Source organism: Perognathus longimembris, chromosome 2 (genome assembly GCF_023159225.1).
Source record: "Perognathus longimembris pacificus isolate PPM17 chromosome 2, ASM2315922v1, whole genome shotgun sequence".
Taxonomy (NCBI): domain Eukaryota; kingdom Metazoa; phylum Chordata; class Mammalia; order Rodentia; family Heteromyidae; genus Perognathus; species Perognathus longimembris.
In genome coordinates this window covers 7,305,963-7,449,226 of record NC_063162.1, presented here as the reverse complement: position 1 = coordinate 7,449,226, position 143,264 = coordinate 7,305,963, and the positions used below count along the sequence as shown (strand labels likewise).

The 143,264-nt window shown below is 45.5% G+C and overlaps 2 protein-coding genes across 9 annotated transcripts; both read left to right on the top strand.

Moving 5' to 3' along the window:
- The first annotated feature begins 10,801 nt into the window (after window positions 1–10,801).
- Btbd16 (BTB domain containing 16) lies at window positions 10,802–46,249 on the top strand. Its single transcript, XM_048336229.1, has 14 exons — window positions 10,802–10,989; window positions 13,173–13,246; window positions 14,212–14,448; window positions 17,745–17,834; window positions 19,018–19,132; window positions 22,370–22,439; window positions 22,873–23,003; window positions 28,912–29,031; window positions 38,766–38,857; window positions 40,278–40,360; window positions 42,004–42,081; window positions 43,123–43,221; window positions 45,056–45,244; window positions 46,159–46,249. The coding sequence occupies exons 1-14, from the start codon at window positions 10,802–10,804 to the stop codon at window positions 46,225–46,227; spliced, it is 1,635 nt and encodes a 544-aa protein (XP_048192186.1). The 3' UTR covers window positions 46,228–46,249.
- A 22,961-nt stretch (window positions 46,250–69,210) lies between these two features.
- On the top strand, window positions 69,211–121,725 carry Plekha1 (pleckstrin homology domain containing A1). Of its 8 annotated transcripts, none has more exons than XM_048338090.1 (13): window positions 69,211–69,350; window positions 88,426–88,586; window positions 92,769–92,825; window positions 95,230–95,275; window positions 98,409–98,506; window positions 105,136–105,261; window positions 109,121–109,264; window positions 111,246–111,314; window positions 113,521–113,585; window positions 114,461–114,524; window positions 116,361–116,450; window positions 117,611–117,651; window positions 119,126–121,725. In XM_048338090.1, exons 2-13 carry the CDS (start codon window positions 88,446–88,448, stop codon window positions 119,331–119,333), a joined length of 1,149 nt encoding a protein of 382 aa, XP_048194047.1. In that variant the 5' UTR covers window positions 69,211–69,350; window positions 88,426–88,445; the 3' UTR covers window positions 119,334–121,725. The 8 variants fall into 8 exon arrangements, with proteins under 8 accessions (XP_048194047.1, XP_048194045.1, XP_048194046.1 ...); XM_048338088.1 differs by having other exon boundaries at window positions 117,611–117,681; XM_048338089.1 differs by having other exon boundaries at window positions 116,361–116,471.
- Window positions 121,726–143,264: the final 21,539 nt, after the last annotated feature.

The window sequence follows — 143,264 nt, the reverse complement described above, 5'->3', positions numbered from 1 at the left end:
GATGGGACAGAGTCAGAGTAGGTGGAATAACTCACCCCTTAAAATCCTGAGGTTCACCCTCCAAAATGCGGGGATGAGTATTTTGGAACCCTGTGCTATACGAATTTGGGAGGAGTTGACCCATAGCGTCCCGTGGTTCGCTGGAGCCAATCCACACTCTTGGGAAACTTGGGATCGATTAGGGCGAGAATTGGAAGGCCAGGAAGCGGAGTTGGGAGAGGAGCTCCCCCTCGCGACCTTCCAAGGTATTAAGACTCTTAAAGCCTGCTTTCCTCGGATCCAGGGGAGAGTCCCTGGACTCAGGAGAGGGCAGCAGGGGGGAATTTTGATCTGGAGAGTGCGATGCCCCGCCGAGGGGCCCAGGGACGAGCGTGAGCCCGATCTCCAGGACCCTGGACTAGGTGCCGCGGCCCCAAGACACGTGCGGGAGAACAATGTGTGCAGTGGCCCTTGCTGTCTCGCTACCCCTCCCCCACCGGATGCTCGGCTCGGCTCTATGCAGATCTAAGGAGCCCCGCTGAGCGGCAGCAGCAGCCCAGTGGCTGCAGCAGCACGCATTCACCAAGCACAGATGAATCCGCGAATCTCAACCTGGTAGCCATCTCAGCCTCGTGGCGGCCCCAGGAGATACAAGATTTCAGAGAATTCAGGAGAATAGTACTCGAGGGAGGGGGACCGAACACCTGCTGGGGGGAGAGCCTACGAGGGCGTGGCCCACCGGTTTTCTACCACTCAGGAGTGGAGAAGCCTGGCCTGGTCACTGCTTGATAGAACAATGTATGAGGAGTGGTGTTCCCTTTTCAGATATGAGTGCTATGCTCAGGCGGAGAGAAATCAGGCCACCAATCCGCCAATCCCCATAACCTTTGGCATGCTGTTTGGATCCACCCGCCCCCAACGGGCTGCCTTCCCTGCCCCCTACCGGGAGCAGATACAGGCTGTGGGACTGGCCGCATGGTGTGGCTTAGGAGAGGGGTCCCGAGAGACCCCGGCAGTAAAAGCTACCCAAGGGACCAATGAGAGTCTTGCTGCCTTCATTGGCCGAGTGAGGGACAATCTCCGCCGACAGTTTCCTGGGTCCCAGGTAAATCAATTTCTAAGGACCCTGGTGTGGGAAGGGATGACATCAGAATGCAGATTGGCTTGTGCAGGAGTAAAGGAGAGATCAGTGGACAGCTGGATTTACGCTTGTCGGGGCATCAGCGCGTGAGCCTGCCAGGCGCAGCCGCTGACCACTCTGCTTACTGAGGAGCCTGCGCCTGCCCCCACCAGTGAGGTAAGCAGGGAGCGCTGCTTGTGGTGGCCGGGGCCACTTCAAGAGGGAGTGTCCTTCTGGTCTTATAAGATCTGACACCTCGAGAGGACAGCCCTCAGGCTGGACCAAGGAGCTACCCACAAAACCTTGCCCCCGCTGCAAAAAGGGATTTCATTGGCGAAAGGATTGTAAGTCCAGATTTAATGCTAAGGGGAGGCCTTTAAACTAGTAGTGGGGCACCCTCCAGCCCCATCACCCAAAGGAGGTGATCAGTCCAGTGATCAGCCCAGTGACGGGCCTAACGACCAGCCTGAGGCCCTCTGGGAAGTCCCAATAGTCCCAGAAATGAGGCCAAAGACAGAAATTATTATATCTGGAAAGAGGTTCCGATTCTTAATCGATACAGGAGCAGATCGGACTATATTAAAAAAGGAGGGGGTGCCTCCGTGGTGGGACTTAATCCCCGGACCCCAGACTTCGGGGGTGGGAGGCATAGCTGAGAGTGAGACAACCAGGGACTGGCTTCCCTGGGATGACATGAACGGTGGTAAGGGAATAGTGCGTCCCCTGATAATGACAGGCTTACCAGATAACCTGTTAGGACGGGATATCTTGGGAAAAGTTGAGGCCTCGATCATCACAGGCCAGGGCCTGTCAGGTGGCCCTAATGACTGTCAGAGACTGCCTCCTTCCGAGGCCTCGGGGCAGGAAGCTCCTGTTTCTTCTTCAGGGCTTCACACCCAATTCTAAGGGCCACTGTTCCTACTGTCCCTGCCATTTGATGGCTTCCACGTCGCCCGGTGTGGGTGGAACAGTGGCCACTTCCCTCAAACAAGCTAAAAAGATTAAAGGAAATAATATCAGAACAACTGTCCCTAGGGCACATTAGACCTTCGCTGAGCCCTTGGAACAGCCCTGTATTTGTTGTACAAAAGGCCTCAGGTAAATGGAGGGTGGTACAGGACCTAAGAAAAATTAATGAGCGGATAATCCCCGCCGGCACCCCTTTACAGGGGCTGCCATGGATCCCCTCCGTTCCTCGGGATCGGAATTTCATTATAATTGACATCAAGGACTGTTTCTTTTCCATTCCCCTTGACCCCCAGGACTGTGAAAAGTTTGCTTTCTCCGTGCCCTCGGTTAACTACCAGGGGCCAGACCAGAGGTATGAGTGGGTAGTCTTACCTCAGGGCATGGTTAATAGTCCTGCCTTCTGCCAACATTATGTGTCACAAGTTCTTCAACCTCTTAGGAGCCAGTCAGATATTATTTTATATGTCTATATGGATGACATCATTATTGGAGCAGCAGATGTCCAAGTGCTAGATGCTGCCTATATCAAGCTACAAACACTCCTACAAAGAGGAGGACTGCATATAGGCAGTGACAAGGTTCAGAAAGTATACCCCTTTAAGATCTTGGGGGCAGAACTTAAACTAGACTCTGTGTGCCCCCTTAAACCCCAGTTATCCTTCCAGTCATCTTATACTCTGGTGGAGATGCAAAGACTGTTGGGGGAGATTAACTGGTTAAGACCCTGGCTTCACCTGCCTACAGAGGAGCTGCTTCCGCTCCATGACTCTTTGAAGGGCAAAGCGCCCACTGATGTTATTACAATAACTGCATCACTTCAAACAGCCTTCCAGAAAATCCAAATGGCCCTAGATATGGCACGGTTGGCCCGCTACAAGCCTGAGTGCCCACTTTGCCTTTGGATCCTCCCCGGGTTTGAGCTTTCCTCAGCCGCTATTACTCAGGCGAGCCTCTTCAATGGGTGCAACAGTGGGAGGAGCTCCCAGGGTTTATTCCCAGCTAGACCAGCTAGCTGACTTGGTAATCAAGGGCAGGGATACTTCCCTGAGACATAATGGGCGAGATCCCGATGTGCTAACCATTCCCTACCAGCTGTCAGATTTTGAATGGGTCAGAAGGAATAATGAATGGTTGTCTAGTGCCCTGGAGGGTTTTATGGGAAAGGTAGATTGCCATTATGGCAGCTCAAGGTGGGTGACCTCATTTTCCAGGCTACAATGGACCCCTCCTGTACTTTTCTCTACCAGGCCTCTTGTCAAGGCTGCCAATGTTTTTACAGATGGGGGAAGAGTGGGGTCTGCCGTGGTGGTACGCTCCGCCTCCCCTCCTGCTGATGGGAAAGGAAACACCCATTACTTTGAGGCAGTGACTGGATCTGCACAGTTTAAGGAACTGTACGCAGTCGCCCTGGCACTGACCCATGTCAAACAGCCGATGAACCTGTTTTCTGACAGTTTGTATGTGGTTAATTTGCTACCAAACCTGGTGTCCTCATATATTAAATTAGATGAAAACCCAGTCACCCCTCTGATGATCCAAGTCAGGTCTCTGTTAAAAGAGCAGGCTGAGCCTATATTCTTACAGCACCTTCGCAGACACCACGGACTGCCTGGGACCTGACACAAGGTAATCATATGGCCAACCAGCTGGCCACTAATGGGACTATTGTAGCTATGGTTATTGTACAACTTCAAAACCTTCAATGGCCCAAGGACTCCATGAGCGTACACATTTAAACTGGAGAGGGTTACATCAGAGATTCCCTTCAGTTCCTATAAAAGATTTAAAAAAGATTATTAGGACTTGCAAGCCATGTATGCCCTTTCTGCAAGTCCCTCCTCTGCAATCTCCTGGGGTCAACCCCAGAGGCCTAAAGCCTAATGTTATCTGGCAAACTGATGTAACCCACTACACGCCTTTTGGAAGGTTGAAATATATATTTATGTCCATAGACACTCACTCACACGTGTGCTGGGCGACTGCCCATTCGGGTGAAAGGGCCCGGCATGCTGAGAGCCACTTCCTACAATGTTTTGCTATCCTAGGGCTCCCCTTACAGGTAAAGACAGATAATGGACCTTGCTTCACCAGTAAGCCTTTACAGGTCTTTTTCCAAACATGGAATATTAAACATACCACTGGAATACCATACAACCCAAAGGGTCAGGCCACAATTGAGAGGCATAATAAGACCCTGAAGGATCAGTTATTAAAACAAAAAGGGGGTGGGGAAGCCCCCATGACCAGCTGAAGACAGCGATGTTTACACTGAATATTTTAAATTTCTCTAAGGACCAACCTTTGTCGGCTTTCCAGAGACATTGGTCAAGCCAAACACCTTACTTAAAGGTGGAAGTTAGTTGGGAGGACCCCCTTACAGGAGCATGGCGAGGCTCGGACCCACTTATCAGTGTGGGAGGGGGCTTCGTATGTGTTTTCCCAACTGGGGAACTGAATCCAATCTGGATACCAGCTAGAGACTTAAAATATTGTTCATCTGAATGACCACCCAAGGGCACCTGCCCTTGAGCAATGTCTCTCCTTGTTTTCTCTTCAGGAAAACAAAGACCGTGGTGGATTTTTCCATGGAGAAACAGGAAAGCCTGCCTGTACCGGCGATGGACCCAGTGTCGGCCCTGTTTCTTCCCTGGACCTTGCCTGGCACCTTCTGGAATAATGTTTGCTGTGGCAGCGTGACCCACAGCGTTGCACAAGAACTAAAGGGAAATTTTGCACACTGTTGTTCCTTCCTTTGCCCTCCCCTTGCTGCTTATCTTAGGGGCCCCCATTGGAGGGAAATAGGAGCTAAAGGGTTTGGACACCTTAATGTTTTATGATAAATGGTTACAATAAGCAAAGGATTGGTACCTTGCTGCAATGTTTACTATAAAATGTTTACTAACTTCAATCGTTAAGTTACCAGCACCCTGGCTGCCAAATCTCCAGGACCTGAACCTGGCCTCTACCTCACCATCGAGGGAAGGAAGAGCCATCTGCACTACCTTGAGTGACACCGAAATGGACCAGGACTCCCCTATCTCCTATGGACTGAGCCAAATAAGAGACCCTCCATTGCATTGCGCCTGTGTTATAATTGCTCATGTGTTACAGTTGCTCATGTTGCATTTGCCTTGTGTTACTATTGCTTATGCTTATGTCTGCTTGATGCTCCCATTTGCATTATGTTTGCATTGCCCTGTGCTAGACAAATTGGTCTCTTATATTGTAAGCGAAAAGCCAGAGCGTCCAGACAACAAGTGGCCTTTGGCCTTTAGCCATTTAGGAACCCCATGAGGTTGGTCACACGCCCATTACGACCCGCTGCTCACTGAGGTCCGCTGGCATGAGAGAAAATTAACAGGGCTTTCTTTCAAGTGCCAATCCCACTCTCCCCGAGTCCCCTCATCGGGCTGGCCGGCCCGGCAGGCAGGTTGGCCTGAAGTGCGAGGGACAAGGTTACAAACAGTACAAGAAATGTATCCAATGCCTAACGTATGAAACTGTATGAAACCTCTCTGTACATCAGTTTGATAATACAAATTTGAAAATAAAATAAAATAAAATAAACCCTCAAAAAAAAAAAGACCCCCCATGAGGGGGGCAACCTATGACATGGCGCGCCCTCAAGTAAGGCGCCTCCTGCTGTTCAAAAGGAAAAAAAAAATAAAAGGGGCAGATGTTGGGGATTCAGCTTGGCCTTGAGGGGGGAAGGGCGAGGAGAGCGCTCCCGAGAGACGCCGCCCTTCCCCCAGCCCTGGGGCAGTGTGGAAGTGAGCCACACCTATCTCCTTCTGGGTCCGGAACCAGAAGGGGTAGCTTTGAGACCATCCTCCACCTTACACCAGCGAGCACGTGTGCTCCCTTTTCTCAGGCTTTGCCCAGAGAGCGGTATTATGGGAAGTGACGTTAGCCCATGAAGGAGGTCCTTGGGAGCTGCTCTTGGACGGACAAGCTCGCCAGCCTATCGCCAGCTCATGCTCAATCCTCGTCATCATCACTATATTACTGTGAGCCCCTCCTGAATAAACCAGATTGCTCTCCAAAGCGTCTCCGAGATCCGTGTGCGCCTGGCTTCCTTGGTGGGTAAGGAGGGAGGAAAAGGGGATCTTGTTCGGCCACGTGCACCTTAGGCTAGCCCGTGTCCCTTCGCTCCACCTTGGCCGCCCATGGGTCGGGCGCCTGGGGAGAGGGTGAAAAGGGGAGCACTGATAAGGGAGTAAGCTTAGCATCCCCGCACCAGGGGAGGTGAATCTAGCTCGGCAGTACATGACTGATGCTACCCCCATTTTCTCCTCTCCTAGTTTGAGACAGAAGCTTTGCAGACTAAGTCTGGCAAAATCCCAGCGTGGCCGCTGAGTGCAGGACCCCATTAAGAGCCTGGATTCCCTCAGTGAGAGCTGGAGACTCTGATGAAGCCTCAAGCTGTGCTGACACCAGAATCTAGAACCAGAAGCACCAAGAACATTCCCTGTTATTGCCATGGTGCCCACAATGACCCCAGGAAACTAAAGGCAAGCTCCCCATCAACACGCGTTGGCCCATAAAAAGAAAAGGGTGGGTGAGCCCCAAATGTCATGAGAGCTTCTGAAATTCAGGCTGAAAAGGTGACCTGCCTGCAGGTCTCCTGTGACTCGGAGATCAGTGTAATGAGCACGCCTTCCTTCCACACCCGTCTGCTGTGAACTTGACGTGGCGAGTAGAGGGGCTTCGGACCTGTAAGTGGCTGGTGTATCTAGCCCATTTTAGGAATCAAGAGAGCTGTGTCCCCATTTAGACATGGATCCCTAAAGTGGGGAGGATCTTCTTGGATTTTCTGGGTTCTGGCTGGACAGGAGGGGGTCCTGGAAGAAAGGGATATCTCAAGCAGCTGCTGGCCACTCAGAAGGACCTAGGAACTGACCCTTACAACCCAGAGAGGAGAACACCAAGAAATGGAGGGTGACCGTTCAAAGCCAGAAGCCTGGCATAGCCAAGAACCTTCTGCCGCTAGTGAATTTAGGCTGTTGCCTGGGTTTTCGGCTCTTATAAATGACAGAAATATATGCTTCACACAAGCGATATTAAGGCACCTTTTATAAGTGTATGTTAACTCTACCCCAGTCTAAATATTCATATATCTAAATATTTGTCTTCGTCCATGAGACTCCTCTAAGATAAACAGCGAAAAGCTAGACTGGAGGTGTGGCTCAAGTAGTAGTGCACCAGCTGAGCAAGCAAGCCAAGTAAGTGACTGGCCATCAGTGCAAACCCCAGTAGGGCCAAAACAAAACGTAAAACCCCAATCAAACCAAACCAAACAAAAAGTTAAATCCCCACAGAGAGGATGTTGGCTGAGGGGAAGTCACGGAATAAACATAGTGCCAAGCCATTGAGCTGCCTGACCGTCACTTGGGAGGACTTTTGGGTATGGAGTCGAAGAATGAGGGAGGTGGGGTAGCTCAGAGCCTTCTTTACACTGAAGGGAGTTCTGCTGGCACAGACAGTCCGGTAGGGTGTGCCCTTGATGTGCTGTGTAGCACTGAGCACTGTCTTATTGCCTCAGTTTCCTCTAGGCCACATTGAGGCTCATACCAGAGGAATGGATGCCTGGCCTGGGCTTTAAAGCTGGAGCATTGAAGGCCGTACTGAGATGTGTGTGGTGGGGGGGGAGGGGGGTCAGGGAAGCAGCTGTGTATTCCCTGGTGGGTAAAACTCCCTTGTGCGCGCGCGCACGCACACACGTACATATTGGTCAGGATCAAGCCCAGAGCCTTGTATACCTGCTAAGCCAGTATTCTGTTACCAAGCTACACCCCGGCCCATGTCCATTTGGTGCACAACTTTTTTCTTAATTAGAGGAGAGCAACAGAAATATACACTTGACTTATTTTCCATACCCGGTTAAGTAACTTGTAGGAGATAAAGTGGAAGAACTTTTGGGGCACGCAATAGCAGACAAAAGCTCACCCTCCTCAGGAACATGCAGGGAGGACCTCCTCAGACATGGTTTGCAACTTTCCAGTGAAAGTTAATTCTTCATGGGAAAAGCCCATGCTTAAGTAGTTTGCCGAGAAGAAAAAACTAAAAGGCTAATAAACATGTAGAAGAACGCTCAGTCTTCTTGATGGCTACAGAGATTCGAATTGTTTTAAAAAGGATCTGAAACTTTCGCTCAGTATATTAACAAAAAAAATATGATAAGGCATTCTACTTGAGTTGATGTCAGAAAAAGCATTAAAAATGGGTGCTGGGGGCTGGGAATGTGGCTTAGTGGTAGAGTGCTTGCCTAGCCTGCCTGAAGCCCTGGGTTCGATTCCTCAGCACCACATAAACAGAAAAAGCCAGAAGTGGCGCTGTGGCTCAAGAGGTAGAGTGCTAGCCTTGAGCAAAAAGAAGCTCAGGGACAGTGCTCAGGTCCTGAGTTCAAGGCCCAGGGCTGGCAAAAAAAATGGTGCTGGGAATGTAAGTTACTGCAACTTTGGGGGTGGCATTATCTATTTTAATTCAATGTATGTATCTCTGACTTAACAATCCCACTTTCAAGGATCTATTTTGTAGAAAGTACAACAGTGATGTACAAAAATAGGTATATGTATATTTAGATACAGATATAGTTTAACATATGTATTTATACATGCATATATGTTTGTGTATTTATACACTGCCTTAATAATGTGTATATAAAGTATATATTTCTGGCCATTCCTGTTGTTGGGCCTAATTGAAATTCTCACCTCTTTCTGGGAGCCAGTGGTTCATGCTTGTAATTCTAACTACTGAGGAGGCTGAGATCTAGAGGATCATGGGTCAACACTAGTCTGGGTAGGAAAGCCTGCAAGACTCTACCTCCAAAATAACCAGCCAAAAAGGCTGGGTTGGAGATGTGGCTTGGGTGGTATTAGAATGCCAGCCTAAAACCCAAACTCCAGCACCCACCCACCCCCCCAATAAAAGAAAAGGCCATTTTTCTGGTTCTGCAGTGTAATTACCCAGCCAGCCTCTTTGCAGCTCTCCTTTGGTCTGCCTCATGTGGGCAAGCGTGACATCACGGGCCCCTCCTGTGTTGCTTTCCCCGAGCCACTTCCCCAGTACAATAGCAGAAAACTGTTTACTCAGAGGCCTTAAAAAACCCAGATAGCCTCTTGATGTGATCAATAATCCACACTTGAGGTATTATTACATCGGTGGCTAAGCACAGAACTTTTTTTAGGCCAGTCTCCTTTATAGTACTTTGACATTTCCACTTTTGTCCTTTTGTCTTCTAGTTGCTCATCTCCCCCCTCCCCCCGCCCCCGTGTCATCTCCACTCTCCTTCATGGCGATGCTGAATCCTGTGAGTAGATGCGCGTCATCAGGAAGGCAGCAGGGGGAGAAGCAGCCCCAGTCGCTGTGGTTTCCAGCAGGGTCCGGGCCCCTCCGCCCGGGGTCTCAGCCTTCACTGTCTGGCCGTGCTGGGAAGAGCACCAGGCACTCAGCACCGAGCGGAAACCAGGGGGCAGCACCCGGCCGGCCGGCCACAGTCCTGCCTCACATCCCGGCACGACCCCATCTAACCCCACACCCCGCCTTCCCACTATCCACTGGGCACGAGGACCTCTCCTGAGGCACACTGGACAAACGTGATCCTTGCAACCACTCTGAAAGTCAGGTGGAATCACCACATCCCTGTTATCCTCACCCACACCAACACCATTATCTCCAACCTCATCATCATCACTCTTACCTCCCCCATCACCACCACCACCACTGCTATCACCATTACCTCCCCCATCATCACCACCGCTACCCTTATCTCCTCATCATTACCATCACCACCACCACCATTATCTCCTCCACCATCACCATCACCACCATCACTATGGCTAGAAGGCAGGAACAATGCCGGGCGTCCATTCACTGGTGGATGGGTAAGCCAAATACAATAAGGCCAAGATCATTCCACCTGCCAAAGCAAGGCGGTACCGTGGCACCTGTGAGCCTTGAAAACAGTACGCTAACCGGAAGAAGCCGGACACAAAAGGCCACACATGATATGTTTCCACTCGTGTATAATATCCGGACTAGGTGAATCTGTGGAGTTGCCGAGGGCGGGTTCGTGGGAAGAGGGAGCAACTATGTCATGGATGCAGGGGTTCTTTGTGAGGGGTAGTGAAATTGTTCCTCCGTGGCCTAGTGGTGATGACACAACACTGGAAGTATACTAAATGCCACCAAATGGTACACTGTGAAACAAACAAAATAGTGATCTTATGTATTGTGTATTTTCCTTAAAAAATAGCTCCTGCCCCAAATCTCTGCTGTTTAATATCTCTTATCCAGAAAAATACTTGATCTGGGTGCTGATGGCTCGTGCCTGTAATCCTAGCTTCCCGGGAGACTGAGATCCAGAGGCTCACTGAGGCTTCCCTGAGGCCTGAGAAAAAAACAATCCTAGACTCCCAAATAATGAGCAAAAAAAAATCGGGGCCGGAGGCATGGCTGAAGTGGTAGAGCACCTGGCCAGGCAAACACCACGAGGCCTGGAGGAGAAATCCCGATAATGCCGAAACAAAACCAAGGGATGGAGACAGTTTTTCTCCCTGAGCCTTTTGCCTCCAGCACCTCCTGGCTGGAGCCCAAATTCCAGTCCTTGGTCCACAGCATACAGCCTCCTTCCCTTGAGAGGGATGCCCGGGGAGGCAGTGGCCAGAAACCTGCAAGGGGCCTTGATTTTCCTTCTGCTGAATTGGGAAGGAAATGGGCCATCTTGGTAAGATGAAGAGATTCGTCTCTCCTCCTCTGATCCTCCTTCAGTGCAAACCTGGGACGGAGCGCCGAATTGTTGGCTCGTGCAACCGGTGGCGTTTCCCCAAGAAGCCGTTCTCCGGGGACCTGCTGGGGCTCTCTCAGATGTGCAAGGCCCTCAACATCAATCTGGACGATGCTCAGAAGAACCCAAGCAGGTAATCAAAGGTCATGGCGGGGAGTGGTCTTGGGGCGGTGGGGGGGGGGAGGGGAGAGGTGTGCACCCCTGGGAGGGAAGGTGGCTGAGAGTCAGGTCACACCCACAGGAAGGAGGGGTGGTCGGGGGCATATCCAGGGGGCCACCTCCCTCCCTCTGGGACTGTCCCTCAAGTGTAGCCAGGGTGCAAAGGGACTGAGTCCCCTGACAATAGCTGTGCATGGTGACAAAAGGGCAGAGAAATTGGCAATTTGTCCCCCCTAGGCTTCCCTTTGCATTGGGACCTTGGGACCCTCACAAGTTTATCCTCCAGAGAGAAATGAAAAAACAACAGCAAACCAGCCACCAGCTAAACATTCAGACACCTGACAAATGCCCACATCCACCCAATCGATGGACCCCGCTCCTTGCCAGCCCCCTAGGGTTCTGAGGAGTGGGCTAGATGCTGGGCTTCTCCCTGTTAGGAGTTCTCTGGGGACAAGCCGCTGGCCCTGGGGCCCTGGGGCCCTGGGCCCTTAAGTGGCTCGCTCTTTTGAGCCCTGATTCCTCCCCCCCCCCCCCGCTCATCTTGGGCCAGGACTTTTGGGGCGGCGGGGGTGGGGTGGGGGGAGGAAGCTCCCCATCTAAGAGCACAATGTCACCAATGTCACCGCCTGCCCCGGCATCCATATCCTTTGTCCCCCGGGGGAAAATGATGCCATTTATCCCGTCCCCCTGTCCAGAGGTCCTGTGACCCTGATGTCTGGGACGGAGGACCCTCGACCAGCAGCCATGAGGCCCAGGAACAGGCAGCGTGGCCATGTTGTCGCCCAGGATCTTCCAGCTCCGCTGGTGACGGGGCGTTGGTGAGGTGGCTGAGCTCTGGAGAGCGCGGCGTGCACTCCCGACCCCACCTGGCTTGTCTGGGACGTCACCCAAGCTGCCAGGGGGCCGACTGGCCCGGTCCACTGCGCCCGCGGGGTACCCAGTCCCGTCTGCGTGCTCCTTCCCGAGGCTGGGTCGCTCTCAGCCATCGCTGACCCAGGAAGGACAGCACGTTCTCACTGCGATTCCAGACACAGGCCGCTGTCCTGACCGCCTCGGGGTGCCGTGCCCAGGACGGCTCCCGGGGTGGCGGGGAGCCCGAGGAACGCGCGTATCACCCCCAAGTCATCCACACGCGTCCCGGGCCGGTGGCTTCCTTGACCTGACCTGACATCACCAAACTGAATCTGTGACTCGAATTCAGCATCGTTTCCCGCGTATTTGTGGAAAGCCATTTTCTCTCTATTGCCACACATTTGTTCAATGCACATTTACTAAACACCTGCAGGATGGGTTCCGGAGCCACCAGGGAGGATGCACAGGAGATAGACTGTCACATGACACTGCGGGGGGGGGGGGGCCTCCAAGGCCAAAGGCCAGCAGGAGAGCAGGAGAGCAGGACAGAGGGCAGGGCAGGCGGAGGCAGGAACAGCATGCAGGCCATCAGAAAGCACTGGCGCTGGAATGAGGATGGCAGAGGGGACGGAGAAGCAGGAGCCTGTTCCCTGTGCCCCTTCGAGATACTGGGGAGATAGGGAGGGAGGCTGGGGGCGAGAGGCAAAACTCGCTCTGCCTGTTAGGTGAGTGGGCATGGAGGCTGGTTGGCTACTGGCGACTTGGGAGGGAGAATGGTGGCTTGGTCAAAGGTCAAACTGTAAGGTCCGCCCTGGGAGGGCTCCATGCAGATGCTCCCCACTAGCAAGTGATGGGTTGTGGCAACCTCCAGGAAGCCGGCCTGGGCGCCCAGGGGCTGCTGGTACCATTTCCTGAAACAAGATCCGGTGTAGTAGCAGGCATGAACTCAGGGTAGATGGTGAGATTCTTGTTTTGGACATAGGGCTACTGAGGATTTCTAAACACATCATTTTGGTGAGGTAAAATGTCCCGAAAACAGACACCGCGATCTGTCCTTTTCTCCAGCACCCACTGTATATCATGGTGTTAGATACTTGCTGAAGGAAATGTCACTCCGCAGCCAGCAGTAGCTTGAAATGCTGCCCACACAGGCGAACAGGAGTTAGTGTTTGGGACATCGCTTGCCGTTTTTATCAAGTTCACGGGCAGTGACCCAAACAAAGGCAGAGAAACCTGCATGACGTGATAGGAGCAAGATGTCAGCCTTAACTCCCACGATTTTTTTTTTTTGTATCTTTCCTTGAGGTTATGCATTTCAAAAATTCAGAAACTTCTCTCTGAGGATTTGAAGAACAAGTCCAGCAGAAGTGGGGAGGCAGGTGAGTTTTTGTCATCAACGATTAAATCCAGCGTTATTCCAGTATTTCTGACTTCTGGGGCCCCTTGAGCATTGGTGGAGGAAAACCAGACCACGGCTAGAACACTGATCTGTGCATTGTGATTCTTGTTCACTGCCCAGTGTCTAACATGTAACAAATGCCCGTAATTATCCGTCAAATAAGCAAGAATGAAGCCAAGCCTAGCAAATACATTTCATACGACAGTGGCTACTATAAAGGCTGAGGCACTGCGGTCAGTAAATAAATAGCTTTTAGATTAGACGACTACACGGAGTCTAAACATAGTGCAGCTGTTCTTTATCGCTCTGGACTTTGGCCAGTCGCAAACTGGACATCCACATAGCTAAGAGGACTTTCCTGAGGTAGGAGCAGGAGTCAGAATTGGACCACCGAGCTAGGAATGAGTGCATTGAGCCTCATGGAGGAGCCTATGAAGGCCATCTTTTTTATTTTAATTGTCTGCTTGTGGTGCTCAGGGCTGAACTCAGGGCCTCGTGCATGCTCCAATACTAGTGGCACTCCCGGATGCAAACCTGGGCGTCCAGTAAGTAGAGGCCTAGGATGTGGCTAAGGAATGACAGTACCCAAGGACAGTTCTCCCCACAAACTGTCTATAGTGCCAAGGCTGGGACATACCCCGCTAGAGGAAGGCAAGGTGGGGTCCCCCTAAAAGCGCTGCCCCAAGAGCGTCCCCGGAAAGTCCCTACAAAGCCTTTTCGCAGGTCTCCGTGCCTCTGTGGTCCTCCAGCTCTGTCTTTCCACTCCCTGGGGATACCTATCACCTTCCCTTCAAGGCTCTGCTAGGCGGGCACGTCACTGAGGCCCAGGCAAGGGGTCGGCCTTCTATCTGCCGCGTGACTGCGGTGGAATGAACTGGCGAGAAGACGAAGGCTTTGTGCGGGGAAGTCCCTGAACCGTGGCTGGGCATCCTCTTGTCTCCTCAGATGTGATTCTGGAATGCCTCGGCTTCAAGTGGGAACTCCACCTGCCCCAGCTTTTCCAGTCTGCGACCTTGGCCAGGCTTTACTTGATGGCCCTGATGCACAGGGCGAAGAGCACCACGGAGACCGTAGGGCCACGTAACTTTATAGAGAGTAAGAATCCCCTGGCGCTGGGCTCCCAAACACCCTCGGGTTTGAAAGAGCCCAGCCTGGCCTCTGGCTGCTCCGAGCTCCATGGTGGTTTGCTCTGACAGACCCCAGGCAGGTTCTGTGGTGGGAGCTCATCACGGAACCGGTACTTAGCCCTCTCCCTCTGGTTATCCTCTGTCTCCTGCCATCTTCTCCCATCCAAGTACTAATCAGGCCCGACCCTGCTTAGCTTCCGAGATCAGACGAGACCAGGAGCGTTCAGGGTGGTATGGCTGTAGACTTCTGCCATCTTCTCTCCTCCACCCTAGGGTTGAATAGTGAGAACTGAATGGCTCGCTGAGGGGTGGGACTCTGATGGATGGTGTCCGGCCTCATTTCCTCCCGCTTTCTTCCTTCCTACTTCCTCATTCTTTTGTAGCCCCTCCCCCATTTCCTCTCAGGAGGGTTGTCTGACTACCTGCACTTATTCTCATTGTTTTTTGTAGCCCCCTGCCTCTCCTTTGTAGTTACTGGGGAGGTTTGCTCAACTTGCCCGCCACCATCCATCCCCTGACCACCTGTCCTTAGCCCCTTTCCCTGCTCCATGTGTCTTTTTTTTTTATTAATTAAATTTTGTTGACAAGGTGTTGTGCAAAAGGGGTACAGTTACATAATAGGGCAGTGAGTACATTTCTTGTGATATCTTACATCCTCGTTTTTCTTTCCCTTCCCTAGATCAGGTAGGCATATATACAATACCCAGTGTACCAAAATCATATACAGTAGCCACGTGGCGTGTGCCAAAGGAAATTCACCTAGGGCTTTAAATGTAACGTCAACAATAGAGTTTGCTTATCCTTGTCTTATATGAACATACATACATAGCTGTTGAGCTATTGTGATCCACTGAGAGGTCTATTTTAGACCTTTTTATGCTTCTTAGTTGTTTGATTTTAGTTACATAATGTAGGGTCGCTGATCCAAACCTGTGGAAATACCATTTGACAAGTGGTTTCGCAGACCTGGTCTCTATTGTTTCCCCCCCCCCCCCACCTTAACAGTCATATATCAAGGAGATCATGCCCCTTTGTTTTCTCTGTTCTAGGCTTGTCTCGCTCAACATTATTTGTTCGAGTTCTGACCATTTCCCTGCGAATAACAATATTTCACCATTCCTAATCGCTATGTAGTATTTCATTGTGTATAAGTACCATATTTTTTGGATCCATTCGTCTGCGGAGGGGCATCTGGGTTGTTTCCATATTTTGGCTATTGTGAATTGTGCCGCGATAAACATGGATGTGCAGATGTCTTTTTGATATCCCGAGACCTGTTGTTCAGGATAGATGCCTAGGAGTGGAATGGCTGGGTCATTCCACGTGTCTCTTTAAGTTACTTGGTTGTCAGCTAGGTTTGGGTTGCCTCGTTTAACCGCTGCCTGTGTGGGAGTTGCAGAGGCTACGGCCCCCTGCATGCTTCCTCGCCCCTCGCTGAGCCCGGGGAGGAGCACCCTGATGCTTGCTGGGATCTGTTGAGCCCCAGATCCCCTGCTAAAGCCCTCTGTCCTCGGAGGTGGCACCGGGAGCGGCTGTGACTTTCCCGCTGAACGGTAGCCGGCCGCCTCCTGCCTGTCCAGTGAGGTGGGCTCTCCCCTCTCCCCTGTGCCCGGGGCCGGGCTGAGAACACTGGGAAACAGGAGAGTCCGGACGCGGAAAGGGAGGCGCCGGCAGCATCAGTCTAGCAGTGTCTAGAAGGATGTCACCACAAGGCCTTGGGACGGCCACTGTGACTCAAGACTCTGCTGGCGGCAAGGCCCGACCGGAGATGAGATGTCACTGGAGATTGAGTAGTGAGGCTCTGGGGTCCCCGGCCAGCATCCTTCTCTCCCACACACAGCGCTTGTGGGGTAACAGGGCCCCGAGACCTCCCACGAGAACCCCCCATCCTTCCGGAGCAGTATTTATATTATTTATATTCCTGGTGTATTTCTCAAGGATGTCTGTGTACTGATTTCAAAACCATTGCACAACGTTGTGCGCTGTCCTGGAGGGAGCGCCGAGGAACTCTCTGGAAAAGCTCGGTGAAGATGCACGGACTCTCCGCATTGCTCAGCTTCTCCTTACCCAACACTGCTGGTGTCTGAGCAGCACATTCTTTTCTCTAGAATGAAATCCCAAGGGAATCAGAACACACACACACACACACACACACACACACACACACACACACACACACACACCACCTTGCTTTCAGAGGACCTCTAAGCATCTGATCAAATGTTTCCTTCCCTCTCCAATGCCCCCCGCTTTACGTAGCCCAGAGGGAAGGCTGAACCCCTCTGTGCACGGCTATGGCCTTGCTTGGCACCCTTCCTCCCTTCTTTGGAGTGTTTATAGCTTATGCCAAAAACAGCATGTTAGAAATGGATCATCTGGGATAGGCAGGCAAGCAAACCCTGAATGAGGCGGATCGTTGCCTTTGGTTGTCTTCTGCCCCACACTGGGCCCTAAGAGGACACCGATCATTGATCGCCACGAAGCGTGATCGATAAGAGCACTGGCCACTGCGCGCTGCGTGCGTGGCCCTTGGCGGCAGGACCTCTGGGGCTTCCTCCCCCAGGAGGTGAATGGCTGCCAGAACCTTGCGGGTAGAGAGAGCCCCAAGAGGACAATGAACCAGAGCCGGAGAGGAGGCCCGACCCGTCCTGAATGACACACTAAGCAGAGTCAAGCGCCAGAGGGCGGCGAAGGGGTGCTGAGGAAAAGGGGCTTTTTTGGCTCATGAGCGGAGCAGCGGGAAGAGGTTGGAGGTCCTGGGGTGCTAGGGTGATGGATGTCCCAGGAGAGCTCTGGGAACGACACAGGAGAGAACTGCAGGTGCACGGGGCTGGCGAGCATGGGCTGCCCCCTTCCCCCTTCCTTCTGGATGTCCTCAGGGACAGGGTTCCCCAGTTTAGAGAGTGCATGTCAGGAGGCACCGGGTGGACACCCCTGTCTTTCAGCAGATAGTCCCCATGGCCCACTTGATCGGACCCTGGCCTTGGTGCTCGGGTGCCGAAACCAACAGCGGAGGCACACCGTACCTCCGACAGTTCACCACCTAGTAAGGAGAAGGGTGTGGCAGGGAGGGAGGGAGAAATAGCTTCCTTTGCCAGTTGACAATGTGTTCTCTAAGATCGGGAAGCTGGGTAAAGAGAAACAGGAGCGCGTGCCGTATTGTTCTCGCAAGTTCAGTGAACCCCTGACTACCTCAGAGTAGTTATCTTCAGCGTGGATCCACGAAGCACCAAGCTGAGTGTAGACGTGGTGCACGCCAGGCTCCGGAGGGCGGGGAGGGGAGGGCGCAGCTTCCCGGAGGGGAGGGAGACCTCGGGTCTGCACGGGCTGTCATCTGGTTTTCTTCACTAGACCGAGCCCCCGGGAAGACCAGCGACGGCCCCCTTGTGAAGAAGATGATCATTTCCTTAAAGATCAACGACCCAGCTGTCAACAGAGTTGGTAAGGTCCCCCTGCCTCCCGGGACAAAAGCAAAAGCACCGCAGGCTGGCGGGGGGGGGGGTGAGAACGAAAGGGGGGGGCACACACGGAGAAAGGGGAGGAGGCGGGAATGCCGCTCAAGAGCCGTGACTACTGGGAAAGGGACGGAAGGATGCGGAAGGGGAAGGGAGCCGCGGGCTTCTCACACACACCTGGGGGACACAGTCCTGCCCAGACACAGCTGTTTCACTTCTCCTCCCAAAGCAGCATGCGACCTCCTCTCCCCCAAAGATTCCGTCTTCCAGAACACTCTCCCAGAGTGCTCCCCTGGGGTGTGCCGTAGAGGCTGGCCATGTGGCGTGTGTCACACAGCTCTGCGCGTGGCTGGATGGGCACGCGTGCCCTGCGCAGCCAGCTGCCCCCAGAGAGCCCTGCAGCGGCGCGGAGGCCCCCTCCAGGGTCACGCGGGACTTGGAGCAGCTCGGCCAGGCCCAGCGTGGCCCTTAGCCGTACCATCCAGTTCCCGTGCCAGCACGTTCTCTTGGCTCTCTCCAGGAGCCCTTGGCCAGTCCTCAAGCTACGTGGAAAATCATTGTAAATGATTTGTCATCTAGGGAGAAAATGTGACCAGTCAGGGCACAATCTATGTAGGGAGTCACATTCCTGCACAGGTCAGGGACCCCCAGGTAAAGAGAAGGGTCTCAGGCTGGGGATACGGCCTAGTGGCAAGAGTGCTTGCCTCGTATACATGAAGCCCTGGGTTCGATTCCCCAGCACCACATATACAGAAAACGGCCAGAAGTGGCGCTGTGGCTCAAGTGGCAGAGTGCTAGCCTTGAGCAAAAGGAAGCCAGGGACAGTGCTCAGGCCCTGAGTCCAAGCCCCAGGACTGGCCAAAAAAAAAAAAGAGAAGGGTCTCTAGATTCGTAGAGACCCCGGAGATATCTCGGCCCTCAAAACCTATCCAGATGCTCAGCGCGGGCTCAAAGGAGAGGCCTTTCGGCAGAGCCCAGCTTCCTTCGCTTCGTCTTCAGCCCATTTGGAGAGCTGCGAGTCCAGTGGCGACCTTCCCGGGTGGCGTCTACACCCGCGTGCCTCGTCTCCCGAGCATCCTCCGGCCCGGCCGGGGGGATTGGGAGGCTGTGGGGCAGGACCCACGGGCAAGGGCCTGCGCTGATGGCTTTCCCTTGGCTCCCGCCCCCAGCCTTCGCCCTGGCGCTGAAGAACCTCTACATGAGCCATGTGGACCTGACCGTGGATGACCTGCTGGGGGTGCTGGCGTCTGCTTACATCCTCCAGTCCACTCAACTGTTTAAAAGGTAAAAAGACGGTGGGGGGGGGGGCGGGGAGGGGAGGAGAGGGGGGCCTGGGAAAACCCAGAAGGCTCGGATTGGATCGCTTCCCTGGGTGAAGACGCAGTGGTTCCTTTGTGCCAGACGTGACTGTGGAAATGAGCAGCACAGAGGCACAGGTGTGGGCTGAAGGCTCCTGGGGGCACCTGTCCCTGGAGGTGGCCGGTGGCTCACAGGAATGAGAGGTTTCGCAGGCATGCACAGGTAGCTCTGCGCTCCCTAGCGCCCCCCTGCGGCTCGGTGTGGCAGAGGAGATTTAGGGCAGGGTTGATCTGTCTTTGGGGCGGATACCTCAGGCCTCAGTTTCCTCATCTGAATGACCAATGGACGAGTGAATGAATGCAATGAACGAGTAGCTCATCCTGGCCGAGGCAGTGCATCAGCTGCTCCGTTGAGGGCAGAGGCAGGCCCTGTCCTGGGACCATGCAGTGCTTAGGTCACTTTTTATGGCATTCACACAGTCTACAAATATCTACAAGAAGGGCCTCAATCCTGGGGCACAGAAGATAACCTGGGCCAGGCCAAGAAGCCTCTTGTAACTGCAGTGGGGGTGCCAATACCCCAGGGTCCACGGGCTACCGGTGCTCAAAGGCCTGCTCCATTTGCAGAGGACACAGCAAGAGAGGTCCAGAGCTTTGAAGTGGCTCTACACCAGGGCTTCATGGTCAGGCCTGCGGGGCTGGGCCAAGGGGAGATAAGCCAGCCTGGGTTAGGTCTTGGCACTACCTAAGGAATCTAGCCTTGACCCTATTGGTGGTTTGGGGTGGGTAGGATCTATGCAGCTTAGCATAGCCTGGGACACAAAACAATGACCAAGTCACAGCTTTCTTACTCAGGTCCATTCTGGACAGCTGTTTCCTGATGCCACTCAGGGCGGTATCTCCCACCCACATCCTGGGATTGGCTTCACCAAGCTCTTTGTCTCTCGGCCTCTGCTGACCTGCCTCAGCCCCAGATTAGAAGCCCCATCTGTCTCTGACTTACCTTGACCCAAGAATGGCAGGTGCCCCGTTCCTTTTCCCCTGCCCTGCCCTGCCCTGTGCTGTGAACCAGAGTGGGAAGGGCTCTCGTGATAACGAGCCAAACCTGCCACCCCACTGGGCAGAACCAAACCTGCTTAACAGGGGCAGGACCTGCCCTAGATTCTGCAGATGATTTTGATAGGACTGACTGTTCTAGGTCAGAGGTCAGGGCAGGCCTTTACATAGCTGGGCTGGGACTTGCCTGCCCTGGAGAGATTGAGGATAGAGTTGCATGTGTGAGTGTGTGTGTGTGTGTGTGTGTGTGTGTGTGGTCATGTATGCATTGCACCAGCAGTGCCCAGATGGTGCAAATCACCCAGAAGGTGAGGCATGGTGGTGCTTGCAAATAACCCCAGTTACTTGGGAGATAGTGAAGGAAAGGATTAAGGTTTAAGACTAGCACTAGCAAAAACTAAGCAAGAGGCCATCTCACCCAGGAAGCAGGGTATGGTAGCATGCATCTGACATCCCCGCCCTCCAGGAGGTGTAAATAGATAGTAGGATCAGGAATCAGGTCACCCCAAAGAACAACAGAAGATCCTAGTTGAGAAATAACCGAAGCTAAAAGGTCCGGGGCCGTGGTTCAATAGGTAGAATGCCTGCCTAGCAAGCGTGAGGTTCCGACTGCACACCAGACCGCAGCCACTGCAGGTGTGACTCAGGGCAGCTGGAGAGGAAGAGGAAGGGGCGGGCGAGTCAGGGCGAGGCCAGGCCAGGAGGACCTTGGGTAGCCTCCAGTCAAGGGGAAGCTGGCAGCGTGGAGGGGAAGGGGCCCGTCTCCAGAGCCCCTCACACCGTGTGGAGGAGGCCCGCTGTCGGGAGGCAGCGGCCAAGGCCCAGCTGGGGATGTTCAGGCCTGGAGTTAGGAAGTGGGAGGGGAGTGTGGGTCCAGGAGACGAGAAGACCAGAAGGGATGGACTCAGCCATTGTGAGCCAAGGTGCACACAAGGTGACAGCCGGGCCTGGAGCGGACCCAGTGCGCCCCCCCCCCCCCAGCTCAGGACCGAGCCTCCTCATCCGCATCAGTGGCCTGCTCAGACTCCAAGGGTACACAGGGGGCTTTGTCACGGCCAGGGAACCAGTAACTTACTCATTTTTTGATTCCTTATTCTTACCTTGCACTTTATTTTTTCATTATCGAGTTTGAACTCAGGGCTTCAAGCTTGCTCAGCTTGGTAGCTCCACTGGTACTCTACCGCTTGAGCCATGCCTCCAGCTCAGCTTTTTGCTGGCTAATGCAAGATGGAGTCTCATAGGCTTTTCTGCCCAATCTGGCTTCAAACCAGGATCCTATGGATCTTAACCTCCTAAGCAGCTAGAATTGTCGGTGTGAGGTGTGAGCAGTCAGCTAGGACAGGTTTAAATGGCCTAAACAATCTATAAAATCAAACAAGTGGATATCTATTCTTTTTTGTTTTAACAAAAGAGAAAAACGAGAGCAGAGAAACGAAAACACGTATACTGTAACAACCTACACTCAGCTACATATCCAGCTTTGAGCTTCCAACTGATAAAAGAAAATGGATACTTGATCAATGGCATGAGACAAAAATAAAAAAATTAGATAAAACTGTGGCCGTGGGCACTTGGGAGATGGACAGCAAGTACTGGTATTAACATGGCCACTCTTCAGATTACCCCAAGGCCTATCATAATATCTTCACAGCCTTCCCACAGTTATAGCCATCGGTCCCAAGGTTTTCCCTGTCTCCCTGTGTGTCGTCCCACTGGGCGTCAGCTTTGTTTTTTGCACACTGAAGTTGTCCCCAGTGCCTGCAACATGGTGCACACTCGGTACACAGACCCTTCGTGACTCCATAAGCCAGACCACTAAGGCACAGTCATAAGAGAGAACTAAGATTTTCACCGCGCAGAGGAGAGCGCGAGGCCGTGCTGGCCACAGCGACGCATCCGAGAGGAGGAAAAGGGCTGAGGCGGGAGGGCACCTGCGGCCATCTTGGCTATGAATAAGCCTCTGCAGGGCAACTGTGTGCCCTTTGACTTGGAGCAATCAGAGAGGCATTCTGGTGTTGTCCCTTGCCCTACAACAAGGCCCCCTTCTTGCGAGCTCTCTGCTGCCATCCTGGAGTTGGAGGAAGTCCCTGGGTCCCCCCCCCCCCGCCCCATCCTTTTGTGACAGCAATCCGGGACTCCCCCAGGTCAACAGCCCTTCTCCCTGCAGGTGTGTGACCATGATGATGAACGAAGTCTCACCAAGTACCCTCAAGGGCTTCTACCTGGCCGGCTGCAAGGTGAGAGCACTTCACAGGATCTGGGCTCTTGGGGTGAGGGGGCTTCAAGGACAGCCCGAACTCCACGGTTTCACTCAGGCTTAGCTCCAAAAAGGAAAAATAAAAATCTATTCAAATGGAATAACCAAGGTTAGAAATATTTTGCTAAGTGAATACATTTGGTTCGATTTTACTTTCATTTAAAATTCTTTATTATTTATTTATGCTTTGTGATGGGTCCCGTGACTTGAACTCAGGGCCTGGGCAGCGTCTCTGAGCCCACCTCACAGAGCTGAGTCTAGCTAGACCCCTGCCCCCTACCTGCCCCCCCCCATGTAAGCTGCCTGTTTAGTTGGACAGGTTTAGGCCTGAGTATGTATGTAATGTCACTGCCCGCCAGAAGAGGGCGCCGGGCACCCTGGTCCTTCATCCTGCTTTGCTTTTGCCTCCTCAGTACAAGGAAGAGCAGCTCACCGTGGCCTGCGAGAGGTGGCTGGAAATGAACCTGGTCCCTCTGATGGGGACACAGATTTACCTTCGACAAGTCCCTCAGGATCTGCTCCTTAAGGTGTTGAAGTCCCCCAGGTCAGAGCTGGTTTCTGGGGCACCACATTGGGGTGGGTATGGGAGGGAGCAGGAGGAGGCTGTCTCTTTTGGGGGGGGGGGGTAAGGAGAAGTGATGCCCACATTGTCCTCAATGCCCGACATTCTGTCCTCCTGGACAGTCAGGCCTTGGTGTCAGCCACACTTAGGGTGCTTTGCACAGGGCAGGGAGCAGGGAACCCCTTTTGTGTGTCCCCTAGGCCAGAGGTCTCCCCACCTGCCTGGGTGAGGAAATGGAGACTATTGTCTAAGTAATTTAGAAAAGAATCTTGACAACAGCCGGGCACTGGTGGCTCACACCTGTGTTCCTTGCTACTCGGGAGGTTGAGATCTAAGGATGGCAGTTCAAAGCCAGCCTAGGCAGGAAAGTCTATATGACTCTTTATCTCCAATTAACCACCAGAAAACCACAAGTGGCGCTGTGGCTCTAAGTGGTAGAGTGCTCGCCTTGAGCAAAAAAAGCTCAGGGACGGCACCCAGGCCCTGAGTTCAAACCCTAGTATTGGCAGGTGCACGCGCGCGCAAACACACACACACACACACACACACACAACAAATTTTGACAACAATAACATTCATTGTGGAGGGTAGAAAAAAAAAGAGAAATAAAACCTCTCACTAAACTAATTTCTAGCCCCAGCCCTGATTCTGCTCCTGAATAGTTTTATACTAGAGAGCCTACTCCTGCCTTGGCATCTGACAATTAAGGGTAAATAAACCCAGTTCCCAGCACCGCTCCCCTTAAACTCACCCAACCCTGGGGCTCCTGGACCGCTGACCGGCTGCTCAAGCTAGAACATTGGAAGCCATCTGGCCATCACCTGTACCACGAGGCGATCAAAGCTGAATTTGCCCCTCATTTCTCATTGATTTGATACCATTGATCCAATACTGTCTTTGATCGCACCTCCATGTGTGTAGGATTGTATAGTGTCCTTCATGGGTGAAGTACCCCCGGGACTCTCTTTCCATGGCTCTTAGCACGCATGCTTGGGCTTCCGAGGTTGTATTCCCCTTGGATATGACCTCAGGAAGAGAGTGAATTTCAAAAGCGGAAACTAAAGTCTACAAAAAGGTCTTGGCTGATTTGTGAGAAAGTAAGTGTTCACTGGTGTGTTTATGGTGGAAAGCATTCTGATTTCAGAAGGCAATCTGGAAAGGTTGACTCTGGGCCAAATCATTACCCGGAGCTGTGAGTTGTGGTGAGCAGGTAGCTTGCGGTCACCTCGCGGATGGTTACAGATGGGAGCTTGTCCTGCCCCAAGTGCTGGGGTAGGGAAGGCACAGGCCATGGCGGGTCACCTTACGGCCACGCCTGATCCAAGGTCACCACAGGCATCTGGCTCAGAGCAGCCCGGGGCACCCAGTCCCTCTGTCACGGTCCCCTCTGCCTTCCCACTCGTGCACCCCCACCTTCTGCCCCACCCTCCTGCAGCTCAAAGGTCACGATGTTGAAGAACGGATAAACATGGCCTCGTGTAGCCTTTTCCTAACACCATTGCTTCCTTGGCAAGGCTGAGTTGTCCTACCCTGGAAGAATTTAACCAAAGAGAGAGAGAGAGAGCGAGAGAGAGAGCGAAAAACAAATCATCTGGCCACAAGCAGAACACGGGTGATGGCACGGGCCTCGAGAAAACAGCCACTGGGCAGCAACATGGGTCAAGAAATTACGTGTCCAGTGTCTAGACTCACCAGCCTGGCAGACGTGACCGAGGCGGGCTGCATCTGTGGGGCCAGGCCAGCCCGTTGCCCTCCATGATGGAAGAGCCCCATGGGGCCTCTTCTCATCGCGGTGTCGGTGGCCTAGGTGCCCTGGTATGGGGAAGGGGAGGCTGACCGGGCCCGCATTACCCAGGGCTCCCCACGGCCTCCAGGCTTCCCCGGAAGGGGGGAGGCCGGGGAGAGGGGTAGAACAGCACTTGCCAAATATCCCTTTAAATCCACACAGCCCTACACAGCAAGCACAAGCATTACCCCTGAGATCAGGGGCTAAGGAACTGCCCTGCAGGGCTCTCCCTGGCTTCCGAGGCCCTGTCCTTCCCCTGAGGCCCAAGCCCTTCCTTGGAAAGGAAGACTGAGATGGCCCTGAGAGCAGGAAGTGTGGAAATGTCCAGCCTGGAGGTCAGGCCCCCGCTTGCTGGCCCGCCCCGGGTGGCCGTCACCTGACTCCCGGCTGGTGGCTGCGGGTGTCTGGAACACCCTCTTCTTAGCAGAGGCTCCCGTGTCTGCCCCACGCAGCCTCTCCCATCTCCGGGCCCTTTGCCTCATCTTCATCTGGAATTGATTTTCCATTTGGTAAACAACCCGAGACAACACCTACCCACGGGTAGGACGGGGTTTTTCTGACCTCCTGGGTCTTCGGTTTTATTTGCTGAGGCGTTTGGCTTGCGGTGAATTTCCTCCATGGAGGTTACCACCAGGTTGCCCTGTTCCTGTAACTAATGGGTGACAAGTTCACTCCGAGGTCTGTTTTCCTGGAAGCGAGCTGCTTATGACTTAGAGGATGAAGAAAGACCTCGAGAGAACTTCCGGTTCCCCATCCACACAAAATGGCCTTGAACCCAGGGACCCTCTGTCTCTGTGACCCCTACTCCAATGTCCTATCTGTGCTCGAAGGGGTCTTGGCATCTCAGGAATCCCTAGGGATAGGAACCCTTGTGGTCCCAGCCATGGTGCCCTCTTCTTTAGGAAGCCCTCTTCTCTACTGAGCACTTCCATGGAGCGCTGGAGTGTTCTGTCCTAGGCCCCTCAGCCCCATGGCAACCCAGTGGGGTCGGTACCATCGCCCGCCCTTTTCCCTTTCCTGTGAAAGGCAGACTATAGGAAATGGGAGACTTAGCCCAAAGCACCCCACGCCAGCTGAAGAGCTGGGATTGGAGGCCAGGTCAGAATGGCCTCAAGGCCAAGAACGTCACCAGTCTGCTGGGCACAAGGCCTCCTTCTTCCTAACTGATGGCCAAGAAGCGTAAAGATATTGATCTTACTCAGAAAAAAAAAACAAATATAGTTACGTGCCAGTGGCTCGTGCCTATAAGCCTAGCTGCTCAGGGGGCTGAGATCTGAGGATCACAGCTCGAAGCCAGCCCGGGCAGGAAACTCTGTGAGACTCTCTTATCTCCATGAAACTACCAAAAAAAAAAGCCAGAAATGGAGCTGTATCTCAAGTGGTGGGATGCTAGCCTTTGGGTACCTGGGCCCTGAGTTCAAGCCCCAAGACTGGCACCAAGATTATTTTTAAATAAAAGTAGGAAGGAACTTCCCAAATAGCGACTTGTCATACATTAAGTAATCAAATATTACCTGTAAGGCAGTGTCCCCTTCCTATCCAGGACGTCCCGAGACAGTGCGCCCTGCCCTCTTGCAGAGGCCTGAAGTCCAGACCAGGATGGCCGAGGCGGTCAGGGTCGTGCGGCTCATTCGCGTGCTCTCAGCACGTGGATGTGGATGTAACGAGCCGGCAGCCTTTCCTGTCGCGGCGGCACAGGGTTCTATGGAGGGAGCACACAGCATCCATGCCCCATTCCTTCCCCGAAGGCCTTTTGTTGCACTTGGTTTCTGCTGTGACCCACACTGGGGCGACCCGGCCCTGCTCACAGCCCATCCCGTTGGGCGTGACTTTCTCCAGGCTCTGCCTTCAGCAAGGAGGCTTATTGTGGGCAGACCACGTTCTCTAACAATACAATAAGAAGACTGTGGGTTGTGCAAAGCATTTCTTTTCTCCTAAAAAGCCAGCACCAGTTCCGACGTGGCAGTGCAGCCGGCGAGCCTGGGGGTGCGTGCCCAGCACAGCCCGGTGGCTCTCTCTTGCCAGGGCATGGTGGGGGGGGGGTGTTGGCAGTTGCTGGCTATGAACTGAGGGAGGCCATCAGAGCTCTGAACCCATGACATTGGGTGTGACGGTTCTGGACTGGTTATTGCTGCAGGAAATGCTGCTGGTCCTGAGTTCTGTCTTGATGGGGGCCATCAGAGCTGTGGGCTCAGGGAAACGTGTGTGCCTGTCCAGCTACAGGAGCAAGTACTGTACACCGGAGGACTGAGGACCTCGTATAGAATGCGCTCTGGAGACTCACCCAGCTTTCCTGGCCCACTTGACAAAGGTCTTTGTGGGAACATGGTACCCAGTGGCTCTTCGAAGCGTCTCTTCGGATCCTTTCCTTATCCTGCCTCCTTGTTTTGGCCCAGACAGTGACCAACTTGGTGCTGTCTAGCCAGATTCAAATCCCATGCATCTGCAGGTAGCCTGAAAACAAAGTAAGAGAAACAAACAAGACAGGTGCACAGTGTCCAGAAATAATGAGAAAGGTGTATGGTGACTTTTCCATTGCCCTTTAGTGTCATGACTTAGCTCGGGGTCCACCCACAATGACCTCATACACCTCTTAGGTAGTGGCTGTGACAAATTTTGTCACCAGGGTGCAATGTCATGGTCAGGAGCTAAAAATATCTGTGGGCTTGGGAAACACTGCCGTGGCTCTCTAGATAATCAAGGCAGGAGAAGCTGTTTGTCCTGGCTTTGCAGCGCTGGCATCACAGAGCACAGAGGTGACAGATGCCGTAAGCTCTTGAGGAGAGGCCTCTCGCGGCTAGGGTCACGGTGTGGACTGTGGAGCCGCCACCCAGCTCTGCCACTCTGGGCGAGAGCTGCCGTTAGCTGAGGACTGGGCCAGGCTGTGTGTGTGTGTGTGTGTGTGTGTGTGTGTGTGTGTGTGTGTGTGTGTGTGTGTGTGTGTGTGCGCGCGCTGCAGAATAATAGCCTCAAAGACATTCACATCCTATCTCCAGAGCCTGTGAATAGGTTCAGTTCTTTGGCAAAAGGGAATTAGTTACAAATGGAACGGAGGTGATTGATGAATCAGCTGGCTTCAAGCAAGGAGGTTACGCTCGATTATCTGGGTGAGCCTAGCTCGATCACAGGGTCCTTTACACGTTCAGAGAAAGGCAGGCGTCAGAACCAGAGAAAGATGAGCCTGGAAGATGCTGTACTGCTGGCTCTATGATCCAGGAAGGGGAAGGTGCCTTCTAGATGGGGGGAAAGGTGGAGTTGCCATTCTCCCTGGAGTCTCCACAAGGAATCAGCCCTGCTTCATCGTAGCCATGTGGGATCCATGTCACACTGCTGACCTCCAGAGTGTAACACAGCAAATTGGTGGTGTCTGAAGCCGCTTTGTGACAGTGTGTTACTGCAGCAGTCGAAAATCCACACACTGAATGGCCGGCTCTGGTCACCACCGCTGTCTTCTGAGCACCGCCATCATTGTCCTTTCACAGCCAAGGAAATCACAGCTATGGGGCAGGTTAGCAACACTCAAGAGTTCCAAACCCAGGCCTGAGTCTGAGGCCAGAACCATGTGACCTGGGATTAATAATTCATGTTCTCAGCCAGGTGCTTGCTTTGGGTGCAAAATCTCAGTCATCAAAATAAAGTGTATTTTTTGTGCCATATTTAAGAATCAAAATTGATATGAAAAATCTAAGATAAGCACAATACTAAATATTTAAATAAACGCACAGTCATTCAGTTTCCACATGTATAGAAGTGAGGTGTGTATCCCAACTTCACTGTGGTGTGGGATTTAAAATGTGTATAACGTGTTTGGGGAGCACTGGCACTTAGCAAGAGCTCATTCAATGATGACGTTGGGTGGCGGAAAGTTTGGGGCTCAGTGCCAGGTTGCTGAAGTTCAAGTCCCAGCTCTGGCACTTACCAGCGAAATGACCCTGGACTAAAGATAATTTCTCTATGTGTGAAGCTACCTGCAAACTCAGAGCTGGCTCTACCTCAGTCCCCAGACTCACTTTTAACTTCCTTTTCCTACAAATGCTGAGGCATTAAAAAAAAAATTGTTGTTGTTATTCCTAACATTCCTTCTCCATCTTTTCTTTTGACCAGGTTGTTTACCTTTAGCGAGTTTGATCTTCTGAAAACCTTAGTGTTGTGGGTCTACTTGCAACTACATACCAAGCTTCAAACAGTTCCAACTAAGGAGACCATGCTGACATTTTTCCACAGGTAACATGATCTGGTATTCATAGATAAAATGTCTGTCTGGGGAAAACATGGGTGACGATTTTCATAGCACCATCCATAAGGTAAAAATGCAGCTTCTTAATGAGGCCTAACATTATGGGATGGCTTCAGACCACCAACCTACTTTTAGAAACATAAATAACATAGAGGTGTCATAGTATGAGATTCTGGGAACTCGTGTGTGTAGCAATAGGCAGGACATACAAGGGATTCTTTTGTTGAAGAAAATTACCATATTACAAGATAGACCTCCTTGAAAGTTTCATTTTTAAAGCTTCCTAAGCAAGACCAGGTATTCTTGTTTCTATTACTCTAGATGGTGTATAGAAATCTGGGGCTTTTGGGCAAATAAAAAACCATTTGAATGTGTAGTAGTTTCATAGTATCGATCTACTTCCTTATGCTCTCTAAGTTTAAAAAAATCTAAAATTCATATGTCTTACCATCCAAGTGGAAAGTCACACCCTTTTAAAAAAGTAAATTCTTATTGTAAAGGTGATATCCAAGGGAGTTACAGTTACATAAGTCAGGTAATGAGCACATACCTGGCGATTTCTTTCTGGACAGTGTCTCCCTCTTCCTTTGCTCTCTCCCATTTTGCCTTCCCGTCATCTCCACTGGGTATCCTTTGAGTCTGCAACACTAAGTACTTTGTCTTTAATTAGGATTTCCTGTTCGCCACTGCAGTTTATCTACACAATACTAAGGGGATGATTTTATCATTCCCATTTTATGGAGGAGGAAAGTGAGATTGAGATGATACACCAGCCAGAGAATATGCTCATGAGAAGGGATGGAGCCTGACTTGAACCCAGACCTGTTAAAGCCCAAGATGCTTTGCTGTCCATCCCCCAGTAGCTAGTATGGTTCCTCCTACCTTTTCCCCTGCCAGCAGGGTCAGCAGAAGGCCCCCCCCCCCCGAGCAAGGGGCTTAGAAAGCTCCCGAGGCTGCGGGCAACCCCTTGCCCGTTCCCATTTCCCCCTCTGTCTATGAATGTTTTCATTTGTATAATCCCCGCTAGCAAGGTCTGCAGTGGGGGTACGGTGGCGGGGAGCAGCATTGGGTAAGGGCGAGCCAGTTGGCTGCTGGGATTCAGTTTGTGCCACCTTTGCCTCCTTTGTTAGTCACTTTGCATTGCTGAGACATAATACGGAGGCAGCCAACTTTTACAGAAGGAAAATCTATTTGGCTCAGATAGGTTCTAATCCATGGTTGCCTGGCTCCATTACCTCTGTGCCAGTGGCAAGCCAGAAGAAGATCAGGATAGGAGCATCTGGTGGAACAAAACTTGTCACCTCATGGTGGACAGGAAGCAAAAAAAAGAGGGAGAGGATGGAGTTCCAATCTCTTTCATGGCCACGCCCCCAATGGCTCAACTTCCTTCCATTAGACTCCACCTCTTAAAGGTTCCACCACCACCCAGTAGCATCAGAAGCCAAGGACCAAGCCATTAACACATGGGCCTTGGGATGCATTTTGAAATGAGACCCATTGTACTTCCATTAAATCTTTGTGAAATCCCATCCAAGGTGTTGGGGAGGTTGGTGATGCTGAAGCCAAAGACTACAGATGGCCCTCAGAGAGTCTTCTCCAGAGGGGAAGTCGCAGGTGGGGTGAACTTCCACACTGCATTCCCGTTTCTCTTCTCCTCAAGAGTGGGAATGGGGCTCCAGGAGTGACGGGGTGTGTTCGGTGTTCAGGAAGTAAAACCACCCCCTTTCTCTTGCACATGTGGGTTTAGCACATAAACATATTTCACGTGTTAATTGGCCATCTGACTGGGTAAAAGCCAAGTTGCCCTTGTACTGTTTTAAAGTATTTGATCCACTTCTAGGACAGCTTGGCACCATGTTAACTAAAAAGACCCTCTTTGATTCTGTCTTGTTATTTTGGGGAAAACAGTATTCAGTGCCAGAATTATGTGTGCTGTGCTTTGTTTCTCTGTAATTTGCTCTGAACCCGAACGTGTGAGCCCGTCCTCCTCGCCCTTTTAATAGCCCAGAGACACTCTTTCCAATGAGTCATGCTGCCGTTGGCACCGGAGATGGGAAATGAGCCAGCGTGGACGCACTCGTTGGAACAGTAGCTTGGGAGTAAGAGGAGAAGAAGCACAGGAAGGAGGGAGGTTGAGGCACGCGGCTCATTCCACGAGGATGTAAGGCCATGGGCTTCGTAGACTTCCAGGGGCTCCCTAATGAACTCCCAGGCTCCTCACCAGCTTATAACGCACATGGGCAGTGCCAGCAGAGAGTTTCCTCTTTCCTGGTGGATCTGCACGGCACACGGCCATTTCCTAAACCCCAGTCCTACAGTGTTTCTTGTTAGGACCATTTATGGATATCCACGACATCGTACCAACCCAGTCTAATCAATAACAGTCGTGTCTTCCAATAGGGCCAGAGGCCACATGGGTCTCCACGTGGCTAGGATCCCCTTCTCGTTCATCCCCTCTCTTTGCCCTCTCTAGCAAATAATGAGTGGTTCCAACTAGGAAAGATGGGAGCCTGTAGGGACCAAACCTCCTCCAATTACAGTGGGCCAGGCTCCCTCTGCCCGCGCTCAGAGGACCGTGCAGCCCCTATTCAGAGCTGTGGGTGGTTCTGCTCCTGTCTCACAGGCAGCATCGTTGCCAAGGTTAGACCTTACGGGGGGGGGGGCGGGGGGGGCTCTGCCCCAAACCCATCTCCTTCACCAGTTTTCGGCCCTCATTGCTTCTGCAATACTAATTTAACTCCATTGTTATCAGAGACAGTGTTCTATAATTCTAATTCTTTTCATTTTTGCTGAGAATTGGGGCCCAAAATACAGTCTCTTATAAATATGTATTATATTTTAGAGTCTTTGGAATTTGTAGCCTCTTTCTCCTGTGTGATATTGCAACTTTCTGTTTCTTTTCTTTTATTCTTTGACCAGCATTGATAATTTATTGCTTAAACTCAGGACCTGGGAGATATCCCTGAGCCTTTTTGCTCAAGGCTAGCACTCTACCCCTTGAGACATACCTGGCGAATAGCAGATAAGAGTATCACAGACTTTCCTGTCCAGGCAGGCTTTGAACTGCAGCCCTCAGATCTCAGCCTCCAAAGTAGCTAGGATTACAAGTGTGAGCCATTAATACCTAGCCCTGGTTTATTTGAACAAAACCGAAAGCTTTTGATTACTCTTTTTTGTTTGCGATAAATTGCCTTTTGATAGAAAAGCCTCTTCATCTTGTTGATTCTATATATGTTCATATGGATATGATGATATGCCTCAATCTGTTTTACGAATCGTTGCATTATTTCCTTATATCTACTTTCTTTGAGGATCACATACTATTCTTTCATTTCTTGAGACGGGCACTTCGATCATCGGTTCCAAGGCTTCCTTCTAATTTGGGGGTACGCATTTCATTTCGCTGCCCCTCACAGTGTCCAGGTGTGGTGCCTGTGTGTGTGTGTGTGTGTGTGTGTGTGTGTGTGTGTGTGTGTGTGTATGCTGTGTTGGGCTGGTGTGGGGGGGGGGGGTGGATTTATCCCGCTTTTTCTGGAGTAGGCACAGACGGAGGTAGAGAAAGGGAGGCGGCCAGGAAACCTGCCGCCCCTGTCTGCATCAAGGACATGGAAAGAATGGCCAAAGAAGCAAAGATGGCCACGGGACCATTCATCCATCCATCTGTTCTATCTCACTGGGGGGTCAGGAGGTGGGGGGAGGTGGGAGAAGAATCCCCCTGCAGCTAGGAATCCATCATCGTTTACTCAGAAAATATGGATTCTACGACCAGTGATATTACTTTTGGTTAGTTATGGTGAATTGACATAGATCAACCTGCTTACTGAAAGCATAGAGCTATGGGGTTCTTTTTTTAACTTTATTATCATGGAGTAGTTACACAGAGGAGTTGCCATCTAACAAAGCAGATTATGAGCACAGTGCATCTTGGTCCGTGTCACATGGGGTTCTTTAAATGCCTCTTGCTGGGATCACCTATCGTGTTTCTATGTGGGGCCCGGGCCTCCCAAAGGAAACCTGCAAGGGTACCGCCCTGCCCCATAGTCTAACACAGAGGTTTCTTCCCTGGTGTCCAGGCATTCCGTGCACATCTCCTTAAGATTTGTTTTAAAACATACATTGTGCGTGATTTATCTGTCCCCAAGTATGACTCTCATGCTGGTCATGCACAACCGGGTCTGTGTCGTAAAGACTTTACACTCTAGCCCCACCACTGAACAGCTGTTCACTAACAGCTGGGAATGAACGATGCTTCGAATGTTCCTTAGTAGGAATTTTAACCTCTAAGGTATTTCACTTCAACTCTGAGCGCTAATCTGCATGGAGTGCTCTGTGACTTGCTCCAGGAAGGACGGTCGTGACTTGTCCCAGCAGCTGCTTGATAGTACATAGACACAGGCGCTGTGTTTGCAAGGCCCGTGGAGCTCTGCAGGGACTGCACAGGGCTGGGGATGACTTGAGTCCTGATGTGTGTGGATCTGACCTCGGGTGGCACCTTTTTCCCTCCAGGCTTGGGCGCAACAGTGTATGGTACATCTCTACCGGCGCCTTCTTCCCGGGGCCAGGATTGAACCTTCACTTCTACGGGAGCTTTGTGTATGCGCAGGCTCCACAGGAGATTGGAAAACAGCCCCATATTCTTCTTACCCCCATGTCTACTCCTCTTGATGCCTGGGACGGGGCTAGATCTGGGCGAACCTCTGGAGGGGTGATGAAGCCAACTCATAATCAAGTGTAATTGGTCATCATAACTGGGGTCAGCAACGCTCATCCCATCTCCAAAAAGAACCGGGGAAAACTTCTCTTATGCTCACATGAGTTGAGGTGAAGGGTGACTTAGAAACTATAGGATAACTGTAGGACTTATCCTTATCAATTCTTAAGCTGCTCACTGTACTCAATCAAAGGAGGTTGCTGCTGAGTGTCCTTTAGCAATTATCAACCGGTCCTGCCTTTTCATTCTGCAGTTTAGCAGAAGCTGGGCTGATAAGGGCTCCTTTGTGAGAATTAGCGGGGCATCTGAGACTGACTGGAACCTCACAGGTGTCCTGACACTTCATTTTACTTTGAGGTCTCAAGAGCTGGGGGCAAATCACTATACACTTCTATCTCTGGTCTTTAGATTATTTGTTAATTATCAAATGCGCCTTGCTCAATCACAGAAAAGAGGTCATTGAAAGAGGCCATGATGTTAGTTCCCGTCTAACCCCAACTTGTAGATTTCACTGCCCCTTCAGCTGAGTCTCGCCTTCCCTGAGCCTGTCCCCATCTGACCAGCCTTTGCAGAGCTGACCGAGGACAGCTCCGGGAGCTTTCCTGCATCCCTTCTAGACTCTACATCCATTCCCACCCCTGTACTGCTTTTCTGCAACGAGAACAAGAGCTTGTGCCAGCTGCATGGGTGTGTCCTAGCCTGACAAACCCAACAAGCACTTTCCCCGCCCTTCCCACGCACGCCGGGGCTCACGGAACCACCTAGGAGATCTGCCTGGTCATGCCCCGCATCCCACAGGCCCCAGCTTTGCTGCTTTCCCCAGGGAAACAGTCCTGGGTGCTACACCCCAGCGTGGGCAGAAGCTACGCCTCCTCGTGATTCACGGAAGACATCTGCAGAGGAAGCCACAGAGCATGCGTGACCCCCGGGCTCCGCAGCGGCGGCAGTGGTGATCTTTCCTACTGCCACATCCATTTAACAAAAAACATCCCATGAGTCACATGGACATCGGTGCCACCAAGTTGTGCTTGGAATGGTTCTGTCGGCTGCTGTGCTTCGAGGCTGGTGTATCTGGGGACAAGAGGCTTTCTCAGGACACAGCTTTTGTGACTTGTCTGAACTTGATGTCTTTTCTTGCTCTGGTCACTGCCTCTGTTTCCCCTTGGCTTGGCTCTCTGGCGCTTGACTCTCCCTTGTTCTCAAGATGGTAACTATGATTGATTTCTAAGTCTTTGTGGCTCTCTATTTCCCCCATATTGCTTCTTGGCTTTCCAGAATACAGAGGAAACAGCAAAGCTCATTTTCTACCATAGTGTGGAGGAACACACGAGGAATCTGGACGCAGGGGGTCATCAAAGAGGATTTAATGATAACCGTGGCTGTCATTAGACAAGATTATGAGTCTCGACCAGACTCAAGTATCAGAGCCATCCTGACCATCACAGGGACAAATTACTGGCTGGACTCGGCTGACAAACGAGTGGGCATGGAGTAGCCTGGGCACCTCGTGCTGGCAAGGCTGGCATTCCTGGTAGATAAACTGTGGGTGGATGGAGGGACGGAAAGGTGGAGTTGAAGCTGGAACATACCCAGTAGGTTGCAAGGGAACAACCAGGCATGGCCAGAGGTGTTGGGTAAAAACACAAGAGTCAGCAAAGTAGACACAAGTCCCTGTCTTCCTAGAGTCTGAAGCCAGGAAGCAGAGACAAAACGATAGAGGAGGCAGGTGGTAGAGGAGGTCAGCTCTGATCTGAATCCCAGCTCTGCCAGTTACTTCACTAAGACTTTGGCCAGCAGTCTAACCTTTGTGCACGGAGGGGCACCCACCCACTTCCCCAGTGCTGGGGTTCCGGGTGACCTAAGCAGTGGAGACATTGGGGAGTTGATGTTGAGCTGGCAGCCGCAGGAACCGTTTCATTTAGTGTGCTTGGGGGGTTTAGAGCAAAGAGGTCCATTTCCTCTGATGCCCGGGTCTTCCGCTCTGAGTTAGGTTTTGACGAAGAGCCATGCTGTCATCTTACTGTGAGCTATTGCCCTCAAATGGATATATTTTCCCCCCAAGTCATTTAAATGTTAGTATATTATTTCAAAGAGGTTTCGAGCAAGCTAAGGAAACTTTTAACCCGCATTCTGTTTCTTGTGGTAACAGACAGGGATCAGGGAAGCCAGCATTTTACCCATTTTTATAGGCATATCCATGGCACTAATGCGTTCACTCGGTTATACATCCATTTTATCATTTTAAGCTACATCGTTTTAAGCTATCATTTTAAGTTCACTGGAGACCCCCCCACACCCGCCTCCTGTCCAGCCCTACCACTTTCTGTCTCTATTGACACCATTATTCTAGCACCTCATGGACCAGAATCAGGCAGTGTGTGGCCTATTTCTTCAAGGTTCACCGACGTTCTAGCACACTTCACAACACCCATATATGCGTTTCATGGCTCATGTGTGAAATGCTGAGCTAGCAGAGCCATGAATCTTACACTCAGCCAGCAGAGCCATGAATCTTACATTCAGCCAGCAGGTGATGGGAAGGAGGAAGTCAGGCCTGAGCGCACCTTTAAAATGGCTGTCTACACCCTCAGAGGGAGACTTGCCCCTGGCTGGTTCTGTCTTTCTGGAATTGTGCGGGAGACTTGCATGGAGAGCTGGCCCCAGTACCAACCTGGCCATGTCTTGCAATATCGAGGAACTATGAGCTATCTTCCCTGGGGAAATCGTGCCCTGGGGTTTTCAGGGAGCTTTAGGAAACCTGCAGTTGTTGCAGAAAAATAAGTCTACACCACGTGAGGTCTTTTCCTAGACAGAGCTTGGCACCACCAGGAAAACTATGCCTAGCCTTGTCTTCACCAACACAGCCATTCACAGAAGCCTCCAGACTCAGTAGACTTCCAGTTCCCATTCTGTGTCACACCATGCAAACTCACCCACCATTCAGGCAGAAGGGAACAGCTGCTTCTGAACGAACCCAGTCAAAACACAGCAGGTGAGATGGAAAAGGCCCTGGGTTGGACGTGTGAGGTTGGCCCCAAACGCTGGCTCTGTGACCTTGCCCCCTCTGGGTGCTAGCATCTGATCTAGGTGATACTTACTGGCTCCAGGAGATGAGCCCTATTCTCAGGTCTGTTGCGAGTTTAGAAGCACCATCGCCGTCCTTGGAATTGGCCCACGGCCTGGGTGACTTTGAGGGTGGCAATGATGAGGAATGCTATGAAAGAAGTCCACGAACAGCCAGCCTGCATCCAGCTCACTTGGAGACAGGAGAGCAATGGTGCCAGGCGCGTCCCAGGCACTGTCATCTTGACTTCTCTGTCTACCCAAAGAGGCATGCGTGGCTATTGTTTCCCCTGGATGGAGAAGGAGGATGAAGCTCGGGGAGGCCCAGTCATATCTGATGCATGACTGGACCATGACTGGAACCTTGGTGTCTCTGACTCCAGGAGCCCAGCTCCAATGGTCAATGAGCTGCCCCGGGGGGGATGAACATCCTCGCCACCTCCCTCAGGGCCCCATGCCTGTCTCAACAAAGTGCTTTCCCAATCCACTGAGGCCGGAGGCTTTTCCATAGAGGCCTTGGCTTCTGGTCCCATCTTCCAGCAGCCTTCCCGCCCAGCACAGAGCATGGGAACTGTGTCCTCCCAGTCAGAGGGAAAGCGCCCCTTCCCCCTCTGCTGGTTCATCTGATTGTTTCTAAGCTAGACCTCCGGCTAGTGCTCAGCGCTCAGCCCAGCTCGGGGGACCCTGGCCACAGGAGTACCTCATTCCCCAGAGCACTGAGTGAGGCCCTCCTGACACCCCTCCTCGGCTGTTGTTTTGTTAAATGCTGACAGAGGCAGAGAAGCAAGTAACCTCCAGGTCAGTAAGTAGAATGGGCACACAGGCATGTTATTTGTCACTTGAAAACACCGGTGTGCGTAGAAAACAGCGGCATACACACGAGCCCCTCATCCTGGGTAATAGAGGGCTGGTTCCAAGAACAACAGTCCTGCAGTTCTAGAAGCGTCTATCTGCCCGTATTTAGAGCTCAGCAAGAGGTTCCAGAGACAGAGTAGGGATGAATACATATTCATTGAACCGAATCAGAATGCCTTTGTCTTTCGTGCTATGCTTCTCAGTGCCACTAGACCGAGCCCCTGGGACCACTGAGAATCGGGGGGGGCTGGAGGCTCCCAGAAACGGCGGCCCAGTTCTGCGCAGGTCGGCAGGATCCCCAGGAGAGGCAGGACTCAGGGCCAAGGGTGTGTCCGGTCCAGCTGGGACAGGGTGTTATTTGGACTCCTAGTTCATGGAAAAGCAATCTAAACGTTCCCTAGGCCAATCTTACGCAAGATCTCCCTCAAGGGAGTGACCTTGTATTTCCAAAGAGACTTGAAAAAAGTATCCCCCATTGTCCCATTTGGGGGGAAAAAATGACCATTTTATAAAGCAAATCATTTCAAAACAAGGGTGACGGATGTGTGTCTGCACGCCGATGTCCTGTAGGGGACTCGGAGCGCCGCCTGTGCGCCAGTTCGTGGGCATTTCCCACGGACACGGGTGTAATAGAATGGAGACTGAAGTCAGCTACGGAAACGAGTTACTCACACAGCTATGCGTCTTCCTCATTCTACCAGAAAGTCCTTTTAAAGGGCCTAATTCCATCACTCACGGCAAGAAGTCACCTGCCCCTGGTTGAAGCACTGACCGCGCCTCTCCTTTTCTTCTGTGGAATGTAGCTGGGGATCCTTGCCCGTCTGTCCCACGGGAAGTTTGTGAGACTCGAGGGGAGGGAGTATGAGTGAATCCTCTATAGAGAACATGGCCGTGTTGTCACGCTGCTGGCCATTCGATATGTATTTGTTGGGCACCTACTATGCACACAGCTTGGATCTTGCCCAGAGAAACCAGGGTACAAATAGTTCTACTTGGAGAAACCACGGGTCCCTTTGACGTGGCCTGCAGTAGACCCCCTTTGTTCCTAAAAGCAGTTTTCTGAAGGTTTCTATTCTTTTTGCCTCCGCTAAGCTTCCCCAAGAAGTGTTGCTTTCTGGAACGCGACGTAGGACAGGGTTGGATGCCCCTCTTCCTTTGCCTGCGTCTGCACAACATCACCAGCGGTAAGTGGCGTGGCGGTATGCGTGGGAGAGCTCTTGGGGACCTGCCCCACCCTCAGCCACTCCCCAGGAACCCTACTGGGAGTTGCCCAAAACAGTCAGCTGAAATCTAGCTGTGACACTTCTGAGCTGGGTGACTTTGGGAAAGTCATATAACCATTGGGTCTCCATTTCTACAGGCCAAATGAAGACAATCAGAGATGCCATGAAGTAGGACAATGGCTAGGTTATGGAACTGCTGGGGGCTGTTTTCTTGTCACCTGATTGGGTGGCTGCTTTGAGCATGGGATTTGCATCTGGGTCATTTGCCCGGCAGTGTTGAGAGACAAACTGGACCAGATGAACTACTTGTCCCTGAAGGTCAATTCTTTTTTTCCCCCCAAAATCTCTATGGAGGAAAAGATTGGCTTCAGTGCTGTAGATACTGTTCACCCAACAGGTATAGGTTTTTGGAAGTCCTTAGTATTTCTGTCTCAACTTTACCACCCGTTTTACAAGGCATAGCTGAGGCTGATTCTACCCTTTGCACCAGTTTCTGGGCTGTGGATGGTCACATCTAGTGTCTCCTTGATTTCCAGTATGCCCGGGCTGTCTCAACTTTCATTTCCCACTTCCATGTATACCCAAGTCCTGTGGGAACAAATGTAAAGCAAAATAGAGGAGAGGAGCCTGATAGTTTATTGCACTGATAAGTGGCTGAATCTTTGTGGCTTGCTAGTTAACTTGGACAGCGTGGTTTAAAGTCTCCCTTACCGATATGTCAGAACAATTTCCTATGAGACAGTACAATGCTTACGACATATGCTACACAGATCAGGGACAAATTCTCCAGCTGAATACAGCTGAGAAATAAGTTGTTCATCTGACCTGAAAGCTCTAGGTCTGTGTCCCGAACCAACTCCACTTCCAACTTTTTGCTGGTTAATTGGAGATGAATCTCACTGGCATTTCTGCCTGGACTCGCTTCAAATCATGATCCTCAGATCTCAGTTTAAGGGGCCAGAATTTGTGGTCTTTCCTTCAATGTAGCTCTCCAAGTTGTCTCCACTGATTCACTGAGCAACAGTGTTTTCTTTTGGGATCATTGGGAATACATTTCTTTGTAAATAAGTTAAACGTCAATGCATTAATGTGTAGCACAGAAAATTTCCTACTCGAGTTGGAAATGCCCTCCAACTTGGAGTGAATCCATTCTCTACTTTGGCAGTTAATTCATATAAGTGTCTTTTTAAAAATGATTTAATTGGGAGTATAAAAGAAACAGCCTGTACACAACCCCAATGATGCTGAGGCATCTATTTCCATTTTGTCATCTGACCCTCTCCCTTCCCTGGGCTTCCTTATCCTTTCTGTAAGTCACACTTTTGAGGTTCGGGTATGAATAAAGCTGTAAACATACTCCCTCCCTCTGTGTTTCTCCCAGGCAAGGATCTGGAGGAAATAAAGCATATTAACTTCTTCCCGGAGTCCTGGCTGGTCCGGGTGACAGCCAACCACTACCTTACAGTGAGTCGTCTCTGCGAGGAAGCACTCCTAGTCCACTGCCTCCCTGACTTTGCTTTTGCTGGGGATGTATTCCACATTGGAGCCTCTGGGCCTCGGAGGTCAGGACCTAGCTGATCCTTCTGCAGAGGAGGCGGAGGAGGCCCAGCCTAGCATCCTGGTCCTCAGGGAATCTGCCCTGCTGCTCGCGAGAGTTTCACCGAGTGGAAGAGAGTCTTGATCATGTCACACCACTCTCCAAACCAAGGCCTTACGGGGCACCGACATAACATATCCTTATTATTGAACATACTCAATGCATAGACATAGAAAGAAAGAAAATAAGTACTCTCAGGTCAACCAAGCAAAGACTCATAGTTATTACCTCTCAGTTTTATATATATATATATATATATATATATATATATATATATATATATATATATATATATATATAATCAAATGCACATTTAATGGTTGCAGTCTCTCCCACCAAGAAATTGTGCTCTAGCCAATGATACTTTATCATTCTTTTTTTTTTTTGTAGAAAATGTATAGTGTTCCTAGCTATTCATTGTTATAACTGGCCATGAGAAGAGCATATTGTCACATAATGGTTTAGTTTGTTTTACTATAATTTGACTTATTTTCTTGTAGGAGATCCCCAAGAGTAGAAATGCTCATGAGAAGGGCTGTGTCTTTTATACTTTTATACATATTAATAAATGTCAGGGCCAAATTACTCTTCCCCCAGATATAAATGAGCATTCATTCATCACTTTGTACATACTCAGCAGCATAGAACATTGTCATTTCAACACGCTTTTTGTTTATGAAGAAGGGAACAATTGCATCTCATTTGAAAATATGTATTTCCTTTACTACCAGCAAATATGGCCGTGTTTTTCCACATGTCCCCTTTGTGAATTGTCTGTGCACACTAGCATACTTTTTGTGCATTTCCAATTGTACATTTTTAGAACTAAAGCAGGGCAGTGTTTGAATTCTGATGATGTGTGAGTCACTAGTTAAAATGCTGCCAGCCCCACAAATCCTTATTGTGATGTGTGAACCAAAGCTCCAAGCTCCAGCTCTCTCCGTGTTCAATGACAACTCCACAAACCCATGCTTCTCCATGACACGGCTCAGAACCATGCTCCAACAGAACAGCTGAAGAACAGTATCTGGGCTGACACCTCAGGAAGTCCCACCCTCCTCTTCCTGCCCTTGGACCTTCCCATGCTGTTCCTTTTGTCCTTTGCTCCCTCCCGATGTCATCCTCTCAAGGTCTCCTCTCTCCCTTCCCTGGTCCTCAGGGTGGAGCCTGTCACGTGGGACCTTGTGCTTGGTGATGTGACCCCCTTCTAGCTCAGCCTCACGATCGAAATGCAGATGTGCACACTTTATTTCCCCGTGGGAATGCTTGGGCATGTTTTCTGTCTATCCTTGGCTTATCCCATGAAAGCACTGAGAAGAATACCTAGTAGGTTTTCAAGAAATGCTTGTAGATCAGATGAATGGCTGAATGTAGGGTCTGGAGACAACACTCTCTTCCCAGGATGGGGGGCGGCGGGGGGGCCCTGGGATCCGGGCCCAGGTGTGAAGATGGTGGCAGGCAAGCCTCTCCGTGCACAAGGGCGCTGCTCACGTGTGTGTTTCCCTTCCAGCTGGAGAGCGGCGGCGATATGGTCTACTCGAGAGAACTCTCCTCACAGGCCATGAGATTCGGGCTGGTCTTTGACCAGGTACTAAAATCTGGGCCTCCCCTGGGGAAGAGCTCTCCCTCTACAACTTGGTTCAGGACCTGTGGTAGAATGGCCGGTGACCATTCTGACCTCTCTCAGGGAGGTCAGGGAGCCCCTAGGAAAGGTCACAGGACAAGGCCTGGGACACATCATTTAGCAATCTGATGTGTGTGTCCCAAATTAGGGGGCAGGGCAACTATCCTGATTGTCCCAGGATGGAAGGGTGTTGATGGGGTTTGCGGCTACCGGGAAAGGCCTGGCGAAAGGATGATGTGCGGGTGAGCCATCTTACTTGCTCTCTATTCCAAGTCCGTGTTGAAGGTGGCAATGGGGAAGCCATTCTTGGGAAGCCATTCTCGTGGGTCCTGGAATCAGGCAGCCGTGGGTCACGGCACCTCAGCCCTCAGCCACGGGCCAGTGGTGGGAGCCGGTGGCTGGGCTGGGTCTTGTTTTTGCTGGGAGAGACACCGTTCTCCGTGGGATTGCTGTTCTCCTGCAAGGGCACCCAGCAGAGCGCTCAGAAGAATTTGTGCTTCTGAGACTCACGCCTCCGAGCCTATCATTTGAGAGATTCTGTCAGTCCCACCAACGTGGGCAGATAGTAGACTACCAAGACCATGATTTCTTTTTGTGTGCTGGCACTTGGGCTTGGACTCAGGGCCTTCCACCACCATCTGGCTTTTTTCACTCACACCTGCTACTCTACCACGTGAGCCACACTTCCAGTTCGAGAACTTCTTGCAAGTGCTATGAGTAGGGAGAGTCTCTAAGGCCCATGAAATTGGAACAACATGCTTTGTTTCAGAGATCTACAGACCACGAATCATCTAAGCGCACACCCAATTCGATGGCTTCCTCACTAAAGGACAGGCAAAGGAACTGTCTCAATAGTTGTCACTGACTGGTGACAACCACTTGTCAAATGGGCTGTTCCTCCTCTTGGTTATTGCTAGAATATGTTTGTATGTTTGGCTGTGTCCTCTTGTCTTTTGATCCAGCAGATTTCTCCCTTCATCTTGATGTTTCTCTTTCCCAATGCAGGATTTTACTGTTCACTCAAAGATAATTTGTCTGTATGGATTCTTCTTTGAGATAAAGGGGATCAAACACGATGCAACCTCTTACAGCTTTTCCATGCAGGTAAGGAGAATGGAATGCAGAAAGGGTACACCTTTGGACTCAATCCACTCATACTGGGTTAATAATAACCAATCCATTATGAATTAAGAGCCACGTTGGCTATATTGTAAGCACTGGGGATTGTATATTATGGCCATTGAGACAGATGGGGCTCTCCACCCTGAGTGACGTTGTGCTTATATGACCTCTACTGAGAAAGACGGCTACATTGCAGTCTTCCATCTCGGAAATCCATTTATCCTCAGCTTGTAGGTGGTGGGTGGTGCCTGGAGGATGGTCACTCTCCCACCGGAGTGACACACAGTGCCCACAGCAGGGGAGGGCTGTAGGGTGGCACAGCAAGGAGGAAGGAGAGAAACCTGAAAAGTCAAGAGGGTGAGGGCCTTACCAGTGTTCTTACTGGACTCTGAGGAGAGGCCCAAGAGGCCTGATTAAGGGCAGAGAGTCGTAGTCAGACCCCCTGGTGAACCACAGGGGCTGGCAAGTTTCATTTATCGCCCATCGTTAAGTTGGAAAGTGACAGGACCTACCCTGTATTAAATGTGGTGATTTGTGCAAAGGGCGTGCAGCACATATAACAGAAAGCATTACATGTGGCTTTTTTTGTTTTGCTGTTTGTTTGGTGGGGTTTTTTGTTTTGTTTTGTTTTGTTTTTGATACTGGGGATGGAACTCAGAAGCTGAAGGAAGCTCAGTAGAGTACATGCACGCTACCACTGAGCTCCAACCCCCACCCAAGCCTGCGTGTGCTGGGGATAGTTACAATGACGACAGTGATGAGGATGATGACGACGGCCGCGTTACATTTAGGATCTGCTTAGAAGTCTCTCTAAGCAGCAAGCTTCCTGAAGAATCATATCTTATTCATACTGTTGTTACCACTGCTGGTCACTGTACCAAGAATACAAGGGGAACTTTGATTGACTGACCGACAGGCTGAATGAATGAATGAATGAATGAAGAGTGGACAAAATGAATAGATGACCAATGATGAAACCCAAGGTTTTAGTTTCAGATTTGCCACTACCTTCTAATATTCACTGGAATATTAGAATCCCCTTCCCTGGGGTCTCTGTTCTTACTCATTAGTCCTTTGGGCATCCTCCCCATGCAATGGATTTACTGGATGAAGAGATGAAGAACAGATGAATTTTGACCAACCAAAAGGCCCCTGGGACTAGGCTGGAGTTCTTTTAATTTTTATTTTGTTGTTGTTATTATAAAGGTGATGTACAGAGGGATTACAGTCACATAAGTCAGGTCATGAATACATTTCATTTGGACAATGTCACCCCCCTTTTTTTCTCTCCCCCCCCTCAGTTTTTCCCTCCCACCCCACCCACAAGTTGTGTAGTTCATTTTCAACATAGTGTCTAATGAGTACCATTGCTGCATTTGTTCACCCTTTGTCCCTTCATTATGTGCTTCCCCCTTCCCTCCCAAAGACAAATAAATGAACAAGCAAGATAAAAAGAAAAGAAAACAATAACAAAGAAAAAAAAACCCTCTAGTTTCCATTTCCTGGAGTTCATTTTGATAAAAACTGTTTGATGCGATCAGAGGCGCAATGGCATCGCATCTTTGTATTCCAGCCAAATGACAGATGCTTGGCTCGTTAGCGTTTGTCCAGTTTGGCTAATCTCTCGTGCATCAGCCTGCAGTTCGTGTCTAGTGAGGGCGGAATACCAATGGTGGCCCCCGGGAACTGTCCATCTGGGAAGTGTCCTCTTGCTCTCTGCACATGTGAAACAGAAGCCACGTGTCCCTCGTTCTGGTCCCCTCCGCCACGGGCCCCATGGCGGATGGCCCACTGAGCCCAATCACCCTCTTTACAGAGAATCAAGCACACCGACCGGGAGTGCCTCACCATGGCTTGTGACTATATCACCATCAGCGTGAAGGCTGAGCGCCTGGTCAGGTACCAGATCAGAGCCTACACCTTCGTGGATGGCAAGTGGAAGCAGTTCAAGACCAACCAGATCACACAGAAGTTTGGGTGCAACAAGCCGTGCTGCAAAAGCCACGTGAGCCTTCAGTGCTGCTCCCGTCTTCTCCTCTCTCTTTTATTTCTTCTTTGCTCTTTCTCTCCCCTCGCCTCTTTGTAGGGAACCCTGGCTTCCAATCTTTAGTGATTTACAGGAGAAGCCTTCTCACCTTCTTTAGGCATGATTCCCAAGAATGCTAAAGAGAAACCTTCTAGAAAGAGCAGCTGTGCAGAGTGATAACTCTAGCTTCAAACTTCCATTTCCTAGAGCACTTGTGTGGAGGCTCAGTAGGGAGTGGTAGATGCCAGTGCTGGTATCCACTGGTACCTGGGCACACCCATCTGTTTCCCTGGAAAACCTGGTGGCCCTGGGCCCCAGCCTTCCCCTGGTTCATCAGGGAGGGAGGAGCCCATCAGCTCAGTGGGTGGAGCCAGTATCTGGGCAGGAAAGCAGCTTCCCTGGCCTCTGCCAGGTGTAATCCTGAAATGGTCAGAAAGCCCAAGGAGGACTTTGAATGTGAATTCAAAGAGGTCTGAGGCCTCCCCTGCTGCCGTCAAGGCGCAGGGATTCTCCTGTAGAGCCGAGAGCCCTTCTCGGTCCTGCTGGCTCCATCAGGATCACCTGGGAGCTTGAAACACCCATCCTGGGCACAGGCCAGATCACCAGGTTGCTCCTGGTGGGAGGGGCATGGAATGCGGAGGAAGCTTCCTTTGAAAGGCCGGTCCGGTGACGGCGACACAGCCCTGCTTCCTTTATGACAACTCCCAAGCCGTAATCTTGAGGTCTGGGCCTTTAGTTTGCATTCAAGCCTCAAATAGGAAGTTATTTCGAAACCTAGCTGAGGTGATTCCAGGTTTTGCCAGCTGTCAAGCCTCCCCTTCCCCCGGCGGAGGATCTGACCCTGTTCTCATCCTAAAATCCCCGTTTGCTGTGTTTTGTTTCACCTTGTACAGGTCTTGAAAATCCAAACTGTGGGCAGCCCAATCTATGCAAGTTTTGCATTCATCTTCCCAGTATCTTGATAGTTTCCAGAAGAATCTTATGAGATCTGACATCACCCACCTGCTTAAAAGGAAATAAAGTGAGGGGAGTCCGGCGCTCAGCTGCCTGCTCTCCTTAGCCACAGTCCCACATGTGTGGCTCTTAAGGATGTGTTGTGCCAAGTCGCGGAACCACCACCAAGAAGGCCACCGAGACGCAGACGTTCCGAAATGCAAAAGCAAGGCAAGGCTTTATTCAAGCGAGCTGCAACTCGGGCCTCGTCCTACCCACCGACACAGCGGAGGTTAGGAGGGAGCCCCGAGCTGCGATCACACAGGGCTTATAAAGGCAAAGAACAAAGTTACAACAATCAGGTGTTCAAGCAAGCAAGATTAGGATAGAGGTACAAATCTGATTGGCTCAGCGTTCGATTCTAGGGGTGGTCAGAGTTAAGCATTCCCAGCGGTTAGAGTTCTAGACCGACTGGGCCCTAATGGGCTTGTCCTGGTCTGCTCACAGGGCCTGCTTATCTCAGGTTCGCGTGGTAAAGTGGGGTTCGCGTGGTAAAATGGGGCCTGACTTCAAAGTCTGGCACTTCAGATGGAAGGTGTCAGCGTCACACATCTCCTTGCCGTTCCTGGCCACAAAGCACTGCCAGTCCAGCTTCATGGGGTGTTGTGGGAGAACCTAGGTAACAACAGACTTCCAGCAAGAGCTTCAGTACTTCCTTCGTGTCCCACATCTACTTGGGACCCAGAATATGCCTGCCCTCATCCTGGCTGCTTTGGCTCATTTAGAACAAGAAGTAGAAGGGATGGATGCAATCGCCAGGCCTCGAGTGACTTAACGTATTTAGCATCCTACTCTTTTTGGGGGCCGGGGGGGGCGGAGCTCCCAGTTTGGGGACCTGAGCTCAGGGCCTGGACACTGTCCCTTAGCTGTTTTGATCAAGGCTGGTGCTCTACAACTTGAGCCACAGATCCACTTTCAGCTTTTTGCCAGTTAATTGGAGCTGAGTTTCGTGGGCTTTCCTGCCCAGGCTGGCTTTGAACTACAACCATCATATCTCAGCCTTCTAAGTAGCTCGGATTCTTGGCATGAGCCACTGGTGCCTGGCTGCTCTACCTGTGCAAATAGACTGGGTGGTTTGGAAAAGGAGGGTGTTCATTTTCCAAAGTACCACAAATGAAGCAGCCTGAAATCGTACTCACTCTTTACTCCTTAGCAGCCGGGGAATTCGGGCACGGCTTCGCTGGGTTCCATGCTCAGCGTGGCTCAGTCCTGCAGTTGAGAGGCAGTTGTTAGTTGGTCTGCATTTCTGTGCTCGTTTGGATTGTAGGCGGGTTCCTCTGACAGCCAGCCCTACGACGGAGGCCTCGGCGGTTACTACTGTTGGGGAAAGGTCACCCAGGTCCCAGTGTCCCCAGTAATTCCCTGCCCTGTGGCTCCTGCGGGCATTTCAGGAGGTGGCCGTTGGCTTCTCCAAGGCCAGCAGGAGAGTCTCTCATCCTGGTCCGTGAAGATGGAGTCCTGCACGGGGGACCCTATTCACCGGTTTGACATCCCAGCCCCCTTTGGCCCATTCGTTGGGCTAGAGGAAGCCATGTGTCCCACCCACACCCAAGCACAGAGACTTGTGCTCAGGGTCCTCTTAGGGCGTGGCCACCGCGGTGTGCGTCACCAGCTGCCTGCGGAAACGCAGCGGAGGACTTAGGATGCTGTGTGGATGGATGTGGCGGGTGTGTTTAGTTTAATGCTCAGCTTAGAGGCTGAGGGAGTCATCTCCCGGCTAGAAGAACCTGGGTTTGCCAGCCTCCTGAAAGCCCTGTTTCCTGGCCTCCTGGTCCGTGGGAATCGGTGATGGGAGGGAGCAGGGGAGATGAGAGCCGGAGAAGTCAGAATAGCTCCATGCCCGCGAGAGGAGGCCATCCGCCTGCCGTGGCCGCCCCTCCCTGGCGCAGCTCACTCCGCCACCCTGCCTGCCCCTGACTTCCCCCCCAGCAGCCTCCTGCCGGCGCAGGACGCCCTCTTGTTCTGATGCCCACACCTGTCCTGGGGGGGGGGGCGTGGTAGAGGCCACTTGGATTCTCAGCTGCTCTGGTGGCTTTGGGGTGACCAGTTTTCCGTCTTGCATCCATTCTGCTTGAGCCCCTGCCCTGGGGTGGTTTGTGCTTTCCACCCTAGGACCTGGTAGAAGCGAAGCTGTGGTGCAGTGGGGTGGATGGTTGGGAAAGATGACTGGCCTCAGCAAGCCTCCCCTGCCTTCTTCCCCTGCAGGGCCAGGCTGAGCACACCGAGCTACCTGCTCAGGGCCCCAGATCCTCAGCAACCCAGGCAGTATCTTAATCATAGATCTTGGGAGAAAAAAGAGACCAACCCCCCTCCCTCCCCCAAAGCTACCCACCGTGTGGTATTGGATGAACTGTCAGAAGGTGGGGGGAGGGGGCATGGACCCGCAGGGACCCCACCCCAAGCAACAGAGGGGGGGGTGGGGGGGGGAGATTCCCAGCACCACCAACTGGTTTGGTCACTGAGTCTGAATATTTTATAAACAAAAAAACACGCCTTTGTGGTTGCATGCTTTCATTCAACCTCAGATTTGAGCAATCACTCCATGTCTGTATAAGGAGTTGTCATTCATTTTCAGACAAGCATAATGGTTTTACTTTTTAAAAAAAAAAAAGTAAGCATTACTTCTATAAAGTAGTATGTTTTGTTGAAGAAAATGAAAGCTATAAACAAAGTGAAATGGAGAGGACTGAATCACTGGGGACGACTGACAGGACCTGGGGAACATTTAGAGTTCTCTACTGTTTCTAATGTTGCATGCTTCCACCGACGCTGATTTTCTGATATGCCTCCTCCCATCCCCACCCTCCTTCGCCCGGCTAGGGATCAATCTCAGGGCCTTGTGCGTATGAGTCAGGCACTCTACTGCTGAGCTAGGACCCAGCCCCTTGTTTTCTCTCAGAGGTTAAATGGGGTGTTTCTTTAGTCAGAAGCACGGTGACAGAAGGGATTGGGGTGTTTGCCTTACCTTCCAACTGATTAACTGTACAACATCAGAAAATGCACTTGTCACTCTCTGAACATCACTTCCTAGCTCTAAGAAGGGCAGCACTGGCTCTTCTGCCTCTGTTCCGGCCTGCGCCTTGGGGGCCAGCCCTTGTGTAGACATCGGAGAGCATTACCTGCCTTGGAGCAAGCTTCCACGGTGCTAGTGGGCTCACGGGGCTGACAGGAGCTTAGTAGGCACCTTTGACAGGCACACAACCTACTAACCGTCTCAATAAATGTTCCCCAGTTCTCCTGGAGCCACGTGGATTTTCCACGTTTGCTAAGGGCAAAAGCTGAGCCCTACAGAAAATAAGGCATTTAATCATGCAAGACTCCTTCATCTAACCAGAAAGGACTTCGGTCTGACATTGTTGGTTCCTTACCCAGTGCAGAAACAAAGTGAAATCAAGAAGCCTGCAAACAACAACTCTACTTTACCACACTGGCTTATTGTAAAAGGAAACACAGTCATTGAGAAACAAATTTCCTCCGGCACAAAATAAATAGATCCTGAACAATGAGGCACCCACTTGCTGTGCTTGTGCCATGGGCTGCCATGCTGAGAATCCACTCGTGTCCACTAGAGGGCGTCATCCACCTCAAAAGTGGAAATGAGAGTTTGAGTGGCTGAATTTTGCAATCTGAACTCATCTGGCCGCTCCAAGTTCTCCTTGCTTCGTGGTTGGAAGTGAAAAACATTCTGGGGGAATGTGGTACATTCTAGGGGATGTCTGCCTGTCACAAAAGCTCTAAACTTGGGCAAAATTCTTAAGAGGGAGAGCTTGCTTCTTAGGCTAAATGCTGACTTACAGTTGCAATCTCCACAGCAGTGGCCATGAGAACTGGGCAGGGTAACGTGCACCATGTCTGAAACCTCTCTCTCTCTCTGCCTGCTCGCTTTCACCGTTCACCTCCCAGGCTTTCTCCTCCAGCCTTGCTAGCCCAGGATTTACTCTGTGGATGGAAACTCAGGTTGCTAAGTCAGCCTGACCTGAGTGCGAAGCCTGGCTCTGCCCCTTACCATCTGTGTGGCCTTAGGAAACTCAGACGCCGCTCAGAGGCACAGGGTTTGATCTAAACCTGGCAATAAAACTATCAGTATTATGTCAGTTGGTGTGTGATTTGTAAAGCGCCCGACTCATGGAAAAGTGCATGATACAGTTTGTTCCTGCTCCTTGATCATTCTCTGGAGTCCTCTGCCCTTGAGGCTTGAGATGGATGTTGTGTGGGCTCGGACATGGCCTGCTCTTTCTTGGGGAATGGCACAAGGAGGAAGTCAGCCCGGGTGCCCTGTGAACGTGTTTCCAGCTGCAATCACAGATTCTATGGCAAGAGTGGAGAGAGTAGCTGAGCCTGTGGACTGGGGAAAGCAATGAACGGTGTCTTGTCTTCCCATGGATTTATCAGGATAAGAGCATTACAAAGAGTAAGAGACAGCCTTCTCTTCTTAGAGATTTTGTATCCTGGAGTCCAGTGCATCTTGTGGTATGGAGAGGGGAAGGGAGGTTCGGATGAGTGGCACTGGGTTTGGGCTTCCTGGGGGGGGGAGGCGTGTAGGGGTCCCAACTAGACTTACTTGCACGCAGGGTAGTGGGTATCAGAGCTGATGGTCTATGGCTCTCTAACCCAAGAACTTGAGAGCTGAGGGTGGAGAAGAAGGTCCCCCGAGAGGAAACAGAAATGGAGTAAATCTGTGCACGTGAAGTGAGGCAGGGGGAGCACCACCCACCAGAACTTTCTATGTTGGTACCGGTCCATTACAACAGCCAGGAGCCACGTGTGGCCACTGACGGCTTGACGTGCGACTTTGCAACAGAGCAGTCGGGTTTGTGGTTTCGTTTCGTTTCTGCGTGTGTAGATCGCCATAGGGTAGACAGAAAGTGCAAGGGACGGAGGACCCACCGCAGACCACGTACTGCTCTTTCCTCATCCTGCAGATGCACCAGGGGCTGCGTTTCTTGGTCAATCCCAGGGCCTTGTAGGAAAAGCAGCGATGCCTGAGGCTCAGCCGGCGGCCACTGTGAAAGTTTACCTGGCCACATCTAGGCCAAGAAGAAGCTGTGCATGGTGAGGGGGGTGGGGTGGGGGGGGAGGACAGTTCCATGGTTGGGGAAGCAGAGCTCTGCCATCGTTAAAGGTAGGGTGGGGGTACCATCGCAACCCAGTTCCTTCTACTTGCACTACTTAAATATCTTTCAATGAAATAAAAGTTGAAACCTCCTATCTCGGTCACGCCATACACAGGTGGGCCTCAGCATCCACAGGTGGTTAATGGCTACCGTTCGGGCAGGGCAGCTACAAGGAAGCAAAGCTTGACCTTTCTCTTCCCTGTGACGGAGCTCTGGAACTCTGGAACTCTGAATCATGTGTCCTTTGTGCTGTCATCCCTAAGGGCCAGGCTCTGCCCCGTCACAGCGCTGTAGACAGACAGCTGATAATACAATGGCTGCCCGGAAGGATGCCCCAGGGCCGGATGAGAGCATAAAGCAACTCCCGAACAGGAAGGGAGTTTGAGGTCTAAAGGCATGCTCTGCTCTACTGGAGGGAAGTGGTGCTTCCGCAGGCATCTGGAGTTGCAGCGCAAAGGAGGAGGAGGCAGGGAGGTTGAGAAGTCACATTCTCACCCACTACTGGTTGGAAATTCCTCAAACACAATGGCTATAGGTGAGCCTCCCATACACAGATGTTCACAGCAGGATTATTTTAAGAGCCCAGACCACTTAAATGCCCACAAATAAGTGACTAGACATAAAATGTGGTCTATTGATGCAGTAGAATATTGTTCAGCCTTAAAAAGGAAAGAAGAAGCTTGGGAGTATAGCTTAGTGGTAGAACCTATGTTTAGCATGTGCAAGGCTCTGGCCAAAATAACATGGATAAACCAACCCTGAAAATGCATCGTGTGAGTGAATGAGTGTGTGTGTGTGTGTGTGTGTGTGTTGAAGGTGATGTGGCTGTCGTGCTGGTTGGATGACTGTGAATGTGCCAACCACCACTGCACTGCGCACCTGCATGTGTGAATCTCACACTGTGTGACTTCTACCCAGTAAAGCTGGAATGTGGCCAGTCACTGGTAGCTGACACCTGTAATCTTAGCTACTCAGGAGGCTGAGATCTGAGAATGACAATTTAGAACTAACCTAGGCAGAAAAATTCAAGAGACTCTTCAGTTCCATTTAACCAGCAAAAGCCAGAAGAGGAAGTAAGGCTCAAGAGGTAAAACAAAGCCTTGACTCGACAATGCTATGGGAGAATGCTCTGGCCCTGAGTTCAAGCCTTAGTCCTGGCGCAATATGCACAGACATACACACACACACACACACACACACACACACACACACACACACACGGAGGGGAGGGGGCAGCGTGGGAGCAAGCGACATCAAGCAGCGCTTGTGGGACCGAGGCAGAGGGGAGGGGAGGCTGGGCAGGATTGACAGGTGTGGGCCTGGTGTCAGGCAAGAAGCCTGGGAGAGACGCTAAGTTCAGCTCCCGTTGTGTCTAAATCTAAGATGCACCAGCCACTTCTGGGTGCCATCCTGGAGCTTACTCTGATCACCGTGGTCCCTCACGGGGCAGGAAGCCCCTCTGCTATCAGGGACTGCACACCCTCTTCCAGAAGCAGTGGCGCCAGCTCCTAGAAAGGGACATGTTCCCAAAGGACTCCGGCTGGTGACAACCTCTCTTTCTGAGGCCAAGATGGCCACGTAGTAGCAAAGAGCTTCGAAGTTGGCTCCCGTGGTAGAACATGGTGCTGGTGACTGAGATGAACCACCCGGCTCTGGCCCCACACTCTGAACTCTGCCATTCCACCCATCCAGAGAGGGAGTCTGTTCTGTTCCTTTCAGAGGCCGGGCTGCCAACCCCCCCACACCCCTGCTGCCACCCCCCCCTCCCAGGCTGGCTGTGGAAGAAGGACCAGCATGTGAATTTGCACTTGCTTCTGCTCTTGTCCCCTTCGAGTCCTGTGACCCCGAGTGGCCGCGTGGAGGAAGACCAAGCCTGAGCTTAACTACCAACACCAAAGGCCAGACCTCTGAGGAGGACCTACCAGAAGCTTCTAGGCTAGTCCTTCCAGTGAAATGTGGCTTCACAAGTGATTCTAGAGGAAACCCAACAGAGAGGATTTCTCCAGTCAACTATCCTATCCAGATCACAGGAAATAATTGTTTGTTTGTTTTATAAGTAAAGTGGTAAGAAAAAATTGTTTTAAGCTGTTAAATTCTGAGTAAGCAAATTCACTAAGGAAAACAAAATTTAGGAAGGAGTCAATATTTTAGCTAGAAAGGTATACCTAGCTGAGTTGCTATAAAAATAGCAAAATATAAGCATGACTTGGAATGGCTAGCAGCAGGAACTAAGCAGAACTGGGTAATCTATAGATTGCACAACATAAAGTTATTGTAGCCAGGTGCTAGCAGCTCATACCTATAAACCTGATTACTCAGGAGGCTGATATCTGAGGATCACGGTTCAAAGCCAGCCTGAGCAGGAAAGTCCATGAGACTCTCGCCTCTAAATAATCACTAAAAAAATCTGGGTGCTGGTGGCTTATACCTGTAATTCTAGTTACTCTGGAAGCTGAGATCTGAAAATCATGGTTTGAAGTTAGCCCAGGCCAGAAAGTCCATGAGACTCTTATCTCCAATTAACTACCAAAAAGCCCAAAGTGGAGCTGTGGCTCAAGTAGTAGAGTACTAGTTCAGGGACAGTGCCTAGGTCAAAGCCTCAGGATTGGCACACACAGACAGAGACAGACAGACAGACAGACAGACACACACACACACACACACACACACACACACATTGTTGAAGCATTCTAGTGGAAGTATCTTCAGAATATACTGCTAATTGGAAAAAGAAATCAAAATTTGAAGTGCATAGATATGGTCTCGTTAAAAGATGTATGTTGTAGACCTATCTTAAGAAACGCGTGGGCCCCAAGTTAAGTTCAACTTCAATCTGGTATTAAAAATGGGCTTGATGGTTTCTTCCCCTGCTCCGAGCTTCCTGCTTCATTTTTTTCCTGTCTCCCCCTCTGGCCCATTGCCCCTGGGGAACACTCACTGGCACATTTGCTAGGTGCACTCTCAAAGCTGAAGTGAATTAAAGCAGAAGCAGTCTCCCCCTTGAGTCCCTTCACCAGGATGTCCGGTTTCCCAGCCACCCAGAGATTCCTTCCTTCCCCTGCCCGATTCTCCTCCATTCGCCGGGCCTGATTGACTCCTGAGCTCCGGGACAGAGGGGAGATTTCCCGGGTAACCCCGCGAGCAGCAGGGAGCAGGCCTGCCGAGCTGCACGATGACAGCTGAAAGCAGGGGGGGGGGGGAGGCTGGGGGAGGCTCCAGCTCTGTGAGGAGCTGTCTTGCATCTCGCATCGCTGAGTAGCACAGCAGATCACCTCCTTCCCCAGCTCTTCTCAGCCAGCCCTGCCTGCATGGCTCCGTGTCCTTATTCCAGGCAGGGGTCACTGGTTCATCCACATGCCCTTGAAGGGGCCGGGACTCGCCAAATGTTTGTTGGCCCCTTCAACACCGATTCAAATCCACATGACCTTGCTTAAAACAAATGAGGTAGCTTCCAGGGACTCTTGCCTGTAATTCTAGCTACTCAGGAGGCTGAGATCTGAAGATCGAGGGTCAAAGCCAGCCCAGATTTTCTTTTGAAAAGGGGGTCTATGAGACGTGGAGGTGTGGGTTAAGTGTAGAGCACCATCTTCAAGAGAAAAAGCTAAGGGACCATGCCTAGGCCCGGAGATCAGGCCCAGGACTGGCACAAATAAAAGGGGGGCGGGGGGAAGTGAGTATTATTATTGTTTGTTGTTAGAGATATGTGTTTTTTCTTGTTATTATCTTTAAGTAGTGTACAAAGGGGTTTCAATTCAATTTGCCAGATTATAAGCACCAAACATTTTGATTTATGTCACCCCCTTCCATCATTCTCCCCATCAAAACAAGTGAATATTGATCTGGGCCCCCTCACCTTTTTTTTTTTTTTCCTTTTGCTATCTCAGTATCAAAGAGATAAGACCCTGGTTCTTTCCCCCCTTGCCGGGATGTTGGATCCAGGGATGTAAGCTATCTCTGTAAGTAAAGTCATAGGAAAGGTGATTAGCTCATAGGTTGAGAAAATCATTGACCAAACCACATGAGCGTGCTGGACAAACAACCCTTGGACTGCCGTAAAAGCTGGGACACGGAGGGAAAATTGGACCCAGCTGTGGCCTGCTTGGCTCTTTTCTTCTAATGTGGGTCACTTCTTGAACTAGGACAGCCTGCAGGTGTTCCCTTTGTGCCCAGGCAAACACTGAACTCCTAACCCTCAAAAGAGGAACAAAGGCCTGGTTGGGTGTTGTATTGGAGGAGCAGCAAGCCAAGAGGGAGGCGGCAGGACTTGGGTTACAGTGCCTGGCTCTCCTCTGGCTCTGTTGGACTCTTAGGTTCTTATTGTACCACTCCATATTCCATCCCGCTTCCTGCCACTTTCTGGGAGGCGACATGGCAAAGCACCTCACCCTTTGGAGCCTCTGGTTTCTGATCCTCACAGAGCCATTGTGAGGACAGAATGGGGATATACAGTAGGCAGAATAATGAGCCCCAAAGATAGCTCTGTCCTAATTCTGCCTTGTACTGTGGGAGTGACTGTCAAGTACCTTGAGCTGAAGAGATGACTCTGGGTTTTCCAGGTGGGCCTGATAGGCACACAGGGGTCTTCCTAAGAGGACCAGAGAGGCAGGAGGTGATAACAGAAGCAGAGGTGTAAGGAGGTGGCCACAAGCCAGGGGATGGAAGCCATCCCTGGAAGCTTCCAGAGACAAGGAGTGGGTTCTCCAGGTTTCAGAAGGAAGGAGCCTTGCCCAACCTTGAGACCTTACTCTAGCGAATTTGATTTCCACCTCTGACCTCCAGAATTGTAAGAGGATAAATGCGTGTTTTACATCGCCACATGGGTGACTGGTACCGGCTGCTGCACAAAGCGCTCTGAAAATGGAGGGATTTGCTGCCATGTTAGCCCGTGGTACGGAGACGCTGAAGAATCTGGTGGGGCTCGGGAGAGAGGCAGGCATCAGTGTGCAGGTATCCATTTGTGAGAGCTCATTGGACAGTGTACACACACACACACACACACACACACACACACACACACACACACTGCCAAGAAGGTCTGCCGGCAGCTGCGTGGCCGGATTGTACTTGCTGCCTAGCCCAGCTTGGACGTCTGATTGGAGCTTGAGCCCCTCTAGGAGCAGCTCTGTGGGCAGAGCTGGGAGCTGCTTCTCAAGCTTGTACCCACAGGGCTATGGGTGCAAGCTGTTGCTGCTTTGGGACTAGGGTGACATCGTAGGACACCAAAGGGGGTAGACAGACAACATGCCATGGCTCCTTCCTCCCGGGTCAGTGTCCAGGTGGCATCACCCCGAAGGGCAGCCGGCATCCCCGAGAGACACGAGCCAAGGACACAAAGTTCTTCCAAAGCTCCCCGGAGAACGCAGGTGCTGCGCCGCTGTAAATAGGTCCTCAATCCTCAGACCAACATGTGTGGGGGCCTCTGCAGGGCCTCTGTGTGGGGGCACCCACCAAACTTTCTCTGTGGAGAGCGTTTCCCGAGTAGCACGCACAGGGCGCACCCTGAAGAGCCCTGGGCTGTGGTGGCGGCCAGCAGCCCCCCCCCCCCCCCCCGACTGGGTTTCCTCCCCACGGTCTGCTGCTGTCTGGGCGATGCCTGCTCGCAGCTGGCTTGTTCATTATGGCAGAGGCGTTGGCTGTTTGCCTGGGGAATGTCTCCTCTCACAATGCACCCCGCACACGGCACTCAAAGGTCGCCTAATTAATTAGCCCACGCCTCCGAGCACAGAGGCGGGGAGGTTTGGGACTTGAAAGCCACACGCAGAGATCATTCAGACCATGGCTCACTGGGCTGGAAAATCGCCCCAACTAGCCAACTGGAAGAGGCGCAGGAAGGCAGGGAAGGATTTTTCCATGGTGGTGGAATGAGGGGTCAGTGGGGAATTCTGGGAAGGCCCACCTGGCGCTTCTGCCAGAGGACACACTTCCATTCCCTGACAAGGCTGAGGTCTTCGGGCTCTTTCTCTTCGCGCCTCCTCTCCCTCGAGTGGAACTGGCCCCACTCCTGTCTTCCCACGCTGCCCCTGCCCTGCCTCTTGCCCTTCTCTCGCTTGGCCGCTCTAGGTTGGGATGAAGGATCCTTTGGGAAGTGCCTCGTGGCTGCCCAGTGCTTGGGAAAATGCCCCCCCCCCCGCCACCAAAAAAAGCGATCATACCATTCATGTATGTTTCCCTGTAAACATCTTTCTCAGAAATGACATCTCAAGTCATTCTTGAATTTCAGAAGTTGTAGAGCCAAGGGTGAGAAGGGATGGTGGGGGAGGGGCAGAGAACCTCTTGACTGCTCAAGGCTGATTCTGGAAGCTCTATCAGCTGATTCGCTACCTGTTGAACCATATCTCCAGCTTTTTGCTTGTTATTTTGGAGATAGAGTCTTCTGCCTAGGTTGGCTTTGAACCTCCATCCTCCGCATATCTGCCTCCTGAGTAATTTAGGATTACAGGTGTGCACCACAGGCACCCAGCATTCCGAGCTTCTTGGAATAGTCACAGCCTTCAGAGGCAATGGTCGCATGTGGCAGGGTCCAACGGTTCCCCGCAGTCTGTCTCAGAATGAGCTTCCATGAAATTAACTAGAAAAACAAAGACGTGCAGAATTGGAGTCCACTTAGCACACACCTGTCTAAGGGGCAACATCAAAGCACTGTAACTGCTTCTGAATGTGCCTGAATGCTTAATATTTACTTGGCCGTTTCTTCTGCACACATCCATCCTGCTGAGGACGAACGAGGCAGCCTGAGCCTGGTACCAGCCCATGGGGCACACTGAGGACGTGGCGTGGATGAGTGCACACATGCTTGTTTGTTTGTGAAGGGTTGGGATTCTGAAAGTGTTCTTTCTTCTTTGGCATATGAATCTGCAGCCCGACACTGCCTAGTGGCAGGAATCCTTACTGTCATGTGAGATCGGAGACACAGGAAGAATACGTGTATCGTGATTTCAGAGTTTTGACTACAATCAACTTACACAATGGGGTCGATGGACAGCTTGTGTATGTAGTACACTGCAGGCCCTCAAGGGAACATCTCCAGTTACCTTATTAGAGTCTCCTCTACCATCTCCAGCTACCCTATTAGGTAGCACTTTGCAGATTAAGACAACTGGACTTCCTCCAGAGCCTGCCCGTTCTCCAGGAGGTGAAGCTAGTGGAAGCAGAGCTAAGGTTGGAATGTGAACTACCTGGCTTCAAGCTCCCTTACCTGTGGCACTGTCCCTTCTCTTTGGTCCTTTAGAAGGGTTACTTATGACTTTGCCATGAAACGATGAGAGCAAGAATTCAGCCACACACATAATGTCATTTACAGCAATAGCTCTCAAACTTGAGCCTGAGTGAGAATCTTCTAGAAGGCTTTGTTACAGCATGGGGGTCACTTATACCCTGTAGAAAAGTAGAGAGTACCAGCATACGCAGCTTTGCCGAGTCTCTGCTGCCACTTGGAGCCCTTGGGAGAGTCTCTTCCCACACTGGGCATCTTCATTTGTATTCTGTTGCATTCACAGAACCTCAGGGTGTGGCAGGGTAACATGTAGAGGGTGTCACCTGGTGAGACCGAGCAATCGCGTATCAGATCTCTCTTCCACTTTTCATAAAGCCACCACCATCGATTTGATCATCTTAATTACCTCAAGGCCCAAATGCTATAATCTATGAACCCCTCACGAGTTTGGAAGGGTTCATTCACACTAGAGCAAAGGTCTTTCTTACTTGTATAAGAGTGGAAAAAGGGGCTGCCTCCCAGGGTGGCTTTGACAAAGAGGCTAGTGCTTCTCATGGGGCTCCTCAGTCAAGAGACCCTGTCACAGGGGTCTTTGCTCTTTGTCATGAGAAGGACAGAAGTGGACCATAGGTTCAGAGGATGAGAGCCAGGCCCATCCCAGATTCCCACTTCCTGGGATTCTAAACCAGCTAGTGCATGTCGCTCAGGCATATCCTCTTTAGTGAGGCAAACACTGTCCCCTCTCCCACACAGAGAGAGGTGGTGACTGCCAACGATCTAGCCCCACATTGGGCTAGGAAGGGCATCTGGGCTGACCACCTTTGCCACAGAGCGGGCACTTCCTCTTGTCCACATTGTAGCCCAGAACTTTGGCCTGTGTTGCCAACATCAACCCAGATGCACTTTCAAAGGAGCCCCAAGCCGCCTCTTCAGGAACCGTGTTACCCTGGTTACTTGACAGAGACTTCTGTCTGCCACCAAGACCTTGGTGGTTACCAGTGCTTTACTCATACCACAAAGGCCCCACGGAAGACCTGCCCTCCTGTCATTCCTTTAGGGATCTGTCTCTCCAGACATTGTTCATTCATTCAGATACTTATTAGTTCCTTGATATTATTCAGCTGTCAACTTAGTTATCCATTTATGGATTCATTATCGAGACAAATTGATCCACAAATCTACTCACTCCCTACCTACTTAATCATCTATTCCTCTATCTTTCCATCCCCTTGTCTATCCATCCACTCACCTATCTCTGTCTACATACCTACCTATCCATCCATCCACCCACCCATCCCTCCATCCTTTCATTTGGTCAGTCAGTCATTAAAGTAGCCATGCAATCAAGAGATACACGTGCAGTGCAAAGTCCAAAGCTCTGCCTTCTGATGGGGAAACGGGAAGGGAATTAACTGCATTGGCCGGTTAATATGTGTCAGATAGCAACCTGTCTAAGAGGCCGTGTGGTACTGACCTCTTAACATACTTGGCCGGCACATTAGGGCCAGAGACAGGTAGTTAGCTCCCCACCCACAGAGAAGGAATGTAAGCCAGACAATGACCTATCTGGAGCCTGTCAGCCAGTAGGACGCAGAGCCAGGGTTCCATGCTAGTTCTTCTGGTGCTTCCACCATGCCTTTTCCAGCTTTTGTTTCATGTCATTCTTTACAGAGTGCTTTCACATTCCCTTGATACTTACCGAAATCCTTGGAGATGCATTGTTTCGCTCAACTAAGCCGATGAGGAAAGCGTGGCTCGCACAACAGCCACCAGGGGTGGAATCTGGACTTTCCCCGGGACTCCTGACTGTATACGTTTCACTCTTTTCATCCTGTGCTCCAGTAGTTAACTGTATAGAGGCGAGGAAGGAGGAGCCAGTCTGGAATGACTCTGGCCATGGCTATGTGGAAAAGAACCCTGAGTTCCAGAGACTTTGATTGTGGGCTGGGGGGCAGGGGGAGGGGAGGACCAGAGAAGGATTTCTAGAGGGAGCAGAGCCCAGGTAGGCTTGAAGGAGGGCAGGGTAATTATGGCCAGGAGAGAGCATTCCAAAGGAGGCAGAAGTGGCCCTCTTCATTTCTGCAGGTTCCAGCCCCTCCACCTTTAAGACCTGCTTTGTGGGTCCTCTGTCCCTGTCACCCCACTCCTTGGTCTACTTCTGACATGTCTGTGTAGGTGAATGGATCCAGTGGCTTCTCCCAGCAGTGACTCAGGGAGCAGCTTTTGTTTCAAGGAATCGCCTGGGCAGGCCCTGGCTGCTCCTGGGTTGGTCTCCTGAATCCAAAACAAACAGTCTGACAGGCGGCATGTGGGCACCAGAATGAAGTACAAGAGGGCATTTCAGGATAAGCAGGAGTGTTTCCAGAGAGAACCTCATTTGTTGTTTGGTAGCAAAGATGATGAACTGGGAACTGGGTTGGTATGAAGGAGGGTGTGTCTCCTGTAATTGCTCAGTAGACACCATTGTAAGAACCACTTATTCTGTGCGGAGCCACAGCTGCACAACCCCTCTGTTGCAGGAGGATCGTTTGTCCAACGAGGGAACCAGAGCCCAATGCATTTCAGCCAGTAACTCAAATTCACAGGGCTAGCAAGCGGCAGAATTGAACTCAGGCCTGTCTAGCACCAGTATTCTTCTGCAGCAGCATTGTGAATTAAAAAATTACTTAACTATAGAGTTTTGGTAAAAGGTCAGATTTTTTTTTTTTTTTGTCCATCACGGGACTTGAATTCAGGACGTGGGCCCTGTCCCTGAATTTTTGTGCTTAAGGCTAGTACTCTACCACTTTGAGCCACAACTCCACTTCTGGTTTTTTTAGAGAGTTAATTGGTGATGAGTCTCACTTTCCTGATCAAATGACAATCCTCAGAACTTATCCTCCTGAGTAGCTAGGATGACAGGTGTAAGCCACTAGTGCTGGCAGGGTCTGATATTTTTAAAGCAGTTTTCCTAAGCAATACTTATTTCTTTATAACAAAAACACACTCTAGATCTGGGCAGACCTGCTGATTTGGAGCTTTGGGTTTTCTGAATAGAGTGGTGGTATTGGGGGGTACCATATTGAATTGAGAATTTACTTGACAAGAAAGAAGGGAAAGAGAGAACTCAGTGAAAAGAAATTCTTCAATGAATTTCAGAATAACATTGTCTGGCCAGCTTCTTACTCAAAATGTCCCAGTGGGGAGCAAGTGGCAATTGAGGGACCAGGATCATGGGACAGTAAGTGATTTCATTCCATTCCATGTCCTTCCACGATGTTGTTTATGGTGTCCAATCACTTCCAGGTCTGAAGCTTGCCCCTGGGTCTGCCAGCCTAACTCCCCAAACCAGATTTTCCCCATGGTCACTCTCCATAGGTGTTGAAAGTTTTCAGGGTTTCTAGAAAGTTCTGGAAAATGTAAATAAATTTATTACAATAGAAAATAGACCAACAGTGGCAGCTGGGATGTGGGGGGAGGGGTTGAGGAAAAGGTAAAAGAATGAGACTTTTCAACTTTTGGGGAATGATAGAAATGTTCATTATTCTGATTGTGGTGATGCGTTTCCAGGTGTACTTATAAGACAAAACTTACAAGTTACACCTATGTATGCGAGATTTACTGTATTTCACTTAAATTCAAACTGATTTCTGGCACAGGAGTTTCCTGGGTTGAATTAGATTGGAACAAAGCCTATGAAGGCTTAGCGTTCAGGGAAAAGTTATGCTAAAAAAGTCCAGAGCTTATTCTGAGGCAATTGGGAGCTGTAGATGGCTTTTAAGCATATGGTGCTTCAATCTGTTTTGTTTGTTTTGTTTTTGTTGCCAGTCCTGGGGAGTGGACTCAGGGCCTGAGTACTGTCCCTGGCTTCTTTTTGTTCAAGGCTAACACTCTACCTCTTGAGCCACAGTATCACTTCCGGCTTTTTTCTATATATGTGGTGCTGAGGAATTGAACCCAGGGCTTCATGTATAGGAGGCGAGCACTTTACCACTAGGCCATACCCCCAGCCCTCCAATCTGTTTTGTACATGAAAAAAATTTGCTGTGGAGGGAGGCCGGCAAGGGGTCCAGACCCAAATTAGGAGTAGTAAGGACTTTGTATGCATTTACCTGAGTAGAAGTCAGGATCAACAACACTTGTCATTCATTGGCTATGAAGCAGGAGAAGAGGAAAAGGAGTAGGAATTCAAGGAGGTAGCTGCTAGCCCTGTCTTTATTGACTAGGAGGCGGTGGACTGTAATGAGACTATGGGAGGAGACTGGCTCTGCAGGGAAATGCCCACAATGCCCTTGACTGTCCTTCTGGCTTGTCCGCAGACTAAGAATAGCTAGGAGCTTTCTCTGCTCTTGGCGGGTGGTATTTGGGACTTTCGTCCTCCCAGAGGCCACTTGAAGAGCTCCACCCATTTCTCCAGCTTCCTCCCTGGCCTTCTGCTGGCTGCAGTCACACCAAGTTGCTGCTCTAATTCTGAGAGGAAAGTAGATGAATGCAAGCAACAATGGGCAGGGTCATGAGGAGGAACCCTGGGCCGAGGAGGGAGTTCTTCATTTGACACTGGCTCTTTTGTTTCCCCTTATCACTTTCTTCCCACAAACCAGAACAGAGCCAGAGGTCTTTGGATCCCATCAGTGGCTGTTCATTAGACTCACCCAAAGATCTTGCAAAACTACAGACCTATGGGGTGCTGGTGGCCCACACCTGTCATCCTAGCTACTCAAGAGACTGGGATCTGAGGCTTGTGGTGTGAAACCAGCTGGGGCAGGAAAGTCCCTGAACTCCTATCTCCAATTAAGCACCTCAAAAAGCTGGAAGTGGAGCTGTGGCTCAAGTGGTCGAGAGCTAGCCTTGAGCACAAAACTCAGGAACAGTGCCCAGGCCCTAAGTTAAAACCCCAGGACTAGTATACTACACACACACACACACACACACACACACACACACACACACACACAAATTCCTGACACCACAAGTGAACAATACCGAAGCTGGAGTGAAAGTCCTATGAAATTAAATGTACTCAGTCTGTGATCCACCATCACCAAGAGAAGACAGTTCAGATATCCACTAAAAGAGCTGCACCAGTGGTTCTAAGAAACTTTATTCATAATACTCCCAAACTGGACACTCACAACCATCAATTTAAAAAAATAGGTAAATTGTCCTTTGTTCACAAAATGCAATATTACACACTATGTAGCACACATTAACAGATACATTTTATAGATACAAAGTACATAGATAAAAAGAGTACGTAAGATATTCCCTTACTACAAATATATGGAGTTCCAAATAGGCAAAAGTAATCTTTGATGATGCAAGTCAGAAGAGTGGATACCTTGCCTGCCAGAGAAGGTAGTGATGGGTATAAAGTATATATATACTAGATATGCATTACATAGTACATATACTAGATATGCATTATACTTGAGTCATATAGTATATATTTTAGGTTATACCTCAAAACAAAATAAAAAGTAAGAAGAAAATAGCACTGCTACTTCCTAAGACCAGAGATTCTGTGTGTGTGTGTGTGTGTGAGCATGCGCGCGCGTGTGCGCACCAGTGCTAGGGCTCGAATTCAAGGCCTGGGCACTATGGCTGAGCTTTTCCTTTTGCTAAGGCTAGAGCTCTACCATTTGAACTGCAGCTTCACCTGTGGTTTGTTGGTACTTAATTGGACATAAGAGTTTCATGGATGTTCCTGCCTGGGTTGGCTTTGAACCGTGATCCTCAGATCTCAGCCTCTAGAGTAGCTAGGATTGCAGGAATGAGCCGCCAATGCCTTTAAGTAATTGTACAAATGGGTTTCAATTCAACATGTCAGCTTAGGAGCACAGTGCATGACCAGAGATTCTGATTGGATTTTTTTAAAAGCAGCCCGGCTGACTGTAATGTTCAGCAGAGCCTGACTCCCCACCTACTTCCATAGTTCCTCTTCGAGACCTTCCATCCCCAAGGTTCCAGGACTTCCAGCTGCTGGGCTTGTCCCGGAACGCACAGACCTCGGCATGGCCTCAGGAAGTCGGTGCTGAGCCTTCTTTTATCTGAAGGAAGTCTTGCATGAAGTGTTAGTGCAGGGAAGGTTGCTGAAGCCTCTGGCTCTGTGGCCAGGACAGTGCTGAGGCTTCTTGTAGCCAGTCCGTGTGTACACCTGCTCTTGGCTGGGGCCTGGGCTTGACATCTCCCTTCCCAGCCCCTCAAAAGCCCCACTGAAGAGGCAGGAAAGCCGCGATTCAAAGACGCCACAGTGGGACTGGGCGAATAATTGTGAATGGAATTCACGCTTGCTACTTCTGGTTCTCACAGCTGCAGATGCGGGGTGTAGGGGGGTGGGGGGAATCGCCATGGGAATCCTGAGTCTTGCTCCTCGCGGACTACAGCTTCCATTGTTGAGCTCTGATTACAGCTTTTGTTTCACTATAAAGTACAGTTATTAAATGCCACTTGGGAACAAAGATGTATTTACATGCCAGGGGGGGCAGAGAAGGCATGTTTATTTTTAGAGCTGCCTTTGTCGCTCACAGGGGATGGATGGGGCAGTTGTAACGGGGAGGGAAGCAACCTGGGAGTTTATAGATAAAAGGGAAGTGTTCCCATGGGAGCCAGTGAGGACTAGAAATGATGAAGCCCTACTCTACCTTCGTCAGCTTAGATTTGTTTTTGTGGCGGGGAAAGAGGAGGTGCTGTACACTTGATCCAAACTGAAATCCAAGTCCTTTCGACAGTGACCCGAGACCTTCTAAGGCAGGACTCTGTTTCTCAAAGGCCAGACCCACGTGGCTCTGTTTTCCAGCCACCCTGATTACCCCGTGCCTGTCCCCTGGCCACGTATGAGAGCCACAGTGGTTAAAGGAATTCTAGAATCTCACCACTGACTGCCCTGCCTAGATATTCTGGATGTGTTATCTGTTGCCCTCCCTGCTCAGGCAGGCTTAGGAATTGGGCTACACTACATAATGCCATCGCTAGTGTCAATGGGCCTTTCGTGGACCAGAATTTTCCACGGTTATTTCACTGAAGACTCGTCATGAGCCTGTTATCATCTCCATCTTCCAGATGAGGAAATGTCAAAGTTCAGAGAATGATCCTAGTGTGGTTAAGCTGGCCAATAACGATGGGTTCTGGAGCTCTGACCGGTGTCTTCCTTCCCTGGGGTGCTTTGCCTTCTTCTCTGGGGGCGGAGCTTAGGTCAGCCAGGGTCTCACCGTATGCACTGTGGTTCTTGAGTCTCTGCTCCTTGGCTGTCAGAACATGGCACACGCAACCAGGCCTCTGAACCGTTGGAGACACGGACTGTGTGGAATGTGAATGATCTCTTCTGGCAAAAGACAAGATGGGTGGGAGAAATGACTGGAGCAGGAATTTGGCTGGAGTCAGACAGCTAAGTGTCTGGGGTCTGACAAGAAAGTCCCATAAATAAAGATATCCTCTTAGCCTCTGCCAACTTTGTTTGGAAAGAGCCTCTAGAATGTTCTCCCCTTCTACCTAGCAATCAGCACTTCACTTGAGAAAGCCTTTCTTTTCAAGTGTGAATGGCACACTGGAACAAGAGGCCACATGTCCTGACAACAGTGGTCACTGGGCACTCCTTAATTTTACGGCTTACCAATACCCCAGAACTGCATTACGTGGTCAGAATAACTAGAGTATGATCTAACCAAGAATCTCCCGAGCCCCACGGGTCACAGGGCTGCTGGGGTTCTTCGGGCTCCAATGGCTTTATGGTGATTTTATATCACATCAGTCCAGATGTTCAGAGTTAGGATCCTTGCCTTGTTGCCTAAAGATTAGAAAGCAGGGAAGATCTGAATTCTGCCCTCTACAGGTTTGGAGGCTATCATTTCCCCCAATTCTCTCTCTCTCTTTTTTTATTCTTCTCTCCTTTGTGGGCCTTATGGATGAGCTATAAGGAAATCTTGCTGTCATTTCCACTCTCCCCTGGAAGAGGAGGATTGTGCCTAACCCTAGGATGCAAGAGTCATCTCCAGGAGACTCCACGCACCTCATTTGTAGTCTGGGCGGGCCCCTTCATTTGGCTGCTGTGGGTAATTACTGGGAACTACCCTCTCTCACTAGGTGGTTGCCAGGTGTGTGGGCGTGGCCTCCAGCCAGCCTGGGTCTCCAACTGGAAATCCAGCCACAGAAGTAAACCCAGGTCATTTATCTCCCAGGTTCTGGTTCTACTTTTACACCCAAGAAAAGGGAAGGGCTGTTTTAAACTCTCTGCTTCTAGGTTTCTGGAGAGGACACAGAAGAACAAAGCTGGGTTCTAGGAGTGTCCAGTTCATGTTTAATTTCCTGTCCTATTTTAGTTTTGATCTCTAGTGCAGTAGGGATCTGGAATTGCTCCTTCTGTTAGATGTCTGACCCTGTCTATAAAGAGTGCTTGTGAAATTCTTCATTCAGCAGATGTTTGTGTTCAAGGCACTAAGAATCCATCAATGACTGAAAAAAAAATCTTTCTGTGTATAGGGATTCTAGTGGGATGAGAAAAAATAAACAAGACAAATAAGATATATGTGTGATTTTATATTCACATTTAAGTAGTATGTGACTACTGTTCATGAAAAAAAATAAAGCAGAGAAGTGAGATATTAAGTATTCATGGAGGAAGGGAAGATTAATACTGTATTAGAGAGAGGATAAGAGCCCAGTAACGTTGTATGCCTTTGGATCAGTTACATGACTTCCTTATACTTCTCTATTTCATTTTATTTTATTTAAAAAGGACAGATGTATTTTGGAAGGATCTAAGATCTAGCACTAACCATGCAGAAAGAGATCAAGAAATATTTTTTTTGAGCAGAACATCAAAATAACTTACATGATAGTGTCTGATAGTAATGTTTTAAAGGTAAATTGCAAATACTTCAATTCCTATTCCTCTTTATTCCTGACAGGATTCATGGAATATTCCAGCACACTCCAATGCCCTTAGTGGGCCTAGACTGTTCTTGGTTTGCTCAGGCTGTAATTTCAACAGGGGAATATTCCACATACTTTTTTTTTTCTTTAAATAACACTGAAATAACTGTTATGTAATAAACCTCTCCATCCAAAAAAAAAAAAACCTTGAAGAAAAGCAAAGAGCTTTTCTTTTTCTTTTCTTCTTCCTCTCTGTCTCTCTGTTTCTCCCTTTCTCTTTTTAGTTTCAGTCTCTGCACTTCTTGGCTGATCAGGAAATAGCCAGTTCCGGCTATATCTAAACTTCGAAGTAGCCCTGCTTTCCTCATTGTGTAAAGATTTGGCTCTCCAAGTCAGACAAACTGTAGGATTCATTCTGCAAAAAGAGAAAATAGAGCAAAGAATGATTTCGCACTATTTAGTCAATGGTGTCAAATGGTTCCAGGCTGGAGGAACTCAGAGGCTCACTGCTTCAGTGGTCTGGTTTCAGGGCTAGGGTTTTCAGATTGAATAAAAGATGTTAAATATGAACTACAGACCAACAGGAAATGTCTGTTTTGTATGTATCAAATCTCTCAGATGGAATTTTCTAGGGCTCTAGGGCTGAAAAGATGATGACTTCTTCAAGCCAGGGAAAGCTAGCTCCAATGCCTAGCAAGATCAGAGGTGACATCTGGATTTTTAGGAGAAAACTTATTTTTAACTGTCAGCTACACATCAGTTAAACCAACAAAATCCTACTCAGGAGCTGAGTGCTCTGGCTTGTTCGTAGGCTGGTGGGTCCAAAGCCTTTCAACCAGTGCAGAAACAAGGGCAGGAGACCCCCGAAGAAGAGACAGGCCTCGTCAGCAGGCCGCACCGCTGAGGTGTTTCAGAAGGTAGGGGAGCAATGATTTTTGGAAGACAAGCTGCAGAAGGGGAGCCTGAGTGGAGTGTCCCCCACTAACCCATCAGTTTACCCAGCTCCAAGAACAGCATGTCCTACCTCTAGACACGGCTTGTATCATGCACGTTTTCACATAGGAAGGTTCTGAAAAGTGTTGATAAGGATTTTTGAAGGAGGTAGGGTGTGATCTAAGGCTGTTGAGGGAGAAGAAAAGGAAGGACAGAAAAGGAACAAATACTGGGGGATCAGACGCCAGCCCTGCAGAAGGTGTGGTGTGCGATCCTTTCCCAGCACTTTGCATGTCTGAATATTTGTCATTCCTCGGGTTTCTGCTCAAGTATCACTTCTGTAGAGGCCTTGTCCTAAGCACCCTCTCTGAGGACGTCTGCCTGCCCTGGAACTTGGTAGTCTGTCTCACTTAAGAGCTTGCTCTCCACACCTACAGAACACAGGCTACATGGAGGGCAAGGTCCTCGACACATTGAACCTGCTCAGCAGACACGTTGGACGTTCAGAAATATCCACGAGAACGTATCAGTCCTGGAAGAAGAATTCCGAATTCTTTCAGTCCTGGACTTAGCCTCTTGCACTGTCAACGCCAATTCCAAGCCTCGTGGTTCGCGAAAACTACGAATCCCAAGATGCAGCGCGGCGCAGGGGCCCCCAGAGCTCCGCGCGCGCGGCCCGCCCACCCGCCGCGTTCCGCACCGCCGCCCTGGAACCGGGAAGACGCTCGCTCGGATCCCGGGGGCCCGCCACACCGCCGGGTGCGTGTGCGCGCGTACGCGCGCGCGCACGGCCCCCTGGGACTTGTAGTCTCGCGGGGGCTGGGAGTGTCCGCTCGGGAATCTCTGCCGCCGTCTGGGGGCTGAGGCGGCGCGTGCGCGCGTGCGCAGTGCGCGGGCGGGCCGTCGTGGGCGCCGCTCCCGGCAGCCGGGTGCCTGTGGAGAGCCGGGACCGCGGCGGCGCCGGTGCTCCGGGGCCGAGGCCGCGGTAAAGTGGGGCGTGGGACGCGCGGACGCGCCGGGGGGTGGGGCAGGTGGGGAGGGGAGGCCGGGCGCGAAGCGGCGAGGGCGGGGGGGGGGGGGCCCGGGAGCGGCGTGGCGGAGCGGCTGCACGTCTGACGCGGGGTGGCGGCCGGGTGAGTGCGGGGTCGCGCCCCGCCCGCTCCGCCGCGGTACCTGGGCGCGGCCGGCTCACCTGCGCGGGCGGGCGGGCGGCGCCCGGGTGCGGGTCCCCGCCTCAGCCCGGCGACCGGGGCGGGGGGGTGTCCCCGCCGGGGGCTGCAGCCCGCCTCCCTCCCTCCCTCCCACTTTCTCCCTCCCTCTTTCTCCCTCTCTTCCCTCCCTCTTTCCTCCCCGTCCCCCTCCCCCGCCCTCCGCCCGCCCTCCCTCCCAGGGCCGCTGTGGACGTGCGGGTGGACGTGCCCACGGCCAGCTGTCCGGGATTCCCGGCGGCGCCTCCCGGGAGCCGAGCCCGCGGGAGCCCACGCGCGGGGCTTGCTCGCCTGGAACGCGAGCGCCTCTCGCCCCGGGGCCGGTCCAGGTCGGGTCGGCGCGGCACGGGTGAGGGCTCCTCGCATCCCCGTGGTGCGGACGGCCCGGGGCTGCGGGGGGCGGGCGGGGAGGGGTCGTTTCCGAAGCTCGGTGTCGGGATATACCGCGCTCCTGGTGGGAGCGCGCGTGCCCGGCCCGGTCCCCCCCCCTCCCCCATAAGTAACGACCTGCTCAGCCCGGGGGTCCGGGGGTCCGGGGGTCCGGGGCCCAGCGCGGGGTCCAGGAACGAGTATCCACGCCTGAGCGCCGCCTTCCTCTTCCCCGCCTCCTCCAAGCCCATGGCATCCTTGCCTTCTTTGCAATTGAGTGTGGTGTGTGTGTGTGTGTGTGTGTGTGTGTGTGTGTGTGTGTGTGTTTTAATAAGTTTTTCTTTGCTGTAATGAAGTCATTGCCCTTTGTGAATTACTTTTCTAACTCGAAAATCTTATTTCCTGTGTGTGTAATGACTGGAACAAATAGTACACTCCGAGGTTCATACCATTGTCTTTTAGAACTACTGAGCAATGTGCTTTATTCTCCGCCCCCCCCCCCCCAAGTACCCAGCTTGCATGCTTTGTATGTGTTTAATGCCATGGGGGGTGGGGGTGGGGGTGGGTGAAGCGTCAGTCTGAGAAAAACTTTGGAAAAAGAAATAAGTAAAACCTTTCCACAATCTGGAGAACGTGAACTATTTCAATATTAGTGTTATTTTGACCAAACTGCTTTTTATTGTTTGTACTCTTTTAATTTTTTTCCCACCTGAGGTGAAGAAGTACTTCCTCAAATAATTTTGTTCAACTATTCCTCATCTTGGCCAAATCATCCCAAGGGAAATGACATTTTCGATTACTGGTTCATTTCAACAACCGTGTTAAGCTTGGCAGAATTTAAGCTGAAGGCCACTTTATCTGAACTCCACAGTGTGTCCATTGACAGGTTTTTCTTTCCTTTTATATCAAGATATAAGGTTGAGACTTTGTCTTTATGGTCAGCCAATGGGTAACTTTTGCCACACTGAATATGTTGCTTTCTAACTTCTTTATCTTGCTCATTAGTAATTTTATTGTTGCTTGAGAGAGAGGAGATTAGTAGGTTTGTATCTTTTTCCTTCACATTTTTAGCAATGTAGCAAGCAAAATAGGAAAAAAAGTGGTGTGTAAATGTGTTTGTCAGAGTCTAGGAGAGACAGTGGGACAGGATAAGTATACAATTGTGAGGAAACTGCCATGAGTTCATAAGCCGGAAGGACCTTTTTAGAAGTGTTTAAGGATGTTAAGAATAACATTGGGTTCTTTTCTTTGAAAAGTCATTATGGGCAGTTTGTAAGTATTGGCTGACACATTATGGGATACGATGCTATTGAAAACCCTTAGAATATACTTGGAGAAGGTGGAAACATTTGGGATTTTTTATTGAGATATTCTCCCCCCCCCAAAAAAGAAAATCCCACACACAAACATTTGATGGCGGTTTTAAAAAATGATTTTTAAAATATTCTTGCCGGTTTTAGATACAATTAGGGACTATAAATTGGAGCAACCGCCTCAGAGAGGACTTTTGGACCATCTGGCCACTTGACAAAGTATATTGAAAAGACCCCAGAAATTCTATTGCTAGATATATAGTCTAGAAAAACTCACCCATCCACAAGAATCCATATATCAGGATGCTTTGGGTAGAATTATATAGAGGAGCAAAAGGCAAGATGCATTATTAACATCTGTCAACAAGAGAATGAATAAATTTAAAAAATCTGGTACACTTGTAAAATTATATCTTTGCCTAAGGCTGAATATTCTTATAGTCATGATGTGATACTTTGTAGCCCAGATTGAAATCTAAAAAAGCATTTTTTAGTATAATTGTAGTCACACTTTGATGTCAACATATTGCTTGGTGTTAGCTATACTTCTTGTTTAACCTTGGCATTAGAATGAGGAAGATAGCTTTTTGATAGAAAGTAGTAACTAACCAGATGGGACAAACCTTTCATGTTTGTTTTTATGATATAGAAAGTTTCAAGTACTGTAGCAGTGACTGCCCCGCCCCCCCCCCTCCGGTACTTTCTCCTTTGATTCCTGCTGTGAGCTGAGGTGATACACAAGTCATTACTTTTTCACCTGCTTGAGCAGTTTACTTTTGGTAGTATGAAAACTTTTAAGTTTCAAAATTTAAGAAATCACTTAAGATCTTCAATAATAAATGGATTCAGTAACATATATACATAAATTTAATTTTAACTTTACTGAGCATTTGGATATTTATTGAGTTGGTATTTGAAAGGACTTCATAATGTAGACATTTTTGGTAGCTATTGGGTTGGTATTTGAAAGGACTTCATAACGTAGACATTTTTGGTAGCTTTAGATGCCTGTAATGCTTAATTATTTTTAGAAACATGTTTTTGTTTGAAAATTAAACTTTCTGTTGATATCTGCTAAGCAGTAGGACTGATAAAATTAGTAGCTTTAAACCATTTAACGCAAAGTAATACTTTTCTTTGTAGGTACTAGGTGAGAATACATGAATTTATAGCTTCTAAATGAGATTCACACAAGTATTTGTTTGCTCCCACTTCTAGCTTTTTTCATAGTTAATTGGAGATGAGAGTTTCATAGACTTTCCTGTCTGGGCTGGCTTCAGATCTGAATCCTCAGCTTCCTGAGTAGCTAGGCTATCTGGCTTTGATTGAGCTGAAATTTCTGTTGAATTTTGTAAAAGAAAATTAGAGTCATTTAGGATTTTCCTTTAAAATTAAATATATTTTAGACTAAAACCTTTTTTTTTTTCCAAGTGAAACGTATCAGACTTATCAATCTGATAGCTTTATTCTTCAAAAGGTTATAGTTTTCCCACTTCAGGGATCCTTTCTTTTTATAGGTTAGCCACGGAGTTCTAGATTCCAGACTCAATTTAACTTCTTGGAGGAATGACAGTTACAGGCACTAGAACTGGAAGCTATCTCAGAGGGCTTCTAATGGAGCTTCTTATCCAGTGCAGTCAATCTTCCCTGAGCATCTCCGTGTCAGGTGTTCCCTCCCATTGCAAGCAGTGTTAATGCATATGTTGTCAGGTTACTGAGCAGTCCAAGCTTGATGAGGACAAACATATGATATAAGACAGTTTTAATTTTTGCCATTCACTGTTTCAACAGTGCTTTGGTAAGTTCTTTCTCTCCTTTCCTCCTCAGAGCTTCAGTATATTGAGATAGCTTTACCCCATTTTGAAGAACTCCAGCCTGATCTAGTCCAGTGTAAACCATTAATCTCAAATTTTAAAAATTGTTGTTGAAATTGTTGTTATAAAAATGATGTACAGGGGGATTACAGTTACATAAGTCAGATAAAGAGTACTTTTTTTTTTTTTAGACCATGTCACCACAGTGTTACATTTTCCTTCCCTTGCATTCTTCTAGTTTTTCCTTCCCATCCACAAGTTATATAGTTCATTTTCAACATAGTGTCTAGTAAATATCACTAAAACTTAATCTTATATTGACTGTAGAACTCCTTTTCTTCTTCACCCCAGGACTGGGTTACTTTTTGCCCAGAGCATGTGGGGTGGGAAGATTTGATATATTCTAGGGATACCTCTTTTCTGTTCCCTTTCAGGGATGTAATTGGAGTGGGAGTACTGAGAAGATGAATGGGAAAAGGGAAGTATTTTTTTATCTGGCTCCTCTAAAGTGAAACCCTCTTTTGATTAATGGTGATAGATCATTGATGACCACTGATAGCCATGCTGGTCTTCCCCCTAAGATCTGTAGGAAGACCACCTAACGGAGCCGTTCCTGCATATGAAATTTTCTGTGCTAAATGTTTTCCAGCCCACACACTGCCTCCATATTTCGGAGTGTTTTAGAGTAAGTCAAAGGAGGATTTTTTTTTTTCTCTCTATAGCCAGATTCTTTGATGATGACAAGACCCCTTGAATTTAGGTCCTTCTAGTTGGCATTCAAGGCTTCAGAAATGAATATCCTTCTGTTGACAAATGATGTGCAGGCTGCTTAAGTCTGCATTTCCCGTGACCTGCCATTTTCCCTTAGCTGTCCTTGTCCCTAGCCTGTCACATAGTTCACTGTGTATGCAGACACTGAATTGGAGAACGTTGATGCCAGTCACCCCATTTTCATGGTGCTTTTGGTCTTAGTGAATGATTTCTCTTGGAGGCTCTAGGCATTGTTGGTGAACACCGTCCTTCTTCACTTGACTCTCTGAAGAGTTGAGTAGTTGGTTTTCCCCTCACTTTTTACAGTTGCCTCTATAAAAGGCTAGGATGGAAAGGTGGTGCGGGATCCCTGAGGTGGGTATGGCAGGGAGGAGAGTAAGCCATGCCTGACTCCACTGATAGCGGCCCCTGATGTCTGTACAGATTGCCCTCTGTGTCTGCAGGTTCCACCAACCACAGATGGAAAATAATCGAGAAAAGACTGGTGTCTGTGTTAATCATCTCCAGACATTGTTCTTGTCATTATTTCCCAGGGATGCAGTACAATCGCTATTTACATAACATTTGCCTTGGGTTAAATACTGTAAGTACTGTGCAAATAGAGGCATTACGATGTAGGGGTCATGTGCTAATACTATGTCATCTTATATAAGGGACTGAAGGGTCAAAGGTTTTGGTTGTCTGTGGGGTCCCACGACCAATCTCTGTGGATAAGGAGGGATGACTGTGCCTCTTCAGCTTTGTTTCTGTCAAATTCTGGGGTAACAAGATTAGGGCCATGCAGCATCTCACTGCCCAGAATTTGATTTTTTAAAAATTTTTTGTTGTTTTGTGTAATATAACTGTGGTTATATTACTATATGACTGATTTGTAAGACCTGATTAGCTTTAGAACATAATGAGGTCATAAGGATAAATGGGGAAGACAGGGTTAACAATGTAATTTTATTGGTTTTTGCCTAATGTGAGTTTTACTAAGAATATAAGTTCAAAGAGAAAAAAGTTTTGGACCTTTTCCTTCTATCATCTAAACAAGCCATTTTAATCTGCTAAGTAATTTATCTGGTGAAGAAAAAGCCAACTTTATATCTGGAAACTTCCAACATTAGTATTTAATGCACCGTTTATGGGTAACTCAATGTTTCATTGAGCCAGTAGTTTTTGAGTGCCTTTCATGGACCATCCACTGTTTTAGGCATTTTAGAAACAACCATGAATAAAATTTAAAACAAACAAACAAAAAAACACAAAGCCAGGGCTGGGGATATAGCCTAGTGGCAAGAGTGCCTGCCTCGGATACACGAGGCCCTAGGTTCGATTCCCCAGCACCACATATACAGAAAATGGCCAGAAGCGGCGCTGTGGCTCAAGTGGCAGAGTGCTAGCCTTGAGCGGGAAGAAGCCAGGGACAGTGCTCAGGCCCTGAGTCCAAGGCCCAGGACTGGCCAAAAAAAAAAAAAAAAAAAAAACAAAAAAACACAAAGCCAGCTCTCAGGGTGCCCGTATTGCTTTGTAGGGAATCAGGCAAGAAGCAGGCAAAAAGTAAATGGTATCATTTGTTAGATATTGATAAATACTAAAGAGTGGACTTGGCAGGTCAGATTAAGACCTTTAGATAAGATCTTAAAGGCCACTAAATAAAATGGCAGTTGAGTTAAAGGCACTGTGTGTGTGCGTGTGTGTATGTATGTATGTATATAAAAGTATATACGTCTGTCTGATGAGTCTGGTAACTGAATGAGAAGCAGTCTGAGCAGTGCTGAGCAGAAAGGTGAGGCCTGTAGGCCTTAATGCTTTGGTTTTCATTTTGAATAGGATGTGGTACTGTTGAAATAATGGTTCTCAAACTTGGCTGAACATTATTATTTAGATAGCCTTAGAACAGTACTGATTTCTAGATCCTATCCCAGAGTTTTAGATTTAATTGATTTGATAGGAAGGACCAGGCACGGAAGTGGTACTGTGGCTCAAAGTGGTAGAGAGCTAGCCTTGAGTAAAAGAGCTCAAGGACAGTGCCCAGGCCCTGAGCTCAAGCCCCATAACTGATTAAAAAAAAAAAAAAAAAAAAGGACCAGGCAGTCTGGGACATCAGGATTTTCAAACACTTCTAGGTAATTCTGATAAACAGCTGAAGTCCACACTACTACTTTGAAGAGTTTTGAGCAGAGTGCAACCAATTCATTTCTCTCCTATCCCCCATCTGTAGGAAGGCACCAATCTGCTTTCACTATTCCAGGGATTTGTCCATTCTGTGTGGAATCATACAGTGCTTGGTCTCCTGAGGGAAAAATGGTATCCATAAGAACTTATCTTCTAGATTCATTAGATTCTAAATCATGTGGTAAATGTAGGGAGTATAATATCTTTTCATTGTAAAGATAGGTTGTCGCCTTTATAATTAGTAAGAAAATTGTGGGGTGATACTTTGAGACTATGAATATTCTGTTCCCTAAAACCTTTCATCTGGTAGGTTTAGTGTTCTTTGAAGATGTTTGCTTAAATGAGTGATTACGTTAGGATTACAAAGTTGTGAATTTGTGTTGTATTTCCAAAGATCATGAATTACATATAGAATTTCAAATTCCAATGCATTGTGTAGAATTTTTCTTATGTTTGTACCTCTTTTCTCTTGCTGTGAAAAATCTTAGTTCTGATAAATGTTTTATACCTTAAACTTATTTTAATCAATTATTTCAATATAGTTACATTATCCTATGATGTACATAACTATACATATCCTATGATATACATAAAATAGTTTTAGATTCTGTTACCAAGTAGGGATGCCAGGTTATAGGATAAAAACGTGTGATTTTATTGAAGTTCAGTATACATTTCAATAGGGTTTTACCATTTTGCATTCCCACTACCAGTGTAAGAAAGTTCTTAGTTTTTTACAGCGTAACCAATACTGTGTATCGTCAAAATGTTGAATTTTATAAATCTGATAGATGAGAAATGGTATCTCTGTGTAGCATAGTCCTGCTGACACTTTTATGGAGAATTGTGAATATCCACAAAAGTAGAGTATTCTAATTTATTTCATGCACTCGTTATTTAGCCCCAACAGTCATCAATCGAGGCAATGCCTTCTTCATGTAGCAAGTCCAGTCCCAGATGCTATATATTTTATCTCTGTGTCAGAAAGTACCTTTAAATGATAAGGACTAATTTTTTCTTTGGTAACAACTATATTATCGTTATTACAACAATATGTATCTATTTTCTTAATTTTATCAGATGGTATTTAAGTTTCTAGTTTGCTTAAGTATGTCAGTTTTTAAAATTATTTTAATTTTAACTTTTTGGCACTATTGTGTTTAGAAGTCAGGGCCTTGCATTCTACCATCTGAGCTACACCCTTAGCCCTGCCAGTTCTGGGACTTGAACTCAGGGCCAGTGCACTGTTCCTAACCTTTGGTGCTCAAGACTAATGCTCTACTGTTTTGAACCACAGCACCACTTCTGGTTTGAGGTAGTTAATTGGAGATAAGAGTCTCATGGACTCTTCTGCCCGATCTGGCTTTGAACCTCCACCCTTAAATCAGCCTCTTGAGTAGCTAGGATTACAGGCATGAGCTACTGATGCATAGCTGCTTTTGTTATTTTTTGTCTCATGCTGGCCTGGACCTCTATCCTTTTATTTATGAATCTCTCATGGCAAGGATAACAGGTGTGTACCACTTAGCTTTCTTACTGATTGAGGTGGGATGGGATCTCACCAACTTCTTTGTCCCCTCTAGCGTTCCTTAAACTCTCAAGTAGCTCTAGCTTACAAGTGTGAGCCGCATGTTTTGATCAGTCTGTATGTCTTTTAGCCTTTTTTAGTTCTTAAGCTACTCTGTGATGCCTTTTCCTTTACTGCTTTTTAACTTAGTTTTGAAGATGCTCGTTGTCTGTCCTAAGAAATTTCTTATAGTACACATTTTAAAATTTTCTGTTATGAAAGATGTTGAGCATCTTACCTATTTCTAAAAGCCATTGTAAAATACTGTATCTGTTCCTATCTTTCACCATTTTTCTTGTTTTTTTTTTTTTTTTTTAATTTTTTTTTATTATCAATTGAACATAAATTTTTTTTTTTTACAAGGTGCTGTGCAAAGAGGGTGCAGTTACATAGTAGGGCATTGTGTACATTTCTTGTGGTATCTTACAACCTGTTTTCCCATCCCTTGTCTAGGTCAGGTAGACCCATATGCAGTATACAATGTATCAAGCACATATACAGTGATCACAGACTTGGTCTCTACTGTCTCTCCATCTCCCTTTGTTAACAGTCATATATCAGGGAGATCATGCCCCTTTGTTTTCTGTGTTCTAGGCTTGTCTCACTCAACATTATTTGTTCGAGTTCTGACCATTTCCCTGCAAATAACAATATTTCACCATTCCTAATCGCTATGTAGTATTCCATTGTGTATAAGTACCATATTTTTTGGATCCATTCATCTGTGGAGGGGCATCTGGGTTGTTTCCAAATTTTGGCTATTGTGAATTGTGCTGCGATAAACATGGAAGTACAAATGTCCTTTTGATATCTTGGGTTTTGCTGTTTAGGATAGATGCCTAGGAGTGGTATGGCTGGGTCATAGGGTAGGTCTATATTGAGCTTTTTGAGAAACCTCCATACTGTTCTCCAAAGTGGCTGTACTAATTTGCACTCCCACCAACAATGGAGAAGGGTTCCTCTTTCCCCACAGCCCCTCCAGCATTTGTTGTTTCCTGAGTTCAGAGTATAGGCCATTCTAACTGGGGTGAGGTGGTATCTCAGGGTTGTTTTTATTTGCATTTCCTTTACTAGCAGGGATGTTGAGCATTTCCTCATGTGTTTCTTTGCCATTTTTATATCTTCTCTTGTGAAGTCTCTCTTTAGCTCTTTTGCCCATTTCCTAATAGGTTTATTGGGCTTGGAGTGGCTTAGTTTTTTGAGTTCTCTGTAGATGACAGATATCAGGCCTTTGTCTGTTGCTGTGCTGGTAAATATCCTTTCCCATATCGTTGGCTGTCTTTCTATTTTGGTGGCTATGACCTTAGCTGTGCAGAAACTTTTTAATTTGTAGTAGTCCCATTTGTTGAGTCTTTCCCCTATTTGTTGTGCGCCTGGGACTCTATTCAGGAAGTTCCCTCCTGTGCCTATAAGTTCTAGTGTCTTTCCTACTCTGTCCTTCAGTAGTTTCAAGGATTCAGGTCTGATGTTGAGGTCCTTGATCCATTTTGAGTTGATCTTGGTGCATGGTGATAGGCTTGGGTCTACTTTGAGTTTTCTGCATATGGCTGCCCAGTTCTCCCAGCACCAGTAGTTGAAGAGGCTATGTTTATTCCATTGTATGTCTTTAGCTCCTTTGTCGAATATCAGTTGGCTGTAAGAGTGCGGTTTTATTTCTGGGTCTTCAATTCTAATCCACTGGTCTTCCGATCTGTTTTTATACCAATACCATGCTGTTTTTGTTATGATGGCCTTGTAGTAGAGCTTTGAAGTCTGGTATGGTGATACCTCCTGCACTATGTTTTTTGCCTAGAATTGCTTTGGCTATTCTAGGTTTTTTGCTGTTCCATATGAATTTATGGATTGGTTTCTCTATTTCAGTGAAGAATGTGGCTGGGATTTTGATAGGTATTGCATTGAATTTGTATAACAATTTGGGCAGTATGGCCATTTTCACTATATTGATTCTGCCTACCCATGAGCATGGGAGGTCTTTCCATCTCCTTGTGTCTTCTTTGATTTCCCTTATTAGATTTTTGTAGTTTTCATTGAATAGGTCCGTCACGTCCTTGGTTAAGTTGATCCCTAGGTACTTTATTCTTTTTTTGGCTACTGTAAATGGAATCGTTTCCATAATTTCCTTTTCTGTTTGTCTATTGCTGGTGTACAGAAAAGCTGCTGACTTTTGTGGATTGATTTTGTATCCTGCTACTTTGCCAAATTGGTTTATTAGATGTAGGAGTTTGGGTACTGAGTTTTTTGGGTCCTTGAGATATAAGATCATGTCGTCTGCGAATAGGGATAACTTGATTTCTTCCTTGCCGATGTGTATCCCTTTGATGTCCTCCTCTTGCCTTATTGCTATGGCTAGGGATTCCAGTACTATGTTGAACAGAAGTGGGGAGAGTGGGCATCCTTGTCTTGTTCCTGTGTTTAGGGGGAATGATTTAAGTTTCTCTCCATTTAATATGATATTAGCAGTTGGTCTGTTGTATATGGCTTTTATTGTTTTGAGGAATGTTCCCTCTATTCCTGTTCTCTCCAAAGCTTTTAATAGGTATGGATGTTGTATTTTGTCAAAGGCTTTTTGGGCATCGACTGAGATAACAATGTGATTCTTGATTTTAGTTCTGTTTATGTGGTGAATTACATTGATTGATTTACGGATGTTGAACCATCCTTGTGACTGAGGGATGAAGCCTACTTGGTCATGATGTATGATATTCTTGATCACTTTCTGGATCCTGTTAGCTAATATTTTATTGAGGAGCTTTGCATCTGTGTTCATTAGTGATATTGGTCTGTAGTTCTCTTTTTTTGTTGGATCTTTGCCTGGTTTGGGGATGAGTATGATATTAGCTTCGTAGAATGAGTTCGGGATTTTTCCCTCCGTTTCTATTTCGCGGAAGAGTTTGAGGAGTATTGGAATTAGCTCCTCACTAAAGGTTTTGTAGAATTCATTGGTGAATCCATCTGGGCCTGGGCTTTTCTTAGTAGGGAGGTTCTTGATTACCTCCTGTATCTCACCGTAAGTTATTGGTTTATTTAGTTGATTTATTTCTTCTTGGTTCAGTTTGGGCAGTTTGTACTTCTCTAAGAATTGATCCATTTCTGTAAAATTATTGTTTTTTGTTGAGTAGAGGTTTTGGAAATAGCTCCTTATGATTGTTTGAATATCGTGTGTATTTGTTGTAATTTTTCCTGTGGAGTCCCTGATTTTACGAATATGAGTCTCTTCTCTTCTTTTTTTTGTGAGTCTTGCAAGGGGTCTGTCAATTTTGTTTATTTTCTCAAAGAACCAGCTTTTAGTCTTATTTATTTGTTGAATGGTCTTTCTATTTTCAATCAGATTTATCTCTTCTTTAATCTTTGTAATCTCTCCCCTCCTAGTCGTTTTAGATTCTGTCATTTCTTGTTTCTCCAGTTGTTTTAGTTTCATCGTGAGGGTATTCACCTGCTCTGCTTCCATTCTTTTAATGTGGGTACTGAGTGCAATGATCTTGCCCCTCAGTACTGCCTTAGCTGTGTCCCATAGGTTTCTTTGTGATGTGTTTTCTTTGTCATTGTGGCTTATGAATTCGTTGATTTCATCTTTAATTTGATCTGTGGCCCAAGTGTTGGATAGCAGCGTGGGGTTTAGCCTCCAAGAGTGTGTATAGGCTCTGTGGTATCCTTTGTTGTTGAGGGTTACCTTTAATCCACTGTGATCAGATATAATACATGGGATGATGTCAATTCTTTTGTATTTGCTGAGGTTCTTTGTGTGGGCTATGACGTGGTCTATTTTGGAATATGATCCATGGGCTGCTGAAAAGAAGGTGTATTGGGTCTCTGTAGGGTGGAAGGTTCTATATAGGTCTGTTAGATCCATTTGGGCAATGGTGTTATTTAGGTCCTCAGCTCCCTTACTAATCCTCTGGGTGTTGGATCTGTCTCTTGGAGAGAGAGGAGTATTAAAGTCACCCACTATGATTGTGTTTGCATCTATCTTGCTCTGTAATTCTGTGAGAATTTGCTTGACATATGTCGGGCCTCTTTTGTTCGGTGAGTATACATTTATCACCGTGATGTCTTGATTCTGGATTTTTCCTTGTATCAATATGTAGTGTCCTTCTTTGTCTTTTTGAGTGGACTTTAAAGAGAAATCCAGCTTGTCTGAGATCAGGATGGCTACACCTGCCGTTTTGGTGGGTGCATTTGCTTGGTAGATCTTGCTCCATCCTTTCATTCGAAGCCTGTTTTTGTCCCTTGCTGTAAGGTGGGTCTCTTGTAGACAACAGATGTCAACTTTTTGCTTGCGGATCCATTCTGCCAGTCTGCTCCTCTTGATCGGGGAGTTTAAGCCATTTATATTTAAAGAGATCAAGGATAAGGGTGTTTTTTCTCCTTCCATTTTCTTGTTGGGCTGTTTTTTCCTGTTGTTTTTTTTTTTTTCTTCTTGTCTTTAGTGAGCTTGTGTTTCTGCTGGACTTTGGCTATTGAAGTTTCTTTCTGAATCTGTCTGTGTGTCTTTTACGATCTCTGTTGGGTGGGCTTCCCCTCTTAATATTCGCTGTAGGGCTGGTTTTTTATTCACATACTCCTTTAGCTCCTCTTTGGTGTGGAAAGATCTGGTTCTCCCTTCGAATGTGAACTCCAGTTTCGCTGGATATTTGATCCGAGGTTGTAAATTGTTATTCTGAAGTACTTGGATGGTGTTCTTCCACTCACTTCGAGCTTGGTAAGTTTGTGTGGATAAGTCGGATGTTATTCGAATCCTCTTCCCATTGAAAAAAGTTTCCTTCTTCGCTTTGGCTGAATTCAGAATTTGCTCTTTAATCTTGAGGTCTGTAGTCTTGAATATTATGTGCCTTGGGGTGGTTTTCCTGGGGTCTGGCCTGCCAGGTGTCCTATAGGCTTCGGTTACCTGGATGGGGTCCCCTGTGAGATTGGGGAAGTTTTCTGCAATAACTTTATTGAGAACATGATTAAGCCCTCTGCTCTGATATTCGGCTCCTTCTTCTATTCCAATTATGCGCAGATTATATCTCTTGTCTTTGTCCATTAGTTCCTGGAGTAATCTTCCCTGAAGCTTCACCTTTTCTTGGAGTGTGGTCATTTTCTGGTTGTTGTCAGCTGCTTCATCGTCCAGGCGAGAGATTCTGGATTCCATATGGTCCACTCTTTGTGTTATGGTTTCAATTGCGGAGTTTATGGATGTCAGAGAGCTATTCATGGTTGTCATATCAGCTCTGATCGTGGAAATTTCTTCCTTTAAAGAGTTGTATTTTAAATCTATTTTTTCATGCATTTCAATTCTCAGGGTGTGGAGATTTTCTTTAAAGGCGGCTTGCATTGTATCCATTTTTGCTTCCATTTCTTTAAACGAGGCTTGCATTGTATCCAGTTTTGCTTCCATTTCTTTCTTGGCTTCCTGGGTGTCCTTCCAGATTTCCGCTCTAAACTCCTGGAATTGTTTTCTGATTTCATTTCTGACGGTTTCGATCATTCCTGTTAACATGTCCTCATTTGCTTTTTTATTCTCCATCTCCTCTCCAGTCGTGCTGCTTTTTGGAGCTGGCGAGTTGGCTTGTCCTTTGATGAACTGAGTTATGTTTCTTTGTGATTTGCGCATCTGGAAGTCTGTGTAGATCTTCCCTCCCTTCTGTGTAGGCGTGTCTGCGTCAGCAGGTGCTGTCGCTGTGGCCCCGCCCACCAGTGCAGGGCACGCCTATCAGAGCGGGCGCTTTCGCCGGGGCCCCGCCCTCCTGTGCACTGTGAGTCCCCTACAACAGGCACTTAAGTGGGGTCTGCCTCCCAGAGCGAGCCCTGGGTTGTTGGGTTGTGCTTGCGCCCTCCCGCGAGTCCGTTGGGGGGGGGAAGCAGTATGTGTGGGGCCCAGTGGGATCGACTGTCCGGGTGTGGCTTGGCACCCTCAGACCTCGCCTCCGCTTCGAGGAGGGGGAACGAGATCAGGCTCAGGTGACCCTGCTGGGCTGGTATTGCCCACCAGCGCCTGTGATTTTAGTTGTAAGAGTCCGCAAGGTCTAGGCGCCTCGGGTGGGGCTTGCCCTGCCGGCCGTCCCTGGCCCCTGTTGGGAAGGGGACGGGGCCGGTTCTGCCAGTTCAGGAACCTTTGGGGGCTTGGGGCTGTTCCGCCCTTCCCCTGCTAGACTGGCTTCCCAGTGCCTGCTGGGAGCTTCCCGCCTGATTTGGGGAATCTTTGTTCCCACGGGAGTGGGGAGGGGGAGGGAGGGAGATATATCGTCTTTGTCGGGCTTGGGTCTCCCGTTGGGGGAAGGGATTATGGGGGACTCACTTTTGCTGCTTTGTGTGTGTGTCCCGCACCGCCGTTGGCCCTTCAGGGGTTGGCGAAGTGTCGTGGTGGCTCCCCCGTTCCCTCTTTCTGCCGCGCTGGGTTCCCTTGTCCGAATCCGGTGTGGACCCGAACTTCTCGTCGCTGCTGGGTGTGTCTTGGTCCGCACCCTGCTTTGTGTCCGTGGGGTCTCCCGCTATATGGATTCTGCGCTCCTGGCAACCTGTCTGCCGATCGCCGGGTTTCCCTTTCCCCTTTTTTTTATTTTTTTTTTTATTTTTTTTTTTTTTGAGACAGGATCTTGCTATATAGCCCAGACTGGCATTTAAGTCAATATGTAGCCCATGCTTGTCTCAAACTCATGATCCTCCCATTTCAACTTTCCAAGTGCTGGGATTACAGGTGTGTACCAGCATGCCTGGCTCCAGGCTTTTACTCATTTTTACTCATTTTTCTCTCAAACTTGATATATTTTCATTTAGATTTTTTTCTTCGAGATAGATTATTCCTTTGTTATGTAAGTTGCAAATGATTTTTTTCTTGTCCTTTTTTGGTGTGTTGTTCAGGTATTTGCCTGAACAAAATTGCCTGAACAGGTATATGCAAAATTAAAAAAAAATTGTAGGAGCCACGTATTTGTAATCTGAACTGCATGGGAGGCTGACAATAGAAGGATAATGGTTCAAGGCCAACCCAGGCAAAAAAGTGCAGCTTCGTCTTATCCAACAAGCAGGCGTGGTAGTGAACGTGATCTCAACTATATGAAGGGCATAGGAAGGATTACAGTCAGAGGCTGGCTACATGGGGAAGAATAGAAAGATGGCAGTCCACGTATAAATGAAAAAGGGTTAGGAGCACTGCTTAAATGGTAGAAAACCTGCCTCGAAAGCAGGAGGCTCTGAGTTCAAACCCTAGTGATAGATGATGGGGGGAGGGGAGTATTATTTGTAACAATGATTTCCAATTGCTACTATATCCTTCATTTACTTTTTCAAAACAGTCCTTCCCCCTGTGCTCCAAGCAATCACCGATCTACATTCTGTCCTTACAGATTGAGTTGTAGGTTTTAGAATTTTATAGAAATGGAATCATTCGGCTTTCATGTCTTTCTTTTTTTAGTGTAATGATTTTGAGATTCATCCATGTTGTTGCCTTTGTCAGTAATACCTTTGTACTGTAGTGTCCCATTGTATAGATATACCACATTTTATTTATCCTGTTCACCTGTTGATGCACATTTTGGGTGTTTCTTGCTTGCAAGTTATAAATAAAGCCACCAGCTTTGTGTGCATATGTTTTTATTTCTTTTGCATAGATACCTAGGGATGGAATGGAAATGTCATAGAATAAGTATTGTTTTAGTTTTACTGTCAGAACTATTTCTGAAGTGGGTGTACCATTTTATATTTCCATCAATAATATATAAATTATGGATGTTCCACACCCTTGTGATCTCTTTGCTTTTATTGTTCTGGTGTGTATGGCTTTTATTGTTGTTTAAACTCAGGATAATTGAGGTATTATTTACATACAGTAAATTTTACTTACTTTAGTATATAATTTCTGTAAGTTTTTGCACATATATAAGCTGCATTACTACCACCACAATCAAGATACACAGCAGTTCCAGCATACACACAGAGTTCCCTCATGTCCTCTATTTTCAGCTCTTCACCTCTTCAAAGCACTAGAAATTCTTTGTTTTCTGAAGTGCATAGTCTTCTTGTCTCTCATACCACAGTCAATATTGAGAACATCTGTGTTACCTCCTAAAGTGCCTCTTTAAAGTCAGTCAGCTTCTTCCTCTTCCCGTAATCTCTTCTGTCTCTGTGGCTCTTTTGGCCTACTTTCTTTCACTTAGCAAAAGAAATTTGTTTATCTTACTGACTTGCAATACATACCCACCTGTTCTTAGATATCCATTTTCTCATAGAGATATACTGAATATTTTCCCATTTTGTGGCTTGATATTCTGAATGACATCTTTTGAAGAACATCAGTTACGCTGTGGAATGACCAAGTAAATATTGAAGACAAATGACAGCTAGAATCTTTTTTTTTTCCCCCTGATTTCAGGGGCAGAAATTTTGTTCCTACTAGTTAATGTGATGTAGCTGTATGTTTTTCCTAGGTTCATTTTTCTTTTGGATCAAGTTTTCTTTTACCTTTTCTTTCTTTCTTTTTTATGCCAGTCTTAGGAGTTGTCCCTGAGATTTTTTGCTTAAGGATTGATAAAATATTTTGGTCTTAGACTTTGCTTTTGGGAATGATTTTAGTAATGAATTCAACTGCTTTAAAAATCAGAATTCTGGGTACCAGTGGCTCATGCCTGTAAGTTTTGCCCCAACTTCAAAAAGACTAATTTTTACATTAAAATTTGTATCCATTTTTAATTAAAAAACTCTGTTTAAATTAAGTACTCTGTTGGAAAAATACACTTTAAACACAGTGGAAAGCTGCATGCCAGTGGCTCATTCATACCTGCAATCCTAGCTACTCAAGAGGCTGATTTGTGTAAGGTTGTCCAGTAATAATCCATTTAGTGACTGCAAACTACAGTGTAGAACCTCGCTGAAATTCCTAGTAATGGCTATTGTTTGTTCTGCATGGTCCATCCACATAGCTACATTTTAGATTTCATTAGTTTTATTGATCTTTTAGAAACATTTCTGTATCATTACTAGATGATGTACAGAGGGGTTATATATACAAGTCAGGTAAAGAGTATATTTTCTAGATCTTTTGTTTTTTGTGTTTTTTTTTTCAGTTGGCCTTGGGGCTCCAACTCAGGGTCTAGGCACTTAGGGTCTAGGCACTATCCCTAAGCTTTTTCACTCAAGGCTTTGAACCACAGTGCTACTTCTGGTTTTCTGGTGGCTAATTGATGATTAGAGTCTTACAGACTTTGCCCCAGCTGGCTTCCAACGTCCATCATCAGACCTCAGCCTCCTGAGTACCTAGGTTATAGGCATGAGCTACTGGCACCTGGCTAGTAAGAGTTTACATTTCTTTTTGGACAATATCGCTCCTTCCCTTGTTCTCTCCCAGGTTTTCCTTCCTTTATTGATCTTTTTTTTTTTGGCCAGTCCTGGGCCTTGGACTCAGGGCCTGAGCACTGTCCCTGGCTTCCTTTTGCTCAAGGTTAGCACTCTGCCACTTGAGCCACAGCACTTCTGGCCGTTTTCTGTATATGTGGTGCTGGGGAATCGAACCCAGGGCCTCATGTATACGAGGCAAGCTCTCTTGCCACTAGGCCATATCCCCAGCCCCCTTTATTGATCTTTTTAAAGAACCAGCTTTTGATTTTAGTTAATTTTTTTTTTATATATGCATTTTTTTTGCCAGTCCTGGGCCTTGGACTCAGGGCCTGAGCACCATCCCTGGCTTCTTCCCGCTCAAGGCTAGCACTCTGCCACCTGAGCCACAGCGCCCCTTCTGGCCGTTTTCCATATATGTGGTGCTGGGGAATCGAACCAAGAGCTTCATGTGTAGGAGGCAAGTACTCTTGCCACTAGGCCATATTCCCAGCCCAATCTCTTCTTTTAAAAGCCTTTTTAGGTGGAATATTATTTTACTGACTTAGACAATTTTTTTTATAGTAAAAGCCTTTCTTCCTTTCCTCCCTTCCTTCTTTCTCCTCCCCCCACCCAACCTCTTTTTCTTTCTTTTTGTATTAGAGGTCTATATTGCTTATCTTTTTATTTCCCACAGTGTGGCTTTTCCTGACTTCATCCTGCATGAGTGCAGTTCATTATGTTCCTCTATGCTCTGTATTTTCTATAATTTGGTAGTTGATCAGAATTAGATAAGCCTGGATTTAGTTAAATTCACTGCATAAATAATTTGAATAGTTTCTGTTGTGAGGTACCTGCTTATCTCTCTTTTTGTTTTGGTAGCTAACTTTAGTTTAAAAAAAAATCCAAAGGGTTTTAGAGAGAAGAATGATGAAGAACTTAAGAGCTCTAGAACCCAAGAATCTAGGTTCAGGTAGTGATTTTTTTTTTTTTTTCTTCTACTAGTTCTGCAGTCTGGGCAAGTCCCTCCCCTGTCAATGTTAGTTTCTTTATATGTGAACTGGAGATGATGACTACTCAAAGGTTGTTAAGAAGATGAAATATATAATGCATAACAAAGAACCTATCACAAAGCCTAAAAGTAGATAGGTGGTCAGTAGGTATTAGCTTTTAGTGTTAAGTGCCTTTTGAATTAAAAAATACTCTGAAACAGCTGAAAAGATAGAATATCTTGATTTGTAAGCTAATTTGATTAGGTAATATTTGGCTCATGCAGGTTTATTTTAGGGGAGAGAGTAAATTGGACTTCCAGGACCTGCTTTGTCTTGGTCAGTGTGAACAGGTGACTTAGTTGAACATTCATACTAAATTTACTTTCTAAAGTGATTTTTGTGGATGCTTCAGATATTGACGTGAGTTCATATTGTCTAGCCTCACTTAACAGGGGCTTTTGGTTTAGGCTTTAAGTTGAACAGATTGTGCCAGTACTGTTCAAAGTGAATATCTAAGTCCTCTGGGAAATACTTACCTTATTCTTAGGAAGCTTACTGTTAATATCTTTATTTTGCAGTGTAATGTTCAAGCCCAGAAATGCCTTATGTGGATCGTCAGAATCGCATTTGTGGTTTTCTAGATATTGAAGAAAATGAAAATAGTGGCAAGTTTCTTCGAAGGTACTTCATACTGGATACCAGAGAAGATAGTTTTGTATGGTACATGGATAATCCACAGGTTTGTAAAAACCAAAGATTGCCTGTTAAAAGCATATAAAAGTTTTATTTATTAAAGTATTTGACCTGCTATATAGATTTTAGAATTTGTCTTTCTAAGCAATATATATTTAGATATATCTCCATGACTATTTTCTGCCCTGTACTCCTGACCCTTACTGTCTTGTTTAAATTTCAGAAAGTGAAACTAGATTTATTTTATTAAAATTTATGCCTGTATAAATATTTTTCCATTGGGAGAAAAATACTATCTCTGTTAGAAAATTCCTAACCTATACAGATTTATGATGCTATGTCTTGGACATAATGTAGTTTCTTTATTTTTTTTATAATATGTGAGTGTCAGTCCTTGTTAGGCCATAGTGAACTGAAATGCAGTTTGACTTATTTGTTCTTTACAAGTCATTGGGAAAATGTCATAAATTAAAAATAAGAATCCTAGTTTTAAGATATGTAAGAGACTTGAAGTTAGAAATTACCTGTTAAATAGCTTTAAACTTTCCCTACTGTAGAAGTCTTCAAATAAAAAAGTGTTATAAAGGTTAGAAATGGAGATTTTGTATGCAATAAAGTATATGCAAAGCAAGGGATGAATCTCCAGTGAAATTCTCGCCCAGTGTGTTTCTTATGTAGGTAGAGAACATGGGGTCCAGGGGAAAGTAGGGACTTGTAGGAGGTTCTGTTTAGTTTCCCTAATAACTGGTAGTCGTCTTTACTTCTCTGTACAAGTTTTAGACTAGATATGTTGTAATGTATAAACGTTTATGTAGAATTTGAGTTATAAGGGATCGTAGTATTAATTCAGTCTCCTCCTTAATCAAAGTACTCAGGTATCCCTGGTCTTCATTTTTAGATGTTGTTTGAATTACACATTACTAACAAGTATTTTTTATATTTAGTATCAATTATTATTTTTAGCTATGAGTAAAACAATCTAGTTCCTTTTATGTTAGTCTTACCTCTGCCCTCTAATTCCTCATAGTATAAGTTTAGTCCTTTACTTACAGGTAGCCTTTGAAATTTTAGATAAGTTCTGTTTTAACTCAGTTTATTTTTTTTAAGTATTAAGTATTTCATGATACTTTTTTGTTTGGAACTCACTGTTCTCCGTCACAGTCCTTGCCAAGCTTTTGACACCTTGTTGTACTCTTGTATCTATCTATGTGTAATCATCTTTTTGTAAGGTGGCTACCTGCTTGTGCAACCACATGATTATTACCTTTATTTATGTAGCTTTATTTATTTACAGTGAAAGAAACAACAGGTCAGCAAAAATCAAAAGTTCACATTTACTTTTTGTCCCCTTCTAAACATGCCAATCAGATTCTTCACTCTTAGGTCTTTTTGTCTGTCAGGGCATAGTCCCTGCACTGACTTCTTTTTCCAAGATAAACTGTATCTTACTTGACTCCCTCTAACCTGTTTATGAGATCCCAGCTTGTGAATCTTCCACAGGCAGGGCACCGGTTACTCCCCGAAGGCCTCGGTCTTCTCAGGGTCTGGATGACGTACGTGATTTCTCCTGAATTTCACTTCTTCACAGTACTTTACTTTGGCAGGGAGGGTATCTGTTAAGGTATGAGCTCAGCTATGTCTTTTTCACATTGAATGCAGGGCATTGAGCATGCTTAGCTACACCCCTAGCCTCACATGTTCTCATATGAACTTTTAAACTGCCAAATGTCTGTGTTGTAGCTAGTGCATTGGTAGTGCTGGATTTTTTTTTTTTTTTTTTGGCCAGTCCTGGGCCTTGGACTCAGGGCCTGAGCACTGTCCCTGGCTTCTTCCCGCTCAAGGCTAGCACTCTGCCACTTGAGCCACAGCGCCACTTCTGGCCGTTTTCTGTATATGTGGTGCTGGGGAATCGAACCTAGGGCCTCGTGTATCCGAGGCAGGCACTCTTGCCACTAGGCTATATCCCCAGCCCCCGTAGTGCTGGATTTTTAATCTTTTTTTTTTTTTTTCCAGATCTTACTATTTTTATTTCCGCTTTTTAGCTCACAGAAATCCTTTAAAATCTTAATTCTGTCAACCACTATATCAACCAGTAATAGCATTAACTTTGTTTTACCTTTAAATGTAATGATCATTAAATTCCTCTTCATGCAAACCTCTTGCTTAGAGTATTTGGTTAAGCAATACCATATTGGCAGTTTATAGTCATTTTTTAATAACTGAAAAATTATTTCAAACAGTTGAATTTGCTGCTTTTGTCAAGGTGTAATGGTGAGGTTATACAGAGTATAATAACCTAATATAAGGCAGTACACTTGACTTGCCTTCCTTAGGGAGCCATTTCCTTTTCACTGATTGGTACGCCACTGAACATTGGTTTGAAAACCCATCCACGTGTATTATAAGGATCAGTTTGCAGCTTTTATGTGTTTCACTGAGGAAGTTGGAAGTGGTAAAGAATTAAATAGATTTCTAGGAAGTGAATTTGGCAAAATGAGTTCAACTCATAGGTAATATATAGATTTTTTCTCTTTTAATTGTCTTATTAGTTTATTGTTTCTTGTTGTCAAGTAATACAACTTAAAGCTCCTCCCCCACCCCTTTTTAAAATGAGCTTGATAATAGTTATACCACTCCATTAATAGAAACTGGTATTTTGAGTTGAACTCAGGGTGTTATTACGTTTGGTAGGCAGATGCGCTACCTTTAAACATGCCTTTTCCTTTTTTTTGCTTTGGTTATTTTTGAGGTAGGGTCTTGCTTTATGCCAGGCTAACTTGAACTGAGATCTTTTACTTGTGTATCCTCATTTATTGGGGAGTGACAAATGTATACCTCTGTGTTCTCCCCCTTCCCTCATACTGAAGTTTGAACTCAGCACCTTATGCTTGCTAGGCTGGCTCTACTACTTGAACCACATCTGTAGTTTGGCTTTTGCTGATTATTTTGGGGCTGGCTTTGAACTAGGATCCTCTGATCTCAGCCTTCTGAGTAGCTAGGATTAGAGACATGAGCCACAGGTGCCTGGCTTCTATCAGTCTTTTCATTGATATATTCTAGTTTCTCCTATATTCTTTATTTAGTTTTACTACTTCCATCTTCCACTTCTACAGTCCATCAAGTTTATTATATTTCAAGATACATTGAAACATGATTTTGAGTATAGATCTGCTCACATTCGATTTTAAATTATTGACAGTATAAGTTTCTTGTCCTTTTGTTTTTAGTAGTTGTTTATGATTAGCTTCTCAGCTCAAAACCATCTTTTTCTTCTTTGTGCTTGATGGGCCTTGAGCATGCTAGGAGGTACTCTGCATCTGAGCTATCCCTCCCGCTCCCACATGATCGTTTCTCCAACAGCCCAGCACCCGGGCTTTGTCATTCTAGTACAGAGCTTCTGAGCTGCTTGCTGGAAAGCTTGTTGTCAGCCTGGAATGTTCTGTCTCCTGCCCTTTGTTTCAAAGTTATAAGTCCAGCTTAGTTGCTTATTATTCCTTCACAGTCCTCCTGATAGCTTCAGCCAGAAATGATTCCCTCTTCCTAAGTCTTTATCCTTAGCTCTTTGTCACACAACCTCCATCCCCAAACTTGTTAAGAAATAAGAATTTCTTTATGAAAGTTACAATTCTCCACTCTTTCCATGAGATTTAAAGAGCATCAGTTAATATTTTTGAAGAAGTATCAGTATAGATTAACTATGGTAAAACAAACCATTTGAACGAGAAGAAAGTCTATAATTATTTTTGTGGGGTATATTTGTTAAAGTTTTACTAGAACAAAGCCTTTTAAAACTTGTTAGAATTGTGTTTATTTTATGTCTTTATTCTTTCCCATTGCTTTCAGGACAAAATATGATCTTGGTTTTTAAAACTCTTAGCTCATGAAAAATTTGAGTATTTTTTTAGTTCCAAAGATTAATGTATCCTTTTAGTTAAAGAATGTATTATGATGAAACAGTAAAGTGTAGCTTTGTTATCCAAGTTATCTTTTGTTCTCTCTGTGTGTGTAAGTTGGGGCTTTACAAATGCTAGAAAAGTAGTCTACATTGAGAAGTAGCCTCAGCCCCAAATTGTCATCATGGATGTTAGTTAGACCTGTGAATATTTAAACTGAGTAGGATTGATTTGTAAAATGTAAAATAAATAAGAATTGAATTTCTTGCTAGTTTTAGAATATGTGGAATTCATGATGTGTGCATATTAATTATATATTAACAATTTGTTTTTAGAACTTACCTTCAGGATCATCACGTGTTGGAGCCATTAAACTTACCTACATTTCAAAGGTAGTCTTTATACATTGTGTTACTTTTAATTACAATCCCTCCAGATGAAAGTGAGCAGAAGCAGAAGATACTTTGCTATGTTACTTGGGTTCAGGTTCTTATGATGAAAATGATACATACATAATTACTATGATTAGAAGTTCCTTAATTGATAAAACTGAGAATATGAATTGAACTCACAGAATTTGGTGAATTGTACAAGTTAATGGCTTGACTTTTATGATCAAGTATATAAGTGTTAGAAAAGGAAGCATTCACCAAGTGGGATGGTATGTGCCTGTAATCCTAGCACTACAGAGGCTGAGACTAGAAAACTGAGGTAGAGGCCTAGACTACAATAATGAGACACTGTATCAAAAAGACTAGGAGAAATCAGGTAAGCAGGCTATATCTTGAGAAGTTCTGGAGGTGATTCTTCTAAGTCTATATCACATATTTTGAGGCTGTTTATGACTTAAGACCATTTTGGAAATTTTATGTATTTGGGGTTTTTGTTTTTGGTGGTACCCGGGTTTGAACTTTGGTACCTTATAAATCACTCAGCTTGCTGTTCACAGTTTGTACTCTACTACTTGAGCCACATCTCCAGCCTAGTTTTTTGATTGCTACTTTGGAGATCGTCTCCAAGATAATTTTTTTAACCTAGCCTGGCTTTGAACCATATCCTCCACATCTCAGCTTTTTGAGGACTGCGTGTCTGAGCTACTCTTGCTGGGTTTTTATATTTTACTTTAGTGCAAATTTGAACCATCTTTATCTTGAAAGAATGATTCTTTTCATTTTATTTTTTTATTTTGCCTCTTTTAATTTCTATTTTCTTGTTGATTTGATATTTTTGAAGTAGTGTTTTTATAATTTTCAAAATTGTAGGTTTTTTTTAATTGGTCAGATAATTTTCTTCCTTTTATTGTTTTGAAAATAGAAGTATTGATGTGCTAGCCTTTTGGTTTTCGTTGTTTCTTTTGCTTTGTTTTCTGCAGAACCCATAAAGCTTTGTCAGTAACTTAAAATACATATAAAAGGTAGCAACAGCAGGTACTGTTATGCATATGTTGTGATCTTTTGACAAAGGCAATATTAACTTAATATCAGTTGAATATCAGTGTGTCTAGAAGATATAGTTTTATAAATGAAGTAATGTGTTACCAGTATTACAAGAGACAATCACTTTCATAGACAAAATATCATGCTATCCCTTGGATAATATAGATTATGTGTTTTAAAGGAAACATTTTCTGTTTAAGTCATTGTATAAATTTACAAAAGACAAATGTTGGATAGCCCAAATGTTCCTTTAAATTAAGATATTTAAAAAAAGTTCAGGGTAGCTTGCAGCCCAACTTTACAGAGACTTATTAAGAATGGTAGGATTTTGTTGTAAAATGAACTATTTGCTTTAGTGTCTATGGTTCCTGTATACATTGTAATGTAATTACTGCCTCACATTTTTACACCCAGGGAATTAATGTGGGAAGCCCTACTTTATTGGAATAAGCAGTTGAGAATGAGATGGCTTCTTTCCCTGTATCTTTTCAGTTGTTAACCTCGTCTTTTTTAAAATGAGAGCTCATGCTTGAGATAAAATATTAATTTAATAAAGCAAGTAGGAAGATTGGCCAGCTGCTTTCCTTTTGCCTTTTAAAACATAGCCTCTTTTTTTGTGTGTGTGCAGTTAACTCTTCGTCTCTGGCCTCTAGCTTATTGAAGTTTGACTTGTACAGTTTGTACTTTACTTTCAAAAGGCCATATTTCCCTCAAAATTTATTTCTAGAACTAGCTGCATTGTTACTCAGCTGTGAATTTTATAATTGGAATCAGGATCCCAGACTTGAGTTCCTTTCAAAAGGCATAAGACAGTACAGTTATGTGTCCTGTCACTGGACAGCTGTGTGGCAGCATGACTGGTCATGAATGGGCTTTTCTAGCTGCTTCCCTTCCAAAGTGATGCCCTTTCCCTGGGGGTATTGTTAAGAGGAGATGGAGTACCATGGTGATTCCTCAGGGCAAAGTCTCTGGAGTTTGGGTTTTACCACAACAATGGGTAGTGTCACACTTGCCCACCACCATTTTTCTTACAATTTGGAAACAGTTGATAGTTTCCATATTCATTGAGGACATTTTGGAGATTTTGTTAAGTTAAAAATATTTCTGTGTGACTTAAACCCACTGTTGTACTTTCACCTGCCTCATTCTAATGGCTTCTTTCATAGAAAGCATCGGAAGGTTTTGTTTGAAGCATATTACAGTTGGGATGCAGATCCTATATTTTACTTGATAAAGTTTAGTTTCAGATCTACGTAATATATGTGCATGGGCCATTGTTTATATAGACATTCACAAAGAATTTGAGTTTGGTTATAGCAGTAAGTGGAAAAGGGAGTAACATATTTCTCTCTCTCAAAAGGTTAGCGATGCAACTAAGCTAAGGCCAAAGGCTGAGTTCTGTTTTGGTAAGTAGCCTTATTTTATGTTAGAAATTTCAAAGTAGACAGATGTAATTAGATCGTATTATAAAAGAATACAGTCAGAAAATAAGACTATTTTCCTGTGAACTATTCTAAGGCAGATTCCCTCTCAACCACATTACAATGAAGAGATAAACTTTTGCCTCTCACCCCAATCTAAGTCTCTTCTGTTCCCATTCTACTTAAAACATGATTCTATGTCACTGCATCCATCTGTAACCATGATCTTGGTGTTTATAATGATCACTTCCAGGAATGTACCTTGTGCTATTCCATATTAAACATAGTAGTGTGGAAACTAGGCTATAAAGCTGATCTGAAAGTACAAGAAGGACTATTTGGGAAGGGGAAGAGGACCAAGGCAGCAGTGGATGGGGGTGGGTGGGGTTGGGTTATAGGCGGGTGAACTAATCAGAGTACAATAAATGCACAAATTGAAGTGTTACAGTGAGGCCCATTATTTTGTACAATTAGTGTGCATTAATTACAATTCTATAATACTGTACAAACTTGGAGTCTGTTAAGATAATGGGTAATAGTTGAAGCCAGAAGAATTAGTGCCCTCTAAAATATGTTTGTGGGTACTAGCAATGGAAGGCACAGAAATGAGGAGGCAAACTGGCATGGGAAAGGAATATGTTACATTGAAGTAGTAGAAGAAACTTTGGGGATAGCATTACTGTTAAAGTTCTTTACTTTCTTTTGGTTGTAAAAAGTGTCCTTTTTTTAAATGACTGGAGTTTGAATTCTGGGCTTGGCAGTTGCTAGGCTAGCACTCGACCATTGAGCCACGCTCACAGTTTTCCTTTGCAGGCTGATATTAGGAGTGACAGTCCTTTGGAGCCCTCCACTAGTGAGGACATGGCCACTCTCCGTTTGCCACCAGTGACACTAACTATAAGACAGGTACTGATAGTTATTGCAGCTTGTAGGAGACAGATGATCCTCTTTCTAACAAGTAGGAGTCAACTCAGTTCTTAAAGTTTCTTAGGTTTGACAGAAGAATAAGCCAAATGCCGCCCGGAAAATTTCTTCCCACTTTATTTACTAAGATAAAAGAAGAGTGAGGCTCCTACTTCCCTCTACTTCTCCTCTTCAGAATAGTTCATGAAAAGGCAACAAGTTCTCTACCTCTACAGAAAGATTTTGCAAGTAATTTGATACCCGAAGCACTGGGCAAGGGAAGAATTTAAAAGGAACAAAGGTGTTATGGGAGAGCATGCCATCCTCATGATGATTGCTCAAGGCGATATATAGCTAAAGGAGTTAGAGAAGATACTTGCTTTAGCAAAATGATAATTACCATATTCTGAAGCATTTTCAAATCTCTCTCTCTCTCTTTTTTTTTTGGTCGGTCGTGGAGCTTGAACTCTGGGCCTGGGTGCTGTTCCTGAGATCTTTAGCTCAAGGCTGCCCTCTACCACTTGAGCCACAGCGCCACTTCCAGTTTTCTGGTGGTTTATTAGAGATAAGAGTCATGGATTTTCTTGCCCAGGCTGGCTTTGAGCCATGATCCTCAGATCTCGCCTCCTGAGTAGCTAGGGTTATAGGAGTGAGCTACCAGCACCAGCTAAATCTCTATTTTTTGATAACTCAAAGTCAGTCAAGCAAATGGCCAGGTAGCTAGCACATAAAAAGAAGATCAGAATCATCAGGGAAATACAAAAGCCAACAGAACATTTCACTTCTAGTATAATAGCATCTATGAGTGAAAATAGAATAAATGTTGGTGAACATACATTGCTAATGGAAACAAAATACCTTTAGGCTTTGAATAAAAACATTAGTTCTTCATCAGATAGTATGGAATTCCATGCGATTTAGCATTTCTTCTACAGAAAGTCTGCACATGAATCTTCAGTTTTTTCATGATAGCCAAATAGTGGAAACAACCAAAATATCTATTAACTGATAAGTGGACAAAACACAGAATATTCATATTTACTTGATAATATAACCTAATGCCCGTTACACCAGGGGTCAGTGTAAATTATATTAAATCTACACAAGTGTATTAACAGTTTTTATAATTTTAACTGTTCCAAATATTTGGAATGGTGAGGGAAAAACGTTGATAAAATGTGTCTGCTTGATAAAAGATACTGTGAACAGTGTGAAAAGACAAGTGGCAGCTAGGAACAGTGCTGTAATACAGCAGAAAGAATGACCTTAAAAGCTCCCATGAATTAGAGGTAAACAACTCGGCTATATTATTAAAATGTACAACATTCTCATGAAACAAATATAAGTAACAAATGTAAAAGCCTATTTTGTCGCACTAATCAAAGAAATTGACATTTAAAGAGTATATTTGTCCACTGATTAAGTTGTCAAAGAGTGCTATATTAGTCAAGATACAGTCAAGAAAGCACATGAGCTATTGCAGTTCCAAAACAATTGTCAGAGGGAATTGGTTATCTAAATGTTGGAAGGTTGAAAGAACACAAAGAGAATGTTGAAGTAATCCAGAAATTAGAACCTGTCTGAAGTGGCTCTCCAGAGGTGGAGAGATAAAAGAGGTAGCAGGTAACTGTGGAGGAGCAGAAGGTATGAGCTCGTGGCCGGGCCTACAAGGCTGTGTAGGGCATCAGAAAGCCCTAGCACTGTGGTTCTGTGCTATTGGTGGTTCTGTGCTGCTGTTGAACAGAGCCAGCCAATCTCATCTCATCCTCCTCAATTCTACCTTCTGTACTGTCACTGCCTACTACTAGTGGAAGAATATGACCCCAGCTGACTAGGAAACCTAGGAAATGGTGTTTGCAGACTCTTAGGCCCACTGTCTGGAGCCTTGGGTCTGAGAACAAGAGCTGTATAATTAGCCTAAGTGCTAGTAACTAGGCTGTTAAGGGTATTAAGTGAAAGTCTTTTCATATGCAATTGGGAAGATAGTTTGCTAACACAAAAATTGCAAACGTGAATTCTCTTGTCAGGAAAATTATAAAAATGTTAGTAAAACTATGGAGATGGATAGGTGATGTTTCATTGTGTTATTTTATTTAATTTCAAAAATTGGAGATAGCCAAAGTGTGACTCTTGAATGTAGCAAGACTTTTCAGCTGCTGCAAACATAAATTTGGAAGTAATAAGTACAATATCTCATGTTTGTTTTTCTCCACAGTTATGAATGCTGGAATGAGGAAGTATTTCCTACAAGCCAATGATCAGCAAGACCTAGTGGAATGGGTAAACGTTTTGAACAAAGCTATAAAAATTACAGTAAGTGATTTTTTTTAAAAAAAAAACAGTTTTTAATATAGGGAAGTAATATTTGTATTTTGAAAATATCCCTTCTGGGCACTGGTGGCTTACACCTGTAATCCTAACTATTCAGTAGGCTGAGATCTGAGGATGGCGGTTTAGAGCCAGCTTCGGCAGGAAAGTGCATGAGACTCTTCTTTCCAATTAACCACCAGAAAACCAGAAGTGACGCTCTGGCTCAAATGGTAGAATGCAGCCTTGAGCTGAAGATCTCAGGGACAGCACCAGGCCCAGAGCTCAAACCCCATGACTGTCAAAGAAAAAAAGAAAATATTCCTACTGAATGTCATCAGCTTGCCCACAGATTTTTATATTCCAGCTTCCTTAAAAATATGAAAGTGAGGGCATTTTCCTGTACCTGGCTTCTATCAGCCCTTTCTTCAGCCTGTGAATGTTTTTCACCATATCAAGTACTTTATAAAGACATATATTATTGTAGATTTAAATAATGTTTCTAGGGTGAAATTCGAGTAGCATGGAGAGTCCAGCCTGAAGGGCTTGAGTTTTACTTCTGGAGACCTGCCACCTACTTGGGTAATGGTCATAAGCATTCCTGTCTTTGAAGCCATGAATGTGGGAGCAAGCAGGACAATGGAAGTGACTGGCTGAAAGATTAAGTACAGGACTAGGTACCACGTGGCCATGTGGCCCTGGGGAGTTGTCCCAAGCTCTGAACTTCTTCCTGGAGTTCCAGTGGGTTGGTACCTTTGCTCCCCTTTCCACCCCTTATAATCCTTTGCTTCCAGCCTCTTTTTTCTGTTTGGTTTTCTAATGAATATTAGTATTTACTGATGCTTTGCATCATACTCCAGGCTTTGGACTGAAGGTTTTATGCAGAATTGTCTGGAAGAAAGTGAGGTTTAAGCCGCGTCCTGTGATCCTAGCTTCTCAGGAGGCTGAGATCTGAGGATCATGGTTCAAAGCCACTCACACAGGAAAGTCTGTGAGAGTCTTATCTCCATCAGGTAACTGGAAGTGGTACTGTGGCTAAAAGTGGTAAAGTGCCAACCTTGAGCAAACAAAGCTCAGGGACAGTACCCAGGCCTTGAATTGAAGCCCCATGACCTCCAAAAACAACCCCCAAAATGTAAGGTTTAGAAAGATCGAGTGACTTGAAACTAGGGGATTGGGAGCCCAGGCTAGCCTGTCAGGCTCTGAGCCTGAATTCTGAAGTGCAGTGACACTTTTGTTCCTCAAACCAAAGCAAGTTTCCTACTGCTGCTTCTTAGCAAGTACATGGAACTACCCCCTAAGCTTGCTAGGCATTTTCCTTACACACAGAAAAATACGTCACAGGCTGTCCAAAACAGCTTGGGAAGGAGTTCCTGTACGGAGTTGTGTCAGTTGGTGTGTGTTTACTAAAATGCTGGTATTTACTGCCCCAAAACCTGTGCCCTGAAATTCAGCATATATTTGCCACTATTAGTTTCTACCTGAAATGTATGAGTCCCTGTTTGTATTGCAACACAATAAAGAGTTACTACAGTTAAATCTGTTTTCAGAGTTAGGTTGAGTTTTCTGTCTTGCACCAGAACAGCTTGTTACCACATGACAGTAAACGCCCACACACCACATCTGATCTGTACATGAAGCAGAAGTTATTTTGGGTTTGTGCAGTTTCAAGAAGCAGTGTTTTGAACTGGTTCAGAAGTATATATTCTTCAAAAATTTTAGTTGGTCCTTTCCCTATTTGGAAATTTTCTGTAGAAAGACAGTATGTTGTGGTAACTTTATTAAACCCAGTTTTTATAATTTGCAATTAGAAACAGTGGTTTCTTACTATTCTAAGAAAAAAGTAGTGATCACTTTTTAAAGTCAGTTGCTGATGATTTATATTTAAAATCTTTGAAAAATTAGTTTCTATTTTAATACATGTGTAGCTTGCTTTCCTGTGGAATCACTCCAAGTGACATTTTGGTCAACTGTAATTGGTGGCTGCTGAGTGAAAATTTTTAGAAGTCCAAAATTAGAGTTTGAGAATTAGTGGTTTCAACATAGAGATAGTTAGAGGGGAATGGGTGAGAGAGTGGTGATTAGCTATCACCTTGCCCTTGCAGTAGTTTGCCATCTTAGTGAACGGTCTTCCAGCACCACGGCCTGCATTCCCTTACTTTGCTTAAGTCTGTGTGTATGTGGATTGGCATTTAAAATTCTTTTTCCATCATTATTATTTTAGGAAAAGAGCAAAAATAGAGGAATCAGTCTTAAAGGGAATATATCTGTGACTGGAATCTGGAAAAATCAAAAGTTAAAGTGTATTTTCATCTTTGTATTTGTCCTAACAGTTTTGGGTCCTTTTTTGATATTAGGGGATATCCAAGATGATTTATAGTTAATCCTAAGCAGAAAGCCACAGGTTTTAGTTCGTTATTTTAATGTAGGGTATGGGCACTGTCCCTTACTTAGCTTTTTTGATTAAGGCTAGCACTATACCATGTGAACCACAGGTCCACTTCTGGCTTTTTTTTTTTTTTTTTGTGGCCAGTCCTGGGCCTTGAACTCAGGGCCTGAGCACTGTCCCTGGCTTCCTTTTGCTCAAGGCTAGCACTCTGCCACTTGAGCCACAGCGCCACTTCTGGCCGTTTTCTGTATATGTGGTGCTGGGGAATTGAACCCAGGGCCTCATGCATATGAGGCAAGCTCTCTTGCCATTAGGCCATATCCCCAGCCCCCACTTCTGGCTTTTTGATGGTTAGTTGGAGATAAGAGTCTCAGGAACTTTCCTGCACTGATTGAGCTGTAATCTTCAGATCTCAGCCTCCTAAATAGCTAAGGTTACAGGCTTGAGCCACTGGTGCTCACTTTTCCACTGTTTTTAAAGTATATTATCCCAACAGAGTTTCTAATTTAAAAATTGATGCAAATTTTACTGTGAAATTAGTCTTTTTGAAATTGGGACAAAACTCATCAACCTTTTTTATTTAGTTAGTTTTTAAATAGTAACTGGGAGCAAGTAGAAGTGTAAGCTGAATGTAATATTTTGGTTTTAACCAAATACCCTACATGTGCAAAAATGTTAGCCAGACTGGTTAGGTGTAGCATATGACATTAAAAGATCTTATGACCTGGGAGTTTGTATCTGCCTATTTTAGGTTTTCATCTTTATGCACTGTCATTATTCTTGGTGAGTTGAACATTAATCTTCCCTTTAACTTTTGAGAAACCTGCAGCGTTTTCACTTTTTTCAGTCATAAATATTGAAGTCTTGTTTTAGTCATTTTCACATTCCTTAGTCAGTTTTTCCTTTTTTTAGTATTAGAATTTTCTACTGTATACAAATCCCTGCTAAGAATACGTTCAGATCTCATGAAAAACAGTCCATGTTTAAAAAAAAAAAAAGGAAAAAGGAAACCAGGAAAGGCAACAGTCAGAAAAACCCAAGCCTCCTCAGTTCTGACATTAGTTTCTGCCCTGTGAGATGGATCACGTTCCTGATTTTCATTAACAGTTGGCTGATGTAGGGGCATGGGGTGTATGTATGTGTGGTTATCCTGAAAATGATTTAATGTTTAAATTTAGGTTAACCTTTCATTCAGTTGTTTATAGTTTTTGAGGGAGATGACTTTATTTGTGATATTTTGCTTAAATGTTCTTTTTAAGGAAAGAGATGATTACAGCTTAGATCATTTTTGTAAAAATGTAATTCTAAGTGAATATTGGACTTTAACACTGATGTTATGCTATATTTAACATGATTTTATTATGATATAATTTTATATAATTTTTATAATTATAATTATACTTTTATTATAATGATAAATTGGTAGCATTTGATTTAATAGCATAGGCAAAGGTTTTAAATACACTGTTGTTTCCAAAAGAAAAATGAAGAAACTAATATAAATTTCAGTGTACTTGTAGGGTTATATTAAATAATTTTCCTTGAAATTCCCATGCCTAGCTAAACTTACAACTTGTTGGAAAAGAAAATACTGCTTTTTGTAGGGATCCACCTCTTAGCACCTCTCATACAGTTGAATAATTATTCACCCTGTTTACAAGTTGTCTTAATGCTAGTTTCTATTTTTATTGAGATAATAGTGCCACATTTTTCACTGTCAAAGTAACTTAAATACAGGGTGCTCTTAGAAAATACAGTAGGCTTCCTCAGCAAATTGTCCCATGATATGATCTTACTTAAAAAGTAAAATTTTGTCCATTATTGTATTGCTCTAAAAAATACTCCAAATATATAACCTCTTAGAAGAATTCCAGAGGCATTAAGGAATCACTTCTTCCTTTCTGGTGGTTTCTCTTTCTCCTTCCTCCTGACCCCCCCAATAGTGTCTGGCAGCACAGCTTGGATATGCTTGAGAGGTTGGGGGACTCAGCCAGAGGCCTGCGAGGAAGCTTCACAAGGGAGGTGGAATAGGAAGGGGAAGACTGAGAGTTTTAGAATTCATGCAAGAGCTAAATCATTTGTATCCATAGACCTTTATAAAGTTTCATAAAGTGAGAGCACAGGTTTTAGACCAGTCAGTGTTTCTTAAAGTATGGTTTGTGAACTACCTTGTTCAAAAATATCTGTTGCTCTACCTTAAAGTGCAAATTGGGAAGGGCCAATCTATAGATTTATGGAATCAAGAGTTTCTGGATAAGTAGCCTGGGAATCGGGTTTTAATAATATTTCCGATGACACTTGATGCACATTACAGCTTTGAGAACACACTGTTTTGTAATGACCTAGTAAAATGGGAGGATCTTTGAATATGGTATGACTGATGTCCTCTGTAGTTCGCTGAGTAGCCCGTATTTAATTTAATTGAAATGTTTTATGCCACTATTGTGATTGCCAGTAGTATTGTTCATAGTGTTTCTGAAAGACTTCAGGTCCCAAGATATCCTTTAAGTCATTGGAGAGAAACTAAATCATGTTCAACATAATTGGCACCGAATTGTGTTTTATTACATCTTACTCATAACCTTGACCATTTGTCGTTCAGGTTGGGCATTATGGTTCATGCTTAGAATCCCAGCAACTAGGCAGCTGAGACAGAGGATCAAAACTCTGAGGCCAGCCTGAAAACTGCATAGCCAATTTAAGGACAGCCCTGTCTCAAGCAGAACAAAATAAATGAACAGAAAAAAACTACTCAAATGCTGTCTTCATGTTTTAACAGTCTGTAGACAAAAATAATGATTGGCTGGGTCACTTTATTAATCTCAGGTGTATTTTAAATTCTTAGCAAAAGCATTATTCTTTGGTGTTTAGTGAGTTGTTCATATCCAACTATTATCATAGTCATAATTGGCTTATATTGAATGATTTGTCATCATCTAAGTATGAGGACTCCTTAAAAATTCCTAAATGGTTTTATGCTACTTTAGACATTTTGATTTTTTTTTTTTTTTTTTGCCAGTCCTGGGGCTTGGACTCAGGGCCTGAGCACTGTCCCTGGCTTCTTTTTGCTCAAGGCTAGCACTCTGCCACTTGAGCCACAGCGCCACTTCTGGCCATTTTCTGTATATGTGGTGCTGGGGAATCGAACCCAGGGCCTCATGTATATGAGGCAGGCACTCTTGCCACTAGGCCATATCCCTAGCGACATTTTGATTTTTTATATGTATTAAAGATTTAAAAAATTTATTCTGTGATCCAAAGTTAAGTGCTCTGGGGCTAGGAATGTGGCTTAGCGGTAGAGTGCTTGCCTAGCATGCCTGAAGCCCTGGGTTCGATTCCTCAGCATCACATAAACAGAAAAAGCCAGAAGTGGGGCTGTGGCTCAAATGTTAGAGTGCTAGCACTCTTGAGCAAAAGGAAGTCAGGGACAGTGCTCAGGCCCTGAGTTCAAGCCCCAGTACTGGCAAAAAAAAAAACCCCAAAGCCCAAGAAACAAAAAACAACAAAAAAAGTTAAGTGCTCTTATCAGCAAGATGTAGACGATAGTGATTGAGTTTGGAACAAGGTTTCACAACTTGGCTAGAATGTAGATCACCCAGAGTTAAAACCTGCATTTCCTAATGCCTCTCAGCTTCCACGTAATTAATTGATTGATTATTTATTGGCAGTACAGGTGTTTGAATTCAGGGCCTTGGACTTGCTAGGCAGGTGCTCTGTCACATGTGATATGCTTTTGCTTTAGGTTATTTTTCAGATTGGGGGGTCTCATTTTTGCCTGAGTCAACCTCAGACCACAATTCTTCTATGTATTCCTCCTGTGTAGCTGGACTACAGGTGTGCCTCACCACCTCCAGTTTATTTATTGAGATTGGGCATTGTGAATTTTTGGCAAGGCTAGCCTTAAACCATGATCCTCCCAGCATCTTGTCTTCTAAGTAGCTGGGATTGTAGATTTGAGCTACTGTGCCCAACTGTTTCCCCACCTCTCAAATGGATAGGCTTAGCAGCAGGAGGAATGAGAACATGCATGGAGTGGTACCTGTGCAAGTTAGCATTTGGTAAGGGATGCTGTACTATTATAAAGCAGACTGGAGCAGAAAATAACAGGTAAGAGCTTGAAGTACATGTACAATATTGTAAATACCTCATATATGCCTATAAATTACATACAAACAGTTGTGAACAGTAATAAAAAATAGTTGCATAAAAATTTTTGGTTATAAAATGAGTTTCGTTACTATTTCAGGTACCAAAGCAGTCAGACGCGCAGCCCAATTCTGACAACCTGAATCGCCAGGGTGAATGTGGGAAGAAGCAAGTGTCTTACAGAACTGATATTGTTGGTGGTGTACCCATCATTACTCCAACTCAGGTGATATATTCATTCTCCTATCATGTAAGGGGGCTCATTGCACATCGATGTTTTGTTGTCATCAAAATGAAAACAGTGAGCCAAGTGCCAGTGGCTTATGCCTATAATCCTAGCTACTCAGGAGGCTGAGATCTGAGGATCACAGTTCAAAGCCAGCCCAGGCAGGAAAGTTCCTGAATGAATCTCTTGCCTTCAATTAACTATCAGAGAACAAGTGGAGCTGTTGTTCAAAACGGTGTAGCACTAGCCTTGAACAAAATTGCTCAAGGACAGTGCCCAGGTCCTGAGTTCAAGTCAACCAACAACAAAACAAGACCCTAAATTAGTGGATTTACTTAGTTACTAGTTCACTACTCAGTTACTAAAAAATCTTTTTTTTTTGTTCCTTGTTTTACAAACATGTGTTTATTATAAAAATTTTGGTGTTTTACTAGTCACCTAGTTATTCTACATAATTCCTTTTTTTGAATTGGGGGTTCAGTTGTGGGGCTTGAACTCAAGGCCTGGGCGTTGTCCCTTGAGCTCTTTTGTTCAAGGCTAGCACTCTATACCACTTTGAGCCACAGTTCCACTTCCTGTTTTCTGGTAGTTAGCTGGAGATAGGAGTTTCAGGGACTTTCTTGCCTGGGCTGACTGGACTGTGATCCTCAGATCTTAGCCTCCTGAGTAGAATTACAGGTATGAGTGCTGGGCCTCTACATCATTTATAATGACTGCAAGAATTAGTTCTGCCGTGGAATTACATAATTTACAAATCCTTTGTGGAAGTTTCTTCCCCTCTTTTTCTGTTATCTTTCTTATATAAACAATATTGTTTTTTGTTTTGTTTTGGTGGTGGTTTTGGGTTTGAACTCATAGCATCACACTTGGTAAGCTGGTGCTATACTGCTGAGCCACAACCCACCCCTTTTGTATGCTGGTTATTTTTAAGGTAGGGTCTTCTTTCCTGTCAGGTGCATGCCTACACCTCTGCCCATTTTAGGATTCCTGTCCTAGCAGGGATGACAGGGGACATCTCGCTTCCCTCCACTGGGATGCAGTCTTGCAGACCTTTTTTTTTAATTTGTAATTTTTTTTTTCTTATTTATTGTCAAAGTGATGTACAGAAAGGTTACAGTTTCAAATGTTAGGCCTTTGGTACATTTCTTGTACTGTTTTGTTACCTTGCAGACTTTTCTGCTGAGGCTCGCCGCAAACAGTGATCTTTTTCATTCTCAGCCTGCCAAGTAGCAAAGATTACAGACAGGGTCACTGGCACCAAGCTACAGATGAATTTTCTAAAGGATAAGTACCTGGAAGTAAAATTGCTGAATTTTAGTTTGTGAATATATGTAGTTTCTTAAACCTGTTTTTTTTTTTTTCTACAACCTGAAGTCATAAGCCAAATGGAGAAGTGGGACTTTGGCTTAATTTTATCTCAACAGTACTGATAGCTAGATTAAATACATGGGCATTAGGAAAAAATATTAATTTATATACTTAAGTGAAATTAAAACTTTTCTGTGAATTTTTTTTCTGTTGCTATTGTGGGAATTTCTAATGCAAATTAAGTTCCTAGTAGTTGAGAAATCAACATTTTAAAAGAAATTGGAATTTTTATTATTTTTATATCTCTTGAACTTCAAAGATTGATATTTTTGACCTTTCAAGTTATATATTTCATCTTCCGGGTCTTTTGCCAGGGAAAGGTGATTAGTGGAAAGAAATCTTACAACATTAATTACAAAATGCTTTTTTATATTTGTCAAGGGCCATACTAATGAACAAAAATCCTCATGTCAGCAAGAACTTAGTTATTTCCATTCTTAGATTTAAAAAACAAAATGGATGTTTGCTTTTTCCAAAGGTAATGGTTTTAACTGTTGATAGATAGCTAGACTAAGCATTCCCTTTATTATATTTAGTTAACATTAAGGGTAATTCTGTTTACCTGTACTTGTATTAAGCTGTTGTAGTAGTTCATATTTTAATTTGTATTCTTGGGAGATAGCATTTAAAAAATTTCAGTAACTTTATTGCTTTATTTTATCATATACTTTTTAAAAAGATTAAAGTATTATTTGTTCATTCTGAAAGCATTTAAATAATATAGTATCAGAAATGTTAACTGTCATTTTCATGTTTATTTTATTTGTCAATTGTTGGGCACATAGTTAAGTCCTGGGATTAAAAGTTAAGCACATAGTATTGTTCACCTAGATATAAAACAGGTTAAAAATTCCTCAAGATATGTATGACAGCTAACACTTAGCTTTTCTCTTGAGTTTTAGGACTTCTTGAAAATGCTCATTTACTTTATTTGTGGGATTCTAGATTACTGGGTGGTATAAATAAACAGGAAGCCACTACTTTTGGGGACATAAAGTACTAGATATAATTAGTTTTTAAAAAACACTGGGCTTAACGTGTAAAATGAAAACTTCAGCAGTTACAGAAAAGAACATAGGAAATCTTCAAGATCTAGGACTAATCAAGGAGCTCTTAAGCTTGGTGTAATATATCTCATCCTTTTATAAAAGGAAGATGGGTGAATTAGACCTCCTCAAAATTTAAAATGTTTAACTTTTTGAAAATTACTGTTCAGAGGATGAAAAAAAAAGCTACAGGCTGGGAGAAGATACTTGCAAGTCTAACAAAGGAATTGTGGGTAAGGGAAATGTAAAATATTAGTTCAGCTACTCTACAAAGTTTTGGTTCATATGTTTTCATTAAAGTTAATTTGCAGCTACTATTCAATGCATCATTTGCATTCCTAAGCCTTTATCTTAAAGAAATGGCTAATTATGTCCACATGAAATCTTGTACATGAATGTTGATAATAGCTTTATTCCTAGTAGTCAAAAGCTGGGAACAACTCCCACGCCCTTCAATGTGTGTAATAACTGGTAGTATGCCCTTACATGAGATGTAGCACTAAAAAGAAATAAATGATCGATTCAAAGAACAACCTGGGTGAGTCACTAGATAATTATGTTGAATGGCAAAAAAAAAAAAAATCTCAAAAGATTGCCTTTTGTATGGCTCTACTTACATCAGAATTACGGAAATAGTGAACAAATGAATGGTTTTGAAGGATTAGGGATAGGGTAGTAGAAGAAAAACCTGGTGATAATGAATAATTCTGTGTCTTGATTAGTAGTGGTGGACAGATCTTTACATGTACACACAACAAATGAGTGCATGTAAAACTTTTAAAGTCTGAATAGGGTTGTGGAATGTACCAACAGCAGCTTATTGGTTTTGGTGTTCTGTAGATAGTGTCCCTGCTGGGGGAGTCTGATTGAAGGACTCCAGTATGGCTGTTTGGTTTGGTGTAGTTTTATGATCTTTGTACTCGTCATGGCACTTGTACTTGGGGTCTGAACACTGTCCCTGAACTCTTTTGCTCAAGACTAGCTCTCTACCACTTTGAGCCCACAGCCCCACTTCTGGTTCTCTGGTGGTTAATTGGAGATTAGAGTCTCAGCCCTGGCTGGCTTTGAACCATTATCCCTCAGATCTCACTCAGCCTCCTGAGTAGCTAGGATTACAGGCGACAGTCACCAGCCACCTGGCCAGTTTAATGATTTTTTTTTTCCTTTTTTGGTGCTTCTTGTGAATCTTTTATCATTATTTCAAAATAAAAGGCCATTCCCTCCCCCCCCAAAAAGTACTAGATGTAGGATTTTGTAGAAGCAAAGTAGTAGAAATTTGTGCGTTAATGAATGATAGAATGGTTGTGAAGTATCTCAAAAATTTTCACTATAAAATCTCTGTTCCTTACTGCCCTGAGGGATTTTCTGCTTAGGATAACAAGTGAAAGAAGGCTTTGAATGCTCAGTAAGCAAGAAAACAATTTCTTTGTGGTGTTTTATTTTAGAAAGAAGATGTAAATGAATGTGGTGAAAGTATTGACAGAAATAATTTGAAGCGGTCACAAAGCCATCTTACCTACTTTCCTCCTAAACCGCCTCCAGACAGTGCTGTTATCAAAGCTGGATATTGTGTAAAACAAGGAGCAGTGGTGAGTAGCTGAACAAAATGTGAAGGGATCACAAGATGAGCACATGCCAAGCAAGCTTGCAACTTAACATTTCAATGTTTGCTTTATTTTATGAAACACCTAAAATGGAGACCAGAATGCCAGGAAGAGTTGGGATGTAGAGCAGGGTTTGTTCTGTTTTTGTAATGCAGTACTCTTTTTTCCTGTTTCCACTGAGCTTTCTTAACAGCTTCCAGAAAGTTTTTCTGTTGATTCTGCACCACCACTACCACCCTCGAATAACAGGTCAGGGAATGGGCTTACTGTGCCTACAGTAGTGGGGAGAGCAGGCCCAGGGCTCAGGGCCTGCTATTGTTGGACTGACTTACATGGAAAGCTTTTGTGAGCTTTCTAGGCTTCCAGTTTCTTTTGATGTGTGTGTGTGTGTGTGTGTGTGTGTGTGTGTTTATACACACATTATTTTTCTCTAAGGTCTTCTACTTAGTATTTACCATGGGTGAACACAAATTACTTATTTCTTAAATGTTTGTTTACTAGCTGTTTCATAGACCTTTATGTGTGTCTTTAGTTGATTAAGTAATGTATCAGATTCTATCCATGTGTTGCTTTGGGTGGACAAAAACATTGTGTTAGGTATGTATTATCAACCTTGTAATTTGAATTGTGTTGTTTTGATACTTTATGTATGTTTTTAGATCTAGTTTTTCTATACAATTAATATATAAATATATATAGTATACATATATTTTTTTCTTTTTTTGGTGCTGGTCCTGGGGCTTGAACTCAGGGCTTGGGTACTGTCCCTGAGCTTCATTTTCCTCAATGCTAGAGCTCTACCACATGAGCCACACAGCTCTACTCCTGGCTTTTTGGGAGAGGTGGTTAAGTGGAGATAAGAGTCTCATAACTTTCCTGTCAGAGCTGGCTTTGAACCACAGTCCTCAGATCTCAGCCTCCTGAGTAGCTGGGATTACAGGTGTGAGCCACTGGTGCTGGTTGAAAAGAAAACTGTTGTATAAAACCTAGAGCCAAGTGTTTTTTGAAAGGTGTAAATGAGCGGCGTGGACATTGGTACTCCCAAGTGAGACTGCTCCAAGTTAGCCCAGGTATTCCTACACAGACAGCACCATGATGAGGTTACTAAAGATCGAAGGTACTTTTCTGCCTGGGAGAGTACATGCCTGTAATCTCCAGCACTTGAGAGATTCATGAGTGCCAGGCCAGTCTGGACTGCATAAGAAGATCTTGTCTTTAAAACAAAAGTACTCTTCTACAATTTATTCTTTCTATGTGAACTAAATCTTGAGAATGTCGTGAATAAAATGCTTCAAGCGCTCCCATTTGACTGACTGTTCATCGCTCTCTGGCAGTCCAGAAAGTGTTGCTTTAGGTCTCAGAAATTGAAGGCAAGCACCTGAGGTTTCTCTCTGTAGAGAGTTTACAGGACACTGCAGTCAGAATTTCCTCACAGAATTCTCTGATGCATGTGCACACGCGTGTGTGCATGCTAATTGGAGTTTTTGTTTGTCTACCAAGTCTAAAATATTAATAACTTGGAGATATTTTAGCTCCTTAAATGTTTCCTTTCTAGATTCATTGTATTATATACGTACTGCTTCATTCCTATGTGTAAACTACTTGAAGAAGGATTCCTAAGTTTTATAAATGGAGAAACCTGATGTGGTTTAATAACATTTCCCGTGCTTGCTCTTTACTTTGTGGGGGTTGGGTGGTGGGAAGAAAAGGAAATACTTTTTTTCTTTTTTTACTTGAGCATTAAAACTATGAAATAGAGTATCATTAGTAAAATATGAAAACCAGCTACTAAAAGTTGAAGGCTTCATTAGCAAAAGAAACAAGGTTTTATTTACAGCTTCACGAAGAAGGGAGGATAGCAAGGCTTCTGGGTAGTTGGCACGTCTGATTGTGGGTTCATATTGGAGCGATTAAGTAGTTAGTCATCACCATTTGGCATTCTCACATCTGTGTTCATCTCTGGTAGATGAAAAACTGGAAAAGAAGATATTTTCAGTTGGATGAAAACACAATAGGCTACTTCAAATCGGAACTGGTATGTGCTATGTCCTAAGTATTCTTTACAAATGCCTGAAAAATGTAATGATTGTATGCTATTCCCTATTTTTAGAATAATCCAGTTCTAGTTTTGAGAGGTACCAATAGTTCAGTTTATTATGTTGTGATTTTTTTTTTTTGCTAATACAATGTTCCTAAATATATCTTACATAAAACTGTGTCATGATTTGGGGCTGGGGATATGGCCTAGTGGCAAGAGTGCTTGCCTCGTATACATGAGGCCCTGGGTTCAATTCCCCAGCACCACATATACAGAAAACGTCCAGAAGTGGCGCTATGACTCAAGTGGCAGAGTGCTAGCCTTGAGCAAAAAAAAAGAAGCCAGGGACAGTGCTCAGGCCCTGAGTCCAAGCCCCAGGACTGGCCAAAAACAAACAAACAAACAAAAAAAACTGTCATGATTTCAAAGAGGCATTCTGTCTTGAAAGATCTAAAATTATCAGCACCTCCTCATCTGTAAACTTCCTCTGTAGGATCATTGGAAGATTGATATAAGGTTTTAACTCTCTAAAGGTCAACATTTAAACCTTTGTATTTCCGCTTCTCAGCCCTCTCTTGGTATTTTCTTTTCCTGATCAGACTGATTCCTAAGTTGCATTACTTGAGATGGTTTGACCTATCTGAAGGTAGACTTAAAAATTAGGAGTCCTCGTCCACTGGTCCAAATAGTGGCATTTAAAAGTCGTCAGGTGACATGAGTTCTTCAATCCATGGTTCCATAAATTGATGTAATTATATAGAATCTTTGAGAGAAGACCCATGTACATTACTTAAATGAAGGCATCAGAGGAGATGCTTGAGGCTATTTCCTGTCAAAATGTATAACCTGAATCTCAGAGTGAATAATCATCAGACAAACCCAAATTGGGAATGAAATAACTGACCTGAAAAATTTAAAACTGTAAAGAGAGAGAGAGAGAGAGAGAGAGGAAGGGAGGGGGGTAGGGGAGGAGGGAGGGGGAGAGGGAGACAGAGAGGGAAAGAGAGAGAACCAAAGAACAATTCCACAGGAGAGGAGACTAAGGACATGATAGCCAAAAATAAGATTGTATCCTATATTAACCTTGGGTAGAAAAGAGGTCATTTTTCTTTTGCTATATAAAGGATATTTGTCAGGTAATTAATGGAATCAGAATGTGGTTTGTGAATTTGACAATAGTATTGTGTTATGGCCAAGTTTCTGGGTTCCCTAACTGGACCATGATTATATAAGAACATGTGTATGTTTTAGGCAATGTACAGCAAAGTAGTTGTAAGATGTACCATTATCTACAACCTGCCTTCAAACATTTCAGGAAAAATATAATCACGTATATATTTTATATACACATGCGTAGGTCTATTAACATTTTATAAAACAAGATTTAAGGTATATAGAAATAATTTGTATCACTTTTATAATTCTCTTGTGGTCAGAAGTTATTTCAGAATAAAAGTATTTTGTAAAGCTCTCTAAAAATTTATCATTAAAAGAACAAATGTTCTGTCATGGTTTACTTTTTTTTTCCTCCTTGGTGCTGCATAAAGTGAGGCATATCTTAATTTCATGATAGCATTTTTAGTGATAAAGGAATTAGTGTTTAATGAATTTTAAAAAAAATTACTGCCGTGCTACTAGGAATCAGTGTGTCTTATGTCTTATAATTGTTTCTTATATTTAATTATGTTACTTAATGTCAAATCATCAGTTTCCTTAGGAGAATAAACCCTGATAGTTTAGGTTGCAACATAAACCTAGATTGTATGTAGGCTATTGAAGATGGGAGATAAAAACATTTAAAATGTAGTAGATGTCTCAGCATTTAGTAAACATACATTTTGATAAGTGGTGCTTGTTTTCCTAAGAAAGTGATGTGTGTAATGGGACAGCTTTGAGTCAAGCTGGATGACTGATGCCCAAATGGCATTCCAAAGAGGAAGTGTTACAGTAACTGAGTCACCCCATCCACTGGGGACCTACCCTGCTGGCTAATTAATGGGTTTTCATAAGCTGCCCTGAGCTCTTAGAGCAACTGTAGCTAAGAGAATGGAATTTGAACTGTTTTAATTCTGAATGGCTCAACTGGTTAAGTTTTAGTTGTACTTCAAGAAAGATGAATGCAACTCCAGATAAGGCAACTAGCCCTCAAAAGGATTTTAAGAAAAAAGTCCTGAATCTGTTTTTTTTTTTAATATTTGGCCAGGAAAAGGAACCTCTCCGGATAATACCGCTTAAAGAAGTTCATAAAGTCCAGGAATGTAAGCAAAGGTAAGGAACTGCTTTGGCTGTACATTGGCACATGTTTTTATTGCAGCTTGTACTTTCCCTTTTAGTTTTAATGGTATCTTTTAGTTCCTCATAGTTGGGAAATGTTAGAATTTTCAAAATTTTGTTTATATGAAAACAAAACTCAGTATTGAAAAGGAAAAATTGAACAGAATGACCCTATCAGATTTGGCAAACCGTTGTATTAATTTTCGTGCTTAAAAGATGTTGCAGAATAGATCATTATAAAAAATAAACTAGCAAAAAATTAATAAAATTAAAAGAAGTTGGAGGTGTGGTTTAGAGTGTCAGCTAACCAGCAAAAGTGTCAGATCAAAAGTTCAACTCTTGGGCTGGGGATATGGCCTAGTGGCAAGAGAGCTTGCCTCGTATACATGAGGCCCTGGGTTCGATTCCCCAGCACCACATATACAGAAAATGGCCGGAAGTGGCGCTGTGGCTCAAGTGGCAGAGTGCTAGGAGCAAAAAGGAAGCCAGGGACAGTGCTCAGGCCCTGAGTCCAAGGCCCAGGACTGGCCAAAAAAAAAAAAAAAAAAAAGTTCAACTCTTGTTCTCAGACACACACACACAAAAAGAAATAAAAAAAAAAATTAGGTGGGCCAGGGTTGACTTGAATGAACAAGTTTCTTCACATTTAGAAGCTTTGGACTTCAAAGTTGCCTTATGAACCTTTTCTAAAGCCAGGTAACTACATAAAAAATATTGTTTAATACAAAAAAATGGGGAAATAATTGGGCTTCTGCTAAATTAAATGGTTTTACTTGATTCATAACTTGACACTGAGTAAACAAGTGAAAGAAAGACTGCATTCAAACAACTGCTGTTTAAGTGCAATTGGATGATTTTGTTTTCAACAGTGACATCATGATGAGGGACAACTTGTTTGAAATTGTAACAACATCTCGAACTTTCTATGTTCAGGTAAGACTTAATCAGAGACTAGATCTTCTCATAAGGAATCCACAACTTTAGAAGTGAAATAAATATAAATAAAGCATGTTGCTTTTGATATTAAAAGTATAACCACACTTCTTTCATTAAATATTGTGTAAAGGATTGTTGGTAGGTTATATGTTCAGGAATGGGTTACTTATGATGAATGAGTGAAATGGAACTAAATGGTCTATGGAGTCAAGGAAATGTTATTTTAACTCAGATTTTAAGTATATATCATCAGATTCAATTAACTTTACATGTTTTGGAACTTTGTCTATTATATCATTTTTGGCCATTTCATTAAATGAGAGGCTCAAATACCCATAATCAAAATGGCAGTAGATACAGTTTTTCTGTTAGTAGGCATCTGAATTTAAATTTAAAATGTACTTTTTGTTTACTACATTGAATTACTTAAATAGAATGGTTTTTAAGAGCTTAGTTGATGGTTCCACGAAAGTTACCTATGCTTATTATTACAAAGAAATGAAGAAAATGGTAGTTTATAACATAATTTCATGTTCAGAAAGACTTTTTTTCCCCCGATTTTTTTTTTTTTTTCCCATCCTGGGGCTTGAACTCAGGGCCTAGGCCTTGTCCCTGAGCTTTTTTTGCTCAAGGCTAGCACTCTACCAATTTAGCCACAGTGCCACTTCCAGCCTTTTCTGAGTAGTTTATTGGGGATTAGAGTCTCGTGGACTTTCCTGCCCAGGCTGGCTTTGAACCCCAATCTTCAGGTCTCAGCCTCCTGACTACAGGTGTGAACCACTGGTGCCTGGATATTCCTGCTTATAACAAGTGAGGTGATACTAGCTGTAGAGTTAAATACTATTTTGCATATTGTTATTTTTTCCCATATATTAAAAATTGCCTGAGAACCGTTTTTCATTGTATATGGATGTTGTTGTACAAGTAAATTGTTTCTCCATATTCTGTGACTGAGCCATTCACTTACATCATTTTCATATATCTTCTATGATATATAATGTATCTTTGGACAAAAATTTGCCTGAATTTTTTTCTGATTTTTTTTTTTTAAGGATAAGTTTCTAGGTGAAGTTTTAGGCATCCGCTTTAATCTCTTAATTCTGTCCGATTGATTTATAGAATTGTGCTTCTATTAGCAGTAAAGAAAGGAAAGTACATTTTATCTTTTGCTTGCTTTAAAATGTCCTTGTTACTATATCATTGGTTCAAAGATGTTCTGTATCTTTTAACATTTTTGAACTTTTAGATACTGGTGTCTAGAAGCAAGAAGTCATATTTTCACTGTTTCATACCCTTGTTTAATTAGATTAATTTCATAATAAGATGTTAAATTCATGTTGGAAGCCTGTCGTTTTCTGGAAATACGGTTCTTTTGTATATGACCATCAGTAGTTCTTTAATAGTTCAGGGTACTGTTGGAAGTTATTTCAAGAAAAATATTAAGTGTCAAAATGTTTGTCTTCTAATGATACAGTTTTAGACATACAATGTGGTGTATATGTATATATATGTATATATTTATATTTGTAGTTGACTCAGTGGCATAGTCGGTAGAACAAAGAATGGCTTTATTCCTCTCTCATCTTCTTTGCAGAAGTATGCATTATTAGCACTTTTTGATGTGTCTGATCTTAAAATACTAAAGTGCCCAACTTGTGTCTTACGAAGAAAAATCTGGTTTAAAATACTTCTAAAAAATTGTTTGTAATGCCATTGCCCTAGAATAATTTTGTAGGTAATAGCATAAGTTACCAAAATAAATACATTTGATTGGTAGAAGTACAAAGCCATTTTGAGGAAGTATTGATTGAATGAGCACTTTGTTTCCTTTAGGCTGATAGCCCTGAAGAGATGCACAGTTGGATTAAAGCCATCTCTGGTGCCATAGTAGCACAGCGAGGACCTGGCAGATCAGCCTCTTCTGTAGGTTTCCTGCTCTCTGGGGTGAGACTCCCAAGGGTCCTCCATCCTGTTGAATTGTTTTCCTTCCTCTGACCCTTAATCCCTCTTTTCCTCCTTTGTTGAGATTTATTTGCATGTTGACTTTCATACAAATTGGACTTGCAAAAAAATAATGCCTTTCTAATTTATTGCTGCCTAGTAGCGTTACGTATACATAACTTTCTGTGTGCACTGTGTTGTGTTAAATGCACAAGCAGGGCAACTAAGGAATAAATGTTTCCTTGCTTTGTTTTAGCAATTCTTACTCCTTAGTAGTTTGACACTTAATATGGTATGTGGCCTAATTGTGTAAGACACTTTCAATTCTAGTGTTACATTTTGTGACATCCCATTTCCTCTTTACTGCCCTAATTTCAATTAAGTTTTATTCGGCTAATAGTGTCATAAGATTACTGGCCAAGCAGGAGCCTTAAATGCAGTTTTGTGCTCTCATTTAGTTTTTTATATTTCATGTTTTTATTCTAATTTAGTATGTTAATATAAAAATTTGCTTCTGAAAACTACTGTGATTATCTTTGTGAATGTTACGATATAAAATTGAAATGAAATGTTTTATTTAGAAATAGTAAGACAATATTTTCTGTTGTTGAGGTTTATAGCAAGAATTAGGTTTTGCTTTGGAATACTTTAGCTGCTCATCTTTGATCTAAAAATACAAATCCTGCTGAAAAATGAAAATGTATAGTATCACCAGCAGAAGTGGTCTAATATGTAATATGATAGCCTTTATTATTTAGACTCACTATATGTGCAGCTATATGTTCCACACATTGTAGGTTTTCCTGGATAGTATTATCTTCTCCCAATAGTACTGCCTATAAAGAGTAATTTTTCTCATTTCTTAATTCTACTGATATCTTTTGGGATATCTAAGAAGCCATCTTCCTAGGTGTTAATTTTGTAACTGCATATATTTCATGTAACTTTTTCAGTAATCGAGTATGAGATTCTCTGCAAAAACAGTGTCTGTTGGGAAGAGGAGAAGGTGGAGAAGGGTGTTTGTGTTTTGTGCTTTGTGGTGGGGCCAGTTGGACTAGCTATGACTATCAGCGGGACTTTCTCTCTTCCTTCCTCTCCTGAGTCTAGGTTAACTCTAATCGTAGCTTTGCACTGTGTTCCAGATGCGGCAGGCCAGAAGGCTGTCGAACCCTTGTATACAGAGGTATACATCAAGAACTGGTGAATGCAGCACGTATGTGGGCGCTCACGCAAACGTGCCTTCTTAGTAGAGGGCCCGGACTTACTTACTGACAACTGACCTTAGAAAGTTGAGTTAATAACCAAACTGCCTTTCGCAGTTGTCACAACTGACTTTGTCAACACTAACACAAACTACTTCACTAGAGACATCAAGTTGAGTATGTGCACTTGATATTAAAGAAATACAACTTTACTAATGCAAAGAGACATTAAAGGAGCTTCTAAAAATTAATTGACCGAACTGCTGCAGGAGTTTCAGTTTTTAAAAGTTTATGTATTTTGAAACATTTTAGATCATAGTTTATAAATGCACCTTTAAGGAAATACATGCACTTTACAGAAATTACATGTGAATTTGTGCATGCAGATACATCGCATAGGCTGTATATTGTTATGTTTTGCATGGCATTTTAAATCGCCAGTGAAATTTAGCCATGTAATAAGACTTCATAGTGTTTTCTAACACTTTGTTTTCAAAGCTACTAGTATCATAAAGCAACACACTCTACTAGGAGCTGCATAGTTGCAGTGCCTTTAGAATGGTCATGTTTAGTGGTATCTTCGGATTTGACCTAGTTAGAAGCATATCAGAATATTTATAATTGGTATTGTTTCACCAAAATAAATACTGAATTGTACCCTTTAAAATCTTACACCCTGTGAATATACCACATGCATACAACTAAATAGATGATGAATTAGAAAGTGAAAAGGCTTTGGTACTTTTGGCGGCAGTGAAATTCCGGAAAGCAAAACTGTTTTTTCGGACTGCTAGACAAAATGATGTTTGAAAAATCTTGATTCTTGCCTATTAATGAAACTGTTGAAGCTAGCCACCAGTGGCTCCTACCTTGAGAATAAAAGGATCAGAATTCAGAAGCCAGTCTGGACAGAAAAGTTCAAAGGAACATACTTCGAAAATAAAACTAGGGCTGGAGGTGTGGTTCAAGTGGTAAAGTGCCACTAACTAAGTGTGAGGCATTGAGTTCAAACCTCAGTACCACCCTAAAAGCATCTTTCATTATTTATGTTCACTTTATTTTTATCTTTTTAAAATGCATCAATTCCCATTGCCAGTGGAGCCTATACTCTTAGATAAAAGGATTAGGCTGGTAGCCTACCTTTTAAACACTTTCTGGTTACAGTTGGAACACTGTTTCCCACTTTAGGCTGCCTTAAAGGATCATAAACTACTGAATGCAGCTTTGGTGACAGAACTAGCTTCTTAATGGAAATGGGGTTTTGGCTGTCATTGCTTTGAACTCACCTCTAAAATTGCATTGCTTTGGGAAAGAGCTTGGCACGTGTATGCTGCATGGTTCATGCTTCTGCTTTGAGTGTGTGTGTGTGTGTTTTTCAGAGAATCAAGTCTCACGCTGAGTTATTCGCTTGGTTATTAAGGACTGACTGGGTTTGACCACTGCTACTCTTTCCAGGAGCATTCCGGCTGTCCTTCAGAATGCAAGCACGCTCCCCGGCCTGCCGGCGCCACCGCCGCCTCACATTCCGCAGCCTGTCGCAGCCACTCTCTGGTCTCCAGCTTTACCATGGAGAAGCGAGGATTTTACGAATCTCTTGCCAAGGTCAAGCCAGGGAACTTCAAGGTCCAGACTGTCTCTTCAAGAGAACCAGCTTCCAAAGTGACTGAGCCAGCTCTGCTAAAACATCAAAGTAAAAATGGCCCTCAGGAAAAAGATCACGCCCCAGTGGACCTGGATGATGCAAGCCTTCCAGTGAGCGATGTGTAAGATGGAGGCCTGGGGGGCCTCCAGCCCGTGCACCCAATCCTCAGGGTCCTTTCATGAGGCTGTCGCCAAAGATGATAAATAGTGAGATGGGTTAGTGCGCACATTGTGCGGCCTCCTAGGTGTGCCCTCTATAAGCCCCTAAACCAAGAAGCTAGGGAGTGGCCAAACGGAATGTCATTTAAGAAAGAGAGAAAAACACCGAATCGTTTCAGTATCAGTTGTTTGAGGCTGTGTGTGTTCTCATTTGGGTGGTAAAAAGGTATTGTGGAATTCTTTTTCCCTAGTGACTTTGACAATTTAAATGTTTTAACAACTTAAAACATTAAAAATGCTTACTAATTATTTTGGTCATTTAAAAATGCAACTATGACTTCCTATTAAATGTTCAATGTTTTTCTTATTGGTTACTATTATCAAATGGAGTATTGCCAGATTAAGATTCCTAAACTCACAGTGTCTGTGGTGCTGCCAAACGTATGCTGCAGGGTGGACTGTTTTGAAATGGACGTTTTTGATATTCTGGATCTCAAGCTGAGTGCTAGGTGTTGCGTAGAAGATAAGGTATGATTAGACCATTGGTAAGGATGGTGGGTTGTAGAAGAGGGGGAAAATAGGCATTCAAGCAACTGTGTCTGAGATACTTATTTGAAAAGCTTAGTCAGGACTTGCAGTTGTCAGTGCTTTATTCAATGAAAATTACTTGGTTAGATATGTTTGGAGATCTGATTTTCTTATCAAAGTTTTGTATATAGTTCTTATTTTGATATTTGAATCAGTGAAAGACCTCAAGTTTATATGTAAAGTCATAACTGCCCTTAGTCATGAAATGGTGTGGCCTCGACTTTTCTGTCATTAATAACCTGTATTCAAGTGCCTGTGTTTTTTCATCTTGTCTAGGAATATGCTCAGAAGTCCTCTATGATTGGCTTTAAACATTGGGATAAAATTAATATTCAGTAGAATAGTTAAATGTGCTAATAAATAAGATAGCATTTTATGTTAGATATACCAGAATTCTGGTATTCTACTACCTGTGCAATATATGTTTTTTTAAAAACGAATTTGAGTATACATTTAATCTTGGGGATATCATAAATCTTAGCACCTCTCTAAAGAATTCTTAGTTTCAAGAGTTGAATGATAGACCTGTTTGAGCAAGTACCGTTTTGTGGTTCAGTCTTGAATATTTGCTTTAAGAAAAGAAGTCTTGAATTTCACATGCTGCTATTTTTATGATATTTTACCATTTTACAGTACTGTTTTGTTTTGAATTAATGCATATCACCATTGTTTCTTTGTTGTTGTTGTTTTTCTGTCAGTCGTGGGGCTTGAACTCAGGGCCTGAGCTCTGTCCCTGAGCTTTTCAGCTCAAAGCTAGTGCTCCACCACTTTGAGCCACAGCGCCACTTCTGTTTCTTTTTATTTTCTAAGATGACTTCTTGTCTAAGAGAGAAGAATTTGCTACTACCATGGTAGGTAGGGTCCAGAGGTTGTAGGATAGATTTTACTAGAATTATACGGTATCTATTGGTTTAAAAATCCATATGCCTAAGAATGCCCACTCAACTTTTTATTCATAAGCTAATTTTTTAAAGCTGTATTTAGGTTTTTCTCTTTTGCACCTTGGTTTGAAAGGGTAGAATGAAAGGGTTTAGATAGTTCCTACTTTTTCTGCTGACATAGCCATTGTAATGGCTCTTCTGAAAGTTCCTTTCTCATGAACACACCTAAGAAATCTCGTGTAGACCCTTTGCAGTACCCAAGCACGCCATGACACTTTCTTTGGCGCAACTCCCCCATTGCATGCCAGGTTAGCATATTCCGTCTGGTATTGATAATTTGATATATTTCATGGTGGCAAAATACTAGCTCTATTTTGAAATGTTTTATTTAGAACTACCCTTACTTAATAGCATAGGAAAATGTTCTTGTGATTGTCAGGGTCTCTTAATATTTATCTCAATTCTTTTTTAACTCTATGGGAATTATTTAATTATTTTAAAACTTACACTTTTTTCTGTAAATACGTCACATCTGAAGTGTCACAAAATCTGACATCCCTTATTATGTGCTGCATTTTTCCTGTGTGTATAACATGTCTTCTTTCGCAGTGGGAATGTGTGCGTCCCAGCGTTCACTGTTACCTCTGTTACCCTGTACGTGTCAAACTGGTTGAACACTGTAATGACTTGAGAATAAACTGCTCAAAATTCCTCCGACCTATTTCTTATTTCACTTGGTGTCTGTGTGAAAAAGTCAGTGGAATAAGGACAGAATATGTTTGCTTAACTGACTTGAACATACAGACTGAAGGGTGGTAATTATTTGGTAATCTCTGAAAGAATAGGAAACTGAGGCATTTTCATGTGACTTGTACAAGAAAAAATTTTTTTTGGAAAAAAAAGTTCTCAGAAGCCACGTTCAGTCTGTGATCTGTGGAGCACATCTCAGGTTGCCGGGCTGCTTTCTGTGTGCGTGGTTACTGGTGGATGAAATGCAGAATCCGCGCAATGCAGAGGGCGCTGGCTCTCCAGCGGGGCTAGTGAGGCGCACCATAACTCCACATCCAAGCTGGGCGCTCATGGTCACATCTACAACCCTGACTACTTAGGAGGAGGCTGAGGTCCAAGAACCCAGGCTGTCTTCATTTAAGTAGCAAAAAGCTTGGGGCTGGAGGTGTGGCTCACCAGCCATGCGTGGAAAAAGCCCACAGAGAGCTCAAGGCCCAGGGTTCAAGTCCCAGTCCTGTCACGTGTGCTTTTGTCTCCCTTCCCTACCGCCCCTGCCCTCCTGCCACTGCCGCAAGCCTTCCAGGTTCCTTTGCTTAGGGTAGGAGTTCCTGGACCGCCTGGTGAACACTGGCCAGTCTATCAAACCATTATTGGCACCCAGGTGAAGCTCAAACACTTCTTGAAGTGAGAACGGAGTGCTAGTAATAAATGACTGAACTTTATACTTCTACTGTTAAATACAAATCATTCAGTTCAAATTCTGAAATATTGGGCTGGGGATATGGCCTAGTGGCAAGAGAGCTTGCCTCGTATACATGAGGCCCTGGGTTCAATTCCCCAGCACCACATATACAGAAAACGGCCAGAAGTGGCGCTGTGGCTCAAGTGGCAGAGTGCTAGGAGCAAAAAGGAAGCCAGGGACAGTGCTCAGGCCCTGAGTTCAAGGCCCAGGACTGGCCAAGAAAAAAAAAATTCTGAAATATTCTTTTTACAGAGAAACTCTCAATGAGTTTAGATGTCTTTTGCCCCTTGTGGCTAGCTAATTGTGAGCTAACCCTTGCTGCTTTTCCTCTTGTCTTCGTACCCATCAGACCTGTCCTCTGACATGAAGCCAAGGTGGACTTTGTAACCCCAGTCTCCTCTCACCTGTTCAGGTCCTGTTGAGCTCCTGGTACCACTTTGTTCCTGCCAATCATTGCTCAGGGCAGGAGTTTGTTGATTTTTCACAAAAGTTGTTTAACATCTTAAAAGATCACCTAGTTGAATCCCCTACTACCATTACTAGGTGTAAAAAATTGAAGACCCCAGGTAGGACGAGGCTTTGGGGTAAATCAGCAACAAGGTTGGACGGTTGGCTTCTCACTGTACTTGAGAAGGCCTTGCGGAGCTTTACCTTGGCCTTGGCTAGGTCTGCCTGGCTGTGTCCCAGCTGTCCCCTTGGAACTCCTCCCTGCCTCCAAGCTGCATTCTTTCGTGTTCTACTCATTTCCTCTCACTTGCTCTGAAATACTTCTTCATTGCTGGCTGTTGGGTCTCAGTTCATTCAAACAGCTTGTGAAAGTCTACCCATGGAACAACAGCCTGCCTGCCCGGTATGCGTCCTGTTTGTCTCTACTGCCCCTGCAGTGTGGAATGCAAGGACCCTGAGCTTTGGGGCAGCAGTTCTCTCATTGAGGGTTTTTGTTTTTTATGCTTCCTTTCACACCACAGACACCAATCTGTGAAAGGAAGGGGAATATTTATATTGCTGCTATTTATGAAGCATTTTAATTATTTTCAAGATAATTTGAGTTTAAAGAGATTTCAATGTTTTATCAGATCATATCAATTTATTCTTCTAGACCGAGGTTTCCTCTTTTTTAACCTTTTATTCATCAACAGAATAATAGCATACAAGTGGTTAGACCTTAGGGTCAACAAATCGTAGACATTATTTGAATCATTTATTTTGGAAAATTAGCAAGCCTGCATGATGGTAATATTTAAACATGCATGTTTTTCTAGGAAAATGTTGCAAAAATTTCTCAGTATTTTGTACTAAAGTATGATTTATTGCATATTCTAGCTAAGAAAAATGGTTTATTGAAAGCTCAGTTTTTACAAAAACTATGTATAGTTTGCAACTCGATTTGGTGAATATAAATTGGTATAGTAATTAAAAAATGAATGACTCACCTATGAAATATAGTATGATCTTCAGATAAATCAGTTTATTAAGAAATGAGGATCATTCGACTGAGGCTTCCTGATCAAAAGTGCTACTACATGTGTTGCCCAGGTTTATAGCAGCTATGGGCGGTGACATTTTTTGTTATCTTCAGCCCCACCCACTCAGACAAGTAACTGGCCTCCCAGTCTGTGGTTCTATATGTCCCATTGGGCCCCAGACACACTGCTCTGGCCTTGATTACTGCTGTGGTTCTGTTAATGCTTCTCATGTCCCTCTAGCTGTGTTTTATGCACACATTTTTAATTAAAGCTTAGTTACAGACTTCTATCCATTTTTAGAAACTCATTTGAATTAAAACTAAGCCAACAATACATGACTAAAACAAAAAATCCTGTCTTTTACCTTATTCCTTTTGCCTTAATGTCTCTCCCAGTTCTATATACAGCAGCTGTCTATAGGTGTCCTGGGCCATGGATTCAGCTCAGCTCAATTCCTTCCATGTCTCAGTTTGGACAAGTGTTTTAAGGTTTAAAACATAACTTTCTACATATGATGTAAAAATTGCCAGAATTGAATAAAACATAGCCTCTTTCCTGTAAATTTTTAGTAACCAGACATTGGTGACCAAACCTGTAATCCTAGCTACTGAGGAGGCTGAGGTCTGAGGACTGCAGTTTGAAGCTAGCTGGAGCTAACAAGTCCATGAGACTTTATCTCCAATTAACAAAAAGCTGGAAGTGGAGCTATGGCATTGAGCAAAAAGGGGGGGGGGACAAAACTCAGGGATAGTATCTAGGCCCTGAGTGCAAGCCCCAGGATGTACACATACACACAATCAGATGTTTAAACTACAGAAAACTAAGAAGGGAAATCCTCTAGTTTTTTGCTCTCACAAAAGTGGAGTCATTTCCCAGCTTTCCTACTACTTTTAGTCGCAGTCCAGTTATTTTATTTCTGTGGTACCCAACGATGATCAAGAGCTGGGTGTGGTGGTATGTGCTTGCAGTCCTGGCTACTCAGGAGGCTGAGTCAAGATCACTTGATCTCAAGAGTTAAACACCATAGTGAAACCCTGTCTCAAAAACAAATCAACAGCAACAAAAAATATTGGTGGCGAGACAGGAAATGTTTATATAAAAACTCAAAGACCACATGACAACTTAAAACCAACAAAGATCTAGTGCAGAACACCAGACTTTTTATACCAACAATACCAGAACTTGCTTTTGTGTGGAAGGGTTTGACATATATAGGACATTAATTATATGAATGTGTGTTTTCTATTTGCTGCATTCCTTATTTCAGGGAATCACAATTATTTATTCTAAAGTGATTTATAATATTTTCCCAAACGAAGACATGTGTTGAAAATCTCGGTGATCTTAGGTTAGCATTTATAATGTTGGTTGAAGAAATCCTACTATTCCATTTAAAATTTTTTCAAAATTATTATTATAAATGTGATGTACAGAGGGGTTACAGTTACATAAGGCAGGTAATGAGTACATTTCTTTTTGGACATTGTCACCCTTTCCCTTGCTCCCAGTTTTTCTTTCCTATCTCCACCCTCCAGTGACTTACTATTTATTATGTTAGTGTGATAACAGCGCCACCTTCTGGTTATCTCTGCTACGCTGAAAGTAATTTGACATCTGTTGCACCTAACAGAAAATTAAAGCTATATGGCTGCCGAGGGTCGCTTTGAAATTAATACGTAATTAAAAATTGAAACTAATATGCAAGTTGTTTTCCACTTGAACCCATAATCCTATCTCCACCTCCCCCTTTTTTTTCCTTTCATTTTTCAGTAGGTTGGCTGTGGTCTTGTCTCTGCTTATCAAGTTTTTGTGACTACAGGTAGGTACCCACCCTGCTTGGTGCCCCAGTGTCTAACTTAAACCATTTTAAAGCAACAACTTTCTCCATTAAACTTTTTATTTGGATTGGACATGGTTTCAGACTGGTTATAAAGATAACCCGTTGCAATAGACTAAGTAAGGATGAGTGTGTGTGAAATATTTCTCTACCTTCTCATAAACTCAGACAAGTCTGTGTCTTCGGGGTACAATGGGCTGTACAACAGGAAGATACTGAAAACCTCCACAAGGAATTTGCCAAAAGAAATAGATAATGCAATACACAATAAGATCTTGCATGGGAAACTAGTCACCCAGAAAGCTGCATTCAGAGACCGGTGGTCAAAGAACGATGGTGAAGGTAAGAGGGAAGACTGTGTGGAAGGGCTTTTAGCAAGCTCAGGAAAACGGTGCTTTTAAGTACTAGCCGAGTGACCTGAAAACACTCTTGGAAGTGCTCATTTGGGATCTGAAGGGGTTCCACGCTGGCACATAAAATTTACATCATCCTCTTGGAGGATGCATGGATGCTTTCAAGCCGTAGTGCTGATGCCTCTCACCGTAACTGACGTCAGGGGTACAGTAAGGGCGAGGCAGGAATGTGGGAACACTCCACGAGGCACAACTTGTCAAGCACCCGTCCCCCCTATTTTTTTTTTTTGCCTTCATGATAGCAATATAATCTGTGGCCTGTGAACACTTATTTATGCTTATTTCCAATTAGGAAATTAGGAGTCTTTGTTCCTGCCCTTCTTTGGTCTGTTTATGTTTTGAAGGTGGGAGATTTTCCTTGTGGGTCAGGAATGGTGCAGGTTCTTCATAGAGATGCACAGAGGAGCCGTGAGCCCAGGTAAGCAGGCTTGGGGTGAAGAGGATGAGCATAGTCCTGTGTTCATCTTCCGATGCCTGCTTTCCATCTAAGTAGCAGATGTCAAGCAAGCAGTGTGGAATTGTGAGAAATCACTGGAAATAGACATTTCAGAGCCCTCCACCTATTCACTCCTACTTAGAGCTATAACACCGGATTAAATTGCCATCGTGGAGGGAGAAAGAAGAAAAAGGAGCCGAGTGAGCCGGTGCTCCACTATTGAAAGCTCTGAAGAAGCGAAGCCCTGATCACAGGGTCCCTAGGCTGCCAACGGTCTGTGCTGGTTTGGAAAGGAAGCACAGCAAGGAAGAAGGAGCAACTGTCTGTGTGAGCTCTGCATACCAGCCAAGTGAACAGGCAAATGCCCAGGGCTTTGTGGCAATATTGGAGCTGATGGATGGTCTTGACACAGGAGCAAGAGCTGGGGGAATATTGGGGGCAAGTAAAAGTGTTGTGCAGCAAAAGGAGCAGGGAATTGGGAAAACTGCTGGGATCAAACATGGAATTGAAGAACTAACCTGTTATTTGTGAATGGAATGACCCCCTAGCAAAAGCAAAATTGAGGAGGTAGGACACAGGAGGCTTGTTGGCCAAGTCCTTGAGAAAGTGAGGAGATGGAAAGTTGTGCACAGCCAGAGGGCTTCATTCTGTTGCGGTTGGGTTTCTCTGGGGTAGAAAGGCGCAGCCTGTAGTCACAGCCTTTGTTTAAGAGAGTCGATGTGGAAGGGAAAGTCTCTGGGTTTCTAGTTGCCTTAGTTTCAGTAAATTAGGACGCAGAATTCTCCACCGTGAGATGGGGAAAGAAGTGGCCTCGTTTGAGAAGACAGAAATTAAATTTCCAGAATTGTGGTTAGGGAAATGGGGGTATCCGAGGCTCCACAGAGGTCCACTTGAGCTTTGGGGTCATGAATTAGCATTGGGTTAGCTTAGTCATTGTTGCCGTGCCCTGAGTTCCGTGGAGGGGCCGTAATGGTTCCTCACGGGGTGCCATGCTGGTTTTATTTTTTTTTTAAATTGTTATTGTAAAGGTGATGATATACAGTTACATACAATGCTGCCGAACTGCACATCTGTTATTGAGAATATATATCTACATATATATATGTTAATTATATTTAGTTCTGGGAATCGAACTCAGAGCCTCGTGCCTGCCAGTGCTCCGCTTTGAACGATGCCCCCCCCCTTGCTATTTTTCAGATAGGTTACTGGGCTTTTGCCCAGGTCGACCTCAATCCTCCCGCTGCCTCGTGAGTAGATGGCCACACACACACGTACACCCCTCCACTCTTGGCTTACTGACGTGTTTCAAATGAAGAATGGTAAATTCTGTCAATGATGTCTTTAATACCTATGAAAGTAATCTTTTCCCCCTTCTTTAGATGAATTAATTTGGTAAATATTATTGATATGCTCTCTAAAACAGTCTTGCTAAATCCCATTTGGTCAGTGTAATTATATATATTTGTACATACTGCTTGATTATGTCCGCTATTATTTTATTTGTGATTGGGGTATGGTATTGGTCTGTATCCTTCTTTTGTGTGAGTCTAGTCCTTATCAGTTTTGTGGTAGTTGACTAGCTTCACTTGAAAAACTGGGGTGTGTGTGTGTGTGTGTGTGTGTGTAATTTTTTTCTCCACTGTTCCAGAAACAGCTTTTTATGAAAATGGGATTGTCTGCTCTTACGGAGGTGGTGGGTGGGGGTAGGGGGGAGGAGACCTCCCTTTATGCAACTCTGTGGATCCAGAGCTCTTTTGAGCAGTTATTTAAGTATTTGCATGAAGCTGAGCAAAACACACAGACCTACTAAAAGATAATCATTGTATTACAGAACTCACTTTGTCTTCAGCGCAAACACGCAAACTACGGTGGTGACTTTTCTCATGGCACCAGAGTAACGTCGTGGTGCTCAGCAGAAGAAAGCCACCTACATTCGTCTGGTGATTCAGTTCAATGTGGAAATGTCTAATTTCTCCTAAAGGACCTGCGATCCCTGGAGAACATTCTAGGTTCCCCCTTGAGGAACACTACTGCTGGACATTTAAGTTTCCAGCCTCTACTCACCAACCTTCCATTTCCACTCCCTCTCACGGGAGGGCCTCTCTGTGGATCCGGTACGGGCCTCATTCTACTGAACCGTTCTTTGTTTCCTAACTTTCCCACCTCCCCGCCATCCCCGCTGTTCCTTCTGCCTGGAATCCCACTTTCCCAATAAATCACTGCCTTCTAACTCCACCTAGCCTTCAATTCTCACCAAAACACAGCTTTCCCCTGGAGGCCATGCTGACACCTGGTCACCTGACTGTTCCCTTCCCCAAGCCAGTGTTCACCTCATTGGAGCTGGCACTTGAACTCCAGGCTGACTAAATAGCTTCCCTCTTTCCACTGCAGTCCCTTTTAAAAGCCAACAGACTTCAAACTTTGGAAGATGTTACAAAATGGAAACAGCCCAAATCCAGCTCTTGGTTGATTGAATTTTATTTACCTAGAGGTAGGTAAATAAAATAGGAAGCAGAGTTCAGACAAATCCTTTGGCAAGGTTCCCCTGAGCAGTGTAACATCAGTGCAGTAGTTCCCGCACTGGGACACAGACCCCTTTCGCCCATTACTGTGTTCCCTTTGCTTTCCGTTTCCTCAGTCACCTCATTGAGAGAAATGATACCTAATACCCCAAGGCAGTGCTTCTCAAAGTGTTCTGAGGAGACCCACAAACTCACTAGTGAAGATTATTGGCCCGTCCTATTCAATTTCTGGAAATGATGCCAGTAATAGACATTTTATCAAGCCCTTCAGTGGAGTCTGATGCCCCCCTGACCTAAGGGACGTGTTGCATAGAATGATTTTGCTTCTCTCCCACACATCTAGAATGGCGCTGTTTCGTAGCATCCTAGGAGAGCACAGAAAAGTCGCCCAAGTCACTGTGACCTGTGGTTCAAAGGAGAAAGCTGATGGAGCGGGGCTGCTGGAGGTGGACCTGCTCTGAGCAGTGCAGCTTGTAAGTGGTCTTCATTTGACAGTCCATATAGACAGAATCTTACCAGGAACTGAGAACGGTGTGTTAGTACATGTAAGCATCAGTTTGACTCTGAACTTCCTGGCAATGAAAACAAAAGGGGAGGGGGAGGAAGAAGGGTAAGCATTGGATTCTGTATACGAGGCAAGCACTCTTGCCACTAGACCATATCCCCAGCCCCAGCATTGGATTCTGTAATGGCCTCTGTGGTTGGACCAAATGAAATTTGGTCTTTTTAAGGTAGGGAATCTTCTAGGCATGAACTAGAATGTCAGAATGTGAATTGAGCTATAAGAGACTGAGCAACATAGAGACCAGTGCCCTTAACAGCTTTGTAGCAGATAAACAATTCTTTAGAGCCAAGAGCTGCCCATTGTGTGTAGTCCCTCCCTCTTGTCCACTTGTAAGCTCCTTGCTCTGGTGAGATGACTCAGTGTAGCATCGTGTGTCGCCCTGTAGGAAGCCTCCCCTTGTCCGTGTGACCATTGGGTCCTTTAGGACTCCATGGCCCTCTGTGACCACTGTGGTCATTCTTGTCTTATGTGTCATTTGTGCTCTTCCTTCACAAGACTCAAAGTTCCTTCAGACAAAAATATTTCTTTTGGCCAGCAGCGGTGGCTTGCGCCTGCAATCTTCACTACTCCAGGGCTTGCGAGTGACAGGATCAGGATTTGAAGCTGGCCTGAGCAGAAAAGCCTGAGAGGTTTCAGCTCCAAAATAACCAGTGAATAGTCAGGCTGGAGGGATGGTTCTAGTAATAGCGTGCCAGCTAAGCAAGCGTGAGGTCCTGAGTTCACACCCTGGTGCCAGCCAAACGAAAAGGAAAAAGGAAAGAATATTTGTTTGGTTTGAACAGAATAGTCTTACTTTGTTTTCTGATTTTAAAGTAAACACGCTAATGCAGAACCTCTATGTGAGTAGAAATGAAAATGACCTGTCATGTCATCACAGACAATGATGTGGGTGGACACATGGTGGTTATACCTCAAGTCTTTCAGTACATGCGAATGTAAATAACTCTGTGTGTGTGTGTGTGTGTGTGTGTGTGTGTGTGTAAAAATGTCCCCACCTCTTTTTTCAGGATTTGAAATACCCTTTATTTTTTTAAGTGAATATTATTATAGGAAACAAACACACAAGAAGCAAAAAACAAGGTCATCCAGGCCTCAATCAGTTCAGACATGAGACCCAGATTATCCTGGTCTTTGTAAATAAGCCAAATACCAGACACCACAGAAAACCATAAAAATGAACTGCTCTCAATTTCTCTCTGCATTGCTTTGCTCTGGGTGTCCTGTGCTCCTGGCATAAGAACACAGTCTAGTTAACAACTATTGGGCCTCGCCCTACGTGTGCTATTTTGTAGCCTTTTACTCATTTGGGGTTGCTATAAGGGAATGTTTCAGACTGGGGCATTTTTAAGACAATAGGAATTTATTGCTCTCAGTTCTGGAGGCCTGAAAGTCCGGGATGAAGCAAATTGCATCTGGTAAGGGCTGGCTCTCTGCGCATCCTTCTTCTGTCCCTACTGTGTCAAGGAGAAGGAGCTCCCTTGGGCCTCTCTTCAGAACATACTGGTCTCATCCCTAAGCATGGTGACACCACAGCCTGCTCACCTCCCAAAGGCCCTGCCTCTTAGTACTTTCATGGTGGGTATTAAGAATCCAACGTACGAATTGGGGAGAGGAGGATTGAATTCTCCCATTATACCCTGAGCTGTGTCTCATGACTAGACACATGATTTTTCCCAACTTGGGGTTTCCCAGGTGTTTCTTTCGGGGAGTTTTCCCCCAGTTGGCATGGGCATGAAGGGAGGGGAAGACTGGCTCAGGGCTCTGAACACGGCTGTGGATGAATCTGCCATTTAAAGTGGGGTGTTACAAGTTTCAGGTGGCTCAGGCCTACAATCCCACTTACTTAGGAGGCTGAGGTCTGAGGATCGTGGTTCAAAGCCAACACAGGCAGGAAAGCCTGTGAAACTCTTATCTCCAGTGAACCACCAAAAAGCCTGAAGTGGACTCATGGTTCAAGTTGGTAGAACATGAGCCTTGAGCAACAGAGATCAGGGACAACATCTGGGCCCTGAGTTCAAGTCCTAGGCTGGCACCAAAAATAAAATCAAATGAAGTAGGGTGGCAAAAAGTACTGCTGGGGGGCTGGGAGTATGGCCTAGTGGCAAGAGCGCTTGCCTTGTATACATGAAGCCCTGGGTTCGATTCCCCAGCACCACATATACAGAAAACGGCCAGAAGTGGCGCTGTGGCTCAAGTGGCAGAGTGCTAGCTTTGAGCAAAAGGAAGCCAGGGACAGTGCTCAGGCCCTGAGTTCAAGGCCCAGGACTGGCACACACACACAAAAAAGTACTGCTGGTCAGGACCACAGAGGTAGAGCAGGGCCCCAGGAAGGGTATTCACCCCATCTCTGCAGGGCTTGGTGTTCACCCCATCTCTGCAGGGCTTGGTGTGAACGAGAGCCATGATGACCCCCATCCTTGTCCTGCCATTGGTCACTCCAAGTCAGTGGGGTGCTGGCCTCCAACAGCCAATTGTTCTGCTTTGAGGACATTTGTAGGTTGGCTGTTGAACAGACATTGAAATTTAAACTCTATCAACTTACAATCAATTGTATCAGGAGCAAAGGTAAGAAATAGTCCAACTCATTACTTCCTACTTTTTATTCCCCACTACCTCTTAAAATCGTCTGTGCTCTTGAGGTGATTGAGAGCTATTTTCTCCTGTAAGGTGTTGTTACATTTAAATCTGAAATGTTTCCCTTGGGCTCATGTATTGAAAATGTCGTCCCCGCCAGGTGGCAGGTGAGAAGTGATTGACACTTTAGGAGGTGGGGCTTAGCTGGAGAAAGGAGGTCACTGGGGGCCTGCCTTTAAAGGTTACACCTTTGCCAGGTGCGGGTGGCTCACACCTGTACTACTAACCACCCAGAAAGCTGAGATCTGAAGAGCAATGGTTTACAGTCAGCCCAGGTGGACGAAGTTCTGAGATGCTTCAACGAACCAGTAAAAAGCCAGAAGTGGAGATATGGCTCAGGTGGTAGAGCACCAGCCTTAATCAAAGAAGTCAAGTGAGAGTGTGAGACCTTGAGCTTAAGCCCTAGTATAGACACACACACACACACACACACACACACACACACACACACACATTATACCTGGTCACTGGCCCCTTCTTCCTCTCCCCACCATGACGGTCAGTGTGGTCTGGGCCCCCAGCAACGGGACCAGCATGTCGTGGACTGAGACCTCCGGTGAGCCACAAGGAACCTTCGTTCCTTCCCGCTGTTCTCCCAGGCGTGTGTCACGGTGAGAGCCCGGCTGACACGGGTGTGTGAGCACGAGGTGCGACCCACCTCTTCCGGTTTCCACACTCAGTAATGCCACACGGGCTCAGTGGGAGTAGTCGCACCACGGAGACGGGAAACTACAAATCAGGGCATGATTCATTGTTTTGATGATTGTCTAGATGAGAAGTTGGCAAACCTCCTTCGCAGAGTGCCACACAGTAAATGTTTTGGGTTTTGCAGGCCGTGCAGTCTCTGTCACAAATTAGCAATTCTGCCATGACAGAGCAAAAGCAAACACAGACAAAACAGAACTGGATGAGCCAGGCCGTGTTCCAACGCAATTCTTCCTGGGTACTGGAACTTGAATTTCATATTATCTTCACGTGTTTGGAAATATTGCTCTTCGTTTTTCAACTGCTCAGAAACAGAAAATCATGCTTTTCAAAGAAGTTATTATTATTATTATTATTATTATTATTATTATAAAGGTGATGTAGAGAGGAGTTACCATTTCACAAGTCAGGTAATGAGAACACTTCTTTTTGGACCTCTTTCTTCACTCCCAGTTTTTCCTTCCCATCCTCACCCACCAACAAGTTGTACACAGTTCATTTTCAACATAGTGTCCAGTGAGTACGAGTGCTGCATTTGCTCATACTTTATCCCTCTGTTTCTGTGCCCCACCATCCCCCTCCCCAAAGCAGGTAAATGAACAAATAAGACAAAAAAGAAGAGAAAAAAAAAACCCGCTTGTTTCCATTTTCTGGAATTCCTAAGTGTGCCTTTGCGTTCCTCCCTTGAGAGTTTCCTCTTTGGGTCTCACTGTGTGCAGATGCCTAGCATCCTGTATAATTTATCATGTCCTGGTGTATTTTAGATCCAGCTGGCTTACCTCACTTAATGTGATTTGTTCTGGGCCCATCCATTTCCCTACAAATGATATAATACTATTCTTTCTAATGGCTGTGTAAAATTCCATTGTGTATAAGTGACACACTTTTTTTTATATATATATAGCCACTTGTCTCTTGTAGGGCATCTGGGCTGTTTCCATAACGTGGCTTTTGTGGAAAAATCATACGTTGACTGCAGGTTGTCCAAAAAGCAAGGAGTAGATTTAGTGGCTATTCTATTTTATTGTTTGTATACCATGTGCTACGTATCAGTAAACTTTACAATGAACTTTCTCCCCCCTTGGGAGCTGGTTGCTATGAGTTTACAACATACCATGGCTTGATGTGTTCTACAAACTGGAGGAGAGGGTTCAAGGGCCTTCTTAAAGCACCTGGGGAGGAGGAAGGCCTCCTGCCCCTATGCCGCTGGCTCTGGGACAGGGTACGTTTGCCAGGAGGACTTGCTAGTAGCTCCTTTGGCTTTCTGCAAAAGCAGAGCAGTGGAGGCTGGCTTTGGAAAGTTCCAGACACGTACATGTACAGTAGTTTTAAAATCTAGACATAGTCTCATGTCTTTAAATCCTTTATTAATTATATCCATAGAACTCCTAGAGGTTTTTATTAGGGAAATTGATAGGCTGTTCTCTTTGATTTTGTGTATGCATGCGTATGTGTCAGTACTGGGGCTTGAACTCAGAGACTTGAGTTCTCTCACTTGGCTCCTTCTCTCCAAGCTGGTGCTCTACTAACTTGAGCCACAGCTCCACTTCTGACTTTTTGCTGGTTAGTTGGAGATAAGAGTCTCATAGACTTTTCAAGCCTGCTTTAAACTGAGCTTCTGAATATGTAGGATTGCAGGTGGAGCCACCAGTGCCTGGCTATATCTGATTTTTTTAAAAAAAAAAACAACAATATTGTTATTTACATTTTATTTTATTTTTATTTATAGTTTTAGTTCCATTGGGTGATATCTGTTTTCTTTCTGTTATTTTTGTGACTATTCACTGCTAGTTCATAGGGGAGCTAATGATTTTTAAAACTAGCCACCACATTCTAATATTTTTAGTTGGCTCCCTGTGTTTTCAGTAATGTAAAAAGCATGTCTGTAATAAATGATCCTTTTGCCCAATTTTTATTTTTGGTATTTCCTACTGAATTGGCCAGATTTTCTACTGTTTGGCCTTCTGGCTTTAGTCCACATTTGACTCTGGTTCCTGGCATTGGTTCAGTGCCATCTTGCCTTGATGTACCTTTGACCACATTAAGGAAGTTCTTTATTTCTTTAGTTTAAAAAAAATAAAATCCCTCTCAAAAAGGAATATGAAATCTTTGTTTTTGGTGCTGCTCCTGGGGCTTGAACTCAGAGCTTGAATGCTGTCCCTGATCTTTAAAAGTGCTCAAACTTACCACTCTACCACTTGAGCCACAGTTCCACTTCAGGCTTTTTGATGGTTCACTGGAGATAAGCATCTGAAAGACTTTTTGCCAGGCTGGATTTGAATTGCAATCCTCAGATTCAGCCTCTTGAGTAGCTGGGATTCTAGGCGTGAACCACTGGTGCCTGGCCTATGGATATGCAATCTTATCAGAGATTTCTTGAACCTTTAGGAGATGATATAATAAATTGTGCTGGTATATCTTTTAATGAATAGTGTGTAATTCTTTCATATTCTATTATTTAACACAATACCAGATGGATTTGTGTATATCATCTATAGTATATACCCATAAGTGATTTTAATTTATAGATCATTTTTTTGTAGGCAAAAAATAAGAGCACGCCTTTCTATTCTTTTGACATGTTTTTAGTGTTTGGACAAGCTTGCTTTGTAAATGAATTGGAAAGTTTTCCATTTCCCTTCATGTGCTCTCTCAGTTGAAAGAGCTTGAAATTATCTGTTCATTGAAGGTTAAAAGAATTCAACTGCAAAACCATTTTGGCCTCAAGAATTTTTCCAGAGGACATTCTCAATTGTTTGTTTTTAACTATCTCTTTCTCTTTGTAGATACTGGCTTATTTAAGGCATTTGTTCTTTTGTCAGTATTGGTAATTTCTATTTCATTCCTATTTCATTTCTGTTTCTACTCTTTTTACAACCTAGGTGTCAAGTCCTCACAATGTTTAAAAAAAAACAAACAGCTTTGTTCCTCTCCTGTGTGATCATCTCTGCTAGTTTCCCATGAGCAGCGTCCTGCTGTCTCTATAGCTCGTGGTCTGTAGAGGTGGGACACGTCTAATTCCAGTTGTCTCCAGCTTCCCAGGGCCTTGTGACTGATGTCATTCTCCTGCTCAGAGGGACGAGAGGGTCCCGGAGGGCAGCAGCTAGCATTTAGAAACCGGGCTTGTTCTGATTGTGGAAACAGCTCCATGACAGCTTTCATGGAGCCTTAAGTGTTGGTTTTGTGCTGACCTAGCACAGCTTGGCTCATTGTGCATTCTGGTCTTTAAGCATAAAAGTAGGACAGTCTTAGTGAATTCCACAAACTGTCTGTGGCAGTGCTCGGAAGAAGCACTGTCGTGCTTAATGACACTCAAGCAGTATTTCTCCAGAGCTTTTTAAGGATTTTGCTGTGCTCAGAGATATAATGTATATGCAGGACACACACACACACACACACACACACACACACACACACACACACACCCTCTCTCCTTCCATTGCAAGGCTGATGGACAGGGTGTATAGATAGAACATGCCCGGCTGTGGTCACAGGAATCTTAGGTTTATAACACAAAGGCTCATTGACTCATGACGTTCTCTGTCCGTTGTGGGTAGGCGATGATGGCTCTGCTCTTCGTCATTTTCACCCTGGGACCCAAACAAACTGAGCAGCGTCCATTTGGGAAATGGCTGGTAGTCATGGCAGATAGAAAAGATACTCTGTTTAGCAAGCGATCACTCTTAAAACTACTAAAAAGGGACTGAGCTCACTGAGCTCACATTTCATTTGGTTAGAGGAGAGAGTATGGCCAAGCTACTCATCCAAAGGCTGAACCAGCCAGATGCTGGTGGTCACGCCCGTCATCCTAGCTATTCAGGAGGTTGAGATCTGAGGATCCCAGTTCAAAGCTAGCCTTGGCAGAAAAGTCTGTGAGACTCTTATCTCCAGTTACCCAGGAATAAAGCTGGAAGTGGTGGTATGGCTCAAATGGTAGAGTGCACAGTGTTGAGCGAAAAAGGCACACAGAAAGCATTGAGTCATATGATGTTGACATTTTGTTAAGTCAAAAATGATGAAGTAGTCCAAGTACTAATGGGGAAAATAGAGTGAATAGGACAGGTGTGTGTGTGTGTGTGTGTGTGTGTGTGTGTGTGTAACAGAGAGAGACAGAATAGGACAGGTGTGTGTGTGTGTGTGTGTGTGTGAGAGAGAGAGAGAGAGAGAGAGAGAGAGAGAGATACTAGGACTTGAAAACAGGGCCTTAAGCTCTTAGGTGGCTTTTTCTGCTCATAGCTGGGCTCTACCACTTGAGCTTCCAGTCCCACCTTTTTGCTGCTTAATAGGAGATAAGAGTCTCATGATTTTGTCTGTGCAGAGGGCTCTGACCCATGATCCTCAAATTTCAGCCTCCGGAGTAGGCAGAATTAAAGGCGTCAACCACTGACACATGACCCCGAAAGAGATTTTATAAAGAGCTGAGGGGATTTTTTTTTTTTAAAGATGGACAGGAGCTGGGAATATGGCGTAGTGGCAAGAGTGCTTGCCTCGTATACATGAAACCCTAGGTTCGATTCCCCAGCACCACATATATAGAAAACGGCCAGAAGGGGCGCTGTTGCTCGGGTGGCAGAGTGCTAGCCTTGAGCGGGAAGAAGCCAGGGACAGTGCTCAGGCCCTGAGTCCAAGGCCTACGACTGGCCAAAAAATAAAATAAAATAAAAAGATGGATAGATGTACTGGGGAAAAAGCATCTTCCTTTGAAAGTGTCACAGTGTAGCCGCCATTTCCCCCGGATGAATGGCTAGAAAATAGACTTGGAACGTTTCTTCATCCGGGGTGCTGGGCACTTGGTGCACACTCTGTGAGGGCCAACAGAGGGCAGAGTGATGGACGGAGAAGATGGCCCAGTGGGAGGAGTCCAGGTGCTGAGCTCAGAGAATGAATGTGAAGTTCCCGCCCGGGGTAGGAGCCAGGTGGGTCAGGTCCGTTGGAGCCTCGGAGGGCGGCCCAGCTTCCAGAAGGGCTGCCCCGGCCCCGCTTGCACCGCCATGGATGGGAAGATTGTGGCTTTCCTTCCTTCTTCTTCCTTCTAGGTTGGAGTCTGCACGTTGTTTGGTTAACGAATCAAGACTAGCCGGGTGCTGGTGGCTCATGCCTGTAATCCCAGCTCTTCAGGAGGCTGAGATCTGAGGATCATGGTTCGAAGTTAACCTGGTCAGGAAAGCCTATGAGACTCTTCTCCCCATTTAACCACTAGAAGCCAGAAGTGGAGCTGTGGTTCAAGTGCTGGAGTGCTAGCCTTAAAAGAATAAGCTAAGGGACAGTGCCAAGGCCCTGAGTTCAAGTCCCAGTACCAGAACAAAAAATAAAAGGAAAGAATCAAGACAAGCACCGTGCATGGTTTCATAAGTAATACATAAATGGGCTCCCATTTTCCTTTGGAATCATAGACTAGGGTTGTTCTGGCATGAGGAAGGGTTTCCTGAATTCCGTCAGAATGGTTGCAAGGGCTGGACTTGGTCTCTCTGAAGCTTGAGGCTTTGGGCTTTTCTCCCTTTCCTCCTTCTGAGCTTCAGATCTTCCTGAGAGGAAGTGTGTATATGTCTGCACTCGTGTGTGTGTGTGTGTGTGTGTGTGTGTGTGTGTGTGTGTGTGTCTATGCCTGGGGGGGGGGAGGGAAGGGGAAGCTCTCAGAGACCTGAGTTCTCAAACTAGTGACTATCCTTTTGAAGGAATAGAATTGATTTCATAAATGGGTTCCAATGCCAGACCAGGTGCGAGCCTCTAGAAACTTCCCACAGAACTCAAGGGCAGAAGGAGACAGAAGCTCACGTTCTGCAATGCAAGGTGACAGGGCCCTGTGGGAGGGCGGAGAAGGGAGCATGGCGGCTGGCCGAATGGAAAAGTACCAAGGCCATGATTCATCAGGAATAATGGTCTGCTGGTACCAGGCCACGGCCAATCTGCCAGTACAGGCCGACAGCTGAACGCCTCGTCGACAGTGCGGCCAAGCCGACGAGAAGAGACCGAGTGGGAATCAAGTCAAGAACAGGTTTCTTCAATGCCGCCCCTCGCTGCAGCTGTACGCACCGGTTCACCCAGGCAACGTGAGACCAGAGCCGGCTACACAGCCTCCCCCGCCGGGCTTCCTTACACCAGGCAGAAAATGGGGTGGCCCGCTGGGACTCAAATCCCAGTGTCATCGCGTTTTAGAGCTCTAAGGTCATTACCCTGCCTGCAGACTAACTGGATGGTTTAAATGTGTGTTCACATGGCATAGTTATAGAGAAATGACCTGTCTGTGGTTCTCAACCCTGCTGCTCTTTGGTGCTTCTGTGTGTGTGTGTGTGTGTGTGTGTGTGTGTGTGTGTGTGTGTGTGTGTGTGTGTATAGCTCTAGCTCAAATCAGAGACTCCAGGGGTGCTCATTACCCCTTCCAGAATTCTTACAACAGTTTTATTGGTAGATAATTCCATTTGCATCCAATTTACACATTGGAGGTGTACAATTTAGTAGCTTGTAGTAGATTCTCAGATATGTACAACCACCATCACAAACATTTTGTCTCAAGAATAGACCCCAGGGGCTGGGGATATAGCCTAGCGGCAAGAGTGCCTGCCTCGGATACACGAGGCCCTAGGTTTGATTCCCCAGCACCACATATACAGAAAGCGGCCAGAAGCGGCGCTGTGGCTCAGGTGGCAGAGTGCTAGCCTTGAGCGGGAAGAAGCCAGGGACAGTGCTCAGGCCCTGAGTCCAAGGCCCAGGACTGGCCAAAAAAAAAAAAAAAAAAAAGAATAGACCCCAAGCCAAGTGAGGATGGCTCATGCCTGTAATCCTGGCTGCTCAGGAAGGTAAGCTCTGAGGATCATGGTTCCGGGCTAGCCTGAGTAGAAAAAAAAGTCCTAGCCTCTGAAATAGCCAGCACGAAGCTGGAATGGCAGTGTGGCTCAAGTGCAAGAGCAAGCCAGCCAAGCGAGCATGAGGCCACTAGCCCTAAGCAACAAACCGTCTTCCTTGTTTCTGTAGATTTCCCTGCCCTGGATGTTTCTTATGAATGGAGTGTAACGTATGCTCGTTTGTACCTGGCACCTTCATTTGGCAATGTTTTCAGGACTCATCTATGCTGCAGTATATGTTAATACTTCGTTCTTTTTTTTAAATGGCCGAATAGCACTCGATTGTGGGCATGCCACATTGGGTTCATCGACTCGTTGATGGACATTTGGGTTCTCATCAGCCTCTGGCTATTAGGAGACCTCTGCTCTGGATACCTGAGTGCCCGTGTAAGCATTCATGCATCCAGGTAAGCATGCTTTCATTTCTCTTGGGGAGAGATCGCGGTGTGGAGATGCTGGGTTGAAAACATCTGCAACACAAGAAGCTGCATGCAGACTGGAAGGTCCTTTACCTCCAAAAAATTTCCGTGGGGTCTTCCTTAAAAAAAAAACACCCAACCCCAAAATTTTCTCTTATGCAACCCCACTCATGTGATTAAAAACAGGAAATCAGCACTGGTGTGGTCATTATAATCTGGGGAACTTAATCAAGTTGGCTTAAGTCTTGGCAAACTTTTCTGCTCATGGGACAGCACCCAGGCCCTGAATCCAAGCCAAGACCGAAACAATCCCCCCAAACCCATGGATGACCCTAGCACATGTGGGGGGTCTCCGTTCCCGCCTCTGCAAGAGGCCAGAGAGGAGCCCCTCAACAGCTTAGTGCCCCATCCCCGTGGTTCCTTGGCTGCACTCCTTGGCTGCCCCAAACCCCACACTCTTCCAACCTTCTAGAACCTGCTCTGGAGTCCCTGACCTCCCCCTCCCATGCTCCTCTCCCCCAGCTTCCCCCAGAGAAACTCCACCCAAGGAATCAAACCAGATCCTTCTCTCGATGGAAACCCAGATTCTTCGGGAGTCCATCAAGGCTGGCAGGGCTGCCCTGCTCTTCCCCCATCACCGGCCCCCGGCCCCTCTCCTGCCTCAACGCTTCGCTCTGGAGACTCAGAGCCCTGTTTCTCCCCCTGGCACCCAGAGGCAACTAGAGCTAGACAAGGAGTGGGAAGCGGCCGTCGGTAACTCATCCTGGGGCCTTATCACCTTAGATGAGGTTCCGGGTCAGCAGCGGCCCCGGGCCCGTGTGGGAACACGTGTTTTCACCCACCTCCAGGGCCTTCTGATGCATGCGGAGGCCTGAGCGCTGTGCTTGCAGGAAGGCCCCACAGGGCTGGGTGAATGGAGTCCTCCACGCACCAACTCATGCATAGCAGCGTCCGCCATAGTTGGAGAATTGAGGATATCAGTGAAGACTGTCAATGGGCCTGGTACACACCAGACAGAGGAGGCGGGAAGGTGCAGCGACCTGGAGGTGACCGGGAGCCATTGCCAGGCTGTCTGTGTGACCTTAAGCAATGGACTGAGCGGGGGACTGAGGTGGGAGAAGCATAAACTTAGGCCATGGCTACTTCTCACCCAGGTTTTTAGAATAGTCTGGATTGCTCTTTCTAGAGTCCCCTATGTTCCCATTGTAGAGAAACACGTGGCTGGGTGTGTAAGAACGCAGGACAGGCATGTAGAGAAGGAACCCGAGCCCTCTTGCTCACTTAGGTTCATAACATTGACCTTGTGTGGCCGATGGAGTTCAGTGCGTGCTTTGCAGTACGTGTGGAATGTGGAGCCTTTGTGCACACGCGAGGGCTTCTATGAGTTAGACAATGAAACGTTAGACAGTTGAAATTCCTGTCCCCCTTTTAAATATTTTCTTTTCAGCAGCACATTTGGAATGGTAGCTTATAACAATCCTTGCTTTAAAGTCAAAACAATGTTGGCGGGAGGCAGCATCTCCTCCCCTTGACCTTGCTCATCCTTTCCGTGGTCCTTGAGCAACAGACATGACGAGCCGTCACTCCCCTCGCGTCCTGGCAGCCGCCTGGGGTTCTGTCTGAACCGTGTCCATCTGCTCTTCATCACCGAGAGAGAAGCGTTTGGTCCCATCCCATGCACTTCTCATTTTCAGCAACTACGTCGAAAGGAGCCAATGCATGCAAACGCACACTGTCTTCTGCAAGTGATGTAGGAGAAAGGTTAGCCTAAACCAATGAAAGATGACGAATCTTCAAAATGCACAGCATTTAAAGGCCTGATTGGGTGCGGAGGTGTTCTTTAATTGGAAGACACAGATTTTTTGTTGACTTGGTATTACATATGACAGGATTTCTAAAGTGCTTTAAAAGTTCTCAAAGTATTTAAAAATATTTCCCTTAAAAATGTCCTCATCTGATGTTGAAGAGCTTGTACTGAAATGAATGGTCTCAATGAATTAATTGGCTCCTTGGCCTGTTGGGCTACAGTAATGGTGTTCTTCAGTTTGATTCAAAGTTTACTCAGGCTAAAATATAATCTATCTACATTTAAAAATGTGTTACTGAATCCTTTCTTCCCCTTCTTCAATCTATCATCCATACGAAGGCATGGTGATTCTAACAAAACTTACCTTAATAGCCGACTGGACGGTTGTCAGACTCGGTCCGGATTCCCCAGGTGGACAGCAGGGCCCTGCATAGCCCGACCGTGTCCCCTCTCCTCCGCTGTCCTCTGGCTCCGGGGACGCAGGCTGGCCTGTCCCCAGCCATGCTGCTCAGCTCCGGGGCTCCTGGCCTGTGTGGACTCAAGATACTGACTCCGTCCAACCGTCTATTTCCCCTGTGCTACCTACCTGCCCAGCCTCGCCCTTCCTCAAGAAGTAGTTCAACTCTCCGTTGGTGAGGACATTTTAACATGTAATGTTCACACATACAGGCTACGATACTTTATACACACACACACACACACACACAAACGCTTAGTGTAGTGATAAAATCCAGGATCAATAGCATTTCTGTCTTCTCAAACATTCATTGGGAACTTCTGGGTGTCATCTAGTTATTTTGAAATACAGCAGAGCTGGGTGCCAGTGGTTCATGCCCGTCACCCTAGCTACTCAGGAGCCTGAGATCTGAGAATCGTGGTTTGAAGCCAACCTGGGCAGACAAATCAGAGCTACTCTGTTCACCAGTTCACCAGCAGAACATCAGCACATTTCCATCACTGCAGGAAATGTTAGACCTGGGCTCTGTGGAGCTGGGCTCCATCACACAAAGCTGGGTTTCTTGTGTCCATGAGAGAGCTTGGTCCATGGAAGATGCTTAAGTTCCTCTCAAACTAAAGTGAACTGAGCTGAGGGGGGACCGGCCCTGGGGAAGATGGCCGCGGTGCCCCTGGTGTCATTGAGGGAGGGGCGCACGCCTGTCCACGCCAGCTCAGAGGTCATCTCTCACCTGGTGGCGTGTTACTGTGGG

Excerpts from the sequence above, each read along its gene's own strand:
- Plekha1 (XM_048338085.1), top strand. The coding sequence starts at position 88,446 with ATGCCTTATGTGGATCGTCAGAATCGCATTTGTGGTTTTCTAGATATT. Across the intron at positions 114,525-116,360 it reads CTCGAACTTTCTATGTTCAG|GCTGATAGCCCTGAAGAGAT; the intron begins GTAAGACTTAAT and ends TGTTTCCTTTAG. Across the intron at positions 116,472-119,125 it reads TAGGTTTCCTGCTCTCTGGG|GAGCATTCCGGCTGTCCTTC; the intron begins GTGAGACTCCCA and ends TACTCTTTCCAG.
- Btbd16 (XM_048336229.1), top strand. The coding sequence starts at position 10,802 with ATGAAGAGATTCGTCTCTCCTCCTCTGATCCTCCTTCAGTGCAAACCT. Across the intron at positions 40,361-42,003 it reads CAGCCAACCACTACCTTACA|CTGGAGAGCGGCGGCGATAT; the intron begins GTGAGTCGTCTC and ends TTTCCCTTCCAG. Across the intron at positions 43,222-45,055 it reads CTTACAGCTTTTCCATGCAG|AGAATCAAGCACACCGACCG; the intron begins GTAAGGAGAATG and ends CCCTCTTTACAG.